Source organism: Chlorocebus sabaeus, chromosome 5 (assembly GCF_047675955.1).
Source record: "Chlorocebus sabaeus isolate Y175 chromosome 5, mChlSab1.0.hap1, whole genome shotgun sequence".
Classification (NCBI taxonomy): domain Eukaryota; kingdom Metazoa; phylum Chordata; class Mammalia; order Primates; family Cercopithecidae; genus Chlorocebus; species Chlorocebus sabaeus.
Window position 1 is genome coordinate 20,938,507 of NC_132908.1, and position 143,522 is coordinate 21,082,028.

General features: G+C 41.7%; 1 protein-coding gene across 1 annotated transcript; it reads right to left on the minus strand.

The window, feature by feature from the left end:
• Window positions 1-12,931: 12,931 nt before the first annotated feature.
• Window positions 12,932-114,550, minus strand: USP31 (ubiquitin specific peptidase 31). The gene is made up of 16 exons (XM_007987866.3): window positions 113,739-114,550; window positions 63,891-64,028; window positions 62,269-62,354; window positions 62,084-62,176; window positions 61,317-61,452; window positions 57,888-58,032; window positions 42,053-42,233; window positions 39,162-39,273; window positions 38,531-38,625; window positions 37,009-37,086; window positions 36,285-36,414; window positions 33,903-34,022; window positions 31,438-31,663; window positions 24,891-25,049; window positions 23,223-23,375; window positions 12,932-21,091 (listed from the first exon to the last, which is right to left on the minus strand). Exons 1-16 carry the CDS (start codon window positions 114,366-114,368, stop codon window positions 19,515-19,517), a joined length of 4,059 nt encoding a protein of 1,352 aa, XP_007986057.3. The 5' UTR covers window positions 114,369-114,550; the 3' UTR covers window positions 12,932-19,514.
• Between the last annotated feature and the right edge of the window lie 28,972 nt (window positions 114,551-143,522).

Genomic DNA, 143,522 nt, shown 5'->3' on the forward strand with positions numbered 1-143,522 from the left:
AGTTCCATGTTTTGTCCACAGGAACAGGGCATGGAGTCTGGCTACAAACTGTTTCCTAGAAGCACTGGGACAAAGGGGTCAAGGAATCACGCCCTTTTCCCCCTGCCCTGGCAGGCTTTGGACAACAAACCTAGAATCTGAGCCCATAGGAAGCACACCTGCAGGAGACACACGGGCCAAAGAAGTGTATGAGGTGGCAATTGTGATCAATGCTGTAAATCAGGGTGCAGGAAACAAAGAGGCATTTGATAGTGTGGTTGGAGCGGGGAGAATTGACCTGGTTTTTGAGTCAGGGAAAGTTTTCTTGGGACTTGGGATTCAGATCCAATAGGTGACAAAGGGAGGGAAAAGCCTTTCTACTCTTGTGGCGTTATTCTCTTCTCTCTCCTCTTTCTACTTTTCCCACCCTCTTCCTAGAATTCGGGAGGGTGACACAATTAGTTCCAAATGGAGTTGGGTATTGACCCAATAATATGATAAATTGAATAAAATAATCGGCTTTTTTTTTTCCTCTCACATGCCCAGACAGAAGTAGTCCAGACCTGGGAGACTGCACTCACCTCCCCAACATGTGGCTTCCATTTCTGGGTCCTGGGCAGCTGCTCCAGGCATTGCCATTTCCCCCCAACAGCATGAATAGGGAAAGAGAGGGAGAGAAAGGTGCCCAGCTTCTTTTTAAAGATGTGATCTGGAAGTTGGACATATTAAGTCCTCTCACATCTTCCTGGCCAGAATGTAGTTACATGACCATACCTATCCACAGCAAGGCTGGGAAATGTGGCCTCTAGCAGGGTAGAAAAGAAGGGATTATGGAGGAAAACCAGCAGTGTCTTCTGCAGTGGACAAGATCTTCAGCAAAACGTGTGTATATATATAATATATACATATACACACACATATATGTTATATATAATCATATATAAAACATTTATTCATATATAAATTATGTATTTTATATATAACTAGTTTAGTTATATATATTTATGTTTTTATATGTTATATTTTATATGTACATATATATAATTAAACCAAAGAAACAAATTTATCTCTCAATGCCTCTGATATGGTTTGGCTGTGTCCCCACCCAAATCTTACCTTGAATTGTAATAATCCCCATGTGTGAAAGGTGGGGTCAGATAGAGATAACTGAATCATGGGGGTGGTTTCCCCCATACTGTTCTTGTGATAGTAAATAAGTCTCATGAGATTTGATGGTTTTATAAATGGGAATTCCCCTGCACATGCTCTCTTGCCTGCCACCATGTAAGACATGCCTTTGCTCCTCCTTCACCTTCCACCATGATTGTGAGGCCTCCCCAGCCATGTGGAATTGTGAGTCCATTAAAACTCTTTTCTTTATAAATTACCCAGTCTCAGGTATGTCTTTATTAGTAGTGTGAGAACAGACTCATACAGCCTCTTAACACTTGCCTAAATGTCCGCAGAACTTCCTATTTCTTGGGCTACAGCAGGAAAGCTGACGCCCTATCCAGCCCCAAAGCACAGTGAATGCTCTCCCCAAGTTTTCTCAAACCCCTGCCATTTTGAACCACTCTTGCCATTCCTACCACAGCTTCATCCACGTCCCACGCAAAATCACATCACAGCCCTTATACCAAAGGTGCACACATCCCTCCTGTCAGGCCCACACACCTCCTGCAGATTCTCCTCACTCATTCATTACCTCTTCCCTTGTGTAACAGAAAAAAAATGTATTCCAGAATTAAATATTGCAATAATCAGAGTACCTTAAACCAGAGGTTCTCAACCCCCTCTGAACATCAGAACCACTTGGGGAACCATAAAAATATACTACTATCCAGACCTCATCTTAGTCAGATCAGAACCTCTAGGTAAGTGTTCTAGACTTCAGCAATTTTTAAAAACTCCTCAGGGATCCTAATGTGCAAGAGGGAAGATATCCAGTGCATTAACATTCAGAAATAATACTACATTTCCACAAAGGGCAGAAAAGGTTTGTTCCTTTCTACTGCCTAAGAAGAGGGTGCCTTGCCTGGCCTGGCTTGTATGGAGGTGGTTCATCTCATAAACCTAACATCACTCTTACGCTGATCCTTGCTAGGGAAGGGAGGCAGGAGGCATCTCTTCTTCAACAGGTCAACAAGACAGAAGAGGATGTCGATTTTTCCCAAAGCCATCTGGCAAGTCAACAAGCTCCTAACTCACACTCCAAAACTCTAGCCACACGACGTTTTCCACATAGCCTAAGGCTAGGTCTCCGAGTCCCACAGCCCTTCCTCATCCACTCACCTTGGATGAAGATTAGGGAAATAATAACCACGAATGCAACTAATACCAAGCACCAAACATTTTTCTACACACTTTACACATATGAGGCTGAGGCACAAAGATGTGAAACAATTTGCCCAAGGTCACACAGTTGAGAAGTGGTGATGCTGGGATTTGAACCCAGGCAGTCTGGCTCCAGAATCCACAGTCTTTATCACTATACCAGACCCTTCCTGCTGCAGGAAGAAGGTGACTATTTCCACTGCTGTGACCATGTCAGAAAGAAGCCAGTATTGGATTCAGACTAAACCAAAATTTGTTGAGCATCTACACGTGCTGGGAAACTTCCAATCAATCTACCTCTCAAGAAGGTTCTTTGTTTGTTTGTTTGTTTTTTGAGATGGGAGTTTTGCTCTTGTTGCCCAGGCTGGAGTACAATGGCATGATCTTGGGTCGCTCACTGCAACCTCCACCTCCCGGGTTCAAGCGATTCTCCTGCCTCAGCCTCCCGAGTAGCTGGGACTACAGGCATGTGCCACCACGCCTGGCTAATTTTGTATTTTTAGCAGAGATGGGGTTTCACCATGTTGGCCAGGCTGGTCTTGAACTCCTGACCTCAGGTGATCCAACTGCCTCGGCCTCCGAAAGTGCTGGGATTACAGGCATGAGCCACTGCACCCGGCTGGCATCTCAAGAAGGTTCTGAAGCAACAGATGCTCAAGTCATCCCAGCTTCTTATCCACCTATCCTCCAGGTAGTTCTACACATCAGCCTCTCTAGAACGTCTCTGCCCTTGCCTACTTTCTGAGAATCCTTGGGGCTAGCAAGGCTGCCTTCTTTCTCCTCTTCTGTGTCCAAGATGGCTCAGCAAAGACTGGTCACCCAACTCTGACCACAGTGACTTCTGCCCTCACTGGGTCGGGAGGCCAAGCAAACTCCTGAAACATGGCCTGAGCTACTGCCCAGAAACAGGTTCTCCACCTTCAGCCTAAAGGAAAGGTCTGGGTGCTCCATCAGCCCCAACATGCAGGCTCAAGAGAAGGCATTCAGGGAACATGAGAGTGGCTGTTAAGTAGAAAGGACCATGCATGTTACCCTTTTGTTATTCCCTTTCTGCACTGTCACTCTGACAAGCTCGGCCTGACACAGGGGCATTAATTTTTCATGCCATCCTGCTGCAGACACACAGATTTGTTCGGAGTGATGATAAATGAAATGCAAATGTGGCTGGAAGCCCCGTGCTGAGATGCTGAAGCTACAGGTCACATCATGCTCCCACCTCATCCCCTGTCCCTGCGACACCTTCAGCCGCTGCTTTACATCTGCTCCCGTGGCTCCGCGAAGCAAAAGGTGGCTTCCTGGCAAAGCAAATACAATATTCTCAGCTGGAAGCAGGAAAGTTGATGAAGAAAAATTCACTCCTCCAATATGGCTTCTGATCTCCTGTTTATCTTCATTTGAACCATCCTGGGTAGATGTGTTTTCATTGCCAGCCACTTTCATTCTTTTTCTGGAAGCAGGCAGGGCATATATTATAAAATAAATAAATGATTAAGAAACATCTAATTATTGTGATTAGTTTCTTACTTGAAGGTACTTCCAAGCTGCTTCTTATTAAAGTCATTCATCAAGGAGCCACCGTGCCCTTTCCAGAGGCGCCACTCCCGGGACCAGTGCAGGACTTGCTGCCTCACGTAATGTGCACACTGCTTAATAAACATGGAGAATATTGATGGCTGCAAATTCCTCCCTCAGCCTAAATTCAAGCATGATGGATTGATGTTTCCTAAACATGGCGAATATTTCTCCAGCCATTCATCAGCCCTACCACAAATACAGGTGTCAGCCTGAGCAGACGTCAGACTCTAACTGCCTCCTCCAGAGCATACGTAGAGAGGAAAGCCCACATTTCCCACACAGGGACATCAATTTTTCATGCACTGCAGTCCCTTGACTTATTAAATATTTATAACAATGTCATTATTTACCAAACAAGCTACCAGGCTGCGTCTGAGGTCCCCGGTGCAAGAGTCCTGAGTGTACAGAGACCTCCCTTCAGCTCCCCTGTTCCTCCAGGGAAACCTTTTTAGTAGAGAGGGTTGGGTCTAGCAAGCAGGTTCCTTCTAAGGATTTTTCAAGGCTTTGGCACAGGCAGCTTCTAGGCCAGAGGTGCGGCACTCTGCTGGAGGCTGAAGTGCCATGAAGCTAAGGGGGTCCTTGAGCCAGGAACTCTACCAGGGACCCACCTCTATCACTCAGGGTTGTCACACTGACCTCACCACTCCTCTGATCCACTCTCCAAGTCATTCTCCTCTCTGGATTCCACATTCAAGAGCCCTGATGCTTGCAGGGAATGGCAGATTAGAAGCCTCTAGGTAGATTAGAAGCCTCTGACAACCTCATTCACTCCACAAAGATCTACTGAGTGTTGGCAGGTGCAAGGCACTGCCTTGGGGGCTGGGAGTGACACAATGGGGCAGAGCCAGTAGACTGTGTCCCCATCACTCATTCTGTAATGTCTTCTGGGCCAAAGCCTGTCCTCCACCCCCAGCACTGGCTAGAAATGCCAGATAGTTTGCTTTCCTTGCAACTTGGTCATGAGCAGGTGATCTGAGAGAAGATTTTCAGGGAGCAGAGTTGGTTCTGGGGAATATTTTCCTTTCTGGACCTAGGTAGAGAAAGGTCCCATCTTCTTCAGCTGGATGTTGTCATGTTAACAGAATCATGGCAGCCACTGAAGGCCAAATGTGAGAACAAAAGGCCAACATGCTGAGAACAGCAGCAGGAAGGATAAGAGCCTGGGTCCTCGGTGACACTGCTGAGGCACGGAGCCAGCCCCTGCACCTGCCCTGCCTCTGGACTCCTCATTAAGTGAGGCCTTTAAAATGTCTTTCTCTCACCATTAGAATCCCACAGTCATATAAATTGCTGCAGGCAAGGTCCACTGATGGATGCTAAAATTAGCAGGTCAATGTTTGGGGAGAAACAGGATATTTGTGTGGTCTAAACATAGTATCTCTGTCAAGATATATATTAATGATGGGAAAAACAGTACCTTTACAGTGGGAAACCCACCTGAACCAAGTGATCAAGGTTAATATTATCAGTAATAAGACATATTGATGCCTTGCTGCCTCCTTTGAAGCACGGAGAAGGGCACATTGCTTTCATGATATTCTCCCCCCAAAATGCAAAACTTCAATCTAATCGTGAGAAAACATGAGACAAACCCCAAATTGAGGGACATCCTATATAAGTGGCTAGTGCTCTTCAAAAGTGTCAGGGTTGGCCAGGTACAGCAGTGGCTCATGCCTATAATCCCAGAACTTTGGGAGGCCAAGGTGAACAGATTGCTTGAGCCCAGGAGTTCAAGATCAGCCTGGGCAACATGTGGAGACCCCATCTCTACCGAAAAAAAAGAAATTAGCTGGGTATGGTGGTGCACACCTATGGACCCAGCTAATTAAGGAGGCTGAATTTGAGCCTGGGAGGTCAAGACTGCAGTAAGCTATGACTGCACTACTGTACTCCAACCTGGGCAACAGAGGTAGACCCTGTCTCTAAATAAATAAATAGTCAAGGTCATGAAAAACTGAGCTGTCACAGATTGCGGAAACTGAGGAGACAGGCTAATTAAATGCAATGTGGAATCTGTGATCAACTTCTAGAACAACAACAAAAAAAATAGTGGAAAAACTAGTGAAATCCAGATAAAATCTGTAGTTAATAGTATTGTACCAATGTTAGTTTCTGACTTTGATAATTTTACTACAGTTGTATGAGCTGTTGACATTAGGGGAAGTTGGCTGAAAGGTATATAGGAATTATCTCAACTATCTTTGCAACTCCTTCTATAAGTCTAAAATTATTTTTAAGTTGTAAAAAAACAACCCAAGGAGGCTCTCCTCAATTCTGTTACCAAAAAGTAGACATTGCATCACTTCCTGAATTTGCTGTAGTAAAAGTTACTCAGGGATTACAAAGAAAATGACTATATTGATCTAGAAGAATTCCCCATCTAGTAATTGCATTACAAAATGCAACTGTATATGTTTATTATTAAGTTTTCCTATTTAATATAGTGTAGGGTATTGAAGGAATAAGTGGAAAAAAATAAAAGCTTTGAAATAAAACAGGCCTAGGTTAATATTCAAACCTACCAGTTATTTCCTGTGTGACTTTTAGACAGATTACTTACTCTGTTTGGGACTCAGTATGCAAAAGTATAAAATTAAAATAATAAAGCCTACATTGGTTAGAGATTCCGTTACTTATAGCTGAAAGTATCCAAAATGACCCAAATATCAGAGAAAAGGCAGGTAAACAATTTTTCTCTCATAGTAACTGCATTCCAGTTGGGGAAGACAGATGATAAACCAATGAACTAATAAATACGAATTTCAGAGACTGAGAAATACTATCAAGATAAAAGAGGGTCCTGAGAGAGAGAATGACTGTAGAGTGAAAGGGTAACTGTGGTTATAGTGGTCCAAGGAGGCCTTTCTAAGGGTCCATTTGAGATGAGAAAGAATTTGCTCTGTGACCATCCAGGGGAAGAGCATTCCTGGAAGAGGAAAACCGTCAAGGCCCTGTGTTCAAGACACTAAAAGGTGGGTTCTGTGCCCAAAGTGGAAGAAAAGTGACATAAGATGGTGCTATAATCTGAATGTTGGTGTCTCACTCAAATTCACACATGAAATTGTGTTAAGAGGTGAGCCCCTTAGGAGGTGTTAGGTCATGAGGGCAGAGCCCTCATGAGTGGGATAAGTGCCCTTACAGGGAAGGTTCGAGGGAGCTTGTTTGCCCCTTCCACCATATGAAGACACAGCTGGAAGGTGCCATCTATGAGGAACAGGCCCTCCCCAGACACTGAATCTGCTGGTGGCTTGATCTTGGACTTCCCAGCCTCCAGAACCATGAGCAATACATTTTTATTGTTTACATATTACCCAGTCTAAGGTGTTTTGTTATGGGGGCAGGAACAGACTAAAGATGGAATTGAAGAAGTAGACAAATTTAAGAGGCGGATACAGAAGCCCAGTCTAGGTAGGGATCATGTGACTTGGACTTGGTGTTATCAGTGGAGAGAAAGAGAAGTGAGGCAGATTGAGAACATAATTGTGGAAGTAGGACTGGACAGGGCTTGTGAATGGATTCAATGTAAGGAGGGAGTTGAGGCGAAAAGCAGAGTCAAGGATAGATCCTTAGTTTCTGGACTGAGCAGCTGGACTGGATGTTGATGTCATTTACCAACATAGGAAGGCTGGGGTCTGGGAAGAGAGCAGAGAGTCATGTTTTGGTGTGTATTTTCACACTGTTTTAATACCAACTTACCTCCACGTTTCTGTTCCTTCTGGAAGCTGGTCCCACCCAGCTAACGTCAATTATTATTATTATTAATAATAATTTCTGGACAGGTGAACTAGAAGATAAACTCCACTTGAGAAAGGGATTTTTTTTCCTGTCTGGTGTACTGATGTACCCCATGCCCAGACCAGTGCTTGGCATAGCAGGTGATCCACAAATAATTGTTGAATGATTAAATGAATGCTCATTCTTGTTTAAGATGACCTGAAAGCAGCAGAGTCTTAGAACAACCACAGCTCAACTTTGAGTTCATTCAGTCCCTAGCTGCCGACCAGGCAACAGGGTGAATTCTCTCTGGAGGCAAATATCACTAGCCAGAGCCTACACATTTTTTCCTACACACCGCCTAGCATTAATCAAAAAGCACACCAAGAAGTAGAACAAAAGAAAAACAAAAGACAATAGAAAGAAGTTCACATGTGACTAGATACTAGTGTTATCAGATCCAAGCTTTAAAATAACTAATATGTTTAAGAAAACAGACAATCAAATGAAGAATTTAACCAGAGACCTAGAGTCTCTGAAGATCTAATGCAAATTCTAGAATTGAAAACACTGTAACCAAAATTAAGAATACAATGAGGTGGATTTAATAGCAGATTAGACTTAGCTAAGATGGACAGAACTGGCAAATAAAAACAGATGTCCAGTTAATTCAGAATTTTAGATTAACAACAAATAATTTTTCATATAAGTATGCTCATTCAAAATTTTGGACATGCACTAAAAAATTATTCACAATTTATCTAAAATTCAACTTTAATGAGATGTCCTTTATTTAATCTGGCAAGACTAGACAGAGCTGAAAAGATTCATTCAGTAGAAACTATCCAGGCTGAGGTATGGGGATCAAAAAGAACAGGAAATACAAAAAACAGTGAAAGGAATATTTGAGACATGGTGGAAGTCTAAGATACATGAAATTGGAGTCTTAGGAGAGGGCAAAAAAAATAAAAAATAAAAAGGGTCAGAAGCAATATTTAAAGCAATAACACCTGAGAAATTTCAAGTTTGATTTACGAAGTGAAGGATAAAAACAAAACAAAACACCATCCTAATAAAACTGATGGAAACCACTGAGAAGCATCTTGAAAGCAGTCAGAAAAACAACAACAACAACAAAACATATCTTCAAAGTAACAGCAATAAGACTGATAGCTGACTTATGAACATAAACAGTGAAAGGCAGAAGGCCATGGAATGAAAATGAAAGAAAGTAATTTCCAACCTAGGATTCTGTTCCCAGTGAAAACACCCTTCAAGAAGACCAAATAAAGGCATTTCCAATCAAATAAAACGGAGAGAATGCATCGCTGACACAGGCTTAACAAGAAATAAGGGAGTTCTTCAGGCTGAAGGAGAATGATCTCAGACAGAAGCAATCAAACACTGGACTGAAGGAGTGATGAGCAATGGAAAGTAAATATGTCAGTAAATCTGAGTGAATATTGACTACTCAGCATTACTAATAAAGTTAGGGTAGATAAGCATAGAATTAGAATGCAAGACAAAAATAGCAAAAGGTGGAAATGGGTAAGTGGAATTGTGTCCTACATAAAGGCCTTCAAGGGGTAAACAAATACAAATTTTTCCTAGAATCTTTTTTTGGGGGGGCTGGCGGGGGCGGGGGACAGAGTCTCACTCTGTCACCCAGGCTGGAGTGCAGTAGCATGATCTCAGCTCACTGCAACCTCCGCCTCCTGGGTTCAAGCGATTCTCTTGCCTCAGCCTCCCAAATAGCTGGGATTACAGGTACCCGCCACCACACTCGGCTAATTTTTGTATTTTTAATAGAGACAGGGTTTCACCATGTTGGTCAGGCTGGTCGTGAACTCCTGACCTCAGGTGATCCACCTGCCTCAGCCTCCCAAATTGCTGGGATTATAGCAGTGAGCCACCGTGCCTGGCCTTTTTCTTAGAATCTTATAAATCAAAAATGCATGTTGAAATTACAAGGATAACCACAAAAGAAGAGTAAAAAATCAACAAACTGAGGAGAAAAATTAGAATTAAAAAAATGCTTTGTTCTGTGGGTTAAGAAGAAAAATTTTTTAAATTTAAATAAAAAATGTTTGATATATCTCAAAGAAAAGCTAGTAAGAAGAATAAATATAAAATAAGCAGGACAAATATCCAAGAAACAGTTAATATAGGCACTCCAGTTAAGCCTTGTGATGATCACGTAGACACCGTTATCCACATTTTACAGGTGTGAAGAATTTGAGCTGTAGAGTTGAGTAATCCGCCCAAGATTGTCCAGCTAGCAAGTCATGGTACCAGGATTTGAACCCCACAGCCTGCTCCTGGACCCTGAGCACGGTGCCTTTCCAAGTGTCTCCCTGTTCTCCAGCCACCCAGCACTGCTTTTGGTCAGCCCTTTAGCACACTCTACCTAGACTCCTGCAACCAGCTCCAAACCAGCTCTCTCATGACACATCTTGTCATGGTGACCACGTGAAGGTGCAAACAGGATCTCTTCTCCCCTAAATTAAAATCTCTTCCTGGATTTTCATTTACTACAGGACAAACGGAGCAGTTCATAAGAGGTTCCTCTAGATGGGATCTCCTGCCCCCTTCATCCAACGTTTCCTGCTTTCCTGCCCTACATTCCAGGAAGACTGGACTCAGGGTTTCCAGAGAGTGCAAGCAGCTTCCCCCGCCCACAAAGTGTGAGTTATGGCCCACTGCCCCCTCCTCCGACCCCAGGAGGGTCGGCCCCTCCTCCTCATCCTATTGTTATCTTTATAAAGGGCTCCATTCAGCCAGTGCTTTCTCTGTGCCAGGCACCGTGCTGAGGGCTTTATAGGCATCATTCCCATCTAACTCTCACCACTCTATGATGCAAGTACCAGTATCCTCCATCTTCTGGATAGACTCAGGCAGATTACTAATTCGGCCAGTATGTATTTACTAAGGAACTGCTATCAGCTTGGCACCCTCTTAGATGCTGAGAAAAAGAGCAGTGTATAGAACAGGCAAACCTCCCTGCTCTATGTAAGCTCACCAATCAGCCCACATATGCCCTATGGTAGTTGTGTAAGTGATATGCAGAAAATAAAATAGGGAGGACAGAGAGTGTGTGAAGCAGGTTGCAGTGTTCTAAAAGGGTAGTAAGGGAAGGTCTCAATAAGGTGATATTTGAGTAAAGATGTGGAGGAGATGAGGGAATGAGCCGGGCGGGCATCTCAGAGAAGAGCATTCTAGGGACAATGGCTTGCGGGAAGAGCAGGGAATAAGTGGCAAACTTGCTGAAACGTTATCTATTGGCCAACCTGACCTCCTGACTGGCCAGTAAGCCCCTCCAAGTATGGTCACATCCCCGGCAGCTGGGCACACAGAAGGCATTGCTAAATGAAGGAACCTGGACTCCGATTCTGAGACAGTAAAGGGTCACCTTCCTCATTGCAACTTTTGTGGACTTGGAACCCTGAGACTGGCACCATTCATCCTCAGTCCCCACTGCACAATCCCCACACACTGTCCACTCCACACTCTCAGAGAGGAAAGACATATTACACCCTTCTGTGTCTCTGGAACTGGATCTGCGCACTGTGGGCCTCTCTGGAGTCCTCCTAAACAAAGGGAAGGCGCGGGGGTGGTGTGCTGGATGAAAGATCCCTGAGACCCTACCAGGGGCAGGGAGGCCTGATTCCAACAAGGCACTGCAGTCTCACTTGCACCATCTTCTCATATTTCACAAGAAAAATGGAGCTGTTCGACATCCAAAGAGCAAGTCAAACTGATGTCAAATCCCTGAAAGCTCTAAGAAACGGGTGCAAGGCCACTGGGTTACATGACACAGTGCAAAAATGTACCACCAAGGGAGAGGAGAGCCCTGTCCTCTGTGTATAGCAGGTGTTGGCAGGGGGTGAAAAACGTAGCTAAGACCAGACCAAATCTACCTTGTAGACCCACGAAGACCCAACCCACCCAGAAAGGTGAAATCTACCAGAAGACCCTCGTGGAGAGGCCTGAGAAGGGAGCAGGGTCGCAGAGAGGAAACCTGAAGCATCCACCTAGGAGAACCCAGGAAGGAGTGAAGAGCAATGGAAAGTAAATGTATTAGTAAATCGAAGTGAATATTAACCGTTCAACATGTTAGATGATGTATACAAAATTAGAATATACGACACGGAACGCAGCTGGGAAAGAGAAAGGGGATACTGGGATGGGGGAGGACCTCAAGCTACATCCCTAGAATCACCCACGGGGCAGTTTAACACACAGGAACATGCAGCCCCAGGCAAGCGGTGTTATCACACCTCTACTTTCTTCAGGAAGATTTACAGGGACCCAAAAAGTATTTAGAGAGACATTGACCATTCAAGTATTGGAAGATAATCTTCCAAATCCTAAGGAGACAGGCAAAATGATCCTTAAATATCTGCATAACTATTAAATCTACATATTTTATGACATGTGAACACTTTGTGGCATAATGAAGCCTCTTGAATAATCAGTGTACTACACAGTTAAACTCTCTAACAGAACCTAAGCGAAATCTTACCATTTCAAATTAGAGAGCTTTAGAAGTGCTGTACCTAGCACGGCATGTGGTTCACACTTGTCAGGAACATCAACCCCCCCAACCCCAACCCTAAACCATAATGTGCGCTTTAGGAAAACAAGATCTGCCCTGATCTGTATTCAACACTTTCTGGGAACAAATGATGGCTGGTGGCACTCCCCTTAACAGAAACCCCTGCTCACTGACACCGTACTCCCCAACTCATACTGAATAAACATTTCCACACTCAGAGGCTAATAACCTGCAGGCTGGACTTTTAAAATGCATAATAGTGATCTTTAGTGCCCCCACGTGGCCGTCGGTGATGTGACATCCTCAGTAGGGAGTTCGTCCTGAAGGGTGGGAAAGACAGCTAGAAAAATGTTATATCAAAGATACTAAATATCCACGGTATGAGACAGCCCAGGAAGAATGGTCCCTTTTATATTGCTATTTCTTCCCATCATATAAGTTTGGTAAAAGAGGGAAAATAATGCGAAATGCTGAAAATCTGTTGGATTGAACCGGAGAGTTTTTGTCCAGTTCCATGGCCCAGGACAAACTGTCTCTGATCCATCATGGAGGAAATGGGAAAAACTATCCTTGATTGTGAAAATTATACAAGCATGGATGTGATTTTTTGTTTTAAACTTTTACAAAGAAAACATATGTATACATCTTTCTGTAACTTGTGTTTTAAACACTGCAATTTTAAGGCATTTGTAAAGACTGATGCAGTACAATTATTATTTTTAGTCAACATCCAAAAGATACCAGTTGGCATGGGGGAGAAAGGAGGAATGTGGCTTGAAGAGGACATCATGTAATAAATTTATTATATTTTGTTACATTTTCCACTTTTCTCTTAATTCCAACTGTATACTATATAATCAACCGCTGTTTCAGAAATAAAATGTTTCAAACATAAAAATATAAATTCTGCTTCTTAAAAGTGCACACTTTGAATAATAAAACATACAAATAAATAACAGAAATCAGTGACACATCTCATGCACTTGTTCTAAAATAAATTTAAAATGTACGATACACTTTTCTTCCAGCCTCTAGGAAAGACATCCTGCCTTCCGTGTTACTGTACAACAAAAAACAACACAGAAATCACTATCCACGGTGCATGAATAACACCAAAGCACTTTGTGTACAGTGATAGGACATGCAGCTTTTAAGACAACTATAGAAATTCCAGTGTAAAAACTGAAGAGTTCAATCAACAAACGATTTGTGTCAATGGGGCCTGAATTCAATTTTAACCAGTGGTGAGAGGCACAGTCGGTGAGCAAACCTCTATGGAACACAAACACGTATTTCAAAGGCCTACAAAGAGAACTTCAACTTCGGAAATACTGTAACTGCTTTTGCATTTGGTATGACACCACATCGTTTATAATAGCACCTAGGAAATTTCATATTGCATTTGAATGATTGCAACAGATATCACTATTCTGGGTGGCCTTTGTAAAGAAACGTTTCCAACTTGCATGTTTACTTGTATCCTTTATTCCTTAAAATGTTGAAACCACCAGGTAAACTGTGGTGGTGTTTTGTAGGCAGCATGAGGGTCGACAGAATAAAACCATCTGAGATTACTTTGAAGGTGTTGTAGTGCATTCAGCTCACCACGGATTAAAACTAAATTTTATTTGCCTCCACAGTTAACATAGAGTGCCGAATTCTGGGATGTGTATTATTGATGGTAAAAAAAAAAATAAAAATAAATGAAGAAATAGCAACAAGGGTTTAAAAAAAAATAAGACTCCAAATAAAATGTTTCACATTCATTTTCAAACTGAAAAAAGAATTCCTGAAACTACATTCTAGATAAGAAGTATCCTAGAGAACGAGCAAAAGTAGGAAATTCGGCGGCAGCCTGGGGTTTGCTACTGTAATTCCTACAAAAAGGCAATCATTCTATCAAAAGCAGGGACAGGTTTTCCAAGGCTAGGAAAGTTGTTTCTTATTTTCTTCTTCGACAATTTCTAGCTCGGAGTGACTTCCCTATTCCTCCATGGGGAAAAGGCCCTGGGGGACACTCAGCCTGCTCCGGCAACTAAGACTACCAATTCCCAGCAGACTGGCGAGTGCTAGGCCATTCACAACATGCTCCAAGCTCCCAAACTGGGCCTTGAATCAGAAAGGCCCTATTTCAAATGGGAGTTTGGTATCAGTATCTCTCAATTCTTTTTATTCTTATTTTTTTTGCCTCTCCTATGCAACTGAGGAATCGGAATCACTCCTGAGTAATTCAAATGCAATGATTCTTGCCATAATTCTCAGGAAAGGGATGACATATCATAGTGGTTCTCAATCTGACTGCAAATTAGAAAAACCCAGAAGCTTTTAAAATACATGCTAATTCCTGGAGCCCAACCCTACATGAATTAGATCAAAAGCTAGGGACTGGGACCCAGGCACTGTATTTTTAATAGTTCCCCAGCTGATTCTAGTCAACGTGGGTCTTCACTCAGACAAGTCATTCAGAAAAGGCTTAAAACAATCTTGAGGAGAATACATGTGTGAGATTCAAAAAAGCCTCTCAAGTCTGCTGTGCACCCCTTCTCCCCAAAATTGAGAAACACTAGATTTAAACAAATCTAAGACGGATCTAGAACTGAATCCACTGCACAACACTACCAGAAATTCCATGGGCTTAGTCTAATTGTGATCAGTGGCTGGGAAGTCCCAAAGCTTTTCAAAATAGCTCTAAGTCTCTACAAAAGCATCTTTAAATTCTTAGCACTATTAGAAGCCACATTCTTTCCTTGTGACCACAATAGAATCCTTGAAGATATAAAAAATTAAAATCTATAGAAAATGGCAGGTTATTTTTAGAACAAAATACTTTAAGAAAGTCTTCAGGCTAAATACAGTATGTACACCAACGATGTGTGTTCAACATATCCAATTCCACTTCTGCTTGCAAAACACTTTACAATCTCACCAATGATTAGAAAAACAGTAAAGGGAAATATATGCAGAGCAAAACAAGAAGTCACATTCATGCTCTTCCACACTATGATGAGTAACCCATATTTTGAAAATCACAAATTTAAAAATAGAGCTCCATAATCTAAGTGTTGCCTTTTTTTTTTTTTTTAAGACTTAACATTTCGTGTCTATGTTTTATTGGTTGCTTGCATAGGTAGTAACAGCATGCTTTCTGAGCTATATGGAGGCCATGCACAATTGTTTTTATTACTTGTGGAAAAAAATGGTCACGCTCAAAATGCGCCTGCAAAATACTTTGAAAGTTGATCAAAAGGCAGTGTGAGACAGTGTTCATTTAAATAAAAGCACTGGATTTCTCCCCAAAACATGTAGTAGAGGTTAACAATAATGTACCTTTTATGAAATGAAAGTTAAAGACAGCCTGCACAGTAACAACTACTTTTTGTGTTTATGATAGGCACTGGTTTGTCAGCAAAGTTTGCCTTTCTCAACTACAAATAATACAAAGTTCCACGCACCTCCAGAATACGTGTTTTATTGAAACTGTGCTTATGATTTGCATACTATTTCAAAAATCCAACCCAGAAACACTAGTTATCTTTGTATCCAATAATTATAATAACCTACATAGGAAACAATCACTTCAGCTGTTCAGTAATTTGTCCGAATGAAATGTAACGTCTGATGCCCCTCTATGTGAAATAAAGCAAGTTTATTTCAAATAAATGAACTTTGTTCGCAGCTCTTCTCTACTCCATTTTCCCTAAAGGCTGCCACTCTTGGTCCCTTTACATACTGTTGCTATTTTTCTCATGATAGTTATTTTAGAGGAATGACAATGTTACCCTCAAATCCCACATCCATCTCATACAAACATAGATGACCCAATGTTAACGTAAAGTGACTGTGTAATGGATTTTCAACCCCTAAATAGTAGAGACAGCTCAGTCTGAAAAAGTGGATGGAAGAGTAAAATGTCTCCAAAGATGAAGGGCACTTTTGGTTTCCAGATGGAACAGACTTGCTCAAGAGAACCACAAGCCTTAGCCGATTTGACCGGAATCCACGTGATCTCTTTTTCCAGGAGAACTGTCACTCCATTTAGGACACCATCACATCCCCTGCTTGATAGGCTGTGCTCCCAGGGCTCCTCAGCTACAGCAAATCCCTGAAGCTTTCAGTTTTGCCTCTGTGCTCAAAGCAGGCCCTCCATAAATGTTTGCAGAATGAATGATGAAAACAAGATTGCAAAAGGGTGTCAGGCAGCCTCACAGATAATTACAATATTTTAGCACACCACATCCGTTTCCACTGGTCCAGCATATTATTACTTACTTTCAGTTCAGCTGCTTTCAGGATGAGAAAATACAAAATGGATGGGAAATGATCTAAGATGACTGGAGCCTAATGGTTTGAGTTTCCACATTATCTAAGGGATTACCAAGACAAGGTGTAGGGCTGTCTTAAGGAATGATATGGCCTCAGTGCAATGGATGTTTACAAGAAATCAAGAATAACACTTTTTTAAAAAAGCAAACAAACATTACAGACACAACGTTACTGCTGGTGATTATTTTGTGCCTACTAGGAAATGACTGCTCTAATTAGGCCCATCTAGTTGTCAACCAGAAACCCAGGCCTATCATCCTTAGCGGATAATTCTTAACCCCAAAGCAAATACATATTCATTGTGCTAAATATCACTGGGAAAATTAAAAAAAAAAAAAAAAAAAAGCACCAAGTCTCCAACCCTACCAATGATCTAAATTAAATCAAGTAACTATTTTCCCACAAGATACTTCTCACCTCAAGAAGCATCTCCAAACTTTTGGGTCAAATAACCTTTCCTGTGGCCTCAAGTTGTACCTAGCAGTTGGAGATAATGAAATTTTCACTGTTTATCAACCACGGAAATAAAACAGCTTCAAGATGTCTAGACATTGCCATGATACTTCCTGATTTTTTCTATTAAACCTGAAACAAGGACTAAACTCCACAGACATATAGTTTATAGACACTGAAATTTTATTCTAGATCCCATGGAAAACCAAAGGGATTTGTAGAAACTTTTTTCCTTTTTTTAAGTCACTAGACATTGTGGAAAATCCATTCCTAGGTAACTCAAGAATAAATAAAAATATTTACCACTGTGAACATTAAACTAGTTTCTATTAATGTTTAACTGACTACAGCAAAAAAGAAGTGTTATTAAAAACCTTTGTCTAATCAAACTATAATTGTTTCAGAGATTCAGATAGGAGACTTCAAATGAAATCTACCTATTAAACAAATATAAGAGATTTGAGTTAGACATTCAATTCCTGATATGGATGATCTCATATTTGGTGCATCTTTTTCAGGCGATAAAAGCGATACAGAAAAATGAGAGTGGTGGCTAAACACTGATGGGGCCGTGATGTGCTGGGCTAAAGCAATGATAGCATCGAAGGCAGCCAGTTGCCGCAGTTGTACTGAGCAGAAGAGAGTGGTGCTGCTTTGAGAACCCACCAAAATCTGAACAGTAAAACGAGGACAGCGAGTGAAGAGGCGAGTACAGGGCTGTGTGCAATGGACAACAGGCTCACGGTCAATGAATCATGTGGAGCACTGTGGTAACTTTCACAAGGCTGAATATCTAAATCTTAAATACTGCCAAGGGTCTAAAATTCCAGCTACCCTCAACATAAGTGGCCTCCAGACTTGCAAGTTACCAGCTAATGCTCAAATTAGCAGCAAAATAAAGTTAAGTAACCTACTAAAAACTTTTCCCAAGAGATATTCCTGGGGGAAAACAAGAAAAAAAAAAAAAAGGCAGTGCAGACTTCATAGCTATGCATGCATATGTCTTGTAGTTACTTCACACACAGCAATACTGAAAAGGGAGGTTATACATGGATCTGTGCACCAAGGATTCAAGAAGGACTTGAAGAGTCTGACGAAAAACGCTAATACTTAAAAGCACATGAAGTTATCATGCTGTATTTAGTGGCAAAGTGACAAATGCTATGCAGAGAATCAAGACCCTCACACTCTTGACATTTAAAAAAAAAAAAGAAAAGCTAAAAATTAAGCAGGAAAGTATCGCCAGAAGACCTCGAAAAAGCTCGCAAAACTACATATTTTGCTTTTTTGTGAGCTTTTTGTGAGGTTCTCCTTTTTCTTAGTAAGAAATGCAATTTGCACTGACACGGCCAGATGGAACACACTCCAAAGCCTGCTTGTGAGTTCTGGGCATGAGATGAAATCTTAAGAACAAAGAAGAAATAATAAATGAGTTACTGAAAAGCAGCCCTAACAGAGACTGACAGACAGGATCCGAGGTGTATATGTAATACTTGATCACACATCGCTTCAACAAACCACCATTGGCTTTTGGCAGAAGGCAACTTCTTTCCTCTCCAAGCTACAAGATGGGGGAACATGAGCCCGCAGACACAGGGCATCGTGGAGCTTCCCACCTCTAACGGAAAAAAGCAACACCTGACAAGGAACATGATGTCCAGTCTTTCACCCAGTTTAGAATCCAGAAGTTTTTTCCAGGAATCTGTCAAAGGTGTTAACTGCTCTACTACAGTGCAAAATTCCAGCGGCCTTAGCTAGTAATTTTAGAAGGAAAAAAATGAAACAAGTGACTAGCTTTCTGGCTATGTGATCTGCCACCTCTTAGGACCTATCCCAAGACAGGTTTTGGTGCACACGTCGCTGCAGATATGAAGGTGGTGAAAGGCTTCATTTCTACCTCGAAAACGTCTATCTGTGGCAGTAGGAGAAATGACACAGTCACCCACGTGGCACCTTCCTCTTTAATCCATTTACTGGTGTGCATCCATCCTAGACTAGCTGAGTATATACCTGAGAAACATTAGTGTTAAAATATTGCCCTTTACAAAGACTGGTAGATGGGGCGAAAGTGCAGAAAGCAAGTTTTTCCCTCGATTTGTTTCGTTGTTAGAGTCAGTTTTTAGAGCTCCTGGTGCCACCCACAATCCACAGCAAGGACAAGTCCTGCTCAGAAGAAACACAAGTCAGCTCCTTCCTCCTTCCACGCACTAATGGTAGCTTTACTGGTTCCCAGGTTTCAAAACCCTCATATCCAAAGAAAGTCATTAGAGTTCTCTAGAAAGAAATATGTACAATTGCTAAAGGGACCGTCCTGGGTATCATCTACAATTATTCCAGTTAGCTTGGTGTCAATGTTTTGCCTATGGCTGTTATTTGGTTCAATGGCAGAATAAGGCGACGCTTTGAACAATTCGCAATTGAATTACACACACACACACACACACACATACACTCACACACACAGAGTCGGGCATGTGACTCAAAAAAATACAAAACAAAAGCACACGCGGCTTTGGTGGGAGGGGAGGGGTTCTAAATAAATAAACATCTTTACAGATAAAACACTTTGATTGCAGAAATATCACTGAGGTTTTTGAGAAGGCCGTGCAGAGGTTTGCATGCTAGAAGATAACTTTTTTGAGGATTTCTCCGCAGACTGCCTGCTACCAGGAGACGAGGGAACTCCAGAGTCCAGTTGGGAAGACTTGGATTTGCGAGCGGACAGCAGGGAATGTTTGGCAGAAGCAGGGTCCTTGGAGACAAGCTGCTCTTTTCCCGTTGCATTTGCATTTGGCTGCTGGGAAGCTGGAGGCTGGTGGCCTTTCTCCCCCTTGTCGTCCCCGGTGTTCTTACAGACGGACTTAACAGAGCTCCCACCAGCCTTTTTAGAGAGCAAGGCTGTCTTGCCAAGATCTGTCGAGCGCCGTGTTTCCTTCTGTCTCAAGGCTGACTTGAAGAAGGACAGCCCCTTGTCCTCAGACTTGCTGTCCCTCTTCAAACCAGACTTGATGCTTGCACTGGGGGAGCGCAGGCTGGCCATGGAGGAGCTCCGCACGTGCTTCCCGGCCCCCCTGCCCTCCCCTGCTCGGGCCTGGCTCACCCGAGGGGAGTTGGGTTTGGAGGCAGAGGTGGCGCTGGCTCTGTCGGAACCCAAGCTTTGTCTGGAGCCCTCTCTACTCAAGCTCCGGTCTGAAGTCCTGCTCTTCCCAGGTGGGAAGGGGCTCCTTGTGGCAGGGCCCGAGGCCTTTTTGGCAGACGTGGAGGAAGCAGTGTAGGTGAGGGCCGAGGCTGACTTCTGCTTCTGTGGCGAAGGAGAGGACATGGAGTCCTGAGATTTCGGGGATGACTCCTTTCTGGATGGGGCAGGGGCAGGGGCAGGGGATGAACGCCGTCCACTGCCCCTGGAAGAAGAATCTGCTTTGCTGCGGGAGCGGGAGGGTTTGAGAGAGACTTTTACAGGAAGAGGAGAAGAAGGGGATGTACTTGAAAGGGATGACTCCCGGCTTGCCAAGGCCGGTCTCCCCTTCCGCAAGCTTTTCTCTGGCTCAGAAGTGCCTTTGGAACTGGGGGATTTCTTGGTTGTGCTCTCTGGTTTCTTCGTGAGTGAGCCTGGGTGGCTGGGGGGTTTCACCTCTTTGACTGGAGAGCTGTCTACAGAGTCGCTCTGATCCACATAGGCAATCTGATTATTGTTATCAAATGGATCAGAGACCGGGGGCAGGTGGTCCCCTTGTGCTGAATGTTTGCTCTGTGTATCTATGACACTGGAGTTCAATCTGCGGGTGTCCGATTCATCTTTGAACACACCTTCCATGACAGCCAGAGGGGCCCGGCCCACAGCCTTGTGCTCACGGCGACTATGACTGTCGCTTGGTTCCTGGTAACTGTTAGAAAGGTTCCGCAAGCTACCAAAGCAAGAGATGGAGACCTTGTCATCTGCTGCCTCCCCAATCTTCTCCAAGGTGGAGGCAGAGCTGTGAATTGGCGACTCCCCTGAAAATCGGGATGGAGAATTGGAGCGCATCTGCAGCTTAGCAGACAGGGACCATGAAGGTCTCATGCAATTTTCATTGACGGCCAAGGGGCTGGTGACAGAAGATCTGGATGACAAACTCTGACGCTGGACACTTCTCACAAATGGTCGAGTTGAAAAGCCTCCTGAACACAGCAAAGAGAACACTGTTAAGCTAAGCCAATGAAGATGTTCTAGCAACACTGTAAGACACTGAAGGTGAAATGAAGGTAAGCCTCATGGGATAAAAGGAGCATGACCTTCAGAGCCAGCCCATCTGGGATCAGGGAGTCCCAGTGTGGCTTTGACTTCTCTGAGCCCAGTTTCCTTATGTATAAAATAGGGACATTCTAACTCAGGATCGTTCTAACACAGCAAACTTCTATTCGCCTCCTTGCCCTACATCAGGGCTTGCCATACCTTTTCCTGTGAAGGCCTAGACAGCAGATGTTAGGCTTTACAGGCCAAACATTCAACTCCGCCACTGCCACATGAAAGCAGCTACAGGTGACACAAAAGCAAATGTGTCAGACTGTGTTCCAAAAATCTTTACAAAGAAAGGCAGCAGGCTGTATTTGGCCTATGGGGCTAGACTTTGCTGACCTCTGGTCTAACTCACAGGGCAACTGTGATAATTAAATACAATCTTAGAAGTCCTGTGCCCAACAGAGCACCTGGCACTCTATACATGCTGTGAGCTACTGACCCAACTTCATTACCTTCCTGAAGGTGACCTGGGGCTCACAGAAATGAAGTCCTTGACCAAGATTACACAACTCATTAAAGGAAGTGCTAATACCAGAACCCAGAACCCCTTGACCCCCCAACCTGCCGCCGGCACCACTCAATTCCACATGTAAGCTAGCCTGTAACTGTTGACTGCAGATGTGTATCAACGGAAAGAACTAAAAAGACTTGGATATCATATACTCCTATTTCCAGTGACTTAAAACTTCCAAAAAAATATTCATAATCAGAACCACATATTCCTATTTGGTGTGGCTCAAAACTTCCTAAGAAAATATTCTAAATTAAATTTTATAGACAATGATACTACAGTTGTGATATTTACAAAATTCTGTCTTTATAGAGCCTAAGAAATAGGCTCTATTCTGTGGGCACCACCCAGCACCATTACACAATGATGATGCTTAAAAGGATATTGATTTCACCAACTGCACTGCTTAAAAATAGATTGAGGCAAACCTTATTGAGGCTTATTGTTAAAATGACAGTGAATTCTAAGTTTAAAGGCAGTAATGAAAATAACCTTTGCCTAAACAAGCAAAGGTTCACTAGTCCGTTTTCCATGATATGTGAGGAGCCGGAAGGAGTTTAGGAATTGCAGTCCAGTATTTTTATTTTACAAATAAAGAGGAAGAGGTAACAAGCCAGAAGAGGTGGCAGAGCTAGAGCTATGGTGCAGCTCTCTTCGCCTGGCATTCTTCTTCCAGACTCCTGCAATTTTAACTCAATTTCATTTTCTCAGAATTATCCATCACCACTAGAAGCAGATTACAGTGATCGAAATGCTGGCTGCAGACTGAGACTTGTTGGCAGATTGAGTCACCGTGCTCATTATAGAAGCTGCACTCACTCCTCCTTCCAGTTCCCGGTACTGTGGCTGCCCGGTCCTTCCCACACCACCTGGGTCCCTGTCGGAATTAAGGTCTACCCTGCCATTATCCAAGCAGAAAGTGAAAGTTTAAAAAGAAAAAAAAAAAAGTTCAATTTTTATCAGACTTTTTACTATCTCTATGCAAAGGCAACAACAGTTTTTGTTTTAGATGCTTCTGTACTAAAAAGAACATTCCACAGCTTCCTCCCCGGGGAGCAGCATGGTGGAAAGGTGAGGCACTCCTGGGGCCAAGACAGCAAGGGGCCTCCGTGCCAAGCCTGGAGCCGACTCCCCACCAGGTGGCCTGGGCAAAGCAAAACGTCTCTGAGCCTCTTCCCGCTATTCTGCTTTTTAAAACACTTTGAAAAAAAAAAGAGTATACATTGGTATATAAAGCTCCAGCCTCCACAAGAGACCTTGAAAGTGGAAAATAATGAAGTGGAAGGAGAAAGTACTGGGACACAGGAAAAGCAAATGACTCTGTTAATACAAAATGCTTCTTACGATCATAACCCACAGCTACACAGCTCCACTCCCTGTAGCTCCCTTTGGGTTCTCCTACCACCTCCTTGGGACTTAGCTCCTAGGAAAAACACGAGGGACTCTGCTGTGTCTATGAGTTACCATTCTGGAAATCTGTCACCAAAACCCACACCCACCATCATCTTCACTCCTTTCTCCAGTCATCTCCACGGACTCAGAGAGCGAGGCCAAGGAGGTGCGTCTGGAGGAAGCTGCAGAGGTCACGCTGGCTGGCTTGCTGCCCGGCAGCCGGCTCACCCAGTGTTCGCACAGGGAAGAACTCGTGGAGCCTGCAGAGAAGAAAACAGGCATGGAGGTCAGGTTGGGGTCCCTTGGCCAGCCTGAGCCACACACACCCTCATGAAGGTGCTACGAGCTGAGCTGGGTGGTGCTGATGTCCTCACCCCGAGGTCAGCATCAATTCCCAGACCCTGTGTCATGTCGTGCCTGCCTGAATATCCCCAGTTAAGATGAAAAGATGGAAGGCAAACTTCCGGACACATGAAATTTGTAGTAATAAAATGCAAGGATAGGGATGAATACTTTAAAATGTAAGTCTGAGTCTTAAGAATTGGCAAGAGAATGGAAGAGACAAGCATTCATACATTCACTCTACAAATATTTATTAAGCATCCACATGCCAGGCACTGTTCTAAGCAATTGCAGTAATATTTTTTACACAAAGAAAAGAGAGTAAGCGGCAGTGTACTCTTTTTCTCTCAGCCTCATTGTTTTATAGAAATTTGTAACCATTTCATAATATTAATAATATACACACACATAGCTATATGTCAATCTGTGCTGTCTGTTCCAGGGATGCCCTTAAATATTTATTAGGGCAAGAGAAATTGCTCTTGAAATGGAGTACATGAAGCAGCATGACTGTCTCAAGTAGACCTCAAGAAGGTGTCATTTCTGAGCACATCTGAGACTGGTGAAAGAGCACTGGAGTTACCACTCTGTTAAGTGAGTGAGTGGCTGTACACTGGGTGGGCTTGGCCCCCAGCAGTGGGTCACTCTGCTTGGGAGATGCCTTGTTTTCGATGCTTTGAACTCACCCCCTGCAAGCTTCAAGAGAAGCAAGGATTCATAGCCCCTAACCTCACTGCACATTACCACATTCCAATCCTCTGTCACGCTCTCTTGAAGTCAAACTCTGCATTCAGGAACGTGTGTCCACTTGCTTGGATTATGTGTGGCTGCATTCATACTGTGTGTGGGTACTGGTCCCTGTGTTTATTAAACACAACAGGCTGGATGTCATCCAGCTAAACCCAAACTATCTAATATTATCACAGCCATCAATCCTAACAGAATAGGCCAATCTTCTCACTGGAAAAGTGGACTATTTGTAATGGTCCTTTACCCTTTACAAAATGTTTTAACACACATTTGCCTAACTGGATGCTACCATGAGGTAGGCATTATTATTACACCTGTATTACAGATGACTGCTATGTGGCCCCGATGGGACAGGCTCCAGGATAACCCCAGGACAGAGAGGGTAGTATGCCACGCTGCTTTTCAGCTCATCCATGCATTTAACCAAAAGTACACATCATGAACTTTCTTTGCACCAGGTCCAACCCACTGCCCCTGGTGAACTCCGCTGGGCCACAGTTGCTGTTACATTCCTCCCCAACTTCCTTGACTGCAATCATTTTAGTTTCCAGATTAAATGGAAATGTAAGGATTCATCTGATCAAACTAACAGAGTCATGAGACCCTCCAGAGAGGTCCTCTAGACCATTCATTACAATCTTTTGCTCTGAAAAAAACTGCCCAAAAACAAGAGTGGACCTCACCTGCCACTGAGCTGTTGGCTGACCATGACGGGATGGCTGTCCGCCTCTGGTAGAAGAGGATGTATGCTGTCTGCGTGCAGACCTCATCTTCTGATAGCTGCTGCACATCACTGTCATCGAAGCAGTACCAGAGGCCGTCCACAGAGTTCTTACAGTATGCTGCCAAAGAGAGCCCGCCATCAGCACCAGGGGAGGCTGCATCAGCCACTTCATTCGACCCACAGACACCATCTCTTTGGCTCATCTAATTAACTCAAGAACGTTTTAAGGCTACATGTAGCAACACAGAAAGAGGTTAAAAAAAATTCTAAATTCTATATCACACTTGAGCAAACTGTCTTGAGAAATTCCAAACTATTCCAAGTAGATACAGTTGTAGTTCATCTTAGAAAACACACACTTATTTAAACCAATGGGTCTGAACCGGGGACCTGTGTGTGTGGTGGGGGGAGTGGGATTTGGCAATGAATGGAGACATTTTTGATTGTCACAACTCAAAAGAGAGGTGCTACTGGCATCTAGTGGGTAGAGGCCATGAATGCTGCTAAACATTCTATAATGCAAAGGACAGCCCCCCACAACACAAAATTGTCTGGTCAAAATGTTAACGATGCTAGGGTGAAGAAACCCTGAGTTCAGTGTGTTGCAATATTTTAGGTCTATTACAAATAGAAAATAATATGAATAGAAATAACAATATAATGATATTACAGCAGATAATATTTAACACTTATTATGTGCCAAGCATCTTATTTAATCCTAAGATTTGTTCTCTTATTACTCTCAATTTCCAGAGGTTGAAAAAGATTAACCTGCTTGCCCAAGGTCGTGCAGCTGGTGAAAGGCAGGAGCCCAGCTCATTTCAGGTTTATCAAGTCCTTGGCTTGCACTTAAAGCCCTACCCTGCCCTGCTTCCCTCAGGGAGGAGCACAAACCATGCTCCATCGAAGTTCCTTGGCAGACTAAGAACACACGAGCTCATGAATGCAGGAGGACTTCTTTCCAGTCCAAATTCTAAGCCTGAGCTGGAAATAAAGAACATTCAAGTAGCAGCAAGAACAGACAAAAACTTAAAGAGTTCACAAAGCCACTCATCCTGCAAGGATATATCAAAGGGTTGGATCAAGCTTATATATCAATATAAGCTTGATCCAGAAAAGTACATTATGATCACATTTTCTAAAAATATGCATTTATTTGGGGTGAGAAGAAATGAGTGCTACAACATTTAGCTGAATGCTGGAACAGACTCAGGATGGCCCCAGGGATGTGGCAGATAAGGTCCTGAGAGGTACCAAGAGTGACTCCCTCAATGGGCCATAACCATTTCCACAAATATGGAGCCTTAAGAGATAAAAGGGACACAGGTGAGAAAGGGCTACACCAAACAAGTTCCCCAAAAGGAGAGCATGAGTAAGAATCTATGAATGGAGGGAGGGAAGTTATTTGCAGCTGAGAACCTGCCGGAACCAGAAGGGAGAGAAATTAAAATGTAAGTAGCAAATGGAGCTCTAAGAAAACAGCAATTGTTTGCTCAATGGTGTCTGGTCAGGCTTAATGCACACATGACCCAACAGGGGAGCAGCTGCTCTTCTGGAGTGGTGAGTGGGAGCAGAGCTGTGAGGGACATGACCAGGAAGAGGACACAGAACAGCCTTGTACTCCTTTTAGTCTGCTCCTCTTCAGGATGGTCTCTTCTCAGTAACAGTGTGGAAACTGAGGCAGCACAGCAAACTCATTAATTACAAAATAATTCTACTTGCTTTTTTTCCTAGAACTATTTTCTGAAGTATTTTCTAGGCCAGTGCTACTAGAATTATGGCTCAGGGACTGACACAAGCCCACATGAGAGAAGCACCAAAAAGGAGAAAAGCATTTAAAAACTTTTATAGCAATCTGATACTGCTGTGATGATTTTATTGTATTTTTACAAATGCACTAGTTCATAAAGGATTGGAAATTTTAAAGTAGAAAAAGACCAAGTTCTTCATCACAGATGGTGTGAGAGGCACTGTTCTAGAATCCTTATACAATCGTTTATATCATTATACCATCAATTACAGCAAGAACCAGTGCAAAATAAAGATTACATCAAAACAAACATTCCAGGCTGGGCATGGTGGCTCATGCCTATAATCCCAACACTTTGGGAGGCTGAGGCAGAGGACTGCTTGAGATCTGGAGTTCAAGACCAGCCTGGACAACACAGGAGGCCATGACTCTACAAAAAAATTAAAAAATTAGGCTGGCGTGGCGGCACACACCTGTAGTCCCAGCTACTTGGGAAGCTGAGGTGGGAGGATCTTGAGCCCAGGAGGTTAGGGCTGCAGTGAGCCATGATCACACCACTGCACTCCAGCCTGGGTGACAAAGTGAGACCCTGTCTCAAAAAATAAAATAAACATTTCAAATGGAAACTTAAAAATGGGGGTGGGGGTGGGAGAGCATCAGGAAGAATAGCTTAATGGATGCTGGGCTTAATACCTAGGTGATGGGATGATCTGTGAAGCAAACCACCATGGCACAAATTTACCTAAGTAACCAACCTGCACATCCTGCACACGTACACCTGAACTTAAAAGTTGATGTTAAAAAAAAAAAAGAAAAAACTGAAAAACAGAGTATCTTTAATTCAAGAACACTAAGAATATTTAAAAGGTTCTCTAAACTAAGACTCTAAACATCTCATATATTAGAAAAGTGGTGGTATGGCCTCAGCATGAGAAAGGGGAAAGAATACAGAAAACATCTGAGCACATCCTGGGTAATGGGTCCCCTGAGGTCAGCACGACCACTTTCTGGCTCACTAACGTGGTAGCCAAGTTAGTGGACAGTTACCTGCCTCAGGACACAGAGCTAGAAAGATGTGTCTGGCTTTTAACCCAAGTTCCTTCCACCAAACTGTACTGCCTCTGAGGTAGTTGGGGGTTTCCAGGCATCTTCCCAAGGTCTGTTCTATTATATAAAGAGCAACATGATGCTAAAGTCTAGGCTGTCTTATTCTTCCCAACAATTTCTTCCTAGAAACTATGTAACAAGTCAGTCCGTATTTTCTTGAGAAACAGTGTTATAAATGGAAAATGCATTCTTTACCAAAGCTAAGCTGGGTGAATGTCAATCCAAAATGCTGGCAAAGGTGTTAAAACACCCAGTGAGTTGTGAAGTTAAATGACCTCCATGTCCCTTTCCATTCTACGAGTCCACAAGTATAGAATTCCATCACTCAGTACCAAAGAACACAGACATGACTGGTAATGCCACAAAAGCAAAAATCCAACGAGACACAGTATTTGTACACATGGCCCCCATAAAATAGAAACCTAAAATATGTAAGATACCAAATATACCATTATCATCATTGAAATATGGCTTAAACCAAAGTACAAGGCAAAATATATCTAAACATTTAATTCATATTAACTTGTGTCTTCTATGAAGTGAGAGCATCTTTTAAACTTCTCTAGCTTCTTTCTCCCCTTGAAAGTGCTTCCTAGAGCAGGCAGAGGCAATCCAAGCCATTCCATTAGGAGATGCACTCAAAGTTGGGATCATTCCTCTCACCAACAATTGCTGCCTGCAACATTTAAATATTTAAAGAACTTCTGGCAGTAAAATGAGTTTGAAAAAAAGAAAAATACCTATTGAAAGAACTTGAACTAAAAGGGTTTCAAAAATAAAAGATTATTGTGTCCAGTAATCTTCCCAACCACTGCCCTCTTGGAAGGGAATAGAGCAGACTGAAAGAGTGAGTGTGAAAGGTAGCAAGGCCACGGACTCCTCTGTCTTGGCTGATGGGGAGGGAGGTTCATGGCTAAATACTAGAGAAAAGAGTCCCGGAGATTTAATAGTACCCAGGACTGCGCAGACCCCACCCCTCCTCCACCTCTCCCTATCTTTATAAATCAATGGTCAGCACTAGCACTCGGGGTCTTGTTGCAGAAACCACTGAATTAATAAAGAAAGTCCCTGAGAATTATGCATGTATAACACAATGAGTGTGAAGGATGCAGAAATCCAAATCCTAACCACTCACATGGAAAATCAAATTAATCACATCAACCCTCACATCAACAAATAAAGCCCTGAAATCTGCCTGGCTCCCAAAAGGCTCATGCAGGCCCGTAGCCCAATGATTCCATTTCTGACACTCAATCTCAAGGAAATACAGAATTAAAATTCAGAAAAAGTGAAAGAGCATAAAGATATTCATCAGTGTTACATGAAAAGTTAAAAACCAGAAACAATATAGATGTTCAGCAATGGGTAAGGGTTACATAACATTAGAGGTCTATCAACAGAACATTCTGTGGTCATTAAAAAGTATTTAAGGCCAGCGCGGTGGCTCACGTCTGTAATCCCAGCACTTTGGGAGGCCGAGGCGGGCGGATCATGAGGTCAGGAGATCGAGACCACACTGGCTAACACGGTGAAACCCCATCTCTACTAAAAATACAAAAAATTAGCCGGGCGTGGTGGCAGGCGCCTGTAGTCCCAGCTACTCGGAAGGCTGAGGCAGGAGAACTGCGTGAACCTGGGAGGCAGAGCTTGCAGTGAGCCGAAATGGCGCCACTGCACTCCAGCCTGGGCGACAGAGCAAGACTCCGTCTCAAAAAAAAAAAAAAAGTATTTATAGGCTGGGCACGGTGGCTCATGCCTGTAATCCCAGCATGTTAGGAGGCCAAGGCGGGCAGATCACCAGGTCAGGAGATCAAGACCATCCTGGCCAACATGGTGAAACCCTGTCTCTACTAAATATACAAAAATTAGCTGGGTGTGGTGGTGGGTGCCTGTAGTCCCAGCTACTCGGGAGGCTGAGGCAGGAGAATTGCTTGAACCTGGGAGGCGGAGTTTGTTGTGAGTCAAGATCGTGCCACCGCACTCCAGCCTGGTGAGAGAGCGAGACTCTGTCGCGCAAAAAAAAAAAAAAAAAAAGTATTTATAAAAAATTAAGTGTCCACATCAAGCTACTTCTGTTACAATACTAGGCGTGAAGATGAGGATGCAGAAGCGCATGTGCCACTCACCTCTCACTGTGCTGCTGTGCTTCTGAATTTGTGACCTGTCTATCCACCCCGCTGGCCCATGAGGTAAGGAAGCAGGTTCCTTTCCCCAAAAGCTGACCCTGCCCCTCCAGCACACTGTGACCAGTCTATCCTCTGGCTCCGACCTCTGCCCACTGCTCACACCTCCACCACAGAACCCATGATGTGGGACTCCTCTTCTTAAATCATATCTGTACCCACGTTTCCCCCTACTTAATTACAGTCTCGGAAGACAGAGGCTGGGGACCTATTGATTTCTGCTGTGATAGAGCCCAGGGCAAGCAGGATGTGAGGGGCTCAATAAATGTTCACTTGAACAACAATAACAAAATGCCAGTATAATCCCAACGGTGGAAAACAATGGCAAAAATGTAGAGAAAAACATGCCAAGTATATACTACATACCAAAATATTACCGACATACAGTAGAACATTATTCAGCCCTAAAAAGGCAGGAAATTCTGATAACTGCTACAACGTGGATGAACCTTACAGACATTAAGCTACATGAAATAAGCCAGTCACAAAAGAACAAATATTGAATGATTCCATTTAAAAGGAGGTACCAAGAGTAGTCAAATTCATAGACACAGAAAGTATAGTGCTTGTCACGGCTGAGGGGAGAGAAAACGGGAATTAGTGTTTATTAGGTACAGAGTTTAAGTTTGGGAAGATTAAAAAACTTGTAGAGATGGATAGTGATAATGGTTACACAACAATGTGAGTGTACTTAATGTCACTGAACTGTACACTTAAAAATGTTAAAAATGGTACATTTTGTTATGTATATTTTATCTCAATTAAAAAAATACCAGTAGTTATCTCAGTGATAAGCCCATGGATGATGGTATTCTTTCCACCTCTAGCCTCTAAATTTCATGATGAACATAGTTGCTTTTGTAAATGTCAAGGTCAATTTAACCTTAAAAAGAAAAACCCTTCTAAGTCACTTTAAAGACACTATAAAAGTGTCATGCACTTGTATCCCAGCTACTCTGGAGAATGAGGCAGGAGAACTGCTTGAGCCCCGAAGTTCAAGGCTGTAGTGTATGATAATCACATCTGTGAATAGCTACTGTACTCCAGCCTGGGCAACACAGCAACAGCTCATCTTTAATTAAAAAAAAAAAAAAAAAAAAAAGTAGTTCACAATCATTTAAAATAAGAGAGAAGCTAGAACCTCAAGGAACTCTATCTAGCAAAACCTTAAATGGGGAGTGCAGATTAGGTAAACAAAGAGCAAATCCTCAGTTCACCAGACTGCTATCTGCACATACCACTCCCTAATCAGTCAGCTACCTACTGGATGACCCCACTCAGGAAGAGGAGGAAGAATGTTCATTTATTTGCTCTTGGGCAGAGAGCCGGAGGATGGAAACTGCCCTCACAGTTGGCACACTGCCTACCGGAGGGGAAATGAGGCTCTCAAGTCAAGTCACCCTGTCACAAGCAAACCCGTCTGAAGGACTCGCCAGCACAGACACGCGGCCTCTCACACTGCAGACCTGTGTAGTGCCCCCCTTGCATGGTGCCATGGTGATTGCACACAGCATACAGGTCATAGATGTAGTCCTCAGGGTCCCTCCCGAGTCCATAGGGCCGTCTCCACGGGGACCAATGGGATGGCAAACTCCAGCTGCTCTGGCTCCTCTTAACCACATGAGGTGTCATGTCCAGGCCAGTCAAGGGGAACTTGACCATGTTCTGAAGTTTCATGCGCCTGTCTCCTTCCTGTTGCAAGAAGAAAAACAAGTTCTGGTGATATTTTAATGCAAGCAGATGGCAGATCACTTTAAGGGGGCAATGTGTATCCTATCAGATAAAGCAATGTGAGTTACCTATCTGACGTTTCCCAAGACATACAAAACAGGGAAACAGATGATAGTTTTAGCTATCTAGAGGAACACGTTTTAGTATCAGCTAAGGTGGAACCAGTGAGGATCCATATGGGGGGTAAATGAGTCTTCCTCTATGAGTCTTCCTTTCCTTATCTGTTAAAGGGCTTTAAAGCATTTGACTTACAAAAAAATGACAATATCAGGTGGCTCTTCCTGATACCTCTGTCAAAGAGGTATAAAAACTAATGATGTGATGGCTCCGTGAAGGGCAAACCACAGTGCCTAGCTCAGAAGAGCCTCTCCATAAGCAGCGCCTATTCCCCTCCACCTCCTCCAACAGGCACATCACAAGGCAACACTGACTCAGCTTAACATATTCACTCAGTGGCAATCTTTGGTAAACTGTATTTTCCATTAAACCTATAAGGAAATGCTTTGAAATCCATCCATGAGTTGAATAGATATTTACTGCGTGTTTCCTGTGTCTATGGGAACTTTAAAAAATTAACCAGGCATAGATATGCCCACCCTAAGGAGCTACATAAGGGTCTGTGAAGGGAAGAAAAATGTTCATGAGAGGAAGGGATGACAGGTCCTGGGTGGTCAGGAAGGCCAGCCTGAAGAATCTGAGGCTTTTATGGAAAAGGTGATGTCACCAGAGTTGTGGGTGAAGAACTGTGTAAGCAGTGCACAGAACATGTTAGAAATAGGAGTAATGGAGGTGAAGAAATCACTTAAAAGTCATTGCAACAGTGACCAGCTGAAAAGCAACAAAATGTCTGAATCAGCACCGTGACAGCAAGAATGGGGAGGGGACATACAAGAGTCGATGAAGAGGCATGGCCATGCCTAGATGAGAGGGACAAGAAAGAAGTCAAAGAGGACACTGCAGGTTTACGCCTGGGTTGCTGGAAGGGTGGTGACATGCCTTCAAAAGAAAACAGAAAGCCCAGGAAATTACTCTATGTCTGGGGAAGGAGACACAGCAGGTTGGGATCCAAACCCTCAGTCAGTTTTCCACCTGCAAATCCCAACAGAATACACACTGGGTGCCAAATGCCCATTCTTCACTCCCATAGGAGCTGAACCTCGAACCTCTGTGTGAAAGCCCCAGACCTGGGGACCATGTGTGTGTCGCCCGATACCTCCACCTCCTCAGACAGTCCTGAACATCTCTCCATCTCTACTGCCACAACCTATCCCATCCACTAGCAGCCCACCCTGGATGACGGCAAGGGCCTCCTTCAGGTCTCCCCATCTTCATTCTTGTAGCCTCTAATCTGTTATCTACAAAATAGCCAGAATAATATTTTCAAAATACAGATTTGGTAAGGTTGCTTCTCTGCCTATAACCCTTCAACAGAATCCTACTCCACCCACAAAGAGTTCCTTGGACAACCAGCATCCACCCACGTCTTCCATCAACTCCCACCACTGCCCACCCCTCTAGAGTGCCTGGCCTGCTGCAGGCTGTGCTTTCTCCACTGCCGGGCTTTGCACACACTGCTCCCTCTGCCCCCGTGTGGGAGATCCCTGCTTCCACCTCACCTAGTAAAAGCTTGCTCATCTTTCAGATACAAACTTAGAGCCAGGCCTCATGGAGTCCGTTAATGTTCACTTCCCATTTACCTCTTACACAGAGACTGTCTAGACAATCCTAACCTCAGGGAATAGACAGCCTTTTTGGAAAAACTGACTCACAAAGCAATACAATTCAAAGCAGATTTTCTTTGTATTTATTTATGACTCATCTCCCCAACCATACAACAGCTCCTCAGGAGCAGAACATCCATTATTACATTAGGTAGAAATAGAATTCTACCTCCCCCAGAAAGGATCTCTACTTAGTTCTTTTTAAATCCCAGAGTACACTTAACAAAATTTAAGCACAACATTTACAAGTCAAGAACAAAGTAAAATATCTGCAATGTGAACTAAAATCAAATTTTGCCTTGGGAAAGAACAAAACATTACCCTAAACACAGGGGCAACAAAAGAGTGTCTATAACATACACAGACAGGACTCACTGGATCAAACAGGTATACCAAAGAGCCCCCACAGAGCCCATCAGCAGGTGGCATAAGAAACTTGTCACAGCTTGTTTGTTCCTGAGGATAGACAATTTCCGTACCTGCCGAAATCTCTTTAGATGTATAATAAGCACATCAGGCAGAGTCCAGAGGCTTAATGTAATGCTTCCCTGCTGCAGCTGCTTACAGTGTGGGCAACGCCAGGCATCATCGGGGGCAAGCTGAAAACAGAAGCATGACTCCCGTTAGGCACCACTTAATGCAAGACTGTGCTACGGCTGGACTAACGCCTTAGCCAGGGCATGGGGCAACTCAAACTCTCTCTGGAAACTGCAGATGCTGGGCATCAATGGAATAACACAATCAAAAGTGGCCAGAGCTGGCACCCAAACTCTAAACAGATTCTAGTTTGTTGAATAGATTATCCCTCAAAGAGGAACGACTAAATCAGTAAATACTGTATGAACGTTAAATTGTTACTTTCTTTCTTTCTTCCTTTTTTTGAAACAGAGTCTCACTCTATCACCCAAGTTGGAGTACACTGGTGTGATCTTGGCTCACTGCAACCTCCATCCCTCAGGCTCAAGTGATTCTTCCACCTCAGCCTCTTGAGTAGCTGAGACCACAGGCACTCACCACCACGCCCAGCTAATTTTTGCATTTTTGGTAGAGATCAGGTTTTGGTACGTTGCCCAGGTGCTCTTGAACTCTTGGGCTCAGGCAATCCATCCACCTCAGCCTCCTAAAATGCTGGGATTACAAGCATGAGCCACTGCGCCTGGCCAGATGTCACTTTCTATGTGCCATGTACTGCTCTGGATACTGGAATTATTTAGTGATCAAGACAGATGGAGTACCTGCTGTCATGGAGCATATACTGTGTCAATTCTGTCCCTCACCTCCTGTCCTCCAGCCATACTGGCTTCATTTCTGTTTGACAGTCTTGCCAAAGGGCCTTTGCTTCCTATTCCAGGACCTTTGCTTCCTTTACTTGTTCCAGTAGACTATAAACAGCATAAAGGCAAAAACGCTGTTTATGTTGGCCCCTGCTACTTCTCTAGTACCAGTATGATACCTAACATGGTATGTACTCAACAAACACCTACTGAATGAATGAGCCCCTGTTAAAAGGTATCTTGCTAGCATTCTAGATCAGTGAGATATTTTGTGGAATACCAGTGATGCCATCTAGTCGATTTGCTCATCCATTATCTTTGTGCCATTATCAAACATCTCCAAAGTCATTAAAAAAAAAAAGCTAAACAGGGCAAGGTGCCATAGAGAACCTATAGTCAACCAATTCCAAAGCCACCTATTTCATAATTTAGTGCAAAACTGGGGGAAACAAAAACAAAAACAAAAAAAAAAAAAAGAAAAAAAACAAACATGTCTTACGAAAAACTATTATTAAAGGAACTAGCTAAAAACATTGTGGGGGAGAGAAGACTCAGTGGAAATACAAAAGCTATTTTCAAATATTCGAATAACAGACAAAAATAAAATTAGGACTTCTGAGTCATAACAAATTTAAGAGACAGAACAATTATTAGCTGTAGTAACCAGTGGACATATTTCAGGTTAACTTCAGTTACCATCAGAGCTATCCAGAGAAAACACAGTTTATCTGTCTTAAGGAGGCAAACACCTCATAACAAAAGATATTCAAACTCAGGCTAAGCAATCACCTATTTGAAATTAAGTAGAAGAAGAACCCAATCACTAGAATCCTGAAATTGCATGACTCCCTCTATTTAAGAGTGAAGAGTTACAACTAGTAGTCACAATTATGATCCTAGATATCAATGCAAGGTTAGATGAACTCCAAGTACTCTGGTCAATGTTTATAAGGTGCATAAAAATCACACAGGCCTGGGCCCCACCCATAGAGGCTTATTTATCCATCTCTCTGTCCATCCATTCATTTAAACACTTACTGGGTCCCTACCACCTGCAAAGCCTTGCTGTCTACTTTCTGGTCTATATCTACACTGTTCAATACGGGAGCCACTAACCACCATGTGTCTGCTGAGCACTTGAAACATGACTAATGCAGTGAAGGAACTGAATTATTTAATTATTTACTTCACTTAATTTTAATTAATTTACATTTAAATAGGTCCTGGCACCTATATTCTTAGTATCAAAAAGTCAAGAATCACTGTTTAAGTTACTAAGGAAAAGATCTTAAAACTTCTAAATTGAGAAAGAAAATCATCAAAACTTGATCATTAACCATGAAAAAGAACTAACTATGAAGGTTCATTTCCAGAGTACTTCAATTAATCAAGGTTTTCTAGAAACTTACGACTTTTTGTTAAAGTCCTAAAAGCAATAGCACTAAGATGCTCATTACATGTGCAGACTTACATATATGCAAAATCCTGTGGCGACTTCTGGGGCATGATTTGTTTCTCCACTGTCATCTTGCCATGCCCCACTCCCTACTGCCCTGAGCAACCAAGAAATGCTGCCCAGCCTCTTACCCGCTCCTCTTTGGTGTAGAGTTGGAAACACTGGGATAAAGTACAGGTTTGAGGCTGATGATGACGCTCCCTTTGCAGACGAACACTTTCTGCATCAGGGATATACTCATCTTCAGTATTTACAAACAAGCTGCAATTAGGGGGAGAAGCATCTATCAGAGAATGTATTGCAAAACAGAAGGAAAAATACAATTATGGCTTCGTGAAGTGACTACAAACTTACAACCAAAGGGAAAAAAAAAAATCAATGTGTAAGAAAACAAAAGTAGTGACCAAATTTTTCTATATTCCAAAATGTTCTTGAAAAGTTCTCTGTATACAAAGTTATTTCCAGAACTAACTTGATTTTTCTGGGTTTGGCCATGAACTGTACTGGTTAAATCACGTATTCCTGTCCTTTACATCTAAGAACATGCATCTAACATCGCTTCCTAGAATTAATGGGCCTGTAATAAAAAATCAAAGTAAATTGAACCTATATAGTAATGAGTATACAGTTTCTCTTTCAGCAGTGAATAAATGTTCTAAGGTTCTGGGATTGAGCAGAGAGAATGTACAGGAAAGGAATAATAAACTGCTTAAATAAAGGGTTAACAACACACCTGGATACTTAGCTAAAGAGAAGAGAGATTTAGGTTTCGGCTCATTTAACATATCAAAGGTGTGCTATAAAAATGATAATTAAAACAATGTTTCTATAAATACTAACTTTAAAAATACTCACAAATCTCTTGTCTCCTTGTCCCACTCGACTACTAATTTCACATGAGCGGTGCCACCTGGTCCACAAGATTTTAATGCCCTGTAGAACCGGGGAAGTGAAGAGGGAAGCCACATATTATTTTCTAAACAAATGATTTTACTTAATGTGATTATGTCCTACCTGAAATCATAATGTGATTAATGAAAATCTTCATCATAGTTCCCCATCAGAAAAAAGTTTTTGGCAAGACCACTATAACCACTGATTTAGTAACTACATGACAACTAAACTGAAAAACCCTTAAATTAAAAAGCCCAATATAGTATTAATAATAAAGAGGTGGAAGAAATTTAGTGTCGTTTATGAGGCTGCTGATGATCACACTCAGATAGTCATTATGACCTTCCCAACTTCTTGCCCAGTTTTTCACCCACCCAAATAGACACTGGACGGTAGTCCCCCGGGAACAAAGTCGCCCCTTGCACCTTTCCACCTCTCCACCAACATGCCACGCCTGCTCCAGACTGCACCCTTCTTCCTCCTTCCTCCAAATCTACCCCTGTCACAAGTTCACTGGCTCCTTGCCATCTCCTGGGAAATTCAGAACTCAGTTAATATTACCCATCTCATCTTGTTTATGTTGTGCAATATTTTGGATTGTTGTCTAATCTATTAACTCTCATCTCTAAACCCAAACAGTGAGCTTTCAAGCAGGACCATGTTATATGCTTTTTTAGAATCCTGAAATACAGGCACTACAATATTTGTTGAAAAAATCATTTTATTATAATAATTATTATAAAAAATGTGAGTTTCCATATGTATATTATATATTCATAGACACACAGTGTGTATAGATGTATATTATTAATACAATAGAGTATTATAAATATAACAGATTTAGCCAGCACAGAGGTAGCAGAGTAGAGTGACTAATTCTGCGGGGCAGGTTGCAGGGAGTGAGAGGAGGAAGAGTATAAAAAAGGGCTTAAAGGAAAGGGATTACAGACAGAAGAAACCACACATGCAAAGCACACGTATAAAATAGTATCGCCTGTTCAAACAATCGTCAGTGCTTTAATGCTGCTGAAAGTTTGGGATAGTGAGGAGAGGAAGAGCAAGGCCTGACAAAAGTGAAGTAAGCGGAATTCAAACTGTGAAGAACTTCTTACATTGTGGAACACAGGGTTTATCTTTTATGCCACAAGTTGCCATATAAGGGTTTTAAGGAAGAATGTAGCCTGATTAGAACGTTACTTTACAAAACTTCATTCCTGGTGAATATGAAAGTGTCATTTATCTGCAGTCCTAGGACATACGTTAATTTGCTTTCCTAACGCAAGTCCTCCAGGGCTTTTCTTATTTCAAGAAAGATCACTAAACATATACCCAAGCATGAATCAAAAGTAAAATAAGTACTTAATTTCGAAATGAGCTTAAAGAACCTTGCACACCTATGTGGAAATTATATCAGACATCACTTGAAATCACACATGAACATGTGTGAGATTCTAAAAGGTAATTAAAAAATTTTTTTTTTTACCTTTCTACTGTCGGGTGGCACAAGGGCTGCTCCTCCTGGGGCAGCAAGTATGTTATTCCAACAACACTGACCACACGCAAGCTGAATGGACACACCTGCATCAGATGTTAGATGAGAATTAAGCCAAATTTTTCTTCATGGGCATCTGTTTCACAGTGGCATTTCCAAAACAGATTAGAGTTTCAGTAAACTGTTTATTCTGCAAAATGCTTCTCTATAAGATTCTATAAGGTTGTTGAGCCACTCTAAATACACTTTAAATATGATTTACCCAAATGCGATTTACATATCAAATAAGTCATGCAAGACAAGTAACACATTGCTTTTACTAAATATCAGCTTAATGGTCTTCCACGGATACCTTAACATAGTAATAATTTTTTAAATATACAGATAGACATTCTACTAAACCCTTCCAAGCTGATCATGTATTAACGTTTTTAGATAAATATTATAAAGGAATACGCAGCAGTTCAAGGAAAACCTTGCAGTGACTAGCTCTTTCATAAAATGAGGGATAAATTCTCAGTCCTGGAAATCCAAACACAAGAAACTCAAATTTCATTGTAATGCTTGTTTCTTCACTGAGTATACACCCATGCTATGCTGGAATATCAAAATGCTTACAAACCTGAATGCAAACCGTGGGCCTCAAGAAATACTTCATCTTCTCCAAGATTTCCTTCTGCAGAAGGTCCCAAGCTATTGTCTTCTCTAAGTGCAGCACAAAAGGCAGTCCAAATCTAACATACATCAACAATGTAATCACCTTAAAAGTACGGTAATTCCTTTAACACTGTTATCTTTTGTTCTTGATCTCTTAAAATGGAATCACGATATAATTGGCTTTAGGATTGTTCTCAAAATAAAACAAACAGGAAATGTAATGGTAACTCTTCATAATGAGATGAACAGCTTAGATTTCTAAATTAAATTTAATAGCCAATATACCAAAATGGCTTCTAGGGGCGTATGGTACTAGGACAGCAGGTGGCAATGGGGCAGGATCAGTGAAGATGGGGAGCAGAGGGGGTGGGAGTGGACATGAGCCTGGCAAACAGCACACGTCAAACCCATAAGGGGTCGGGTGCCAGAGGACTAGATAGGGCTGGAAGGTCTCACAGACAGGCAGCCACATTCTTGAGTCTCTGACAACAAGGGAGGCACTGGCAAGCAAGTGACAGTGAAAGTCAGTTCCAGAGCTGTCTATGTCCCACAGAGTCCAAGCAGTACTGTGGTTCTTGGCCTCAGCTGCATAGACCGAAGACCAAAATCACCAGAGGAGCTTTAGAAAATAATGATGCCCAAGTCCAGCCCCCAGAGATTCTGATGAAATCAGTTCGGAATGTGATCTGAACACTGAGATGTTTTTAGGGGCTCCCTGGGTGGTTCTAATATGTAGCCAATGTTGAGGACCACTAGCCTACCCTCAACTCTCATCCATGCCCAGTCATTCAAACCCGAATTCCCTGAATGTGTCCTACTCTCACACATGCATGTCTTTTTGTCAGGGAACTCGCTCTGCTTGGAATACCCTCCCCATCCTTCTGAGTCTAGGCTGTCACCTGCTCACTCATGTGAAGACCCAGTGAAGGTATTCTTTTCCAGGAGGCACCCTGTTGGTTTGTTTCCTGTGTATACTGTGCTATAAACAATGCCTGCTTATTGTTCTGCCTCCACCAATAGGCTGTGAGTTATTTGATAGCAAGCACTGTGATGTATTTATCTTAGTAGCACAGACAGACAATGTCTAGAAAATAGAAGATGAATGAATGAATGAACAAATGATCTAACAGATTAACTCTGACTCAGGCCCAGAGGGAAGTAGAGGTGCTAAGATCACCAAGAAACCAGTTTCCAAGAACTATCAAACTATTCGCTTGTAGTGGTGCTTAACAGTGAACCAATCTGCCTAAAAACTACTGTGATGTGAAATGAGTTACAAGCACATGTAAATCACCCAACCATATTTTTTAAAAATAATGACTTCACTCTTTGAGAGACTAGCATCATGAAGGGAATTCCACAGGTTCTTTACTTCATTCCTTCTGTGCCTAACACACACCAACCTCCTACTAGTCTTGTGTGCATGTACTGGGTGTTCCCTCTGCATGGGATCCTTTCTCCTCATGTTCACATAGCTCACTGGGGCTCAGCTTGGCTGCAGTCTCTACAGGGACGCCTTCCCTGACCTCCCTTCCTAATGTAGTCTTGCCAGCCTCCCACCATCACACTCTATCATTCTAGTCTGTTTTAATGCCTTCAACATGGTACAGACTGCCTGAAGTTAAAGACGTCTGCTTGTTCATAGCCGGTCTGTCCTAGCTAGGATGGAAGCTCCATGAGGACACAGACCCTGCCTGTCTTGTTCCCTGCTGAATCCCCAGTGTTTAGAACCATGCCCAACACACTGTAAACACTAAAATACCTGTCAATGAATAGCATAAATATGCATATCAACACATTTTACATTTATGTTATTTACTATGCAAGGAACTTATTTCAAAGCAAAAATTTCAAAGGCTAACATAAAGGTTCCCCTAACAAATGTTAAGAAACACCAAGTCATTTCTCCTTGAAACATATCTGTCTTTTGTTAATACTCAGGTTACATTCCTACTGTGACACAGTTACTTTAAAAGATAGTATAAAACACCCATACACTCTTACAGAGGGCATTAGACAAATTTGAGAGAGATTTCTGACTCCCAAATTTCTGACTTACAAAGCTGAATGAATGTGTGGTGCCATTTCCCAAGATGGGAAATACTGGAGAGCCAGTTTTAAAAGGAAAGAAAATGAGTTCAATTTGGGACATAAGACTGAGGGACATGCACCATCCAAGTAGACATGTTAAGAATTAAAAAAATAAAAATAAAAAAGCTGTCAGGAAAGCAGCTGGAAACGGGTCTAGAGTCCCAAGAGGAGCCTGAACTGAAAATACACATATGAAATGGGCCTTTAAAAACTAGATTCCTGGCCAGATGCGGTGGCTCACGCCTATAATCCTAGCACTTTGGGAGGCCAAGGCGGGTGGATTGTCTGAGGTCAGGAGTTTGAGACCAGCCTGACCAACATGGTGAAACCTCGTTTCTACTAAAAATATAAAAAATCTGCTGGGTGTGGTGGCTGGCGCCTATAATCCCAGCTACTCAGGAGGCTGAGGCAAGAGAATCGCTTAAACCTGGGAGGTGGAGGTTGCAGTGAACCAAGACCACACAACTGCGCTCCAGCCTGGGTGACAGAGCGAAACTCTGTATCAAAACACACACACACACACACACACACACACACACACACACACACACACACACAACAACAAAAAGAAATCCAGATTCCTAACTTTACTCTCCCCCAACCAATGCCCCAAATCAGGTCAACTTGTACATGTATTCTTTCTAAATATCAGAATAAAAAATTAAGTACTAAAAGTAAGAACTTTTTGCCCATGCTTTTTAAAATGTTTGAAAATACTGAACTTTTCCAGTCTAGCTACTTACTGGGAAATAATCTGGTTCTCACCTTTTCCCTTGTTGCCCAGTGCAGGCTCGGTTACACACCAACAGGACAATCTTGTCGCTGCCTGCTCTTGAGGTGGACGAATCCATTTTCCCTTGCTTTGCTGCTGTTTGTGTAGGAGAAGACAGTCTATGATAATCCAAGCCAAATTTCAAGTGGTTTAGGTTGTTGTTTAAATGAATTCCTGAAATAGAATAAAAACAACTCATTTTATCTCTTCAAAATTATTTTTATTCACTCATTACGAAGAAATTTACCCAACAGAGAAAATTTTTTTTTAAATTGTCATTATGTAAATTAAACTGCAATCAAAAAAAGAAACATCCTACTTAGATTACTCATCTAGCCGTGAGAGAATTTCTTTAGCATCATTATTTCCTTTAAACTAGTCTTACCTACCTTAAAAACTGAAAACTAAAACTGCACTTCAGTGAATGTTAGATACAGTTTTAGAAGCGCATGTGTGCTGAGATGATTCACCAAGAAAATTTAGTGAGGTCATGCAACCAGTAATCAAACAAATTTTTAAAAAATAAAGATGAGAATATGTGGAATGCTCTTCAATATTCAATAGCAGTTTCTTCTCCCTGATTAAAGAGCCAGACTTACAAGAAATAAAAGGTAAATCACACACTACACCTACTAGACTCAGAGCCATCAGGAGAATCTTCCAACTTGGAATACAATCTACTAGACTAGATCAATCCACATTAAAGTTAACAAAAATATATGTTTGACAGGCACAGTACTGATCCTCCCAAATGCCCCAAAGCAGAGCTCCCTGTCAATCCAAGTACCCAGCAATTCAGCACCCAGCACAACCTCAATAAATGCCTGACTAAATACCTGTTCCTTCCTTTAATCCTCTGGAAGTACAGCCTACGGAAATGACGCTCCAGCTGGAGAATAAAAGAAACCCCTCCTACCACCACCATAAATAATAACATCACCAGAAAGAGAATAAAATACAAATGGCCTACACAAAAGTATTTATAGCAGAATGCTGGCAATAACCTCAATACTCAGCAATCTAAGACTCACTGAACCTATTAAGATACCTCAACATTATAACAATTTAAAATGACAAGTACACAGTTAATACCAATATAAATTCCAGATAGAGTTTAAAAAAACAACACACACAAACTAGAAATGAGAAAAAAGCTGACTCTTTGTCAAGCCATTAGAGGGAAGGAGACTTTTTAAGCTTAAACGCCATAAAGAAATCAAAAGGAACAGGAGTAGATCTCACTTCATAATCATTTTGAACTCTGGTATGAGAAAATAAAAATAACAGATATCTGAAGTTGAGATAATAAATAAACTCGTTTCCCAGGTTCTTGGCAGAGGTAAGGGTGGGAAGACCTGTTCTCCTAGAATTGATGAGGACTCCTGACAAGATGAGGGGATGCCACGTTGTCAACTGCACAGAAATCAAGCTCTGTGTTCAAATTGTGGACCCGTTTACTGCCAGCTGTGTGAGCTGGGAGTGGTTACTTCATCTCTAAGTCTCAGCTTCCTCGCTGGTAATGTGGGGAAAGCAGTAGCCTCATTACGTATTGAACAAAACATCTGTGAAGGCCTTAGGATAGAGGCTAACGCACACTCAATAAGGCAGTCTCTGGCTAGAATACAATAACCTTTGAATTCACCAAATTCACTTATAAATAGAAGCTCAGTGTTAACTCTAAGCAACTAGGGTGGGAACAGGATTTTGAGAAACTTTCAGTTGAACAAACATTACCTGGGCTCTTGCTGCATATTAAGAACTATACTGCACTGCTTGGTATAGTAAGATAAAGCAAAATGTGGTCCCAGCTCCAGAGAACTTCACAGTGTGGCGGGAAGGACAGAAAGGAAAATAGATCATTTCCATATTACATGCTGGTGTGAGAGATTAACAGAAGTTACTATAATTGAAGCCCAGAAGAGCAGGGGTTCGCCAGCCAGCCTGCAGGTAAAGGGAGTGAGGAAAAGCTCTCTGGACAGGATAATTTAGGTATTTTTTACTATAATGCAATAAAATTAGGAAACAATCCAAACAAAAACACATACAGGGAAATGCAACAACTGGAAAAGAAAGAAAAACAAGCACCTGAGTCAAAGAAGAATAAGTGAAATAATAGACTATCTAGAACATATTGTAAATATGAGTAGACCAGAGAAAACTGAATTGTAAGCTGGCATTGTAGAAAGCTGGCCAACCCAATATATAGGATCACCAAAAGAATCAGAAACTGGAGGTGCCAGAGGCCTCTGGAAGTAAAGGGTGAAGTAAAAGAGGAATTAAAATAAGGACTTTCAACAAGAGCACCAAGATCATTCAATGAGGACAGTACAATCTCTTCATCAAATGGTGCTGGGACAAGTAAATATTTACTTGCCCCAGAATGGAGTTTGGTCCCTACCTCATACAATTTATAAAAATTAACTTAAAATGTATCAACAACCTAAATGTAAGAGCTAAAACTACAAAACTCAGAAGAAAACACAAGGGTAAATATTTATGACCTTGGATGTGGTGATGGATTCTTAGATATGACAACAAAATTATGAGCAACAGAAGAAAAAACAGACTTCATCAAAATGAAAAACTTTCGAACATCAAAAAACACTATCAAGAAAGAGAAAAAACCCAGAGAATGGAATAAAATACTTGCAAGTCATATATCCCATAAGGGTCTAGTATTATACAACCTTACAAAGAATTCTTACAACTCAACAAAAAGTGCAATTTAAAATGGGAAAAAGACTTGAATAGACATTTCTCTAGAATATATAAATGGCCAACAAGCACATGACAAGATGTTCATCATCATTTACTACTAGAGAAATGCAAGCCAAAATCTTAATGAAGTAACACTTCACATCCACCAGGATGGCTAAAATCAAAAAGATGAAAAATAAATGTTGGCAAAGATGTGGAGAAATTAGAACTCTCATCTATTGCTGGTGGAAATGTAAAACAATCCAGCTCCTGTGGAAAACAGTTTGGCAATTCCCAAAAAAGATAACCATAGAATTATGATATGATCCATCAATTCCATATACCCAAAAGAACTGAAAACAGGTATTCAAACAAATACTTGTACACAAATGTTCATAGTAGGACTATTCATAATAGACAAAAGGTAGGAAAAAAACCAAAGCCCATCAATGGATTAATGGATAAAGAAAACGTGGTACATGCATATGTATGTATGGAATAATGTTCAGCCATTAAAAAGGAATGAAGTGGATCCGTTCCAAGACGGTCAAATAGGAATAGCTCTGGTCTGCAGCTCCCAGCATGACGGATGCAGAAGAGGGGTGATTTCTGCATTTCCAACTGAGGTACCTGGTTCATCTCATTGGGACAGTTGGACAGTGGGTACAGCCCACAGAGGGCGAGCTGAAGCAGGGCAGGGAGTCACCTCACCCGGGAAGCTCAAGGGGTTGGGGGATTTCCCTTTCCTAGCCAAGGGAAGCTGTGACAGACTCTACCTGGAAAAACAGGACACTTTTCCCAAGGTCTCAGCAACCAGCAGACAAGGAGATTCGGGTCCCGCGCCCATGGAGCCTTGCTCACTGCTAGCGCAGCAGTCTGACAATGAACTGTGCGGCAGCAGCCTGGCTGGGGGAGGGGCATCTACTATTGCTGAGGCTTGAGTAGGTAAACAAAGCAGCCAGGAAGCTTGAACTGGGCAGAGCTCCCCGCAGCTCAGCAAGGCCTGCTGCCTCTATAGACTCCACCTCTGTGGGTAGGGCATAGCTGAACAAAAGGCAGCAAAGAGTTTCTGCAGACTTAAAGGTCCTTGTCTGACAGCTCTGAAGACAGCAGTGGTTCTCCATCCACAGCGTTTGAGCTCTGAGAATGGACAGATTGCCTCCTCAAGTGGGTCCCTGACTCCCATGTAGCCTAACTGGAAGACACCTCCCAGGAGGAGGCAACAGACACCTCATGCAGGCGGGTGCCCGTCTGGGACGAAGGTTCCAGAGGAAGGATCAGGCTGCAGTATCTGCTGTTCTGCAGCCTCCGCTGGTGATACCAGGCAAACAGGGTCTGGAGTGGACCTCCAGCAAACTCCAACAAACCTGCAGCTGAGGGACCTGACTGTTAGGAAAACTAACAAACAGAAAGGAATAGCACGAACATCAATAAAAAGGACATCTACACCAAAACCCCATCTGTAGGTCACCAACATCAAACACCAAAGGTAGACAAAACCACAAAGAGGGGGAGAAATCAGAGCAGAAAGACTGAAAATTCTAAAAACCAGAGCGCCTCTTCTCCTCCAAAGGATCACAGCTCCTCACCAGCAATGGAACAAAGCTGGATGGAGAACGACTTTGATGAGATGACAGAAGTAGGCTTCAGAAGGTTGGTAATAACAAACTTCTCTGAGCTAAAGGAGCATGTTTGAACGCATCGCAAGGAAGCTAAAACCCTTGAGAAAAAGGTTAGACAAATGGCTAACTAGAACAAACAGTGTAAAGAAGAGCTTAAATGACCTGATGGCGCTGAAAACCATAGCATGAAAACTTTGTGATGCATGCACAAACTTCAACAGCCGATTCGATCAAGTAGAAGAAAGGGTATCGGTGATTGAAGTAAAGCAAGAAGACAAGGTTAGAGAAAAAAGAGTAAAAAGAAATGAACAAAGCCTCCAAGAAATATGGGGCTATGTGAAAAGACCAAATCTACATTTGATTGGTGTACCTGAAAGCGATGGGAAGAATGAAACCAAGCTGGAAAACACTCTTCAGGATTATCCAGGAGAACTTCCCTAACCTAGCAAGGCAGGCCAACATTCAAATTCAGGAAATACAGGAATACCACAAAGATATTCTTCGAGAAGAGCAACCCCAAGACACATAATTGTCAGATTCAGCAAGGTTGAAATGAAGGAAAAAATGGTAAAGGCAGCCAGAGAGAAAGGTCAGGTTACCCACAAAGGGAAGTCCATCAGACTAACAGCAGATCTCTCGGCAGAAACCTTACAAGCCAGAAGAGAGTGGGGGCCAATATTCAGCATTCTTAAAGAAAAGAATTTTCAGCCCAGAATTTATAGCCAGCCAAACTAAGCTTCATAAGTGAAGGAGAAATAAAATCTTTTAAAAACAAGCAAATGCTTGTCACCACCAGGCTGCCTTATAAGAGGTCCTGAAGGAAGCACTAAACATGGAAAGACACAACTGGTACCAGCCACTGCAAAAACATGCCAAATTACAAAGACCATCAATGCTAGGAAGAAACTGCATCAATTAATGGGCAGAATAACCAACTAACATCATAATGACAGGATCAAATTCACACATAACAATATTAACCTTAAATGTAAATGGGTTAAATGCCCCAATTAAAAGACACAGATTGGCAAATTGGATAAAGAGTCAAGACCCATCAGTGTGCTGTATTCAGGAGACCCATCTCACACGCAGAGACACATACAGGCTCAAAATAAAGGCATGGAGGAAGATCTACCAAGCAAATGGAAAGCAAAAAAAAGCAAGGGCTGCAATCCTAGTCTCTGATAAAACAGACTTTAAACCAACAAAGATCAAAAGAGACAAAGAAGGCCATTACATAATGGTATAGGGATCAATTCAACAAGAAGAGCTAACTATCCTAAATATATATGCACCCAATACAGGAGCACCCAGATTCATAAAGCAAGTCCTTAGAGACCTACAAAGACACTTAGACTCCCACACAATAATAATGGGAGACATTAACACCCCACTGTCAATATTAGACAGATCAACGAGACAGAAGATTAACAAGGATATCCAGGACTTGAACTCAGCTCTGCACCAAGCAGACATAATAGACATCTACAGAACTCTCCACCCACAATCAACAGAATATATATTCTTCTCAGCACCACATCGCACTTATTCTAAAACTGACCACATAATTAGAAGCACTCCTCAGCAAATGTAAAAGAACAGAGATCACAACAAACTGTCTCTCAGACCACAGTGCAATCAAATTAGAACTCAGGATTAAGAAACTCACTCAAAATTGCACAACTACATGGATACTGAAGAACCTGCTCCTGAATGACTACTGGGTAAATAACGAAATGAAGGCAGAAATAAAGATGTTCTTTGAAACCAATGAGAACAAAAACACAACATACCAGAATCTCTGGGACACATTTAAAGCAGTGTGTAGAGGGAAATTTATAGCACTAAATGCCCACAAGAGAAAGCAGGAAAAATCTAAAATCGACACCCTAACATCACAATTAAAAGAACTAGAGAAGCAAGAGCAAACAAATTCAAAAGCTAGCAGAAGGCAAGAAATAACTAAAATCAGAGCAGAACTGAAAGAGATAGAGACACAAAAAAACCTTCAAAAAAATAAAAGAATCCAGGAGCTGGTTTTTTGAAAAGATCAACAAAATTGATAGACCGCTAGCAAGACTAATGAAGAAAAGAGAGAAGAATCAAATAGACGCAATAAAAAATGATAAAGGAGATATCACCACTGATGCCACAGAAATACAAACTACCATTAGAGAATACTATAAACGCCTCTACACAAATAAACTAGAAAATCTAGAAGAAATGGATAAATTCCTGGACACATACACCTTCCCAAGACTAAACCAGGAAGAAGTTGAATCTCTGAATAGACCAATAACAGGCTCTGAAATTGAGGCAATAATTAATAGCCTACTAACCAAAAAGAGTCCAGGACCAGATGGATTCACAGCCGAATTCTAGGAGCTGGTACCATTCCTCTGAAACCATCCCAATCAACAGAAAAAGAGGGAATCCTCCCTAAGTCATTTTATGAGGCCAGCATCACCCTGATACCAAAGCCTGGCAGAGACACCACAAATAAAAGAATTTTAGACTAATATCCCTGGTGAACATCGATGTGAAAATCCTCAATAAAATACTGGCAAACCGAATCCAGCAGCACATCAAAAAGCTTATCCACCACGATCAAGTTGGCTTCATCCCTAGAATGCAAGGCTGGTTCAACATACGCAAATCAATAAACATAATCCATCACAAAAACAGAACCAACGACAAAAACCATATGATTATCTCAATAGATGCAGAAAAGGCCGTTGACAAAATTCAAGCTAAAAATTCAAGTTTTTAGCCCTGCATGCTAAAAACTCTCAATAAACTAGGCATTGAAGGGACATAACTCTAAATAATACGAGCCCACAGCAATATCATACTGAATGGGCAAAACATGGGAAGCATTCCCTTTGAAAACCAGCACAAGACAAGGATGCCCTCTCTTACCACTCCTATTAAATATAGTGTTGGAAGCTCTGGCCAGGGCAATCAGGCAAGAGAAAGAAATAAAGGGTATTCAATTATGAAAAGAGGAAATCAAATTGTCTCTGTTTGCAGATAACATGATTGTATATTTAGAAAACTCCATTGTCTCAGCCCAAAATCTCCTTAAGCTGATAAGCGACTTCAGCAAAGTCTCAGGATACAAAATCAATGTGCAAAAAATCACAAGCATTCCTATACACCAATAACAGACAAACAGCTAAATCATGAGTGAACTCCCATTCACAACTGCTTCAAATAGAATAAAATACCTAGGAATTCAACTTACAAGGGATGTGAAGGACCTCTTCAAGGAGAACTACAAACCATTGCTCAATGAAATAAAAGAGGACACAAACAAATGGAACATTCCATGCTCATGGATAGGAAAAATCAATATCATAAAAATGGCCATACTGCCCAAGGTAATTTACAGATTCAATGTCATCCCCATCAAGCTACCAATGACTTTCTTCACAGAATTGGAAAAAACGACTTTAAAGTTCAGATGGAACCAAAAAAGAGCCCGCACTGCCAAGACAATCCTAAGCAAAAAGAACAAAGCTGGAGGCATCACGCTACCTAACTTCAAACTATAATACAAGGCTACAGTAACCAAAACAGCATGGTACTGGTACCAAAACAGATATATAGACCAATGGAACAGAACAGAGGCCTCAGAAATAACACCACACATCTACAACTATCTGATCTTTGACAAACCTGACAAAAACAAGAAATGGGGAAAGGATTCCCTATTTAATAAATGGTACTGGGAAAACTGGCTAGCCATATGTAGAAAGCTGAAACTGGATATCTTCCTTATACCTTATTCAAAAATTAATTCAAGGTGGATTAAAGACTTATATCTTAGACCTAGAACCATAAAAACCCTAGAAGAAAACCTAAGCAATACCCTTAGGGACACAGGCATGAGGAAGGACTTCACGACTAAAACACCAAAAGCAAAGGCAACAAAAGCCAAAATTGACAAATGGGATCTAATTAAACTAAAGAGTTTCTGCATGGCAAAAGAAATACCATCAGAGTGAACAGCAACCTACAGAATGGGAGAAAATTTTTGCAATCTACCCATCTGACAAAGGGCTAATATCCAGAATCTACAAAGAACTCAAATAAATTTACAAGAAAAAAACAACCCCATCAAAAAGTGGGCAAAGGATATGAACAGACATTTCTCAAAAGAAGACATTTATGCAGCCAACAGACACATGAAAAAATGCTCATCATCACAGGTCATGAGAGAAATGCAAATCAAAACCACAATGAGATACCATCTCACACCAACTGGAATGGCAATCATTAAAAAGTCAGGAAACAACAGATGCTGGAGAGGCTGTGGAGAAACAGGAACACTTTTACACTGCTGGTGGGAGTGTACATTAGTTTAACCATTATGGAAGACAGTGTAGCAATTCCTCAAGGATCTAGAACTAGAATTACCATTTGACCCAGCAATCCCATTGCTGAGTATACACCCAAAGGATTATAAATCATGCTGCTCTAAAGACACATGCACATGTATGTTTACTGTGGCACTATTCACAATAGCAAAGACGTGGAACCAACCTAAATGTCCATCAATGATAGACTGGATTAAGAAAATGTGGCACATATACACCATGGAATACTATGCAGCCATAAAAAAGGATGAGTTCATAACCTTTGCAGAGACAGGGATGAAGCTGGAAACCATCATTCTCAGCAAACTATTACAAAGGCAGAAAACCAAACATCACATGTTCTCATTCATAGCTGGGAATCAAACAATAAGACTTGGACACAGGGTGGGGAACATCACACACCGGGGCCTATCGGGGGATGGGGGGATGGGGGAGGGATAGCATTAGGAGAAATACCTAATCTAAATGACAAGTTGATGGGTGCAGCAAACCAACATGGCATATGTATACCTATGTATCAAACCTGCACACTGCGCGCACATTTACCCTAGAACTTAGAGTATAATAATAAATAAAGAAAAGGAATGAAGTACTGTCTCATGCTATAACATGGATGAACACTGAAACATTATGCTAAGTTAAAGAAGCCAGACATAAAAGGTCCCATATTGTATTTTATTTATATGATTTTATTTATTGATTTTATTTATATGAAATAGCTAGAATAGGTCAATCCAGAGAAAAGAATGCAGATTAGTGGCTATGATTTTATTTATTGATTTTATTTATATGAAATAGCTAGAATAGGTCAATCCAGAGAAAAGAATGCAGATTAGTGGCTGTCAGGGCCTGGCGGGAGGGGAGAATGAGAAGCAATTGCTTAATGGTCATGGGGTTTTCTTTTGATGTGATGGAACTGTTTTGGAACTACATAGAGGTAGTATTTGCCTGACACTGTTAATGTACTAATACCATGGAAGTGACCACTTAAAAGTGGTTATTATGTTAAGTAAATTTCACTGAAATTTTTTAAAAACGAGAAAATGACTACCAACATGATACGCCAAAATACCCCTCCCACTCCAGCAAAGACAGGGATGTCTGGACAGGGAGGCAATCCAGGAGAAGGTGAGGGCACTGTATTAAAACAAAGGGGTAAGCGAACATCTCAGCTCTTTCCCGTCACTCAGCACCTAGGGTGCTGGCAACCAGGCCCCACCTTCCAACAAGGAGTGTAGAAAGGTCTCCTTCAGGAATTTAACCTGCCCCAGAAGAATATATGAGGCCAGGAGTTCAAGACCAGCCTAGGCAACATAGCTAGATACTGTCTCCACAAAAAAATTAGCCAGGCAGATGGCACACACCTGTAGTCCCAGCTACTCGAGAAACTGAGGCAGGAGAATCACCTGAGCCCAGGAGATGGAGACTGAAGTAAGTTATGATTGTGCCATTGCACTCCAGCCTGGGTGACACCTAGAGCCTAGAGACCGTCTCTAAAAATCAAAAACAAAATACATAATGGGAGTGGGAAGGGGGTCACTACTCACAACAGCAATAAAACACCTAGGAATAACTTTGAAATAGGTGCAGAAAATCACAACTTTCCCAGGAATAAAAAAGGCGAGTAAATGCAGATATCACATTTCTGAGTAAGCAAGTGCAATCCTGTAAAAATGCCACCCTCTCCCAGTTAATTCTATACATTTACCCCAACCTTAAAATTATGATTATAGGAACTTGACAAAACTATTATCAAATGTATCTTAAAAGTATAAGTAAACAAGGGGAGCCATAAAACATCAAAAACTGAATAATGAAGAAGAGGACTGCACTGACAGTAATGTTTTTCTGCCCTCCCCTAAACCAGTGGTTAACAGTCCTGGTAGCACATTAAAATCACCAGGAAGGCCGGGCACAGTGGCTCACACCTGTAATCTCAGCACTTTGGGAGGCCAAGGTGGGAGGATCACCCGAGGTCAGGAGTTTAAGACAAGCCTGGCAAACATGGTGAAACCCCATCTCTACTAAAAACACAAAAAATTAGCCAGACGTGGTGGCAGGTGCCTGTAATCCCAGCTACTCGGGAGGATGAGGCAGAAGAATCGCTTGAACCCGAGAGGTGAAGGTTGCAGTGAGCTGAGATCGCACCACTACACTCCAGCCTGCACAAGGCGAGACTCCATTTAAAAAAAAAAGAAGTTTGAGAAAAGACAGGATATTTACATATTGTCAAAGTATCTCACCAGAAGATGCTTATTAATTACAAGGGGAAAACAGTAGCTTAGTACTAGGGGAAACCTGGCAGACATCGCCTTCAACCCGGCAGACATCGCCTTAGTTACCAAAGTTACTGACAGCAATAGGACACATAGGTGTCACGTACCTCCTGCTATGATGCCATGAGAAGGACAAAACAACACTTCATGGTATTCCTGCCAGAAATACATAACCGGAATCTACCGATGACGAAATGTCAGTCAAACCCAAAATAAGGATGTTCTACAAAACAAAGGGCCCATACTCTTCAAAAATGCCAAAGTCATGAAAGACTAAAGAACTGTTCCTGACACATGAAATCAAAGAGAAATGACAACCAAGCAAACCATGATATTCGATCCTGCATAAGAATTTTTTTTTTAATTTTGCTATGAAGTACAATAGTGAGACAAATGGCAAAATTTCAATAAAGTCTGTAGGTAAAATGACAGTATTTCAAATCTGGAATTCGGGAGAGAAGTCCAAGATAATATAATCAATATGCCTGGTATATTTCTGATGCTCACTCCATCTGGAAGTGGATCATGCAGTAACAACTTGACAACTAGTAAAAAATTATCAGGCTAAAAAAATTGTAGTATTGTACCAGTCTTAATTTCCTGATTTTCATAACTGTACTTAGATTATGTAAGATAATATCCTTGTTTTTAGGAAATACATAAGGTATTTAGGCACAAAGAGTTAATATATCTGCAATTCACTCTCAAATGGTTCAGAAAAAGATTATAAACACACACATATTACAGAGAAAGAACAAATGTGATAAAACAGTAAAACGTTAACACATTGGAGCATCTGGGTGAACGATATATGGAAATTCTTGGTACTATTTTTGCAACTTTTCTCTAAGTCTGAAATTATTTCAAAATGAAAAGTTAACAATAGGCATGCAGTTTTTTCAAGAAGCACTGTTTTTCTTCTTTGTTTTTTAATAGGAAGAACTGTGCTTGAATTCTGTCATTCACTGATCTCTTTGGCCCAAACCATCATTCACTTATCCAATCAACATTCATTAAGTCCCTACCATATGACAGGTATTAAGTAGGCTAATGAAAGGCAGATGAAAGATAACCCATAGCCTTCTCAGTCTAGTAGGGGACACACACATACAAATAAATATTAGGAACTATGTGATGTCATAATATTCGTATGCACAGAAGGTCTGTGTCAGCTGATGAAGCCAAGTCTGTTAGTAGAGGTCACAGAAGATTCCGGGGCTCAAGATAAGACTGAAAGGAGTTCCTCAGGCCAAAAGGGATGAGGAGTACATTTCAGAAAGAGTAACCGGTATGTACCCCAAAAGCCCCACAGGTGTGAAAACACATACATTATTGCTTTAAATCCACCTAACACCTATGGAACAGGTACGACTCCTCCCCAGACTGTACCTGTGCCCTTAATCATGAGGGTTTGATAGCAGACACATGATGGACTGGCAGAGGGACCGAAATAAGGGCAGACAGGAGACTCTGCTCTAAGAAAGAATGATGGTCTAAAATAAGAACAACAGGGCAAGTGAAGCAGAAGAAAAGAGTATAAAATATTTAGGAGGCAAAATGAACAATAAGGGTTCAGGTGTGAACAGGGTGAGGTTGAAAGAGAAGTTTGATTCTCAAGCATCTGTCTTGGGAGACTAGATGGATCATGGTGTCATTCACTACAATAAGGGATGTGAGAAAGGAGCCAGTCTGAAAAGAAAAAACAGAACACTATGTTTTAAAATTTGAGGAGTCTGTGGACAATCGAGGTGAAAGTAGTAAGCATCTGGATGTGGAGTGAGATTTCGCATCACATCTGGATATGAAAGTAATAAGTAAAGATAGATGGTATATAAGAATGGCAGTTCAAACCGTGAGTGCTCAAGAGACAGGCCAAAGAGAGGGTCAAGACCAAGACAAAGGATGACAGCAGGACCCTTGCGAACTCCAAACTTTAAAGGTGGCCAGAAGAAAGGCCCCAGCAAAAACACCAAGGAGGGAGGGCCAGGTGGGTCCTTGAACACAGGTGGTGTTGTGTTCAAGGTCAAGCCCAGGCTCAGCGCAGCAGCTGCACTCCTCCCTGATCCACACGCCTCTGTTCTGTTCAAGTGCCCAAACTCATCACCCACTCTGTCGACCTTGCCTCCTCCTTTGCTGGGATTAAGTCTTCCTGATCCAAATCACTTTGCCTTCCCTCTGCTCCACCTTGAATGTCTCCATCTTCACCCACAGTCCCCCTTCTTCCTGTCTCAGAAAAAAATGCCCCTTCACCTTTTAAAGGTTGAGCACAATCTACGACCTGCATTTTACACTAAGGTCAAAAGAGGAAAACACACCCTGACTCCCTGTCTGGCCTTCTGCTTATTCCTTAGCCCATCTCCCTCTGGCCTCTGCCCCTCCCTCCTACTGAAACTGCAAGCCTTTTCTTCCACACTTCTTTGCCTTGGATAGCCCACCCATCCTTTACATTCAAATCTGTCCCCTCCCCTGTGGCACCACCCTGATCCAGCCCAAGCAGTCTAGGGGCTCCCTCTAACATTTTCCAATACTTCCATTTATACTTTACTTGGAACATGGATAATACTCCTACATAAACTGACCAAGGCTAAACTATTACTAAGAGGTCACTAAATGGTGAAATTTTTGAAGGCCAGAGTTGGTCTTAGTCTTCTTTGTGGTCATCAGTACCTCCCACATTATCTTCACTAAATAACTTCAATAAATCTGTTTGGATAGTACCAAAAACCTAAAATACACTTATTTTATATTTACCACTCATGCTAATTACAGCAGAAGTTATCTACAGGTGCACAAAAATATTTGTAATTGACTGATTCATTTATTGCTGGAGCAAAGACGGTCACCTCAACGTTGGCTTACCAGTAACGAACACTGGAAGCAATAACCAGAAATATGAAAGTAGTTTTCATTTATTGAAGACTTAGTATAGTCAGTCCCTGTGGAATGTCTGACGTGCCTGATCTCATACAGTCTTGACATCAACACTATAGTGATTATTCCTCTGCACTTCATGTAAAGAAACTAAAATTTTAAAAAACTGGGTAAGCTAGGAAGCAGCAGTCTCCCCAGGTCTGACACAAAGCCCAGGTGCTAGTCTCCCTTACGCTAACACAACTACTAAGGTGACCACGGTTCTGGTTTGGACCCTTACAGAAAAATCCAATGAGGCTTCTACCATTTCAATTACTCTATTCATGGAAGTTTACCCATCTGCTCGAAAAGTCTGTTAACTGGAACAACTTGACAGCCACCATGAAAGAATAATGTTGGGCCCTTACCTTACACAACACAAAAAATTAACTCAAAATAGTTCAAAAAACTATAATATAAGACTAAAACTAAAAAACTCTTAAAAGAAATTATGGGGTAAATCTTTATGACTTTGGATTTGATAAAGTGTTAGATATGACAACAAAAGCACAAGCAACAACAACAAAAAAAGATAAACTGGACTTCAACAAAACTAACAACTTGCGTGTTTCAAAGGACATCAGGTAGTTAAAAGATCACTCACAGAATGGGAGAAAATATTTGCAAATCATATATCTGATAAGGGTCTAGTATTCAGCACATGTGAAAATTCCTAAAACTCAACAACAAAAAGCAAACAATGCAATTTTAAAATGGGCAAAATATTTGAATAGACATTTTCCCAAATATGATATACAAACGGCCAACAAGCACAAGAAAAGATGCTCAACATCATGTCAGTCACAAACACAAATCAAAACCGTAATGAGATACCACTTCATACCCACTACGATGGTTAAAACTAAAGAGTCAGATAATAATCAAGTATTGGCGAGGATGTAGAGAAACTGGACCCTCAAACACTGCTGATAAAAATGTAACACGGTGCAGCACTTTGGAAAACAGTCTGTAAGTTCCCCCAAATGATTAAACATAGAGTTACCACACGACACAGCAGTTCTATTCCCAGGTATGAAGAGAAATGAAAACGTAAGTCCACACAAAAACTTGTGTGGAATGGTTCACAGGAGCATTATTCATACTAGCCAGAAGGTAGAAACAACCCAAATGTTCATGAACAATGAATAAACAAAATGTGATCTATTCAAACAATAAAATATTATTTGGCCATAAAAAGGAATTAAGTGTGATACATGCTACAACAAGAATGAATCTTGAAAACATCACACTAAGGAAAGCCAGTCACAAAATACCATATTATTTTATGATTCCATTTATATAGAAGTCTAGACTCGGGAAATCTGTAGAAACAGAAAGCAGAATAGTGGGCCGGATGTGGTGGCTCATGCCTGTAATCCCAGCACTTTGGGAGGCTGAGGGAGCCGGATCACTTGAGGTCAGGAGTTCAAAACCAGCCTGGCCAACATGGTGAAACCCCATCTCTACTAAAAATATAAAAATTAGCCAGGCTTTGTGGCATGTGCCTGTGATCCCAGCTACTCAGGAGGCTAAGGCTGCAGTGAGCTGAGATCGCACCACTGCACTCCAGCCTGAGCGACAAAGCAAGACTCTGTCTGAAAAATGAAAAACAAAAAACATACAACTATGGCATAGTATATCTTCCTGAATGCCATAAGATGCCAAAAAGGCTACTTAAAGGAGGTCACAGTCAGTCCTGAATCTCAATATAAGGTTTTCCCAACTAAACTATGGACATATCTTTGCCTAAAACAGTAAGAGTTGCCTTCTTCTAGGAAAATATTACTATAAGAGTTTTACCATTATACCATCAAAAAAATATGTATGTGCATTTTACCACAATTTTTTAAAAATGTGTATCATTATATAATAGACATCTAAAAAGGTAGACTATAGTTAAACCTGCAAACCCAGGTGGCATTATGAAAACAGGAGCTCACTTACCTCTTTGACTGAGAATTCCTTCAGGCCTAAATATTTCGGGAGTCTCAAAGGCAAAAATGCAGTCGCTTTCATGGACTGTTTCCAGGTCGTCTGTATCACAAAAGGAACGATGGAACCCATCATAGTACATTTCTGTTAACACAATCTAAAAATAGGAAAAATGTAAACAGTTGGGTAACTGGAAATTCAATACTAATTGATCTCCCAATTCTAGGAACTTCTCCAGACCATCAGGACTGGCAGTGGTCTGAGAGAGCTCTGAAACATCTCGCAGAGCCCACTTTATTTGCCTTTAATGAGAGAATCTTGGAGGCACAATATCCTCTGTAACTATATTAACAATATACAGTCACCCCTCCATATCTGTGGGTGCTACATATGTGGATCCAACTAATTGCAGATCAAAAATATTCAGAAGAAAAAAAAGGATGATTGAATGTATACTGAACAGTCTTTTACTTGTCATTATTCCCTAAACAATATAGCATAACAACTATTTACATAACATTTACACTGCATTAAATATTATGTTATCTGGAGATGATTTAAAGTATATTGGAGGTACAACTATTATGTATCCATAAAATAAAAAGTAAAAATAAAGTATACAGGATGATATGCTTAGGTTCTATGCAAATACTGTGCCATGTTATAAAAGGGATTAAAGCACCGTGGATTTTGGTATCCTAGTGCAAGGGTTCCTACAACCAATCCCATGGACATTGAGGGACACCTGTCCTCTGATGTCAGAACTCTATGACTCTAACTCCAGGGTTCTTCTAAGTTTTGGTATAGAAGAGAACCAGGAGATCATAACGTCTAACCCCCACTTTCACTGAAAGGAGAGAAGCCAAGAGACTTGCCTCAAGTTCTACAATGATTCAGCCTCATGTCGAGGACGGAGTCCACATCTGACTCTGAGGCTTTCTCCTATATCATTTTGTTTTCTATTTTTCAAGCCTAAACCATGGATATTTGTATTGAAAAAAAAATCAACTCAAATGTCAAAAATACTAACTAGTTAAATGTAGTATAGCCTTACTGGAATTATAAAGCTACTAAAAAGAATGAACTATATATATTTGCACTAACATGCAAAGATCTAAGTAAATACAAAGCAAGGTAAAAACAATAAGTGTAAATGATTCTACTTATATAAAATCATTAATGTATATATGCATGGAAAAAATCTAAATGAATACTATATAACATAGTATTAAAGTTAGTAACCCTTAGCATTAAGATACCTAGTATAAGATACTTTCTCTTTCTGTTATATTTCTGAAATGGTTGAATATTTTACAATAAAACAGAAAAACAGGACAGGCATAGTAGCTCAAGCCTGTAATCCCAGCACTTTGGGAGGCCAAGACAGAAGGACTGCTTGAGGCCAGGAGTTCAAGACCAGCCTGGGCAACATGCCAAAACCTCGTCTCTATGAAAAATACAAAACTCAGCTGGGCGTGGTGGCATGCGCCTGTAGTCCCCACTATTTGGGAGGCTGAGGTGGGAGGATCGCTTGAGTCTACAAGGTTGAGGCTGCAGTGAGTCATGATTGCACCAATGCACTCCAGCCTGGGCAACAGAGTGAGACCCTGTCTCAATCAATCAATACATATATACGTACATATATACATACATACAAACAAACAAACGAACAAAAGAAACAAAAGATGGAGAGGAGAACACTGGAGACATTTAAAGACTTTATTACACGCTCAGCCACGCTGTCTACTGAAAAAGCACTGGACTGGGCGTGCAGGTTCCAGTCCAGCCTATCACCAACCAGCCCTGCAAACCTGAACAAGTCACACGTCTTCTCTGAGCCTCTTTCAAATAAGAGAGTTGGACTGGACCCCTGAGGTCCCCTCTACCAGCACTAACATTCTGCAGATCTACCAGGTAAAAGAGGTTGGTGGCATATTCCACAAATAGTCCAGCAAAAATGTTCCTGACACATTTTCCTTTTAATGAATTTAATGATCATGTTGTTTTTCTGCCGGTGAACATGCAAATAAAATTCACTCTCTTCAGCAAACTGAGGTCAACAGCAAACTTGTAATTATTTCACCAATTTAAACCACAAGCAAAAGGAGCCAGACAGTGCTGGAAGCTGTAAAGATGCAACCAGATTTGCCCTGGACACCACCAAAGCCTCGCTCCCTCTCTTTCTGCCTTTCCCTCATCCTGAGAAGAAGAAAGAGCCAATGGGCTTTTCAGAGTAGGAAATAATATGAACATTTTATCAACATGCCAGTACTTGGCCTACAAAAATATGAGATATTTGCCATATTAGGGTAACACTGCTGGTTGTATTTGTTTTACTGTGGCAACTTCCCAAATAAGGCCACATAAGGCCAAAGTACAAAACACCTTTATTATTCCAGGGATTACATAGTAGCTTCCAGAAGCTACTATCTAGGGAAAGCAATTTAGCTACTGAGTCATCTTTCCTTAATAAATCTTAAATAAGGAATGTTTTTCCAAATAAAATAATAATAGCAAATTGAGTAAAAGCTATATGCAGAAACATGTCAAGTCCAAACAGGTCAAAAGTATTTTTGGTCAATTTCAACATAACTGCTTATCAAACATGCATCCCAAAAGGGAAGCAGCATGGGCACAACTTTCCTTTCTCTTCTCTAAACAAGGTAAGAGACTCTGGTCCAGCCATAATGAAAAAACAAAACGTATTGAGCATCTATTACGTATAGAACACTGTACTAGCAAGATATCCACTCTTATCACCACAAGGGGTTTTCTAGTGTCACTGCTCAAGTTTTCAAAGCCTCTTTGACTATCAAACGCTGCGAGGACGCTCCACTGCCCACATACACATCCATGGGAATGATTTAAGAAGGGTTAAGTAATTATACCTTATGAACAAAGCTACAAGAAGGTCCTGGTGTAAAGTCACAGCTTCTCCTTTTCTTTTTTGAGAGGAGTCTCGCCCTGTTGCCCAGGCTGGAGTGCAGTGGTGCGATCTCAGCTCACAGCAAGCTCCACCTCCGGGTTCACACTATTCTCCTGCCTCAGCCTCCTGAATAGCTGGGACTATAGGCACTCGCCACCACACCCAGCTAATTTTTTGTATTTTTAGTAGAGACAGGGTTTCGCCGTGTTAGCCAGGATGGTCTTGATCTCCTGACCTCGTGATCCACCTGCCTCGGCCTCTCAAAGTGGTGGGATTACAGGCGTGAGCTACCGTGCCCAGCCTCCTTTTAAAATTATATATACAATTACATGAAACATGAAAAGTTTCTCTATATATTTTACTCTTTGGGGTCTTGATTTTTTTTTCCCTCAACTCTAAATGCAACTGGTTTTAAATCTCTAATCATACTCGGCAAAGAACTATAAAAAATTCTGAGAGAACAGAAAGCAATACTTTTGTGGCTCATGTGTAACGGGCCTTAGCAGACTTATTACCTGATCAGTGGGGATCTTTGTTTCCATAGACACTGCTTCCCGAAGTCTGGCAACAGTCCCAGACAGAGGCACGGCCACACCAATCCTCATGCAGTGAGAACATTTCCCTTGATACACTACAGTGACATAGAGAGGCCTGTACAGATCAAAGTCAGATCTTCTCATTAGTCACTTATTTCAACTAAAACATAGAAATGCAAAATAAACCTGAGCTGAAATCAACAAAAATCTAAAGCTAACCCACAGTGTTACTCTGAAGCCAAATGGAAAAATTTCACTTGGCTCTAAGCAGAACTATCAAACAATCATCAAGATCTTTGGAAAAGGCCATCGTCACAAAATGAACATTTTATGAAGCAAACAAAAATATATCTACACTTGATTCTGTGCTTTGTATTTTCTTTAGAACAGCGTAACTCCTGGAAATGTTGAGAAATTGTTCAAAATAAAGCAACTAAGAAACAAGAAATGTAAAGTAAGGTCTCTAGAGAATCCTGAAGCCACTCAACAGCCCTCCCCCTCCCCCGATACTATGTGAGGATGACAAACCGGGTCAGACTAAACAGCCCCTGCTTGCCTCATGTGCCTGCTTACCCTGCAAACTCAGGAGGGCATTTATTCTTGTAAGGTTGTAGCAATGACTGTATTCAATCCCATTATTAATCCCATTACCTGTCTAAATAAGTAAGAAGATCTAATAGGAGCCTACAGAGGAAAAGGAATACAATAAGAAAATACAGTCTTCATTTTACTAAATCCATTCTTACCTTGTGTGGGGTAGAGGAATTGGCAAAGAAATGCAAAGGAAAGGATCAAAAGTATTGCTCTGTTTCTGACAATGAGGACACGTCAAAGAAGATCTTTAAAACAAAAGGTAAGACACTCAACATTAAAATCACCCAGAACTATGTCAGGTAAACAAAATAAGTGGGAACATCTGATTTGCTCATACCGGTATTGGGCTTGAAAGAGTTCTTGTACAAAAGTGCTACAGACAGGAAAAGGTCCCTCAGGCATCATATCAGTCTCTGATGGTGGCTAAAAAAAAAAAGAAAGTACAATTTCACAGACTAGGAAGACCAATTCTTGGCTGAAGATGAAGTCAGAGAATCACAAATGTCCTTGACTTCCTTTACAAGCTATGCATCAAGTGCAGATACTTCAGTGACGGGCACCTGCTAAAGGAGCCAGAACACAGCAGGCAGGATGTGGGTCACATGGACTCATCCCCTCACACAGACTCTGCCAGCGATTGTCTCTGCATGGCACTCAGCCAGGCAGCTCCCCTTCCCCAGGATGCTCCAGTTTCCCTCCAATTCTCCAAACTCCTCTAAGAAGTAATCCTCAACCACTTTAAAAGTACTAATGGTAGCCGGGCGCAGTGGGTCATGCCTGTAACCCCAGCATTTTGAGAGGCTGAGGCAGGTGAATCACTTGAGCTCGGGAGTTCGAGATCAGCCTGATCAACATGGAGAAACCCTGTCTCTACTAAAAATACAAAATTAGCTGGCTGTGGTGGCACATGCCTGTAATCCCAGTTACTCAGGAGGCTGAGGCAGGAGAATCACTTGAACCCAGGAGGCAGAGGTTGTGGTGAGCCGAGATTGCGCCATTGCACTCCAGCCTGGGCAACAAGAGTGAAAGTCCATCTCAAAAAAAAAAAAGTACTAATGCTTCCCATGCCTAAATTCCCTAGTACCTATTAGCTGTGCTGTGTATGTTAGTGCCTAATCACACTCTACTTTATGTTGTATTTAACTTTTCATGTCCCTCCACCTAACAATTAGTTACTAAGCACCATATGCAGAGAGAACTGTACAGAACGTTAGGATACAAAGATAATAAGATCCAGTGCCTGACCTTGAGGATGTCTCAATTTGGTGGGAGAATCAGCCACACGCATATAGTCATATGACAGAAGAGAGTGTTCAGGCACAAAAGGATCTTGAATTAGAATAATTTAACAACTTACCAAACCTAGAAATTTAAAATTTGAAGTACAGAGCAGAATCATCAAAAACTTTAAAAACTGCCCAAGGGAAGCAACTCTTTAGTCTTAATTTTTTCCGTTATATAAGTCATTTTATCCATATTTGTAAGACTACGTGTATACAATTAAAAATTAATCATTATGTTTCTCAATGAGAATATTCTGGGGCTTCTATAGTCAAATCCAATCCTAACAGCAGAGAAAATCCATGTTTCCTTTGTGATTGTGTATTCATTCGAGTGAACTACAGAGTATGTGTCTTACTAGAATAGAAAGCAAACACATTCTGCTTTAAAAACAGTTTAGTGAAATGGAATCACTTTTTTAAATCTGAAGTTCATCATACATGCAAATGTTTCCCCTCTCATTAGACTATAAATTCCTTGGGGACAACAGTTCTTGTATCTCACACTGCCAGCACAGTAGCAAACAAAATGAAATGTCCTTTAAGTAGTCATTGAATCTTCTACTCACTCAGAGCTTAGTCAATTTCATTGTATTAATGCAATGCAACAAGTCCTCAGTAGAAGAATCTACACGCTCTCATGACTAGCTGACTGCCCTAGGGAAGCATGCGTCCTTACCTTCAGAGGCGGCTGGCCACTCTGCTTCACTGAATGGTTGAGGTCTTCGTGAACTCGGTCCAAAAGCCACAGTAGAAACTCCTGAGCATCATGCTGGGAATTTCCCCGGTACTGCAGTGCATTCTTTGACACAATAGTCTATGCAGGTAAATAAATCAGCATGAACAGTTGTGAGTTCCTGGCTTTAAAGAAAAACTATTTAGTCATAATCCCAAAAGGGATGCAAGATCTCAAGCATGTTAGAGAGTACTTCCCAGAAGGAGTGCAAAGTAAAAACAGATGCCAGTGTAAAAACCTCACCCCTAGAAACATGTACCAGAACCCTTAAAATACACTTAATCCAGCAATTCTACTTTTAGGAGTGTATCTAAGGAAATTATCAGAACAGTCTGTCAAGACTTCTAAGAAAATATTAATCAGGGTTTATGAAAGCAAATAATTGGTAATAACTTGGACATCTTAAAAAAGAGAATTGGTTAAGAAGAGGAGGAGATGAAACAGTAAAGACAGTTAAATTAGGATACAACTACATGACATCCTTAAGAAATACTATATTAAGTGAAAAAAGTTATAAATAACTAGTGTGAAATGTGAGTGTATTCTTGTAAAAATTGTTTGGGGGGTGTAGACATGTACATACAAAGAAAAAGTTCTAAAATAACACATACCTACATATTAAGTATTATGTCTGGGTGATAGAATTACAGGTGCTTTTTTTCCTTCTCACTTTTCATATTTTCTACAATGAGCATGTTACATAACAAAGCAGGTAAAAGTTTTGTTTCAAACTTTACGAGATTGATTTACATTGCTTTTGCTAAAATGCTGGACTTTTATTATGTAAGATACATTACAGCTTCAAGATTCATCACTCATCAACAAAGATTTAATAAGTGTCTAAGATACAAACAGCCTAGTGAAGGGGACAGGGGGAAAGTCCATGCTTACAGTGTAGCATGATGGGATAGTGGTAATGGATGCCAAGTTTCTCATAGAGAGGGAAGTTACAGATAAGCAAGGAGGGAAGGCAATGAATCAGCTGAAGTCAGTATAAACTCCTATTTAGCTTAATATAAAGTGAACAGATAAATAAATACAGATATTTATATAAACTTGGGTTCATATCCATATATGTACACTGAAAGGCAAAGAAGTACTGACACCCCAGTAACAATGTGCACATCCATTGTCCATATCTTGGTTTCTAATACCATTTTCCAGTATAAAACTAGGGCTCCTTGGAGAAATGCCGATTCTAGGGTTGGGACAGGAGACACATTAAAAAGACACAGGAACTAACCTAAAAGAACTCCCAACAGCCAAAGCTGGAACAATCTGATCAAAAGAATAAATAATATTAGGTTATAACCCAATGTATAAAAAAGTATAAATTGATATAATGACTGAATGAATTAATGAGGGAGAAGAGGTAAATCTTCCTTACAGAGGAATTCCAAATAAGTTATATCAATAATCCCCCCTCCAGGAGGTAGAGCTTACCAGCCCTACACCTTGAGTGTGGGTTGTGATAATGACTTACTTCCAAAGACAGGAGATTGGAAAGAGGAGTAGAAAGTAACTTACAGTTACTAACACAGTAACTAACACTGCTTTAGAGAGCTGGGCAAGGTTGACATCATCAGTAGTAAGTCATGTTGCTAGCATGTGCACTTGATATGTGACAAAAAGAACATTTTACCTCTGGTCTTCCTCCCAAAAACCCATGGCCTCAGTCTAATCATAAGGAAAACATCAGACAAAACCCAAACTGAGGAACATTCTGCAAAAAAAAAAAAAAAAAATGTGACTGGTGCTTCCCAAAACTATCAAGGTCATCAAGGATAAGGAAAGTCTGAGAAATAATCACAGACCAGAAGAGACTAAGACGATGTGACGACTAAATGTAATGTGTTATTCCATGGGAGCCTAGAACAGAAAAAAGGCACAAGAGAAAAACTGGGGAAATCTGAATAAAGTGTCAAATTTAGTCAATAGTAACGTACCAATGTTAGCTTCTTAGTTATAACAAATGCACTACGGTGACATAGGATATTAACGAAAGGGAAACTGAGTATGGGCTTCGTGGAAACTCTATGCTACCTTTGCCACTTTTCTGTAAATCTAAAACTATCCTAAAATTAAAAGTTTATCTAAAGGCGAATATATATATTTACAAACTTTCTATAAATATAAATATGGCAGTTGTATATAGGCATATCATGGGAAAAGAATAGAGGCTAATTAAGAAGTAGGAGGATAGTGGTGTTAACTAATAGATAAGAAACCCTTTCAGGAGATGTCATTTGAGCTGGACCTTGAAGATAAAGAGGCAGGGATTCAAGGCTGAGGAAGCAACATGCACAAACACACAAAGGTACAGCATGACACCTTCAAGGAAGACCAAAAAGGTCAATAGGCCTGAAATTCCAGGTCTATTAGACAGAATGGAAGGAGATGAAACAGTAGACAGATTAGGCAGAGTAGGAGGAGATGAAACAGTAAAGTCAGAGGCCAGTTCAGGAAAGACATTAAAGACCACTCAAACATGGCACAGGGAGCTGTAAGTGAACTGGTAAATTAAGATCATGGGCTCTGGGGCATACAGCCTGAGATCAGATCCCCATTCCCCCACTTCCTATTTGTGAGGCCTGGGACTACTCTCCTCCAAAGCAAAATGGATAATAATGACTCAGTATGATGATTAGATTTTGAGAATGCATGCCAAACATTTCACATGTAAATGAGATATAATCAGCACTCAAATTTTAGCCATATTATATATGGGAGTAAAGAAAAAGCAGGGGGCCGGGTGCAGTGGCTCATGCCTGTCATCCCAGCACCTTGGGAAGCCAAGGTGGGTGGATCACGAGGTCAGGAGATCGAGACCATACTGGCTAACACAGTGAAACCCCGTCTCTACTAAAAATACAAAAAATTAGCCAGGCGTGGTGGTGGGCGCCTGTAGTCCCAGCAACTTGGGAGGCTGAGGCAGGAGAATGGTGTGAACCTGGGAGGCGGAGCTTGCAGTGAGCTCAGATCACACCAGTGCACTCCAGCCTGGATGACAGAGCGAGACTCTATCTCAAATAAATAAATAAATAAATAAATAAATAAATAAATAAGAAAGCAGGGGAGATAACTGCACAATGGGAGAGTAGTTAGGAAACAAACTAAAGAGGCAAGAAATAATGACAGTTTAAGCTAAAGCAGTGAGGACAGAAAGGGAAGGCAGATTTAGGAGAGATTTAGGAATTCAAGTGGTAGAATCAATAGGATTTGTGACCTAATGAATGTGGAGAGGGAGGAAGGAGGCATTAATGTCACTCACTCAGGGGTCTTACCTAGATGATGAGCAACTGGTAGCATCAAGACAGAAAATAAAAAAGGAAGAAGTCTGGGAAAGAGTTCCCAGAATTGGTCCCCGCTTTCGAATCCATTGTAGCTAAAGTTCTATGGAACCTCTGAATGGAAGTTATCTGGTAAACAACTGGAAACTACAGATCTGTGGGTTCACTGCAGGAATCTGTGCTAAGGACAAAGATTTGGAATTCAACAGATGGGTGGTGGTAGAAACCTCAACTAAGGCTGAGAGTGCCCAGACATCATCTATGGGAGATCGAGTCAGAGGACAGAATGCAGAGGTAACCTATATTTAGGTGGGGGGCTCAAAGAAGACCAAGAAAAAAACCATCAAAGATGTAGTGAGAAAATTAGGAGAATGGTGTCCAATAGTCAAATGAAGAGAGCTTCATGAAGAAAAGGTTGATCGACAGTGTGAAATGTTGAAGAATGATAAAAAGTGTCTGCTATATTGCAATTAAGACAATGATAACAGAGGTGAAAAGAAGGAAGAGATTTGCAATTTGCATCACAATCTGATGATCAGTTTGATGTGAATCAACAAGAAAATGTTCATTTACAGATCTTGAGATTCAGATTTGGGAGGAAAATAACAAAGGGATATTACAGAGAATATGGAGGTGTCACTGACACAACTTACTGAATAAAATGAGCACAGGAGAAGGATCCTGATAACAACAAAGTTTCAAATACCTGGAAGGGACCACTGAATGCCATCTCAGAAACAGGTACACAAGGAGGAACAGGCATGACAGGAAGTCTTCACCACACTACAAAACCTCCCCACTAAATCATCAAATCCAAGGGCTTTTTTCTCAGTCTTCACATCTGTCTCCCTTTAGCATTTTGTATATATATAAACGTCCTGTGCGTGGTGGCTCACGCCTGTAATCCCAACACTTTAGGAGGCTGAGACAGGTGGATCACCTGAGGTTGAGTTCAAAACCAGCCTGACCAACAGTAGTTAGCCCATCTCTACTAACACAAAATTAGTCAGGCGTGGTGGCACATGCCTGTAATCCCAGCTACTTGGGAGGCTGAAGCAGGAGAAATGCTTGAAGCTGGGAGGCAGAGGCTGCAGTGAGCTGAGGATGCGCCATTGCACTCCAGCTTGGGCGAGAAGAGCAAAACTCCGTCTCAATAAAAAGAATAATAATAATTAAAAAAAAAAAAAAAACCCTTATTCCATCTTGAAATGGTTTGGCTTGTGGCCTTATGTTCCCCTCATTTAGGAGAATCAAAACCAAAGGCATTAGTATGTATAACGGAAGATGTGAGCTACAGAAGAGAAGATTTCCTAATTTAAAAAAAAAAAAAAAATGAATAGCCAGGCGCAGTAGCTCACACCTGTAATCCCAGCACTTTGGGAGGTTGAGGCGGGTGGATCACCTGAGGTCGGGAGTTCAAGACCAGTCTGACCAACATGGAGAAATCCCGTCTCTACTAAAAATACAGAAAATTAGCCGGGCGCGGTGGTGGGCACCTGTAGTCCCAGCTACTCAGGAGGCTGAGGCAGGAGAATTACTTGAACCCGGGAGGAGGAGGTTGCAGTGAGCCGAGATCATGCCATTGCACTCCAGGCTAGGCAACAAGAGCGAAACTCCGCCTCAAAAAAAAAACACAAAAAAGAATTGATTAAAAACATCATTAGCACTAATGAAACCTTGGTTGACTCGGGATGGAAGACAAACATTTAGATGTCACTATACTGACGGATTGAAAGAGGAAAGCAGATGACACAAGGTCTCCCACTTCTGACTTAGGTAGATAATGAAACCAAGAACAGAGGAAGAGATTAGGGGACCACAGATTTGAACAAGCTGCATTTGAGGTATAAACATGATCCCAAGTGAGGTTAAATCTGGTGCTCAGGAAAGAGATCTAAGCTGGAAATCTGAATCAGAGCAGCACACGCCTATCATATAAGACAGAACCCAGAGAATACCTGGTGAGAAAAGGAAGCAGCTGGGACAGAATCTTGAACACTGGAAAAGGTCACAGAAAAGCTGCCCGTGAAGAAGCAAAGAGGTGGCAGCCAGGAGAGAGAGAGTGGCATCACAAGTGAGGACAGACAAACCTCCACAGAGGCAGAAGCCACAATGAAAACTACCGCAGAAAAGGCAAGTCAGACAGGCTCTGAGGCAGATCCTCTGGAATAGCAAATTAAGAGGTTGCATGCTCATGTAATCTCAATGAAGCAGAATATTTATCAGAGAGGGTTAAAAGAAACAAGGCAAGGGTTTGAAAGACTGCCAGAGACCATTCTTCATCACCAACGAGCTCAGTTATAAAAGGATGGAGGAAAGATGCTGTGACCATCTGGAAGGGACCTTCAGGAGCAGAGGGACCCACATGCTAAGGGAAGGAGCTAACAGAAAGGAGATACCTGAATAAAGATGATTCTTCGGGCTGGGTGCAGTGGCTCACACCTGTAATCCCAGCACTTTGGGAGGCTGACGGGGGGAAGATGACCTGAGGTCGGGAGTTCAAGATCAGACTGGCCAACATGGCAAACCCCCATCTCTACTAAAAATACAGAAATTAGCCAGGCGTGGTGGTGGGCATCTGTAATCCCAGCTACTCAGGAAACTGAGGCAGGAGAGTTGCTTGAACCTGGGAGGTGGAGACTGCAGTGAGTCAAGATCGCATTACTGCACTCCAGCCTGGGCAACAGAGCAAGACTCTTACTCAAAAAAAAAAAAAAAAAAAAAAAGGTGATTCTTTGGTAAGGGGAAAAGGAGAGATTGATTTAAGAGAGGCTGTAAAGGTACTGGCCTTAAACAGAAGATAGGTAGGAGAGATGGAAGAGAAGGGGGTAAAGATAGTCCTGGATGCAGATAAGCTAAAGACAGGAAGGCAGGGAACCTGTTTGAGTTTGTTTTGTAAAAAAAGTAGACGACAACTGCTACGAGGAGCTCTTAGGTGTAACAGGGGTAATGACAATCTCATGGCATATGGTTGGGCCACACAAACTGTCAGAAGTACAGCAAGCTTCTCTTCTGAATCCTCTCTCTTATGGACTCCCAATGGGGAAATAAAAGGGAAAAAAAAAAAAGTTTTCAACATAGACATTCCAAACAAATTAACTGAAATCAAACTCTTCATTATGTTTCAAAGCAGATAATTTATACACAGCATCCATTCAGATTTCAGGGTGGAGATGACATTCAATTATCAAGACTGCATTAAATTTATGCTTCTGTCCACTATCACTTCAACTCATCCACACTTATCCACCAGTTGCTGTGTTCTAATGCAGACTGCCAAGGCTGCTCAACAACATGTTTGTTGGGCATGACCAAACAGGTAACAGGACGTCCACAACCCTCGTAACTACGGCAAAAACCATTCTGGGTCAACTCCACCCTAAATCACTACATCACACCCTAAAGGAAATTTAAGGAAAAGAAAATCTCAATACACAAACACAAAAGGTCCTCTTTCTGCCCTTTTACCCCTCACAATGGTAACTTATTCCCACTGCAGATACCCAGGGGACTACTTATCTTACCTCTTCCCCAGACAAAACAAAATATAGAAGAATCTAATGGCCAATCCTTCAGTATGTGTCACAGAAAAAAGAAAAATAACAGGAGTCAAGAATCCTAAGTTCAAGCTCTGGCTCTGCCACAAACCACTGGTTATCAGAGGCAACTCACTGAACCTGTGATTCGAATCCTCGTTTATCAAATGAGGAGACCCCTGCATCCCAAATCTGCACCCAAGCTCTTCCCCAGGAGTCCTGGAAAGTGATCTGGTTTACATTTTTGGTCACATCTGATGCTGCTTTGATTTGTCTTTACAATTTTTTTTTTCATAATTAAACCTTAGTTTATTTGATGTCCTAAATTAATCTTTCTGTATGTTTGCAGTTTTGAAAAAGTTGATTATCAATGTCCTCTGTAAACAGAAGCATTGCTACAATCTGAGAAATCATTTAAGTATGTCACTTCCATAGAAAATAGAATGTGGGCCGGGTGTGTTGGCTTATGCCTGTAATCTCAGCTCTTCGGAAGGCCAAGGCAGGAGGATGGCTTGAGCCCAGTTCAAGACCAACCTGGGCAACATATCGAGATCCCATCTCTACTTAAAATAAATAAAAATAAAATAGAAAAGAAAAGAAAAAATAGAACATGGTCCTTCTTAAAATTAGTCTTACATATTTGTGTCTATTTTACAGAATTTGGGTACAGTGCTTCTGTTTGGAAAAAATATTAAACTGAGTCTCTTGATCTCCTGGCTTAAATCCTATACATCCTACTGTAAACAAGTTTGACCACTGCTCCAATTTTCCCCTCAATTGGGATGATCCTTAGCATATAGTTACTAAAAAATAAAGTAAAAGGCAAAACACTTACCAGGTTTTCAAGTTTCACAAAATTTCTCCTTACCCTTCAAAGAGAGAATGTTTTTATTTTTTTCCCTTAAAGAAAAAAAAAAAATGAGTTGGAAACATGAGTCAGAAAAGCAAAGAGCCATAAAATTAGACATGAGGGTCTTTCCTTCTGTAGAGCCCTAGTAAAGAGGCCGAAGCATCCCAGGCTCCAGGGAAAAGGTACTGACTGGTCCAAGACATCCTTCACCTAACACCAGGAAGAAGAAGAAAAAGCAATGGTCGGTCACTGGTGATTTCCACCCATGGGAAATGGATGTGGCAATACTGGTCTGACATGAATGATCGGGAGCTGGGCTCCTCTTTGGGGAAGAAGGGTAGCTTGCAAGACTCATCAAACCCAATCATTGCCCACTTTCTTTGATTATATGCCAGAAGAAACACAAAATTTGTTTCCAGTGATCAGGGACAAAAAAAAAAAAAAAAAAAAAAACCCCACACACAGAAGAACTCTGGAGGACAATAGTATTTACATTTTTAGAAAAAGAAATAGACAAAATGCAAACAGCTGGGTTTATAGATGGTATTTAAAAGTGAAATCTGGTTTCTGGGCTGCTGCTAGAAATAAAATAATAAGCAGTTGTCTTAAGAAAAGTTTCATCTTTTGAATTTTACTTTCAGGACACCTACTAAGTTGATGAAGAATAATTAGCTAAAACATGAGGGATAAAATTTGTACAAATAAATGAACACTGTAAAAACAGATATGAGCCATGAAAAAATGGTAATATAGTGTCCATGCAATAGTATGACATACTAGGACACAGAATAAATAGGGCCTTCTGTGCCCTTCATCCATTCTTCCTCCTTATCTTCTCCTCTGAGGGAAGGTCTTTTAACAGAAGGCACAAATAAGACTGAGAGACCCCTACTATTTGCTGGCTGGGGCAAAAGGCCCTTGAAAGGGACCCTAAGGCCTCTAGGTTTTCATATGTACTTCCCCTAGGGCTGGAATGCCCTCCACCACACTCCTCAAACCACTCTCCCTCCTCAGAAGGATAAGCAGGGGACCCTGGTGGGAGAGGAGAGAGAGATAAATGAGGCACAGGGAAAGGGGGCTTCCATGCAGGATGGAAAGACAACCTGATGAGGACAGGAGCAAATGCCACACACATTCTTTGGACTCTGTTCACATTTGGTCACAGAGCAAAGCATGTTATTCCTGGTACAGGTTGAGTATCCCTCATCCAAAATGCTCAGAACCAGAGGTATTTTCAAGTTCACATTTTTTTTTTTCAGATTTCTGATTATTTGCATTATATTTACCAGCTGAGCATCCCAAATTCGAAAAGCCAAAATCCAAAATGCTCCCATGAGCATTTCTTCTGAACATCATGTGAGTGCTCACAAAGTTTCAAATTTTGGAGCATTTCAGATTTCAGATTGTTAGATTTAGGATGCTCAACCTGTATAGAGCTCCTGATCCTTCCAGGCACAAGGGCCAAGCATAGGATAACTCAAGTATCGGTGTCCCTCATATCCAAGTTCTCAGGATCCAAACTCAGGAACCAAACAGATTTGGACAGCAAAGAATATCTGCACTGCTATAAGATTAATGTCAGATTTTAGGCCGGGTGCGGTGGCTCACGCCTGTAATCCCAGCACTTTGGGGGGCTGAGGCGGGCGGATCACAAGGTCAGGAGATCGAGACCACGGTGAAACCCCGTCTCTACTAAAAATACAAAAAATTAGCTGGGCGCGGTGGCGGGCGCCTGTAGTCCCAGCTACTCAGGAGGCTGAGGCAGGAGAATGGCGTGAACCCGGGAGGCGGAGCTTGCAGTGAGCCGAGATCGCGCCACTGCACTCCAGCCTGGGCGACAGAGCGAGACTCCATCTCAAAAAAAAAAAAAAAAAAAAAAAAAAAAGATTAGTATCAGATTTTAAGCAAATTCATATGTACCAGAAAGACCCAGTGGCAAGGACTCACTGCTGAATAACGACTAGTAAAGTATACATTCCTCACCTAAAAGAAAAGGCTATAATAAAGGGGTTGAGAAATGGTTACTGCATTTCAAGAAATTATAACTGACTCATGAAACCACAAAACTAAGGGTTGAAGTATGGTCAAGAGCCAGGATAAAAGGGAGAAAAAGTGAAGTGGATTCAGCCAGATGAACAAGAAGCAACAGCTGTCCCAACAGATTATACAAGTAACAAGAGAAGACCTCCAAGTAAGTATTTACACAATGGCTAAAACTTTCTGCTAGAAATGCAGTAGAAAAAGGCTGGATTATGAATACTAGGGTTCAAGTTCTCTTCCTACTACTTCTGATTTCTTTTTCTTTTCTTTTTTATTTTTTTGTTATTGTTGTTGTTGAGATGGAGTCTCTCTCTGTTGTTGTTGTTGTTGTTGAGATGGAGTCTCTCTCTGTCTGCCCAGGCTCGGGTACGGTAGTGCAATCTCAGCTCACTGTAACCTCCGCCTCCTGGATTCAAGCGATTCTCCTGCCTCAGCCTCCAAGTAGCTGGGACTACAGGTGCACGCCACCACATCCTGCTAATTTTTGTATTTTTAGTAGAGATGGGGTTTCACCATGTTGCCCAGGCTGGTCTTGAACTCCTGACTTCAAGTGATCCTCCCATTTCAGCCTCCCAAAGTGCTGGGATTATAGGTGTCAGTCACTGTGCCTGAACTTTCTACCATTTTTTACTTAACATGTGTTTTCTCTGAGCCTCAGTCATCTTTTCTGCAAAATGGGAATGGTGAGAGTAATGCTCTTCTAAAAGGATTACTATAAGGCTTTAATGAGATCATAAAAGCATTTTATAAAGTCTAAAACTCTGTACCGATGCTATTATGCAGTTCTGAAAAACAAACAAAAAAAGAATAGAATCACCCTATAATACTACATGATCCTTAAAAATGCCAAAGAGAAGGAGAAAATATCTAAAGCACTGGTTCTCAATCCTGGCTGCACATTAGAATTACCTGGGGAAAGTTAAAAATAAAAACCACATCCTGGCAGCTAATTTTTTCTCAAGTGTGACGTATTTTTAATGACTATTTCTAATGTGAAGCCAAGTCTGAGAATGAACACAGCCACACTGGAAAGCTCTGGAGTTCCACTTCCAAAAGCACCAAAACTTACAGGAGGCTCCTTTGTCATAAGTGCATTATATGACCTCCTACATTATGTTTTATTCGTATCTCCAGGACATACCATCTCACATGCATCCCTAGACAGTGAACAGGAATAATGTCTTACTCAATATTACTTCCCCAATACCTGGCAAATACAATGCTTGGTGCAAAGGGTAACAATAACAGTTAACATTTATTGAGCGCTTATACTGTATCAGGCATTACGCTTATTGCTTATAGACGTTGTTTTCTATAAAATTCACCCTTAACGGCTAGGTGCAGTGGCTCATGCCTGTAATCCCAGCTACTCTAGAGGCTGAGGCAGGAGGATCGCTTGAACCCAGGAGGCGGAGGTTGCAGTCAACTGAGATCGCACCACTGCACTCCAGTCTGGGCGACACTGTGAGGCTCTGTCTCAAAAAAATAAAAAAATAAAATAAATAAATTCACTCTTAGGAAATTCCCTATGCTGTATTCTTATTTATAGATGAAAAAACTTAGCCTCAGAGAAACAAAGTAACTGTTCTAAGTTACCACTCTTCTTTTTTTCTATTTTGAGACAGTCTCGCTTGGTCCCCCAGGCTGGATCGCAGTGGCGGGATCTCGGCTCACTGCAACCTCTGCCTCCCGAGTTCAAGCGATTCTCCTGCATCAGCCACCCAAGTAGCTGGGATTACAGGTGCATATCACCATGCCCAGCTAATTTTTGTATTTTTTGTAGAGAAGGGGTTTCACCATGTTGGCCAGGCTGGTCTCAAACTCCTGACCTCAAGTGATCCACCTGCCTTGGCCTCCCAAAGTGCTGTGATTACAGGCATGAGCCACCGTGTCCGGCCAGTTACCACTATTCTTCAACCTCATCTGATTAAAATAAAACATTTTTGCCTATAATCCTTTTTCAACAAAGTCCCTTAAAATGCTTTTTCCCCATATAGAACTCAGCATCACACAGGGCTCAGGTTCTTCATTCTAAATGTCAATGTTCAATTAGACATAAAGCATGACTGAACTACAGCTGCACCAACCCTGAGGTTTCAGGGAATTTATTTGCTTTTAAATAAATCCTTGTTAAGCAGTTTTTGCTTTGTTGCAATTTGTATTTCCTCCTATGACTGAAATATGGCCCAGAAACAAAAATGCGGTTTATCTAATTGGGATGTTATTATTTGAGGAGTAAGGAGGAATGCAGATGATGTAGAAAGATCAAGTTGCAGCATGTGAAGAACTATGTCCTGCCCAAGTGTCCCAGGATGCTAGAGAAAGCAAACACACCAGAGACAAAGATCTGGCTTTGGGGAACTCCATCTGTCTCTCATCAGTAACGTAAAGGGGGTGTTCTTCACCTTACAACGCTCAAGCTGCTCTTCTGGTGGAGATTAATTCCACCAACAGTCCATCCTTCCCCGCACAACTTAAGTGGCCAAACATTGCTGACTCCAAGTTTAGAGTCAGCTCAGGTCACCAAAATGTATTTAACTACCCAATTAACTAACTCAAGTAACTCAAGATACTTTTGAAAGCATCTTCTTTCTGGACTCTTTTTGTCATTTTCCAACACAATCTACAATTCTTTTCAACCATAGTAAAACAAACCCTTTGTTTAAGGAGGAAGGGGGGAAATTTTGACTTACAATCAACACAAAAAAGCAAACGTGCAATCCCAATGCAACTTGGTCATCATACAGAAAGAATGGTAATCTGAAAGAGTTAAAAGTTAAAACTGGGCCGGGCACGGTGGTTCACACCTGTAATCTCAGCACTTTGGGAGGCCAAGGTGGGTGGATCACGATGTCAGGAGATCGAGACCACAGGGAAACCCCATCTCTATAAAAAATTAGCCAGGCACAGTGGCGGGCGCCTGTAGTCCCAGCTACTCAGGAGGCTGAAGCAGGAGAATGGCGTGAACCGGGAGGTGGAGTTTGCAGTGAGCTGAGATCGTGCCAGTGCACTCCAGCCTGGGCAACAGAGCGAGACTCCGTCTCAAAAAAAAAAAAAAAAGTTAAAACTGAAAAGTCATCTAAATATCTAATAATTATTATATGTTCCTATCATGAAACATTATAAATGGTTGAGGGTTTAAAAAGCACCAAGTTGTACACTTTAAATACACACAATTTTTATATGTCAATGATATCTCAGGCTGTTTAAAAACAAGAGAGACCTATGGAGCTTTAAACAAAAGTTTTCCACTTATAGTAACTCTAAACCCAAAGCCCAGACCAACCTCTGGATCTTAACTACTGGGGAAAGAGACAGCAGCCAGCATCAAAGAAAAATGAGAGAAAGAGGGAAAAAGAATGTATCCCTATGGCTATATCCAGGGGCCTTTTCAGGCCATCCTGGCTTGCCAGGTGGTGGGAGATGAATGCTTAACCCTAGGAAGAGAAAAAAGGAATGGCAGTGGCAGCTTTTTGAGCAAGTAAAAGAAAGTACAGGAGGAACATACAGACTTACGAACTCAGCACAATGGCCCTGCACACAGCACAAGAGCCAATCAACGTTCTTTGCTGAGTGGCGCTCCTCTCCGAAGTGGAAGTAAAGCGACCTATACATCCCAGGAGGCAGAATAAGGTGGGAAAGGCAAGGAGTAGAGGAAAAATGAGATAAGGCCTTGAACTACCCCTAAGCCAAACATGAATATATTTATTCTATAAACACAGACAGATTATATATACACACACGAGGCAAAATCCTCTTGATTTTGAATATATTGACATTTGATTATAACAGACCTAAAATGTTTTTGACTGAACAGCCGATTTTATAAGGGGATCCAAAATATTCTGGAAATAACCTTGCGTTGACTCATTGTTCTGCTATTGCATCTTTATAACTGCAACATCACTTAGTAGTAACTAAGGGAGATTATTCATAAGCAGATCCAGCAAGTTTCACTATAAATTATGCATTCACATCACCATAAACTCAGAGTACTCCCAGTAAATTTTAACTGCCTGAGATACTTGCAAGTCACAGACCTGCTGTGGTACTCTACACAGCCAACCCTATGGATACTTGACAGGCAAACCAGGCTGACTCTTAGGCCTCCAATCAATCACAGCCTCCACCCATTCTTTCAATCCTGGCCACAAGAATTAGATCTCTTAAAAACCAACAAAGACACCTCCAGCTCATCCTGGCTCCAGTCTTCTCCTAGCAAAGTAAAATTTAGAACCTTCCCAGCCTAGGCCTGGCCTGGCCCAGCCCAATCTTGACCAATTCTAGTCAGTCCAGGCCTTGGTCATCTGCCTGTCTTATGTGGATGCTAAATGGATGTGTGTGTGTGAATATACGGACAGTAAAAAAAAGACAACGGTGTCCGCAGACAGTAAAAAAAAGACAATGGTGTGAAATCAAAATAGGGCAATTCCCTAGTATCAAAATGTTACTATCATATAGTAACTTCAAAGAATAGATCAAGCTGTTCTCCCTCACTACTAACCAAAGAAATGCAAATTAAAACAATGAAATGCTATTTTCTACTTAGCAACTTAAAGATTTCTTTTCTAATTGCAACAGTGGGGTACCACACATTCTTAATAATGCTAGTGGTAAAATCCTTCTGTAAATAAGGTAATAATATGATTTAAGAGCCTTTGAAATAGATAACTACTGAAAGGAATTTCCTCATTTTATATAGCCTCAAGAAATAATCAAAAGTGAAAGGTTTATGTAGCAGATCCAAAAACTGAAAAGTTTTTATGACGAAAATTACTGATAAGACCATACGAAATAAAGATCACATGATGAAAATCTGGATATATGGTTTGATATCAATTATGTTATACACACACAGGGGAGGGGAAAGCAAGTAAGTCAATTTTATTATTTCAACTTGCATATATTTTCCACATTTTCTACAATAATTTAGGCACTACTCTTACAGAAATAGATGTTATCTCATATCAAATTTTAGCAAAAGAACCCAGACACAAAAGAATATATACTTACTGCAAACCAAAACCACAATGAGATACCACTTCACGCCTACTCAAATGGCTATAACGAAAAAGACAGACGTTAACAAGTGTTGATGAGGATATGGAAAAACTGGAACCCTCACACAGTGCTCGTGGGAATAAAATGGTGTAGCAACATTGGAAAAGAGCCTGACAGCTCCTCAAACAATTAAACACAGTTACCATATAACCCAGCAATTACATCTCTAAAATATACCCAAGAGGAACAAAAACATATGTCCACATAAAAATCTGTATGTGAATGTTCACAGCAGCATTATTTATAATAGCCAAAGTAGAAACAACTCAAATGTCCATCAGCAGATGAATGGATAAACAAACTGTGAAATATTCATATAACATTTTGCAGCTATAAAAAGGAATGTAATATGATATATACTACAACATGATTAATCTTGAAAATATGCTAAGTGAAAGAAGCCAGATGCAAAAGGCCACATATATGATTCCTTTTATCTGAAATGTCCAGACTAGATAGAGACACAATGTAGCTTAGTGTTCATGCAGGGCTGGAACGTTACAGGAAAATAGGGAGTGACTGCTAATGAGTATGGGGTTTCTTTGGGGGATAATTAAAAATACTCTAAAATGGATTGTGATGATGTTTGCACAACTCCAAGAATATAACCTAACTGTACACTAAATGGGTGAATTAAATGGTAGGTGAACTGTATTTCAATACAGCTGTTTTCAAAAAAACATATACTTATTTCACTCATAATAAAGTCCAGCAACAGACAAAACTAATCAATGGTGTTAGAAGACAGTCTAACTGTCTGTTTAATCAATGGTGTTAGAAGACGGTCTAATCGATGGTGTCTGGAGTGTTAGAGATGTCCTATTTCTTGATCTGGGTGACAAATTATCACTTTAAGATAACACATCAAGTTGTACACTAACAACATATGTATTTTTCTGTATGTACGCTATACTTCATTTAAAAAGTTGACATCAGGCTGGGCACGGCAGCTCAAGCCTGTAATCCTAGCACTCTGGGAGGCCGAGGTGGGTGGATCACCTGAGGTCAGGAGTTTGAGACCAGCCTGGCCAACATGGTGAAACCCTGTCTCTACTAAAAATACAAAAATCAGCCAGGTGTGGTGGCACATGCCTGTAATTCCAGCTACTTATGAGGCTGAAGCAGGAGAATCACTTGAACCGTAGCAGGACAAGCCGCAAACAAAACTCCTCAGACATTGAGTTAAAGAAGGAAGGGGTTTACTCGGCCGGGGGCATCAGCAAGACTCCTGTCTCAAGAGCCGAGTTCCCCAAGTGAGCAATTCCTGTCCCTTTTAAGGGTTCACAACCCTAAGGCGGTGAGCGTGAGAGGGTCGTGATCTATTGAGCAAGCAGGGGGTACGTGACTGGGGGCTGCATGCACCGGTAATTAGATCGCAACAAAACAGGATAGGGATTTTCACAGTGCTTTTCTAATACAATGTCTGTAATCTATAGATAACATAACTGATTAGGTCAGGGGTTGATCTTTAACTACGAGGCCCAGGGTGTGGCGACGGGCTGTCTGCTTGTGGATTTCATTTCTGCCTTTTAGTTTATACTTTTTCTCTCTTTGGAGGCAGAAATTGGGCATAAGACAATATGAGGGAGGGTCTCCTCCCTTATTCCCCACCTTTGAGATTCTCACTCAAAAGTGGGAGTTCTCACTTTCATTTTTACTACCCATGTCTTCTTGCAAGACAGACTGATAGTGATTCATACAGTACACTTGTGCTGAAGCATTCTGGTGAACTAAGGTAGTGATGAAGTTTTTTATCATTTGAAGAAATACAGGTAGCAAACAAGGGAGCAGTAAGTAGGTTCCTATTACTATTATAACTCTTATTAATAGTTTTAAATCCTCCTAGCACTGGGAACCATTTTCTAAACATGGCCCCAGGATCAAATCCATGTCACACTTGCATGGGCACATGTGCCAGTTTTATCATATCTCTAACTGTCTTCAACTACTTGCCCTTGATACTCTATGTGTAGGCAGCAATTAGTAAAGCTAAATTTCCTACAGCCCTCTCCTTCAGCTGATAGCAAGTAGTCAAGAGCTAATCTATTTTGATAGATAGCATTTCTCATCTGAGTTTCTTGCCAGGCCAGAATAGTCAAGGTTCTGCCAGTTTTATTAGTGATTATTTTTAAGACAGCTTGTAACTGTATGATTCGGTTGATCATGTAAATGGCGGTCTGGTATGCCCACAAGTCGTCTTGTGCCTAAGTAGCAGGCCTATAATATTGTATGATTCTCTCAGGGGGCCATTTATCATTTTTTAAATTTCCTATAGCTATGCTTCTCTTTTCGTGGGAAGCATAGACAGGCAAGCCCAGGAGTTCGCCTGTTTTTATGGGCAGTCGGAAGAAAGACCGTTCAATAGTGCCAATAACACAACTACTTGTCTGCTGGTCAGGCAGCTTAGCGTAGGCTCTATGTCCAGATATCCAATATAGCCCAGTGGGGGGCCATCCAGACCCGGTGGGACTCTGGGTGGGCCTGAAATGTCTGCAACTTTGGAAATTTACTGAATGGATTTTTCTCTGTGTGGTTTGAACTCCACCATGTAGTCTTCCTACAGGAAGGGTGAAGTCCTTCTCCACTCTTGCTATACAGTATTGTCTAATGATTGAGGCTTTTAGGACCTAGAAGTGATCAGGGTGATTCTTTTGGGCCGGGAATTCATCAGGAACTGGGTCTGTAGGTACTAATTGTCGGGCTTCCTATGGCCATTGATCTCCTATTACAGTTCCTCCACATACATAACATGAAGTGACACTGAGAGACTGGGCTACATGCTCAGCTAATTGTAAAAACAAATATCTTGTTTTACCTGGAATTTCTGGTACTGGCACATTTAGTTTATCACAGAAGGTTTGAAATACTGGCTCAGGAGAGCGTTTATAAACTTTTTCTCAAACCACGATATTTACTTGAAGATCCAGTCCAGCTCCATCAATTTTTAGGGTTACACGTTCCCCTTTTTTCCAGCGAGGTTCAAGGGGATTGGTTATTACTAGCTCAAAGAGGTTACATTGTACCTTAGTACAGGAAGGGCCATTTTTTCCTTTCTGAAGGTGGACTGGATCTTTTTCATTTTTTTTTTTTTTTAATCCAAGTGGCCTAAATGACACAAGACCAGTATTTACATTTATTTCCACACAGTCCTAATTTACGACAGATGTACTTATTTTCTGCCATATAGCCTCTTTTCTAATTAAGAGAACTACACCTTATTCCTAACTTAATACTATTAATTTGATTACTATTAATTTGATGCACAGGCATCAAATTTTAAGGTGACTTGTTTGGGCACCCCTTTTTTTCTGTTTTGGCTAACACTTTACTCGTATCATTTATGAACCCCTACCAGTCTTCAGTTCTTAATCTTATTTTAAAAACTGTGGTCATGGGAGGCTCAGATGGGTCATAACACACATCAGGTTGGTCATTTCCTGGGCTACATACCTTGTATAGAATAACATTATACAAACAAGTTCTTTTTAGAGTTCCAGTACACTTAAAATAAATATAAAATAATAGGACCATAGCAACCTTTTGTCCTACCTCACTGACTTGATGTATACACTGGGAACAGCCCTCAGTTGAGGAAGGTCAGTTGAAGTCCTTACTGTAACAAGTCCAAATTTTAAGGAAAATGAGTCCCACGATGAATTTCCTTATGCTTCTGCCATGCGTGGACCAGTCAGTCAGCTTCTGAGTGTGACTGGAGCAGGGCTTGTCGTCTTCTTTAGAGTCACTTTGCAGGGGTTGGTGAAGCTGCTCCCATCCATGTACTGCTGTCTACTGATGTTTAAGGATGGTCTCAGAGGTTGGGCCTGCTAGAATAAACTGAGTCCAACAGCTCTACACAGTATGTTCAACTGGGCTCTCTGATACCAGGAGCAAGGTGGTGGGTTTTAGGGTGTTGCAAACTTCAACAGTTATGTGGGGATTTTCACATAGCAAGCTTTGGTACTTGGTTAATCTAGCATTTGTTAACCAATGCTGTCTTTGGTATTTATTAAAGTTACCATAGCACGGGTGGCCTTTATATTCAGGTTTTGCCTAAGGGTTTGTTTATCTGCTTCTTGTGCTACCAGTGCCGTTGCTGCTAGGGCCCTTAGATCTGGGGGCCAGCCTTTGGAAACCCTGTCTAGTTGTTTTGAGAGATAGGCCACTGGCCTTGGCCAGGTCCCCACAGTCTGGATTAAAACTCCAACTGCCAATTTTTCTCTTTCTGACACATAGAGTGGAAGGAGTTTTGTCAGGTCAGGTAGCCTCAGCGCTGGGAGCTGACATGAGTTTTTCTTTTAACTCATGAAAAGCTCATTGCTGTTGGTTGTAACAGATGTAGTTTATCTAATCTATATTTTTATTAACTGTCACCCACCAAAATATTGACTTAAAGCCTGCAGCTATTTGATTTCAAGCTTTAAATTGATCTGGTATTCCTTGTGGGACTCCAATTATGTCTCAATAGACGTGAGAGTCAAAGGACCCATAAGGGGCTTCTCTCGCTTTACGATGTCTTATTTTTTTTCCTTCTTATTGATGAAATGCCAAGGTGAAAGGCATAGCCAACTGCACTAAAGTACAAGTGCCACTCCAGTTATTCAGCAGAGTGCCCAGTAAAGGTCCACCACAATACCTCCACACATCCGCTCAGAGATGAACAAGGGCTGACTGATTGATAAGCTCTTGAAAATTCTTAAGCTCATCGCATCCCTTCAGGTCTCCAAGGAATGCTAAGTTTCCACCCTGTCGTGAGAGACACGAAGTGAACTTAGTGTTGGGAGACGGAAGCTGGATGGCCCTCGGGGGCTGACCCGCAGGGTGCCGGACTTTCGGATATAGCAGAGAGAGCTTGGCATGACTTATTACTCCAGGCTGTAGAATCCTGTGAAAGAGCTACCATGCAGCCTATGCCTGGTCGACGGGAGGACCACCTTAGTGGAAGGGGGACAATCAGGGCCTCTGGCCTGCCATGTGCACAAGCATAACAATTGCTTTTGTTTAACGTGCAGATGGAATATTTGATCCATTTTAACCAGGCATTTGCATCTTGGTACCCTGTCTTAATTGCTAAAGTTTAAGTCTTCAACTTCTATGGTCCTCTAGTAAAATGAATGTATGGTTTCAGGAAATTACAAAAACCGGTTGGGGCAGTCCATCCTGTGGTCCACAGAACGTTAGACCAACCATGGCATGAAAGCTCTACGTTGGGGGGCAAGACTCCTCATTGGCACTGGGGTCTTTATCGAAATCTCCCCGGATTAAATGGTCCTAGTTTACTAATGCCCAGTCTGAGGAGAGTCATGAGGAACAGAAGTACTTTTCTGAAGTAGAAAGCTGTCTTTGACTTGGCAAGTCCTCACAGGGTATAAAAAGGCAAGCATTAAATGCAATAGTTTGAGGCGAAATTGACTTGGTTATGTTAATAACTAGTGGTCAGCAATAAAGCGTGGAACGAAGAAAGGGTAATAGAATAGATGAAAAGAGTTAGATTTTTCTTAGCTTTAGTTTGGTAGGATTTTCCTCTGGGACTATGGCCCACAGCTCTGGAGAGGGTGGCGCTTTCTTGACTCGGGTGTGACGAGTCCATCCTTTTTTGCTGTACGAACAGCAGTCTTGGTGGTTAGCAGCACAAGGGAGGGTCCTTCCCAGGCTGGCTCAAGTTTTTCTTCTTTCCACCTTCTGATGAGAACGTCATCTCAGGCTGGTGCTAGTTTACCGCAAATTCTAGGTGTAGTACATGTGCTAAAAGACTTTTAGTTTTGAGGGAAAGGAAAGTGGAAGATGAATTAAGTATATAATTTCTAAGAAACTGACCTTTTGTTTTAAATGTGGGGACCTTGGCAGTGGACTTCATAGTCCTTAGTGCCTTTTTACTGAGAAATTTCCTGTAGCATCTACTTTTATTAGTTTTTAGACCAAAGAAAGCTAAACACCATTTTATATTTAATAATACTTTTTGTACGATTTTTATACCAGATAAGCTAAATTTCATCTTTATGTTAGTGCGCGTTATTAATGTTAAACCTAATTTTAATAAAATCTTGTAGACATATTTATCTAATTTTTAATGTTTGACTATAAGGTAAGATTTTATGGACTCCTTTTAACCTTTTATAATTTTTGCTACAGAGCAGGTTGGTGCTTTAAGAAAAACCCGTTATGCTTTTACTTTAACGTCCAGTTCATAGAAAAACTGAATGATACTTCTTTAACTTTAGCTAATATGTTTACACACAGAATTTTCTTTAACAATTAACGTTTTAAAACTTGCTTAAACCTTCAAAACAATAATTTTTTTTAACTTTTTAATGCAGGTAAAATGTACATTCTTATACCTCCTTATAATCCTTTTACTAAAGGTATATTTTACTTTTCTTAAACACCTTGCACATAAACCTGGTTTTTTTCCTCCAATAATTTTACATTCAGGAGGCCTCGTTACTTTTAAATTATACAACATTTTTTGCATAAATGCTTTTTTTAACACACTTTTTTTATAACCTTTTTTTTCTTTCACTACTTTTACAGGGAATTTTTTGACATGCCTTAACTTTCTGACTTATTACAAACATTTCTTTAAACAACCAGTTAATTCATTTCAGGACAAGAATTTACCATATAACACTCTTTTTATATAAATTTCACCCTCCCTTTTTTTTCCCTTTTTTTTTTCCGAAGACGATAACCATTCTTTTCCAAAGCAAACTCTTTTTTATGTCTGTGGACTAGACTAAGGCCACAAGAATAGAAGTTATTACAATACGTGTTACACTGTTAACTTTTAGCCAACTTTACTTTTGTTGAAAATCTTGTAAGTTTGGGATTTTAACTAACCTTTGCTATTAATAAGACCTTGTTTTGTCCAAATTAGAATTGGTATAGATGGCTTTTTTTTTTCAATTACCCGGGAGGAACCATCAATCGTCCTGTCCTGAAGGGAGTTCCTCCTAGGCCTGGTCAGACCTTCGTATGGTAATTAAGATTTAGATCCCGTTAGGAAATCTGCTGGGTTAAGGGAATTTTCAGTGGTTAATGTTAAATCAACTTTTTCTTTCTCTCTTTGACTTTGTCTCCCTCTCTTTGACTTTCCTTTTGTCTCTGTCTCTGTCTCTTTCTCTGCCTCTCTCTTTCTCTCTCTCTCTCTCCTTGACTCCTTCTTCGTCTGTCTCTTCCTCTCTCTTTTTGCCTCTTTTCCTCTCTGTCTCTTTTCTTTCTCTCTCTCTGCTGGTCTTTCCTTGCCTCTGCCAGCCGCTTATGGTGCTGTTCTCTCAACCACTGTGTGTTGGAGGCAGGGTGTCTAAAACCAGCTGTAACCAAGTGTCTATGTATGGGAGCTGGTGCGGGTGCCCTGGCTTACAGGTTACCTTGTGCCATACCTTTGAAACAGGGGGCCTGTCCAGGCTTCCTTCTAATGGCCAACCTACCTCTGATGCTGGCCAGTCTATCTTACACAGAGTTTTAAGTTTTCCTGGTGTCACAGTACTTCATGGTCTCCCTTAAATCTTTTTCCTGAAAATTTTCAACATAGTGGGGTGGGCTTACTTTGTGTCTCACCCATGTTTCCTCCAGACAAAACACCACGCTCACACCACATGCATACCACAAAACAAAGAACTAGTAAAAAGGGCATACACACACTTTTGTAGTTTACACCAAACCAAAATCAAAACCAAAATCAGAGTATCCAGAAATCCAAGCCAGGTCAAAATCAAAACCAAAGTATCAAACAATCCAAGTCAAGTCAAAAACAAAAACCAAAGTGCCAGTACAGGCACACCGTGGGTGATCAGGCCACGCTTCCACTCAAATGCAGTAGGCAAGTTCCCAAGACCGGTCCTGTCAAGCAATTTAAATCAAGTCAAAACCAAACCCAAAACCAAAGTGCTGATAAAGGCACGCCGTGGGTGATGAGGCCACGCTTCCACTCAAATGGAGTGGGCAAGTTCTCAAGACTAGTCTTACCAAGTTTCAGATGTCCAGACTCCAAGTACCAGTTCCTTCCCAGTGTTCATCCACTGCATTGATCCTCCACAGCGGCCTGCCACACACTGCTCTGGCGAGGCATCCCACCGGGACAAATGCCTACTGAGGAGCGCTCTCAGGATCCCCGTCACTCAGGCTGGTCAGAGTCCCCAGCAGGGATGTTCCACTGGCAGGCTTAAGCCGCCTAAGGAGCTGCCTCAACAATCCGCCAATCACCTCACTTTCCGGTTAGGGAACCAAGAAATGTAACAGGATGTGCCGCAGACAAAACTCCTCAGACGCTGACTTAAAGAAGGAAGGGGTTTATTCGGCCGGGAGCATCGGCAAGACTCCTGTCTCAAGAGCCGAGTTCCCTGAGCGAGCAATTCCTGTCCCTTTTAAGGGCTCACAACTCTAAGATAAGCATGAGAGGGTTGTGATCCATTGAGGAAGCAGGGGGTACGTGACTGGGGGCTATATGCACTGGTAATTAGATGGGAACGAAACAGGATAAGGATTTTCACAGTGCTTTTCTATACAATGTCTATAATCAATAGATAACATAACCAATTAGGTCAGGGGTCAATCTTTAACTACCAGGCCCAGGGTGTGACGTCGGGCTGTCTGCTTGTGGATTTCATTTCTGCCTTTTAGTTTTTACCTTTTCTTTCTTTGGAGGCAGAAACTGGGCATAAGACAATATGAGGGGTGGTCTCCTCCCTAAGAACCTGGGAGGCAGAGGTTGCAGTGAGCCGAGATCATGCCACTGCACTCCAGCCTGGACAACAGAACAAGACTCCATCTCAAAAAAAAAAAAATGTTGATATTAAAAAGGAAAAACACTAAAGTTTCTTAATTTAGTCAGACTCTCAGGCCCTAACTCAGTTTAGTTAGTCTTATTTAGAGTCGATTCTATTTATCTAGTTACTTAACTAAAAAGCAGATTAGAAACTGCAAAAGAGTAGGGCATGGTATCTCATGCCTATAATCCTAACACTTTGGGAGGCCAAGGCAGAAAGATTGCTTGTGGCCAAGAGTTTGAGACCAGCCCAGGTAACAAAGAGAGACCTGGTTTCCACCAAAATTTTAAAAATTAGCCAGGCATGGTGGTGCACACCTGTGGTCCCAGCTACTGGGGAGCTGAGGTGAAAAGATCACTTGAGCCTGGGAGATCAAGGCTACAGTGAGCCATGATCACACCACTGCACTCCAGGCTGGGAGACAGAGTGAGATTCTGTCTCAAAAAAAAGAAGAAAAGTACAGGAGGAAGTAGGAGGTACAGGATCCCAGAAATAGGATAAAGCAAGAGAAAACTAGCATGAAGGAAGACAGCAGGGAGCAATGAAAGGAAATATCATAACAGAAATAAGAATGCGAACAATATAGCAATCCAGAATCACTCAATAGGGCCTATGTAGTCCCACTAACCCCAAAAGAAACCTCCATATTACCTAAAAGGAGATCAATCAATGATGTTCACAACAACCCTAAATTGCCAAGGAACAACTGAGTATGTCTGGGATTCTCACCCTGGCAATGAGTCCAGGATAACATGATGAAGCCATCTAATCAAAAGAAAAGGTTAAAACTGTAAGGATCAATTTTAACATTGATCAAATAAGTTCAAATAAGTAATTGTAAGGATCTGATGTTCAAATAAGTAATTACCTCAGAAGTCACTTACGTAAAAGATTCATTCCCCAAAATGCCAGGCACATGGGTTATCATTGTGTAATTCAACGATGATACAATGGCACAGAATGTATCATACTGAGAAGTGAGTGCCCTCTCGGGGACACACAGACTCCTCAGTGAGTTATCTGGCACTACGACACTGGAGATATAAATAAATACCACCTCTTCAAAAACAGTCTGAAATTCAAGGGGTCATAACCTAGAGCATCATGGCCGGGCACAGTGGCTCACGCCTTTAATCCCAGCACGAGGCAGAGGCAGGTGGATCACCTGAGGTCAGGAGTTCAAGACCAGCCCAGCCAACATGGTGAAACTCTGTCTCTGCTAAAAATACAAGTTACTTGGGAGGCTGAGGCAGAAGAATTGCTTGAACCCAGGAGGTGGAGGTTGCAATGAGCCAAGATCATGCCACTGCACTCCAGCCTGGGTGACAGAGTAAGACTCTGTCTCACACACACACACCAAAAAAAAAAAACCTACAGCATCTACGCATCAAAGGTAAGCTATAAAACAATCAGACTTGCAAAGTTAGACCCACAGAAAGTGTGGAGGTGGAGGATACTTCTCTTCAGCACTTAACTACGGTGATATTTTGCAAGCTCCTCTCTACACCTCTGTCCTACCAGCATCCCTTTCCTATGTCCTAGAACTGCTGTCACAGGCTGGGTTGGCTGGTGTGCTGGTTGGTTGTTCTTGCTAAAATGTTTTCACCACTCAAGTGTAAAGGAGCCAATGGTTGTTAAACACCATGATCTGTGAGGCTGGTATTACTATGTGGCAATGAAAAGGAAAATATGGAAACTGAGGCTCAGTGACCTGTCCAAGATCTCAGCTGCACCAGGAGTCTCACTACATTCAAAAGTCATAGGCTCACAGATTTTCGACAGGAAAGGAGTAGCCTCTGACCCTGGCTGCCCTCCTCCTCCCCCAGCTCTACCCTCTGAAGCTTGAGAGAATCCAGGAAGGGGTGGGGACAGCTACAACAGCTTAACCAGCTGCCTGACATCACAATAGAGCCTGAAGGGTAACTAACCCCTTCCTCCAGCTGGATATAAAATAAAAAGCAGCCAAATACTCCTTTCTTTTCCATCTGTAGGGAAATGAAGCTACTCTCCTTTCTTCCTGTCACTATTAAAATTGTGAAATCATTAACTAGTAGGTATTTTCCATGAGCTGTTGCTTTTAAAGGAGTCTGTCCTTTTCCTTAGCTACCCTAGTTTATTATAACTTCCATGACACAAAGACTCTAAAATGAGGAAGATTTACCAAGTTGTCACTGTACCGTTAAAAAGGAACTCTTATTTTAGAAGATTAAAGAACTTTCCAACTTAATGTATCTGTGCAATTACTGGGAGCAACTCTGGTCAAGGAATAAGTTCTTACTATTATTCTCTTCCAGCTACAGAGAGCCATAACCTTCAAACAAAGAAAGCATTGAATTTCCTTCTCTAGAGTTTGGAAACAGCCTTTCTCTGCTCCCATCATTGCTCAAAGTAAAGTAAATAGAGAAGTTCATTCCCTGCTCACTCATTTGCTCATGAATACGCACACGAGGGACACGACTAGTTACTATGGGGGTTAAAGGGAATCATAACAACCACACACAGTGCCTCATGCCTATAATCTCAGCACTTTGGGAGGCTGAGACAAGGTATATGGCCAGGAATTCAAGACCAGCCTAGGCCATATACCAAGAATCTGTCTCTACAAGAAAAAAAAAAAGTTTCAATTAGCTGAGAGTGGTGGCAGGCACCTGTCATCCCAGCTACTCCAGAGGCTGAGGTGGGAGGACTGCTTGAGCCCAAGTTTGAGGCTGCAGTAAGCTATGACTGCACCCCTAAACTGTAACCTGGGTGCAGAGTGACACTGTCTCCTTAAAAAAAAAAAAAAAAAAAAGGCTGGGCGTGGTGGCTCACGCCTATAATCCTAGCACTTTGGGAAGCTGAGGTGGGTGGATCACGGGGTCAGGAGATGGAGACCATCCTGGCTAACACAGTGAAACCTCGTCTCTACTTAAAAAAAAAAAAAAATTAGCTGGGCATGGTGGTGGGCACCTGTAGTCCCAGCTACTTGGGTGGCTGAGGCAGGAGAATGGTGTGAACTCGGGAAGTGGTGCTTGCAGTGAACCAAGATCACGCCACTGCATTCCAGCCTGGGCAGTAGAGCAAGACTTCATCTTAAATAAATAAATAAATAAATAAATAAATAAATAAATAAGGGACTCAGAGAAGTAAAGGTCTACACAGAAATACCTCTGTCTCCAACTATAAAACAGAAATTGTAACACATGCATCTTACATTATAAGCAGCAAATAAAATAATCCACGGTGCAGGGCATGTGATAAGCACTCGTACATCAGCGATATGAAAAAACCAAGAGGATAAAATTATCCATAGTGTGCTACAACTTATCTAACTAAGAGAGAACATGAATACACACCCATATATGAATACACACATATATTAATATATACCTACACATACTGCCTTGTATTTAAATACTGAAAGAATAAATCATAAAATTTAGGCAGAAAGGCAACAGAGTGGAAGGATCAGAGACAGAGCTAGATTTCCAAATAGATGTTGTTTTGCAGATTTGACTTGAGGCCATATATTGCATTTTTTAACATAATTATGATGCAACAAAACCAAATTTCAAGAACCAATCTATCAAAATGAAAAGCAAAAAAAGAAACAAATGGGCCAGTGTGGTGGCTCACTCCTGTAATCCCAGCACCTTGGGAGGCCAAGGCAGGAGGACTGCTTGAGCCCAGGAGTTCCAGACCAGCCTGGGCAACATAGTGAAACAGTATCTCTACAAAAGATAAAAAATTAGCTGGGCATGGTGGTGAGCACCTGTGGTCCCAGCTACTCCAGGGACTGAGGATCATTTGAGCATTGGAGGTAGGCTGCAGTGAGCTATGATCGCATCACTGAACTCCAGCCTGAGCAACAGAGCAAAATTCTGTCTCAAAGAAAAAAAAAAAAGAAAACCTTATTTTTTAAAAAAAGATTTAAAAAGAAACAACTGAATTTTTTTTTTTAGATGGAGTCTCACTCTGTCGCCCAGGCTGGAGTGTAGTGGCGTGATCTCAGCTCACTGCAACCTCTGCCGCCTGGGTTCATGTGATTCTCCTGCCTCAGCCTCCCAAGTAGCTGGGATTACAGGCACTTATCACTGCGCCCAGCTAGTTTTTGTAGCTTTTTTTTTTTTTTTTTTTTTCCAGTAGAGACGGGGTTTCACCATGTTGGCCAGGTTGGTCTCAAACTCCTGACCTCGGGATCCAGCTGCCTTGGCCTCCCAAAGTGCTGGGATTACAGGCGTGAGCCAATGCACCTGGTCGAAACGACTGATATTAACTACATATCCTGTTGACGACAAAACCACACAGAGAACTATTCCAAGTAACTTTAAAACACAGTAATTTGTACTATACAGTCCTAGTAGAATATATGCTATGGACAAAAAAACTACCAAATAAGTCTTAAGCCATTTTCAAATACTAACCCTGCTGGTGGTAGTATTGGGATTATTATTCTGAGACTTAGGAGCATACTGTGGGATAAGGCAAACAAGAATTTACGCTGGTGTTACAAATAGGATTTTCAGCATGGGAGGAAGGAGCCACAGATATAAGACCAACAAGGGTCAATAAAACCCCGAAACCCTGTATTGGAACAATTAGTGTGAATTCGTGATTTAGCTTTAAAAGAAATCACCCCTTTCTTAGAAACCATGTGCATTCCTTATGCCTCAACTGTGGTCTCTCAATATCACTGTACCAAAGAAACCTGATTCCAGTATCTGGAAACGACTGATTCCCGATCTGGCACAAGAAATGATGAGCCTGGAACATCTTAACATCCTTGCATTCTCATTTGACATCCCAGGCTACTAGTACAGTGTCAAAAGGACTTGACGGTCGACTTGTCCCACTGGCCAAAAATGGGACAACTTTGAGCATCAATAAGGTTAAAAAGTATAACTGACTGAACACATCAAATATGCTTAAACCCATGAGTTCATAAGGTTACAAAAATTCACTAAACACAATTGGAAATCAAGTATTTTGAAAACTGGAAAATAAAGGAGGGGGAAGAAATCAAGCTTTTATCTAGCCTTTCTTCTGCAAAATTTACTTCAGGGAAACCAAATAACTGGACAAGAGTCTCTGCAGAAGTGTTCCAGCTAACAAGTAAAAAAGGAATGTCAGAATTATAATTTCACCATTTTAAACCCTTAACAAATTAATGTACCAGGGAACAATCATCAGTGACTCTTGGCACCACAAGAGATAGAACCAAACAGCGCAGGCTTTCTGATGGAAGTTTATAACACTACGCACAGAAAGTTTTGCCAAAAAGAGGAGGAAAAAAACCTCAAACGTGAGTCTCTAAATCTCTGGCTCTAACCACCATTTTACAGGAAATACATGGACAGAGGAACATCTTATTTGACGCTACTGGAATATAATACAAAACATCAAGACTATGAAGTTTTTGTTGCCAGTCCATGATGACATTATAGAAGTTGAGAATAAGCATTTAGAAGTATTTACAAATTAAACCATAACTTTATGTCTACTGATTTTAACTATTTTTTAATGGGGCTGGTCTTACATACGCCTTTTTTATGTCACTTTTCTATTAATTTGTTTGTATTGTATTTTACAAACAGTCCACAATAGATTGGAAATTTTAAAAATTAGTCCTAAATCACAAATAATATGAAAAGTTTTGCTCTACCAGACAAACATGCATTCAACAAATAAACTGCCAGAGGAAAAATAAATAAGAGACAGAACATGAGAGACAACAGATGTATCAATCCATTGAAATTTTGGAAACTTATCTGGATTCTTATACAAAGTGTAGGAAATACATATGCACAGTTGTACACATATATGTGTATGTACACATGTGTGTGAGAGACAGAGAAACAATATCAGAGAAATATGAACACTGGTGGATATCTGATGATATTAAGGAATATTAGTTTTCCTTAGGCAGATAATGGCATTATGATTTTTCTAAAGCATCCTTATCTTTTAGAGATATATACTTAAATATTTATGGATGAAATGCATTTGGAATTTGCTTCAAAAGTTTGGGGGAAGTACAGGCAAAGGTTATACAGATGAAATAAGATTGTCCACAAATTGGTAGTTGTTGAAGCTGGGTGACAGGGAAATGCAGGTTCATTGTACTGATCTCCCCTCTTAGTTATATAGTTGAAATGTTCACAAAGAAAGGTTTTCTGAACATTTGGCTATTACTACTATTAAACATAACTAAGAGGGAAGTGTATAAGTACTTTAACACGGTTCCATGTAAAATGTGATCTGCTTTCAAATGAGGGAGCCATAACGTTCAACTATAGGGGTGAGAGGAACTTTAATGTAGTAAGAGTAACTTCTAAAACGAGTAAAATGGGGGTATGCTCTGGACCCAGGAAGGAGAAAACAGAAAAAACATGACAGGTGGGAGAGTATAGGGCACAAACAATAGCCAGCAAGGTAGTCAGGGGACTGTGAAATAATAATGCTAACAGATTTCTCTATACCAGGTACTGTATTAGGCACTTTACAGACATTTCTCACCTATTCCTGGTTATCAATCCTATGAAGAATGCATCACTTGCCTCAGGTCTCAGAATCTGAACCAAAGTCTCTGATGCTACATCTCCTTCCCTGTGTTCCTCTGCCTTTCCAGGATAGGGGGAAGATAAGGTTTCATCATGGGGAAGCTTAAATACCAAGCTAAGAAATTTACATGGTACTTTGTGCATAAAAAAGCAATGGTAATTTTTGAAAAGAAAAATACTGTAATTTCAAGTAAACTTTAATAAGATTCATCTGGCAGCAATCAAAACTATCAATTAGGCCAGGCATGGTGGCTCAATCCCATAATCCCAGCATTTGGGGAGGCCAAGATGGGAGTATCACTTGAGGCCGGGAGTTTGAGTCCAGCCTGGTCAACAAAGTGACACCCCATCTCTAATATTTTTTAATGTAATAAATAAAATTTTAACAAAGAAAAACTACCAACCAGAAAGGACAGAATTTAGCAATAGCAGGGGGGCTAGAAGGCTACTGCAATTGTGTGACTGAGACATAATGAGGGCCAGAATTACAGGAGTTGAAATTATGTGCAAAGACAAATGCTTTCTCTCACAGTAATCCCCTCTCTCTGCTGACAGACTCCCCAGGGAGTCTTCCACCACCAACTCTAGACACACTACAGTTTGTCAGCCCAGAAATTACATGATAGCCTAGGTTTCCAGAATGACACATAAACATAAAATCCTAGGTGTGGTCTGACAGGAACAGCACTATCACCCACCACCCCAGATCAAGATACTTCTCCGAAGGCAGCATAAAAACCTTAAACATTTTTGGCAGACACATGAGCGTAAGTCACATGCTAGTAACACACCCAGGTCCTTTCACATAGGTGCTATGGGGTAGTTACTTCATTTTTGGATCCAAATGCAAGATGCAGGATTCTATTCCATGTTAGCTGTTAATTTTAATTAAAGATCTTAATGGACCTGCATTTTCTAACTTGGAGTACATGCTATATCCGTCAAGACATTTACAAATTCAGCTGGGCGCTGTGGCTCATGCTTGTAATCCCAGCACTTTAGAAGGCCAAGGTGGGAGGATCACTCAAGGCCGGGAATTCGAGACCAATCTGGGCAACATACCCCATCTCACAAAAAAATACAAAAATTATCCAGGCATGGTAGTGTGCACCTGCAGTCCTAGCTACTCAGGAGGGTGAGGCAAGAGGATCTCAAGCCCTGCAATTCAAGGCTGCAGTGAGCTATGATCATGCCACTGCACTCCAGCCTGGGCAACAGAGCAAGACTCTCTAAAAATAATAACAATTTAAAGTTGTATTTTATTTTAGTTTTGTAGACACAGGATCTTGTTATGGTGCCCTGGCTGGTCTTGAATTCCTGGGCTCAAGCAATCCTCTACCCTCAGCCTCCCAAAGTGCTGGGATTACTGTCATAAGACACTATGCCCAGCCAAATTTTTTTAGAAGACATTTACAAATTCAATTAATATACCTAGGTTAAGTCCTCATCCAACTCACTGGCAAAAATGTTGTTGGAGACAGGATCAAACACAGAAACCTGTTGTGTCACTAGAGTACTAAAGGACTGAAATGTGCAAGCAATAAAATGAGTGTAGCAATGAATGGGAGGGCATTTGATGCTGAAGAACTCTAATGAACCATAAAAGGCACATAGAACGTGCCATCATTAGCTTGCTTTTCTCTCTGGGCTTGTGTACATGAATTTACTTTGTAAATGATATGGCCCTACACAAATAAGCGGCATTTTCATTACTGTAATTATTATTGTTTCTTAAATCTCCTGACAATCAGATGGCTGTCTGCCTTGCTCTTCAGGATTAGAAGAATACCAAGAATTAAAGCCAAAACATGTACTGAGCTGGTGATGGGTTTACAAAGAAGGGTTCTTTCCAGTAGAAGCAGATACCAACAAAGGCATTTCCTGACCAGTCCTATGAAATCTTCTAAAGCGTGAACTGTTTGTTTGTGGACACATGGTTTGCTACCATCCGAACCCAACAGCTGGAGGGAAGAAGCAACAGATGTTCAGTGACTGGCCAATTGCTCTAGGAACTGCCACAGTCCACGGTTTAAAACAATGATTTCTAAATAGAGAAAGATCACAATCAAATCAAAGACAAGACATCCCCATGTGCTCCACTGCAAAAATGTTTGTTACACATAAAAGGTCATCTGAGGAACAGCCAATGAACAATTAATTAGCAGAGCAAACAAGAATATTTTTGAAGGAAGAAGCAACAGAGGACAGAACTTTAAATTACTGAATTTTGAATGATTTCTTTTCCCCTACTAAATATAAAAGGTTTTTTTTTTTTTTGCGGAAACTATGAGGTCATTGTTTTTCAGAGTCTTTACTATAGGAAACAGCTGTGGGGACTACACAAACAGAGAACACTGCCCTATTTAGTAGCCCCTCATTGTGACCAGTGTATAGATGGGGACAGGAAAAATCCATCAAGCCACACACAAATAAAACAAAAGTAGCAGAGTCAAACTAAAAACTTTAAGTCACACAAAGGAAGACGTAAAACAACTAACCTAGGAAAAGCATCTATATGATTACAACTGTATCTTGATTTAAGAGACAGTTCCATGTTTAGACTAGATCAGTTCCTTTCTACATGGGTCACCAAAAACTTACATGATTCATATTGCACAGTACCTGAAAATGGTAATATTCAATAAATATAGCTTTTAAAAAAGTTTTCTTGGGATTCTTATGTTCAAATACTATATGACCCAATCAAAATGAAACTTATCCACCCACATCCAGAATGGCTTTCCATTTTATTTTTCCAGTCGTCAAGAGTGCCATCCCCAAACACCCTGTTTCAAAACCTCTATGTTATTTTCATCTCCTCCTCCTTATCCACTCTTCACACACTCATAAAGCTGCCAAACACTGTCAACACTGCTTCTAACATACATTTTACATAAGCTCAAAAGTCAGAAGAAAGGAGCAAGAGACAAAGAGAAGAAAGTAAGTGATCTTACAGAGCCAAACCATATCATTCCACCCCGGCCCCTCCCAAATCCCATGTCCTTTTCACATTTCAAAATCAAAAAAAAAAAAAAAAAAAAAAAAGAAAGTAAGTAAGGTGAATCCAGCCCAGTCCACCAGGAGGCATGTGACTGCCCTCCTACAGTATCACCCAAGACTCTGCTTAAGCTTGTTCAGTGATAGGAAAAATACTATTATGTGAGGCAGCTCATCCTATTTTCAGACAACCTGCTCATAAATCCTATATACAAGGCCCGTCATTCCCTTTTCTAATTTCTCCTCTCCCCTCTCAAAGCTTCAAGCCCAAGAGTAATCACAGTCCTCAAGTGAGGTCTGACCCAAGCCCACAACAGAACTGGCCCACCACCAGCACATCTACATTTATAACATCAGAGGCTGGGGCTGGCTGCTCTGCAAGCTGTCTTTGGTTGTGGCATGTTCCTCTCAGATTAACCAACACGTTGCGCACCTCCTACAAACCAGGCACAGAGATTCGATGTTGAGTAAGACATAAGCACTGCACAGGAGGGAGTGGAGGGGAGATGGCAATGGATTTAGGAAACAGAATCCTTTTGCCTCTGAGAGTGATTTTTCTATGTTTTTAAACAGTTCATACAACATGGGGATTATCTGATCCTTGGAAGAATGTATGAATAAATCCACCCAATCCTGCTACCCTTTAAGGGAATAGGCAGTTCTTTAAGAGCCTTCCATTTCTTCCTCAGTTATCAGTCAATTCAGGCTCTCCTACTGTAACATTTTTAGTTGATATTTTGTGAAGAGTTACTGATTGTATCAGTGACAGGCAGGCATTCAGTAAACATGGTTACCTGCCCCAAATTAATACACATATTTAACATTAAAATTCACACAGATTGGCCAGGCGCAGTGGCTCATGCCTATAATCTCAGCACTTTAGGAGGAACAGATGGGCAAATCACTCAAGCCCAGAAGTTCAAGGCCAGCCTGGGCAACATGGCAAAACCTATCTCTACAAAAAAATACAAGTTAGCCAGGCATGGTGGTATGCACCTGTAGTCCAAGCTACTCGGGAGGCTGAGGTGGGAGGACCACTTGAGCCCGGGAGGTCAAGGCTGCACTGAGCCAATATCATGCCACTGCACTCCGGCCTGGCCAACACAGTGAAACCCTGTCTCACAAAAAAAAAAAAAAAAAAAAAATCGAACAGATGACTGTTTTTGAAACTTGACAAAATGATTCTAAAATTTGAAGGAACTTTAAATAGCATGAGAAAGAAGACTAAGCAACAATAACACTATACAGCACCAGCAAAAGAATTGATGAAACAGAATACAAAATTCAGAAATAAACTAAAATTCTAAATATACAGAGAAACCTTTCGTAAATAAGCAGGATGATCGTAAGGTCGGAGTAACCAATGGTAACAACATCAGTTAGCTCTCAGTGAGCCCTGGCGGTATGCCAGATCCCCTGCCAAGTTTTTCTCTCATTTGTTTTCAAAACAGCCTTATGAAATAGATATACTCTTATCTCAACTTTACAGATGAGGAAATTAAGCCCAAAGAGTTAAGTGCCAAATGTCCTGAGGCTAGCAAGTGGTGCAGCCAGGATTTGAACGCAGGCAGTCTGGATCCCCAGTCAAGCTCTTAACCACTCACTATACTACACAAGAACACAAGATGGAAAATACCAAACCTTAAAATAAATCCTCACTGTATGCATGCACCAAAGTAAACTCCATATTCTGAAGAGATAAATATTTTAGAACACAGTAGAAAAAAAGCTAAAAAAAAAAAAAAAAAAAAAAAAAAAAAGAAAGAAAAATTATCCTATATGCAAGAACACCATTTTCAGCTATATAATAACAAAAGCAATAAGGGAAAAGGTCAGGTTAAAAAATATAAATTAAATTTAAAACTTTCTGTAATATACAAAAGTACCAAACTAAAAGAGCAAGAAAATGAAGAAAATATTTTTATCAAATATACCAAATGTTTAAAGTTGTTACCTTATATAAACACACACACACACACACACACACACATATTCTATAGAAAGCTCTTATAAAGTTTAAAAATCAAAAACAGTCTTCAGAATCTAAATAGACACCATAACCAAATGGGATTTATTTCTGGAATGAAAGGAGGTTCAACATGAAAACTGATCACAACATTAACAAAATAATGAGAAAAAAGCAAACCATGATCATCTCAGTTGACGCAGAAGAAAGCATTTGACAAAATTCAACACTCTTTCATGATAAAAAATACTCAACAAATTGGGAATAGAAGGAAACTTCCTCAACATGATAGAAGCACCATATTAAAAAGCCCCCAGCTAACATCATACTCAATGGTCAAAGACTAAAAGCTTTTCCTCTAAGTTCAAGAAACAAGACAAGGATGCCTACTTTTATGACTTCTATTCAACATAGTATGAGAAGTTCCAGACAGAGCAATTAGGCAAGAAAAAGAAACAAAAGCCATTGAAAATGAAAAGGAAGAAGAAAAATGATCTCTTTTCACAAATGACATGATCTTGTATGTAGAAACACCTAAAGATTCCATACCAAAATCTGTTAGCACTAATAAATAAATTCAGCAAAGTTGCAGGATACAAAATCAACATGCAAAAATCAATTGCATTTTTATATACTAGTAATGAACAATACAAAAATAAAATAATTCCATTTACAATAGTATCGATAAGAAAAAAATACTTAGGAATAAATTTAACCAAGGAAGGAAAAAAACAGTACACTGAAAACCACAAAACATAGTTGAAAGGAATTAAAGACATAAATACATGGAAAGACATCCCATCTTCAAGGCTTTGAAGACTTAATATTGTTAAGATGGCAATATTACCCAAATCGATCTACATATTCAAGGCAATCTCTGTCAAAATCCTAACAGTGTCTTTTTGAAGAAATAGAAAAGTACGTCCCAAAATTAATATGGAATAATCTCAAGACACTGAAGCAAAACAATCTCGAAAAAGACAAAATTGAAGGACTCACACTTCTGATTTCAAAACTTACTACTGTACACAGCTACAGTAATGAGAACAGTGAGGTAAAGATACATAAAGATAAAGCCTAATAAAAACAGACATATAAATCAATGGAATAGAACACAGAGTCAAGAAATAAACCCTCACATATATGATCAATTGATTTTCAACAAGGGTACCAAGATCATTCAACAGGGAAAGGATAATTTTGTTAACCATGGTATGGTCCTGGGAAAACTGGACAGCCACATGCAAAAGAATAAAGTTGGACCCTTACCTAAAAAATTAATTCAAAATGGATGAAAAACCTAAACATAAGAACTAAAACTATAAAACTTTCAGAAGAAAACAGAGGCTTTATGACACTGGATTTGGCAATGATTTCTTGAATATGACCAAAAGCACAGGCAACAAAAGAAAAAGTAGAAAAAGTGGATGTCATCAAAATTAAAACCTTGGCTGGGCACAGCGGCTCACACCTGTAATCCCAGCACTCTGGGAGGCCAAGGTGGGCAGATCACTTGAGGTCAGGAGTTCGAGACCAGTCTGGCCAACACGGTGAAACCCTGTCTCTACTAAAAATACAAAACACTAGTCAGGCGTGGTGGCGGATGCCTGTAATCCCAGTTACCCAGGAGGCTGAAGCAGGAAAATTGCCTGAGCTTGGGAGCCGGAAGCTGCAGTGAGCCGAGATCGTGCCACTGCACTCCAGCCTGGGCAACAACAAAGCAAAACTCCATCTCAAAAAAAAAAACAAAAAACAAAAAAACACTTTTGTGCCTGAAAAGGCACTACCAAGGGATTGAATGACAGAATGGAAGGTAATAGCTGCTATTCATATATCTGATAAGAAATTAACATCTAGAATATATAAAGAACTCTCACAATTCATCACCACCACTAACAAAAAACTAATTCAAAAATTAGCAAAGACCTGAATAGACATTTCTCCAAAGATGTACAAATGACCAATATGCACTTGAAAAGGTGCTCATCATTAGTCATTAGGAGAATGTAAAACAAAACCACAATGAGGCCTGGTGTGGTGGCTCATGCCTATAATCCCAGCACTTTTGGAGGCCAAGGCGGGTGGATCAGTTGAGCCCAGGAGTTCAAGACCAGCCTAGGAAACATGGTAAAACCCCATCTCTACAAAAACACAAAAATTAGCCAGGCATAGTGGCACGCACCTGTAGTCTGAGCTACTCAGAGGAACTCAGGCAGGAGGATCCCTTGATCCCAGGAGGTTGAGGCTGCAGTGAGCCATGACGGAACCACTGCACTCCAACCTGAGTGACAGAGCAAGACCCTGTCTCAAAAAGAAAAAAAACACACACACACACACACAATAAGATACCACTTTACACCCACTAGGATGACTATAATCAAAAGCAAATGGAAACTAACAAATGTTGGTGAAGATGCAGAAGAATCAGAACCCTCATCCATTATCGGTGAGAATGTAAAATGGTGCAGTTAGTGGAAGACAGTTTGACAGTCCCTCAAAAAGTTAAACATAGAATTACATGATCTGAAAAAACTGAAAACAAGAACTCAAACAGATACTAGTACATCAATATTCACAGGATCATTATTCACAATAACCTAAAGGGGGAAACGATCCAAGTGTCTACTGACAGATAAAAGAATAAAAACCTGTTACATACAAATGATGGAACAGTATTCAGCCATAAAAAGAAACGAAATTCTGATACATGCTATAACATGCATGAGCCTTGAAAACATTATGTTAAGTGAAACAAGCCAGACAAAAAATTTTTGCATATTATATTATAGAATTCCCTTTTTATATGGTACCTAGAATAGGCAAATTCATAGAGACAGAAGAAAAATAGAGGTTACTGAGGACTAGAGAAGAGTTACTGTTTAATGCATACAAAGTTTCTGTTTGGGATGATGAAAAAGTTTTTGAAATGGAAAGATGGTTGTACCACACTGTCTGTACCTAACGCCACTGGACTGTGGTTTTTTTCATTTTTTGTTTTTGTTTTTGTTTTGAGACAGAGTTTCACTCTTGTTGCCCAGGCTGGAGTGTAATGGCTCAATCTCAGCTCACCACAACCTCCGCCTCCTAGGTTCAAGAGATTCTCCTGCTTTAACCTCCCTAGTAGCTGGGATTACAGGCATGTGCCACCACGCCTAGCTAATTTTGTATTTTTAGTAGAGACGGGGTTTCTCCATGTTGGTCAGGAGGCTGGTCTCAAACTCCCAACCTCAGGTGATCCGCCCTCCTCGGCCTCCCAAAGTGCTGGGATTACAGGCATGAACCACTGCACCCAGTCCAATTATATACATAAAATGGTACATTTTATGTTGTGTATATTTTACTACAATAAAAAAAGTTTTTAAATGCTAAGAGATAAATGAGCAAAGAAAGGACATAACAAATTTAAATTACAAAACCAAACTCATTCTACAAATGGCTTCTGGGTACCCAACATGTACCATTTACTGTGCTGGGTGAAGTTTATTATCAACTAGCAGCACTGTAATTTTTGTAATTTCTTTTCTTTGCAATGTAATATAACACATGAGAAATCAAAAAGATGTCCATACATTTTTCATGTTCTAAGGATATGTCTGGAAATGTATCCTAAAGAAATAACCCAACAAAACAAAAAGCTATTAACACAATTCATGTTCATTATAGTTAAAAAAAAAAAAAAAAAAAAGAGTCGGGAAGAAAATGTACAAAGGAAGAGGACAGGATAAGTAAATTATCACTTAGCAATGTGATAATACCACATAAATCATGAAACACTAAACAGTATTACAAATGTTCTTTAGAAACATAAAAAATGTTTTACAAGTTGCATTTAAAACTCATAATCCGAAGTGGTCTGACCAGAATAACAACTATATAAAATATCGTAAATGGACAAGAAGTACAAAAATGTAAATCAATGGCACCTTAGGGCAGTGCGTTCCACAGAGTAAGAGCATGTATGTCACACTGCCCTAAGTTCAAGTTGAAGCTCTGCCCCTGCAAACGTGTAAAGAACCAAACTAGGTCAAATCAGAATGACAGATTCAGTGCTAGTTTACATCGTTGGTTGGGAAGACATTTTTAAAAAACCTCGGAATTGGAGTTTTATAACAAATAGAAATATCTAGCCAAAACTCTATCCTAAACTACCAAATATTTCCCCTCATGAATTACCATGGGACCACAAATATAACATGTCTAAAATAGAATTTATCATCTTTGAAAAGTTCTAAATTGCTTCAGTTTCCCAAATGTTACCAGTTTCAAAGAGGCTAAAGTATATATACATACTGTTTGTCCTAAATCAGTTTCTGTCCTTTCCCCTCTTTCATCATCACTCAACCCATCCTCAATGTACCTACCTCGTGAGTGAACATTCTTTTAAAAATAAAAGAAAAAAGACAATCATACCACAAGCTTGTCTAAAATTATTTGGTTCCTGCCTTTGCAGAATGCCATTCTGCAACATGGCACCCAAGGACTTCCAGAGCCAGCCCTGCTCAAACCATCACTCAGCGGGCCTCCTCCCATTCTACCTTGTCAACCACTACCCTTCTGCTACAACCACCCTAGACCTTGACATTTTCTGAAGAAGCCATGTTGTTTGAGGTTCCAAACCTTTGCACTTACAGACTTTGCTACCCTGCAAAGGACTTTCCCACCCTTCCCCTATCTACCTAGAAAATTCCTACCAAATCCTTCAAGACACGGAGCAGGTATTGTTTCTTCAGTCACCCCGCAGGCCCCATTCCTCCCTCAGGTGACCTCACCCCTAGGTTTGCACAGCACTTATGTAAGTAACTCTGTACCAGTACTCGTCCTATCCTATTGCAATTATTTTTATACCCATTTGTCTTCCCTTCTAAACCCTGAATTCCTTGAGGACATGGGCCACTTCACTCATTGCCGTATCTCCAGTGCCTTCTAATGCAGGACCAGCACAGTATATGTGCTCAATAAATCTATGGACTTAATAAATCTATACCCTGTCTGCAAAATACCAACCTGATTTGTTTCTTAATGGGCATAAATTGATATTTCAGGCTAGGCGCGGTGGCTCACGCCTGTTAATCCCAGCACTTTGGGAGGCTGAAGTGGGTGGACCACCTGAGGTCAGGAGTTCGAGACCAGCCTGGCCAACATGGTGAAACCCTATCTCTACTAAAATACAAAAATGAGCTGGCCACAGTGATGCGCACCTGTATCTCAAAGTCTCTCAAAGTCATCCATAATGTGCCCCCTCTCCTCTCCCCAGTCATCTAAATTTATCTCCCCTTCATTCCAGTTACTCGGGGGCTGAGGCAGAAGAATTGCTTGAACCCGGGAGGCAGAGGTTGCAGTGAGCTGAGATCACGCAGATCATGCCACTGCACTGCAGCCTGGGCAACAGAGCAAGACTCCGTCTCGAAATAAAAAATAAAGTAAAATAAACTGATATTTCTGCAGCTCTACACTGTATTCAGCGCTAAGAGCAGGTCGTCAAACTGTAAAGCAAACCAGGTGTCATGACTCTGCCTTCCTGGTTTTGCTGCTACCTCTCTGACTGCCCCTTAAGAGGTCCTCTTTCTCCTCCTGTCCTCTCAGTTTTAGTTTCCCTCAAAGGCTTTGTCATGGGCCTCAGACCTTCTAAATATGCTCCTGGCTTCAATTATCACCTCTATGCAGCTGAATCCAAGTCTACACAGCTAGTTCTAAATTGCACCTGATTTCCAACTGTCTAAAGACTTCATCTCTTAAGTGGGAAGGTCATATCCTATGACTCCCAACCCCACATATTCAAATTAAATGCACAATCTTTCTGCTCCTCATGCTCCACAAACCACTTCCCTTTCTAAGTGCTCAATTTTTATCAGCTATTAAATTTATATCAAATATCCCTATTATTTCTTTACCACCTTGGCCTGAAATCTCAGTATTCCCTTTACCACTCCGCGTCTTGCAGTTTCCTTAATAATGTCCAATGTCCTCCAAAATGTCTCTTGGATTCACCTTTCCTCCCCCTTTTCCTCACTTCATTCCTGTGATTGTTTTCTCCCTGTATTTATTTTCTCCTCCATTTGATTCATTTTCGCTCACCATCAGACCCATTTTTCTAAAATCGTTTTCATCAAATCAATCTCTCTGCACAACTCGAGAAGCCTCAGTTGAATCACTACTGATTGCAGCCTCAAGGCTAAACTGTTGTGACAGACTCTCAAAGTCATCCATAATGTGCCCCCTCTCCTCTCCCCAGTCATCTAAATTTATCTCCCCTTCATTCCAAATCAGTGGTTCTCAATTTTGCTGCCCAGGGACATTTGGCAGTATCTGGAGACATTTTTAATTGCCATGCCTTGGAGTAGGGGGGAGGGAGTACAGTCACATCTAGTGGGTGAAGGCCAGGGATTCTGCTAAACATCCTACAGTGCCAGGACAGCCCCCAACAACAAAGAATTATCCAGCCCAAAATAGCAACAGTGCCAAGGCCGAGAATCTGCTCCAAATCAAGGCTCTCTGTCCCCAGACCATGCTATATCTGTATCTCTGCTCAGAATATTTCCTTAGCAACCTAGAATGTCGTCTCTCTTCCCCTTAACTATCAATGTTTTATTTATCTTCAAATCCCATTCTAAGTCTATAGCCCATGGCTTTAAATACGTCATCTACTGGGGACGACTCCAAAATGTTTATCTTATCTTCTGAGTTCCTTACTGTCTACTAGACATCTCATGAGTGTACTAGTTAACATATCTGAACCTGAATTCCTGACTCCCCCAAAACTGCTTCTCCTCAAATAGGTATACAGCCCCAGTTGCTCAGGAAAACAGGTGGGAGTTATTCTGGATGCTCTCCTCGATGTCCTCTGCTCCAGTGTCTGGCCACAAATCAATCCATTAGCAAGTTCTGTCAAAAGTCTACCTCCAGACACATCTTAAATCCATCCACTTCTCCACCTCCCTCCATCATCCCTTTTACCTAGTTCACCACAAAAGCCTCCTGACTGGTCTCTGCCTCCATTCTACTCACTATTCAGTGCCCGAAATGGCCACTTCACATTTTCCCAAAATCATACCAGGACTCTATTTAAAGCCTACAACAGCCCCCATGTGTCTTGGAATAAAATCTAAAACCCCTTACCTTGGTCTATAAGGCACTATAGCTACACAAGGCAGACTCGGCCTCTGCCTACCTGGCTCCTGCCTCTCTTTCCACCTCCTCCACCCCACTTTCCTCCTGGCTCTCTAGCTGCAAGTAAGATCCGTCAGACTTTTAAGTGTACCCTCAGCTCTTTCCAACTATAGCGCATTCTGCATTTTATTCCTCCTGCCTGGTCACACCCACTACTCTCTCTCATACACCTATTTCTCTTTAGCACTTATACAATATATTTTTTTTAATTTTTATTTTTTGGACACAGGGTCTCACTCTGTAGCCCAGGCCAGAGGGCAGTGGCGCAATCTCAGCTCACTACAGCCTTGACCTCCCAGGCTCAGGTGATCTTCCCACCTCAGCCTCCAAAGTAGCTGGAACCACAGGTGTGTGCCACCACACCCAGCTAATTTTTGTACTTTTTGGAGAGACAGGGTTTCGCCTGTTGCCCAGGCTGGTCTCGAACTCCTGGGCTCAAGCTATCTGCCTGCCTCAGCCTCCCAAAGTGCTGGGATTACAGGCGCATGCCACCATGTCTGGCCTACTGTAATTCTTAATTTCATATTTACCAGTGTTTATTGAATAATATCTGCCTCCTCTGTAGCAATAAAAGTTCCATGAAGGAAGGGACCACACGGTCTTTTACAGTTTTTTTACCATTATCATATCACCTTGTTTTCCACTATATAACAAATGACCTGTACAATATGTGGCATGGAGTTAGAAACTCAAATTTGTAGATGCTTAATTGCTGACAACAAATAAAAGGATGAATAAATAAATCTTTCTACTTACACTTTCGTACACAATGATCTCACCTCTCTCTGAGCTCCCAGTGAACTTTCCTCACCAGTACAACTTAAAACAGCTTCTCTATAAGCAGCTAAGTTCCCTGAGGGCATGAACCTAGTCCTATAACCTTTGTACTTAATCCTCTATTCCCAGCCCAACACCTAAACAATAACTGCGCAGCAAATGTGATTCAGGTCCACAAATATGGAGTTCATAATTATCACATGTATTTTTATTCCTCAATTAGTCCTCTTGGAAAATTTACTGTAATTCTTAACACTTTACTTTTACCAAACTTGGTAAGATGTGGCAAACATCAGCTTAAAGCTTACTGGAGAGAGATCCACACGTGTTGATATATGTGTTGAAACAATCTGAAAGGAATGTGTTTTAAGAAAGACTTCCAAAAACACCTAAGCCTGAGGAGCAATCGCACAAATGTGAAGCCAGCTGCAGATGACCTTATTTTCACTCCAATTCAGCACCACAGTCTCAGAGGAAAAAATGTTACACGTTTCAGCATGTCCCCTCTGCCCGTGTATGTGTTATGTTGAGACCTGTCGTTTCATTGCTTGTACTGATAAGGTCACCCCAGGCCCAGGACCATTTGTGCACCAGCAGCGCAGGGGTACACAGAGTTGACAGTCAGTGGAAGTCAGAACTCTGGTTCTGCTCCCTCAACATCTAGCCAGCAGGTGAACTCAGTTCCCTCATCCTGAAAGGCTACGGACTACTCACACCACATGAGTCTCCTTCCAAGTCTAAAATTTCATGATTCTATCAACTTTCTCCCTCAGAGATTTGGAGCTTTGCTAAAACTCAAGTGATGGCATTTGATGGACCAGAGAAGTGACCAGGAAGGGATGTAGTTTCTATTTTATACTCTGTCACAAAACTAAATGTGACCTACACAATTTCATTTTTTCCCCCAAGGGACACCCTGAAGTCAGTGTGCTTTGTGGAAAACACTGAAATAACAGTATACTAAAAGAGCTTGACACAAACCAGAAAAAAACTGTGTACCATGGGTGTGCAGCATAGCACCAGAATCCCCAGCATGGGTGCATGGAAAAGCAGGCTGGGAAACTCAGCAAGTGTGAGCCTCCAATTGCCAGGTTGTTCCCCACTAGTCTCTTATGCATGTTTATTCCTTTAGTGACTTGAGAATTCTCACTAATAAATAAGCACTACAAGGCACCAAAGTTCAAGGAAAAAAAAATATGTGAGAGAGAATTCTATTCATCAATTACTATTTGTTTCACTGCAAATTTGGAAGGAGTCCCCACAATTCTTTTATCAATAGATCACTCTGTTCTAGCTGTTCTTCGCCAGCACAATTTAAAAACTGCTGCCATAAAATTTATCTTTCTTGCTTGAAAGATGACCATCCATCTTTTTACTTGTTGCAAAACGGCTCTGAGCACTAAAACTCAGAAAGCATTTGTGAGAATCTGGGGCACCCATGCTCCTATGAAAGCAATAAGCTGATTTCCCTTTAACACAGCATATTATGTATTCAGAGTGATTTATTTACTCTCACTATTTTACTAAGAAAGTGATGCAAGGGTCCTGCCAGTGAAGTCTAAGTTTTACCCTAGTGTTGCTGCAAACACATATATACACTCAGAGACAGGGGAGAAAGAGAAGGAGAAAGAGAGAGGGAGAGGTTGCGGGGAAGAGAGTGAGATAGAGCAAGAGACAGTGAGAGAGAGAGAGAGAGAACACAGAGACAGAGAGAGAGAGAGAGAGATAACAAGGTAACCATTTTAAAGGTTAGGGAAGTAAGGGGAAACTTGTGCTGAGTCTCCAAACATTCCTCCAAAGTTTCTCAGCCTCAGCAATATTGACACTTGGGGGTGAAAATCCTTTATTAAGGGGGGCTGTCCTGCACATTGTGTGACATTTAGCAGCATCCCTGGAATCTACCCACCACATGCCAGTAGCATCCTGATCCCAGCTGTGACAACCAAGTAGGGTTCCAGATATTGACAAATGTCCCAGGGGGTGGGAGCAGGGTGGGGTGAGGACAGGCAAAAGTGCCCGTGTTGAAAACCAGTGGTCTAAGAGTAGGAAACAAACAAACAAAAAAGTGTAAAAAGAGAAAGGATAAAGGTAATGACTAGAGACGTTTTTTAAAGCGTATCAATGTTGAGCTAGTCAATTCATTTCATCCTGGGAAACGAAAACCCAACTTTAACAACCATCTAGCCCATCCAAAACCAAAAACCATCTACTTGGCAAGCTCCTAAAACTCAAATCAATGTGGTTAGAAAGGAAGAAAGAATTCTAATTGAAAAACTTACAAGAAAAACATTAGTAACTTAAAGTTTTAAGATAATAAAAGCACAGACGTAGTAAGTGCTTTTCTAACCTCAAGGCAAACCATCTCAAGATGGCAAATTGGTTTTATCTCCTCTGCCAACTTCAACCAACTGATGGTGGCTGCCTAGAGCCCTTCTAGAACTGAGCAGGATTCTACGGCTGAATATGAACAATCTGAGAGTGAAGGATATCTGAATGAAATAACAATGTCCACCCCAAGCAGGCGAAGCAAGAGTGAGCCCTCAGGTCCGTCTTCTGGTGTTTAACTTTGTTTTGTTTTGTTTTGGCGGGGGCGGGGGGGACAGAGCCTTGCTCTGTCACCCAGACTGGAGCGCAGTGGTGTGGTCTCTGCTCACTGCAACCTCCACCTCCTGGGTTCAAGAGATTCTTATGCCTCAAACTCCCGAGTAGCTGGGATTACAGGTGTGCGCCACCATGCTCGGCTACTTTTTGTATTTTTTTAGTAGGGACGGGATTTCACCATGTTGTCCAGGCTGGTCTGGAACTCTTGGTCTCAAGTGATCCACCCACCCTGGCCTCCCAAAGGGATTACACCTCCCACCTGGGATTACAGACATGAGCCACTGTGTCCTGCCTTAGCATTCAACTTTCTTTATACTCAAAATAATATCCATCAAATTTAGCTAAAATAAAACATTTTTTAAAAAAAGTAATCAATTTGCCAGAGTTACCTAACTTGGGGGAATAAAAAGGGGAAAAGAATCTAATTATACCACTTCCTTGCTTAAAAATCAGCTCTGGATTCTCAACTTGCAGAGGATGAAATCCAAACCAGCATAGCTCACGAAGCCCTTCACAGTGCGTTTCTAACACACTTCTCCCAGGCTTCCTGCACCCCCATTGCTCTCAACGGTGCAGCCAGCCACTAAATGTCTATTCCCCAAAACCACACGCCCTTTCATGCCACTCTGCTACTTCCTCGCCCTGCAAATTTATATTCATCTTTCAGAACACTGCTCAGGAGCCACCTTTTCGGTAATGCTTTCCTTGTTCCTTGGTGCCTGCTACACACAGGATGGTCCTTGAGCCAAAAGCACCAGCATCACCAGGGAGTTTGTTAGAAATGCAGAATCTTGGGCACCACTCCAGCACTACTGAATCTCCATTTGCTTTGTAGCAAGATCCCCAGGTGAATTATGTGCACACTGACGCGTGAGAAGCGCTGTCTCAGGGAACTTCCCAGATCCCACTAGACTCAGTACTTCATAGCTGCCTGGGAGGTAAACCCCTCCTTTACTCATCTCCTCTATGAAGACAAGAAAACCCAAATACCCACCCTCCAGCCTCCATGACAGCCAACTGACATGGTTATAGCCACTGAGATGTCAGCAGAAGCCTGCTGAGGGGGCTTCTGGAAGAATTTTTATTTCCCTAATGACTTCCTGCCCTCCTGGGTAGAATGCTAGGTGCTGTGGCTGCCATCATTGGACAACCATGAGGTGACAAACATAAGAACAAAAAGTCAATGATAGCTAAAAAGACAACAGGGTGGAAATACAGAAATGGTCTGGATTCTTGTCGGGCCCAACAAGCCACTGAACCATAGAACCATCCAACTCCGGAATCACTGTGTGTGCCAACTGCAATGTTTTTATTGCTTAAGGCACTATCATTAAGGCTTTTCCTTTCTTGGGCTGAAGGCATTCCTAACTGATTAAGTAAGCCTTCGATAAATGGGAGGTGAATGAATGAATGTAGAGTGAAACCTACTAAAGGTTCAGGAGATTACATTTTTTAAAAAGTCAGGCCTCTAAGAATCTTTCATGTCTGCCAAAACATGCCTATAAATCAGTCTCTGCACTTCTAGAATTATTGACCCATTTCAGTTCACAGCTTAATGGATAAAAAAGTGAACACAAACTCATAAAAAGCAATGCAAATGTTCACATACAAAGATGCTGTAGAAATTGATTTTCACATTTTGGAAAAGAGGAGAAAACCGAACTTAAATACTAGGCTCTGACCTCGAAAAGTTTACAAATGCTGTGGCTACTTACAGGCAATTGTAAGCAAAGACAGGCAGGATGGGGGGGTGGAGGGTGGACCTACAGTAGCCAGTTCTCCTGATCATTCTCCCTTTCTAATTTTGAGATCTCAGCTGGGCACGGTGGCTCACACCTGTAATCTCAGCACTTGGGGAGGCCGAGGAAAGTGGATCAAAAATTAACCGGGCATGAGGTGGGCGCCTGTAGTCCCAGCAACTCGGGAGGCTGAGACAGGAGAATTGCTTGATTGAACACAGGAGGCAGAGGCTGCAGTGGACTGAGATTAGGCCACTGCCCTCCAGCCTGGGCGATAGAGCGAGACTCCATCTCAATAATAATAATAATAATAATAATTATTATTATTATTATTATTATTTTGAGATCTCTGACATAGATCTCATTTTTTTCCAGTCCCTATCTCAGTCAAGTACTTCCATTCAAGTCAAGATCAAACAGCAATGATTTTTTTCCAAGAAAAACAGCACTGAGCAGCATAAAATATAAGGAAAAGGTATTAAACGGGGAGAGATGCACACTGGCCATGTAGTTCGTCAGCAAGAAAGCAGGATCTTAACCAAGTGCGGATCCTCGGCTAGTTCACCGTTTTATATTTTAACAAAATCATCTCCTTTTACTTAAATAAATGTATGTTATAAAGAAGTTTTATAGCACCAATGGGAAACCAGTACCTTTTGCCAAGAATTGAAGACAAATGGAAACCCAATAAAAGCATAACCTTATTAAATTCTAGCTACTGTTGCCTGCCAACGCTTCTAGACTTGAAGTTTGTTCTCTCTGTTTAAAAAAAAATGGGTGGGGGGTGAACAAGAGGTGTTAAAAACAGGCTAACATCAAGCTGAGATTTTGTCCTGGGCAAGATCAGGATAGGAAAAAAAAAAAGGAATTAACTTTTTCCCTGTGTGATTTCATGCTGTTTTTTGTTTTGTTTTGTTTTGTTTTTAGAGACAGAGTTTCTTGTTGCCCAGGCTGGAGAGCAATGGCACCATCTCGGCTCACCGCAACCTCCGCCTCCAGGGTTCAAGCGATTCTCCTGCGTCGGCCTCCTGAGTAGCCAGGATAACAGGCATGCACCACCACACCCGTCTAATTTTGTATTTTTAGTAGAGATGGAGTTTCTGCATGTTGGTCAGGCTGGTCTCGAACCCCTGACCTCAGGTGATCCATCCGCCTTGGCTTCCCAAAGTGCTAGGATTACAGGCATGAGCCACTGCGCCCGGCCCGATTTCACGCTGTTTAATACCATATTCACGTCCCACCTAAAAGTATCCCTTATACAATCTCACATCATGTTCCCCCTCTGCTTAGAGTAACAGCCCAATTTCTTAGTGCATCCTAAATGGTCCCATACCATCCAGCCCCAGCCCACCACTCGGCTCTCAAATCTCACCCTCTCATTACACTTGCAGCCCCACCAGCAGACAGCAAAGGAGGGCTTGGTCAAGGGCCATACGTAACCCTCATGGATGTAGAGCACACCCTTGTAATCTCAGCACTTTGGGAGGCCCAAGCTGGGAGGGTGGCTTGAGGACAAGAGTTCAAGACCAGAGTGGGCAACACAGCAAAACCCTGGTCTCTACAAAAGTGTTTTAAAAATAAAAAACAGCCAGGTATGGTGGTGTGTGTCTGTAGTCCCGGCTATTAAATACTCAGGAGGCTGAGGCAGGAGGATCGCTTGAGACCAGGAGTTTGAGGCTATGTGAGCACTGCACTCCAGCCTGGGCTGTAACAGAGCAAGACCCTGGCTCTACAAATAAAATAAAAATAAAAAGTAGCCTGTCAGCACATCAATCACATCAGCAAGTTTTTCTTTCTTCAAACCACTATCTGATATTATCTCATTAACTTCTTCAAATGTTTAATAACAAAAATAATAACAACAAATACACATGATATTGAAGTATTTTACTTATCAGGTCGAACCCTATAAAAGTGCCAATCTGTAAATAAAAAACGGTGAAATATGGGTAAATCCACAGCGTTCGACCTAATATATCAACTTGTTTGCAGCTCACAACCACCTTATGAAGTAGGTCCCAGATGAAGAAACGGTAAGCACAGACAGGCTGCTTAACTTGCCCGAGGTCACACTGCTAGTAAGTGGTAGAACCAGGATTTGAACCCATGCTCAACACTCCCATCCCACAAAAATGCAAGTTCCATGAAGGCAAACAGTCTTGTTCATTGCAACGTCACTCCCATTGCCTATTATCACAGAGTACAGGCACGTATGTAGCAAGCTCTCAATAAATACATGGTGAGTGAGCGAGGGATGGAGGGAGGGAGGGAGGGAGGGAGGGAGTGAATGAATGAATGAATGAATGAATGAATCTCCTTACAATCACTGGTAGATTGCCCAGACCACTCAGAGCAACCAATGCAGAAGCCTGCCGGGCCAAGAGGAACCGAGGGAAGGAAGACCTGAGCGGGTAGGTGCCCCAGGGACTCGGGGTGCAGTTGGGGCGTGGCGGCACGCAGGCTCACCTTAAAGTCGCGACTATGCTGCGGGGTGTACTCCAGGGTCCAGAGGGCCCGCACCAGGTGCGCCAGCTGCTCGGTGACCTCGCCCTGGCCCTGCGCGTCGCGGCCCGCAGGCTGCTCGGGGTCAAGCGAGGGCTCGGGTCGCCCCGCCCGGTACTGGCCCAGCGCCAGGTACTCGGCGAAGAGCTCGGTGTTGCTGAGGCACTGCAGCGTGGCGTTCATGAAGCACGTGTTGCCGTGGTTGCGGAGTCCCGCCACGCCGGGCACTGGCTCGGCGGCGCAAGCCGGCGGCGCGGGAGAGGCGGGTGGCGGCGGGCACGGCGGCGGCGTGGGCGCGGCGGCCGGCCCGGGCGGGAAGCAGCTGCGGAGGCCGCCGCGGTCCGGGGCGGCGCCCTCAGAGCTAAGGTGCGAGAGCGTGGACAGCGTCTTGAGAACGCGGCTCATGAAGCTGCCCACCGAGCGTGCCGAGGAGGGCGAGGAGGGCGAGGAGGGCGCGGCCGGCCCAGACGCCCCGGGGCCCCCGGCGCCGCCGCCAGCGCGGCCGCTCCGGAATAGCCGCTTGCTGAAGGAGCGCTTCTCCTTCCCGCCCGCCGCCGCCGGCGGCCCGGACCCGGGCGCCGTTACCTTGGACATGGCGGCGGCCGCAGACACTCATCACCGCGCCCGCCCGCCCGGCCCGCGGCCCCGCCACGGCCGCCGCCGCATCCCGCAGCGCCGCGCCTCACCGGGCCCGGGGGCTTGACGCCCCACACACCTCAGAGCGCCGCCGAGCCAGCGAGCGAGCGGCGGCCGGCGGGGCGAGCGGGCGCGCGCGCGGTCCGCCCAGCTGGGCCGCTCACGTGACGCGCCTCCCCGCGCCGCCCGCCCCGCGCTGAAGCCGCCTCGGCCGCCATATTCACTGTGGGAAGGTAGTTGCCTCCCCAGCTGGACGGGATGCCTGCCGGCTGCGGGCGCGGTCCTGCTGCGTGAAGCCCGAGGGAGGCCATGTCTAGTGTGGGCGCGGTCCAGGCTTGGAGGAAAAGGCTGGGCTCGCGCTAGAAGGTGGATCCCATGGGTGGGTCTCCGTCTTTGCTGATCAGATGGCAGAGGCGGGAACGTGCAGGAATCAGGATGCTGTCAGTTACCAGACCGTGCAAGAGCTGGTGGACATGGCCCCGACAGGTACCGGGCAAGTCAGCCCCGCCTGGCTCCCAAGGGACGTTGCAGATACCTACCGTCTGTGTGCCACCGGAGCGCAGTCACAGAGCCTGGCACGTCCCAGCGGGCTTTTCTTCCCGGCTGCACCTTGGAGTCCCAGCGAAACGATGTTATCATAACTACTTTCCTTTTCATTCCAGCCTTTAAAACCCCGCCAGGCTCTCCCATCATTCATCCATCCATTCATTCATTCACTCACTCATTCATTCAACAATTACTGGGGATATTATAAAGAATTAAATTTATTAAATTAGAATTAAATGTCATATCCCCAGCGGATCAAACTAACACGGTTTCTGCCTGCCCTCTTGCAGCTTACATTCCTAGTGGATATTTACAATAGCTGTTGTGTTCCACACATTATGCCAAGCATGCAATATTTTCTTTAATCTTTAATTCACCGTCTTTGAGCGTGGTGCAGTTATTATCTGATTCAAATCCAAGTTTGATTCACAACCGTATACTTGACCTCTAAACCAAAGGTCAGGAATCCACAAATATCACAGGTCACGAACCCACAAATGAGTGAAGAATCCTGGTGTTTGAATCATCATATTGACTTTCAAGTGACTTGGCTCTCAGTGTTGGAGGAAATATAGGGAATGATGGGGACTATAGCAAACTTCAAATTAACATCTTTCTAAAGAGGTGGCTGCCACTCAGCTACATCTGGTTGTTCCCATGTGAGAACAGGAGCTCAGCGTTACCAGATCATCTGATGTTTTAAGAGAAGGCAGAAATCCTATTTTTAAACGTTGGTTCCATTAAAAAAAAAAAAAATTGTGCAGGAAGCAAAAAATAGTACATCTTTGGGATGTCTTTAGTCCAAAATCAACTAGTATATGACCTCCTCTCTGTAGGCTCCCCTCTGTTAAAAGGGCTAGTCTGAGTCCTGAGGCAAAAGAGAGAAATCAGGGAAGCGAGAGCCCTTCCTCCTTTTTAAAACATGAAGGCCACCTTACACCACGTTTCAAAGTAAATGTTTTTTACCTCTGACCTCCCTCCCCATTGTAAGTAGGGCTCTACGATGACATCTCCAGGGTGCTCTGCACTGTCCCTAATCGCCTCCACTCTCCTCTTAGTCAAAATTCTTATCTGGACACCAGGAAGAAAGCCATCTGATTATTCATACTAAAATGTGAAGGCAATGGCTCTCAACTTTTTTGATCCAGACTCAAGTTTGATCCAGACTCAAGGGCCTTTGCCAGAGCTGTTCCCTCTCGTTTGAACCTTTCCTTAGCTAACTTAGAATCTTTCTACTTAGCTAACTTCCCTTCATCCTTAAAGTCTTACCTTAGATATCACCCCCTTCAGGAGATGTTCCTTCCACAGGCTCTCTTGGCATCTCTCATTCATGACACTGACTTGACGATACTGCAATTCAGTTTACAATCATCACTTTCACTAATATGTGGGCTTCAACCCAGCAGAGACCCATCTTACTCATTATTGGGTACCCAGTAAGGTAGCCATCATATAACAGATTATTTGGCAACTTTATACCTAAACAATGTCGTGTGTGTGTGTGTGTGTGCCTGTGTGTGTGTGTATGTGTGATGGAGTCTCACTCTATCACCCAGGCTGGAGTGCAGTGACAGGATCTCGGCTCACTGCAACCTCCATCTCCTGGGTTCAAGCAATTCTCCTGCCTCAGCCTCCTGAGTAGCTGGGATTACAGGCGTGAGGCACCGCACCTGGCTTCTAAACAATATCTGAACTCTCTGGTGAGATACCTAAGAACTGCCTTTCTAATCTGGGCCCCTCCCACTATTCTAAGCTTACAGGTCTCCACCAAGCCTCAAAGCTTGATGCAGTCTTGAAAAAATTTATCGTTGGAATGTTCAGATGATCATTCTTAAAGACTCACCTTGAACATTCTGTAGTGAATCTTTCATTGCCCCTCTCTGTACCACCCCTTACCCCCAAGCTCGGGAAACATAAATTAGAAACAACAGTGCAGTGAATATCATCATGACCTATACCTTGTCCATCCTGCAGCTCTCTCCTTAGGCTGAAACCTTGGATCAAAGGGTATGCGTATTCCATATTTGACACCTATTGTCAAGCTGACGCCCAGAAAGGTTTTATCCTGCCAGCAATTAATGGGAAACACACATTTCCCAATCCCAAGATACTGTTGAGTTTTCCAATCTTTTTCACATTGACAAGTTTGATGAACAAAAGATGGCATATCAATGCATTTTTTGTTTGTATGAGTGAGCTTGAACATCATGTACCAGTCTCTCTGCTATCCAACATCTAAACCAACTTCCTTTCTGCAGGGGATACCAAATTAGGCAGGACAACTCAAGTTCTCATTATGAAAACTGGGTAAGGTGGTGGGGAGCAGGTATTCCCCTTCCTACGCCGGGAAGCTAGAGCCCAGGAAAATGACCTAAAAAAGACCACCGCTGGGTGCAGTGGCTCATGTCTGTAATCTCAGCACAGGCAGACAGAGACAGAAAGAGTTTGAGACCGGGCTGGGCAACATCGCGAGATCCCGTCTCTAAAAATAATAAATAAATAAGCCTGCTGTGGTGGTGCACTTCTGTAGTCCCAGCTACTCAGGAGGCTGAGGTGCACTTCTGTATGCATTTCTGGGTGCACTTCTGTAGTCCCAGCTACTCAGGAGGCTGAGGTGCACTTCTGTATGCATTTCTGGGTGCACTTCTGTAGTCCCAGCTACTCAGGAGGCTGAGGCGGGAGGATTCCTTGAGCCTAGGAGGTGGAGGCTGCAATGAGCTATGATCATGCCACTGCCCTCCAGCCTGGGTAACAGAGCAAGACCAACTATATGTTCCTACCTAGACTTTGGCTTTAGAAGTATTGATACAAGGTTCGTTGGAGATAATGCAGTGAATTAATGAATCTAGCAGCTATATATTTAGCAGTGTGACAGTACGGTGGTGTACAGTGTGGGGGTGGTAGCAGCAAGTGTCCAGCTGCTACTCTAGTGGCAAGTTCTTACTGGTGTCTGCCTCCCTGGGTTTCTGCCCAAGCCTGTTTCTCTGGCTCTGTTCTTTCTGTGAGCTAACCTGATAGGTCTCCTGTAAATTCCTTTATTGGTGAAATAACCAGTGTCAGTTTCTGCTGTTTGCAATCAAGAAAACAACTAGGAATACCTTTTAATTAGTGATTTTATTTTTACTGGTGTGATTTACCTGCACACACCATTTGCCCATTATCCTTTTCGGTGTATTCCTTTATAGATATTATCTCATAAAAGTTTTTTGTTTGTTTTGTTTGACAGCGTCTCACTCCATTGCCCAGACTAGAGTGCAGTGTTGCGCTCTCAGTTTACTGTAACCTCTGCCTCTCGGGTTCAGGCCATTCTCATGCCTCAGCCTCCCAAGTAGCTGGGATTACAGGCATGTACCACCACGCCAGGCTAATTTTGTATTATTATTATTATCATCATTATTATTATTTTGAGACAAAGTCTTGTTCTGTTGCCAGGCTGGAATGCGGTGGTAGGATCTCAGCTCACTGCAACCTCTGCCTCCCGGGTTCAAGCCATTCTCCTGCCTCAGCCTCCCGAGTAGCTGCAACTACAGGCATGTGCCACCACGCCCAGCTAATTTTTGTATTTTTACTAGAGACAGAGTTTCACCATGTTGGCCAGGATGGTCTCGATCTCTTGACCTCGTGATCCGCCCACCTCGGCCTCCCAAAGTGCTGGGATTACAGTTGTGAGCCACTACGCCTGGCCAAATTTTTGTATTTTTAATAGAGACAGGGTTTCACCATTTTGACCAGGCTGGTCTCCTGACCTCAAATGATCCGCCCGCTTTGGCCTCCGAAAGTGCTGGGATTACAGGCATGAGCCACCATACCAGGTCCATAACATTATTTTCTATACAAATTATTTATCAGTCTATACCATTCCCTGCTTTCAACCATGTTTACAGTGTTTTCATATCATATAGAGAACCTGAATTATTATTATTTTGATTTTATTATTATTTTTGAGACAGGGTCTCACTCCCTCATCCAGACTGGAGTGCAATGGTGCGATCATGGCTCACTGCAGCCTTGACTTCCCGGGCTCAAGCAATCCTCCCACCTCAGCCTCCTCAGTAGCTGGGCTTAAAGGTGCATGCCACTATGCCCAGCTAACTTTTTGTATTTTTAGCAGAGACGGGGTTTCACCACGTTCCCTAGGCTGGTTGCAAACTCCTAGGCTCAAGCCATCCACCCGCCTCAGCCTCCCAAAGTGCTAGGATTACAGGTGTAAGCCACTAAGCCCAACCTAAATTATTTTATATAGTGAAATAGATGAGTCCTTTTCATAAAGATTTACAATCTTTTTGACATACTTAGCCTTCTCCCACTTTGAGATCATAAGAATATTCATCTGTGTTCAGTGCAGTTCTTGTTTTTTTTTTCTTATCAATATGCTCTCCATCTGGAATTTATTTTTGCATGAGAAATGAGATAGGGATCTTGCCTCTTCCCCACCCTACATGGCTAGCCAATTGTCTCAGCACTACTTTTAAATATAATTTTCCTACTACTTTAAAATGTTGCTTTTATCACCTATTAAATGCCCCATACATTTAAGATTTTTAAAAATTCTGTTGTATTCCATTGATAAGTCTCTGTATTCCAGGATAACATAGGTTTAGAATATGCTGAAATGTTTGATAGAGCATTATCTTCTAGTATTTTATTATCTATCTGTTTGCTTATTCTCTCAAATGAATTTAATCTTTTAGGGGTGTTAATTTGTATAGATTAAGTTAGGGAAAACTGGCATCACCACAATATTTATCTTCTATATCTGAGAAAAAAGTATGTCTTCAAAAAATTATACAAGGGCTTTTAGTGCCCCTCCGGGTACTACAGTTTCCTCCCGTAGGTCTTGCATAATACTAATAAGTTTATTCCTATTGGTTGCTATTATGAATGGGATATTTTATGTCATTACATTTTCTGTTGTTTGTTTGTCTACAGGAAAAAAGTTATTTTTATAACCAGTCACCTTGATGTACTTTAGTTCTTTCTCATAATTTTCAGTAGATTCTGTTGAGTTTTTCAGGAATTTATATCAACATATGAGATAAAAATCTTGCCACTTTGTTTATAATACTTGTACCTCATCTTTTTTTTCTCTTGTTTAATTGCCCTTCCAGAATTTTGTCTGTAATAATAAGGAGAGTAGGAAAGCCTGCATTGTTTCTGCCATTAATCACATTTCATCCAGTGCTTTACCATTAAGCATGCTTGCTTTTGGCTTGAGATATATATTATTTATTGCATCAAAGTGGTATCCATTTATTCCTACTTCAGGAAGGGTTATTATCAGGAATTGGTCTTGAATTTTATCAGATGCCTTCTGGACATCAAGAGAGATGAGCCTTTGCATTTTTCTCCTTTGACTTTTATACCCATCATAATTTCTTAGTTGCAAACAACACAAATGACTTCTGCTAACTTAAGTAGAAAAGGAGATCATTAGAAGGATATCAACAGCTCACATAACTGTTAGAAAAGCTTCAGAATCAGACTTAGGAAACCAAGGAAGACAGTACATAGCCAGAACTCTGCTCCAGAAAATGCTGCTTAAGATGTCACCATTGGCGCCATCGGTGAAGCTGGCACCATCTTCAGACAGTGGTAGTCGCACCACTTGCCTCTTTGTTCTGCTGTAGCCACTATGCAACCTTGAAGAACTTCCAAATGTCTCTGAACTTTTGCTTTCCTACCTGATATAGTTTAGATATTTTTCCCCTCCAAATCTTATGTCGAAATGTGATCCCTGGCCGGGTGCAGTGGCAGACACCTGTAATCCCAACACTTTGGAGGCCAGAGGTGGGAAGATTGCTTGAGCCCAGGAATTCAAGACCGGCCTAGGCAACATAGAGGGACCCCATCTGTACAAAAAAATAAAAATAAAATAGCCAGGCATGGTGGCGCACACCTGTAGTCCCAGCTACTTGGGAGGCTGAGGTGGGAGAATCACCTGAGCTCAGGTAGTCAAGGCTGCAGTGAACCGTGATCATGCTGCTGTACTCCAGCCTGGGTGACAGAGCAAGACCCTGTCTCAAAAAGAAGAGAATAGAAGAGATGAGAAGGGAAGGGAAGATGGGAAGGGAAAGGAAGGAAAAGGAAAGGGAGGGGAGGGGGGAGGGGAGTGGCAGGGGAAGGGGGAGGGGAGGGCAGAGGGAAGGGGAGGAGAGGGAAAAGAAGAGAAGAGAAAAGGAAAGAAAGAAAAGAAAAGAAAAGAAAAAAGAAAGGAAAGGAAGGGAAAAGAAAAGAGAGATGAGGAGAGGAGAGGAGAGGAGAGGAGAGGAGGGAAGGGAAGGGAAGGGAAGGGAAGGGAAGGGAAGGGAAGGGAAGGGAAGGGAAGGGATGAGATGAGATGAGATCCAGGAAAGGAAAGGAGAGGAGTGAGGAGGGGAAGGGAGGGGAGGGGAAGGGAAGGAGGGGAGGGGAGGGGAGGGGAGGGTCCCTGATGTTGAAGGTGGGTCCTAGTGGGAGGTGTTTGGGTCATGGGAGCAGATCCCTCATGAATGGCTTGGTGCAGTCCTCGAAGTAATAAGTGAGTTCTCACTCTGTTGGTTCACAGGAGATCCAATCGTAAAAAGAGGCTGGCACCTCCTCCCTTCCTTCTTGCTCCCTCTCTCGCCATGTGACATGGCTGAGTCCCTTTCACCTTCAGCCAAAGCGTGGTGCTTCTTGTACAGCCTGCAGAACCATGAGCCAAAAGAAACTCTTTTCTTTGTAAATTACCCAGTTTTGGGTATTCCTTTATAACAATGCAAAATGGACCAATATAAATACCTTCAGCATTCTAAGTTCAAAATGAAGCATCCATTTGATTGGGCTAGGTCCTAGGTCTGTCACCAGCAGCTGGAAAGTAGGGAAGGAACCACCATCTTCCTCCAGCTTCCATAGTGGGAGACAAAGCTGCCTCTCATCTATCTTGAGGTTCCCCCAAAACGGGAGATTACTCAATGCAGGACAGTCAAAATGGACAAACGTCCACTACATCTCATTAATGTGGTATGTCATATTGATAACATTAAATTGTTGCTTTATCTATTTACTAAATTTATGTTTTGAAACAGGGTCTTTGTTCTGTTGCCCAAGCTGGAGTGCAGTGGTACAATCATAGCTCATAGTAACCTCAAACTCCTCCTGGGCTCAAGTGATCCTGCCATCTCAGCCTCTCAAATAGCTGGGACTATGGGTGTGTACCAGCCCGGGCAACATGGCCAAACCCTGCCTCTATTAAAACTACAAAAAAAAAAAAAAAAAAATTAGCTGGGTATAGTGGCTCATGCCTGTAATCCTAGGTACTCAGGAGGCTGAGGCATGAAAATTGCCTGAACCTGGGAGGTGAAGCTTACAGTGAGCCAAGATCGTGTCACTATACTCCAGCCTGAGCAGCAGAGTGAGATTCTGTCCCAAAATAAATAAATAAATAAAAATAAATGAATAAATTTTGGAGGAACACAATTCAGTATGTAACACTGACATGTTAGAGACTCTGTGAAGATATGTGTAAGTGTTAAAGAAAGAGGAAAGAAACATGAAAAGTGGCTCAACAAAGACACGTTTATTTTGGAGAATAAATCTAAGAGGGGCTTCTGGTTGATTTCTGTCAGGAGCGCTCTCTCTTACAGACTAGAGTATTTTTCGGTTTTATGGTGAGAGAGCTTATTACAGGTTTGCGGGACAGGAGTTTATGGTGGGGTTGGAATGTCTCTGGTCAGAGGGGAGGTTATCTTGGGGCTGGCATGTCTCCGGTCGAGGAGGGGTTTGGAATGTTTCTGGTCAGAGATGTCATTTGTGGTTTATGTTCATGCTGACCTTAGCCATTAGGTTGATGCCCTTTAGAATTAGGCAGTTTTTGATCAAGGGGAACTATAGAATGGCAGTGCTTATCCAAGATGGCGATGTTCCTCCTCTGTCAATGTGAATGCTGTTGGCTTCCTCTCTGCAAGTATTTGAGAGCTACAGTTCTCAATACTGCTAATATCTTCACCTGACTTCCAGCTTTTTGAAACCTCTTGACATCTCTCTGCTGGATTGTCTGTTATTAACCTGACAGCATTCCCTCCCTCTTCTACAGTGTTCTCTGCATCACAGAATTACATTTTCAAGAATCTCTTTCTTAGAGATTGCCAATGAGAGGTACTTGCAAAGATTTGGAAGACAAAAGAAAAAGCTGTTCTTTGGCTGCAGCTGTGGGCAGACTGGATGAATAGAACTGCAGACCTGAGGTCTTATTGGCTTCCAGGTACACCGTTGCAAATGACCCATCTCAGGGCTGTGGGTCGCTAAGACAGTAACTTTGTCCTCACAGAGCTCTTGAGCAGAGATGAGATGAGGGAGACATGAGTGAGAGAGGGTTGTGCAAGTGCAGGATTGGATGTTGTTTTTACTAAAAATTCGGACATTTTGTTGATCATGGGGTTTTTTTTCACAGTTCGTTTTTTAAAAATATTGCATTGAAATGTTAATTAGCTGGATTGGTTCTTTCTGCAATCCGTACATAGATCAAAACATCACATGGTACTCCGTAAACACATAATTATTCCTTGTCAATGAAAAAAAAATTTTGTTTGATGGGCATGGTGGCTTGAGCCTACAGTCCCAGCTACTTGGGAGGCTAAAGTGGGAGGATTGCTTAAGGCCAGGAGTTGGAGACCAGCCTGGGCAACATAGCAAGACCCCTTACCTCTATAAATAAATAAATAATGCTTAAAAATATACTCCATGGCTGGATGCAGTGGTTCACGCCTGTAATCCTAGCACTTGGGGAGGCCAAGATGGGTGGATCACTTGAGGTCAGGAGTTTGAGACCAGCCTGGCCAACATGGTGAAACCCTGACTCTACTAAAAATGCAAAAATTAGCTAGGTGTGGTGGTGGGTGCCTGTAATTCCAGCTGCTTGGGAGGCTTAGGCAGGAGAATCACTTGAATTTGAGAGGCGGAGGTTGCAGTGAGCCAAGATCATGCCACTGCACTCCAACCTGGGGGACAGAGTGAGACTCTGTCTCCAAAAAATATACACATATATATATTTTACATATATATATGTATGTGTATATATATTGCACTAAAATATTCTTTGATGCCCCCTTAAAACTTGTACCTGAGAAGACTGCCTCACTAGTCCTACTGCAGTCCCAGCCCAGCCCTTAAAAGATGCACACAGTTTCCATGGGAGGTGGTGAGATTCACTCACTTCAGTGCTATCGTCTAAGACTGGTGGCAGTGGCTTGCCTGCCCTTCATTTCCCCATCCTTCCAATGGTGGGGTAAGCCTGAAATTCCCCATATTCAAACCTTTCCTACTTGAAATATACAAGTTGGTTTCTGCTTTTCCAACGGAACCTTGACTTACACAATCCCTCATTGACTGGGTTCTCCTCTTCTGAGCTCTCTGTTGTGGATCTACATCTTTTTTACTCTTTTACTCTGATTTTAGTAAACTTCTGGTGTGGAGCAGAAAAAAACTGATATGTTTAACTGACATCAGCTTTCTAAAAATCCCTCCTCTACCCTCAAATTTCATTTCTAAAGTTTTGAATTCAATTACACATTATCTATTGCATTATAAACATGATCACTGGCAGTATCTTCTAAATTTTTGTTTTTGTCCAGGTAATCTTCAGCACTCTATACCAAGTCCCCATGAGGTCCTTTTATTTATTTATTTATTTATTTATTTATTTATTTATTTTTATTTTTATTTTTTTTAAGACAGAGTCTCACCCTGTCGACCAGGCTGGAGTGCAATGGAACGATCTCGGCTCACTGCAACTTCTACCTCCCAGGTTCAAGCTATTCTTCTGTCTCAGCCTCCCAAGTAACTGGGATTACAGGCGTGTGCCACCATGCCTGGCTAATTTTTTGTATTGTTAGTAGAGACGGGGTTTTGCCATGTTGACCAAACTGGTCACGAACTCCTGAGCTCAGGCTTAGGTGATCCGCCTGTCTTGGCCTCCCCAAGTGCTGGGATTACAGGCATGAGCCACCGTGCCCAGACTAAAGATTTGATAGAAGAAGTTTAAATTGAAAAGAAGAGTTGGAAAATAAACTTGTAGAAATCTCCTAAAAAGTAGAATAAAAAAGCAAACAGATGCAAAGAAAAGAGAAAATCATAATAAAATTAGATAATTAATTCATTGAACGTTAATAATCACCTGACAGGAGTTATACAAGAAGAGCAGTAATCTCCATCAGAAAATAATAGAAGAAAATGTCCAGAACTGAAGAACATGAGTGTCCAGATTAAAAGCATCCAGCGCAATGTGTTTTTGAAAGACCCATGCCGAAGCATGTCATTGTTAGGTTGGTGCTATAGTAATGGCAAAACCGCAATTCATTTTGCACCAACATAATAGGAAATTTTAGATCACCAAAAACAGATATATCTTTGAAATGTCTATAATGAAAAAGCACAGGCCACAGAGTTACATTAAAAAGTAACATTGGGAGGCTGAGGTAGGTGGATCACTTGAGGCCAGGAGTTTGAGACCAGCCTAGCCAACATGGTGAAACCCTGTCTTTATAAAAATAAACAAAAAATCAGCCGGGCATGGTGGCGTACCTGTAGTCCCAGCTGCTTAGGAAACTGAAGCATGAGAATCGCTTGAACCCGGAAAGCAGAGGTTACTGTGAGCCGAAATGGCACCACTGCACTCTAACCCAGAGTAAGACTTTCTCAAAATAAATAGGTAAATAAATAAATAAATAAATGTGACAATCAGAAAAAAGACAATCAGAATGTCCTCAAACTTTTAAAAGCAACACAAGAAGCAAAACACAATGAAGTAATGCTTTCAAAATAAGAAGGAAATATTATTTCCAATATAGAATTCTATTCCCAAACGATCAATCAAGTGTGAGGGTGGAATAAAGGCATTGTCTCCAAAAAAATTTACTTCTTATGACTTCTTTGTCAGGAAGCTATTGGAAAATATGGTCAACCAAAATGAAAGATTAAGCCATAAAGATTGGCAGGAGAGCCAGGATACAGAAAACATAACACAGAGAGAGGCCACAGAAAATTCCAGAATGCTTGGAGAACAACCAGTTCAGACTGAGTAAACTTATAGGAGGCCCTAGGAGAGATATGTCCAGGGAGGGAATTAAAAGAGAAATTTGATGTGCCTGACCACATGAAAAAAATATTTTTAGCAGAATTTTGCAATTCTGTTGGAGAGCTTAGAAAAAATTAGAGACAGCAGCCAGGCACAGTGGCTCACGCCTGTAATCCCAGCACTCTGGGAGGCTGAGATGGGCAGATCGCCTGAGGTCAGGAGTTCGAGACCAGCCTGACCAGCATGGAGAAACCCTGTCTCCACTAAAAATACAAAATTAGTCGGGCTTGGTGGCACATGCCTGTAATCCCGGCTACTTGAGGTGGAGGCAGAATTGCTTGAACCTGGGAGGTGAAGGTTGCAGTGAGCCGAGATCATTCCATTGCACTCCAGCCTGTACAACAAGAGCAACATTTCATCTCAAAAAAAAAAAAAAGAAAAAGAAAAGAAAAAAAGAATTAGAGATAGTGACAGAGAAAACTGAGGAAACAAAAACAAGAAGCCATAATTCCAAAGAAAATACAGAAGTTGACCAAAAGAGAAAATGTAATCATAGTACTTGGCACGGATCAGTAGGGAATAATATTTGCATAGTCATAATAACGTAGAACATTAAATAAAAACTGTGCCTTAACCATATTGAGAGAATGGTAGGAGTACATGGTGCCATGAAACTGCTAAATCCTTTTCTATGTTGTGACTGACATTGCTGGTTTCCCACCTAATATCTTTTCTCCTCTTTTGATTTACCAATAGAACATTGATTCTGTTTGGAGCAGCAATGCACCTAATTTTAAAATCTCATTTTCAGCCAGGTACAGTGGCTCACACCTGTAATTCCAGTACTCTGGGAACACAGGGCAGGAAGATGACTCAAGGCCAGGAATTCAGGACCAGCCTAGGCAACATAGTGAGACCCTGTCTCTATTTAAAAAAAAAAAAAAAAAAGGCTGGGTGTGGTGGCACATGCCTGTAGTTCCAACTACTTAGGAAGCTGAGGCAAGAGGATCACTTGAACCCCAGAGTTAGAGGCTGCAGTGAGCCAGTCACTCAAACCCAGTGATTGCACCACTGCACTCCAGCCTGAATGACAGAGTGAGACCCTGTCTAAAAATAAAATAAAATTAAATTAAAAATTTAAAAATCCCAGTTTGCCTTCTAATGACTGAAATAGAACAGAAATCTGTAGTGACTTCTGAGAAAGTTTTTCTTTGTTGATCTCAGTGCTATCTTTTCCACCTTGTCACTTGCTGCTTCTTCCTCTTGGGAAAGGGTATTCCAGGCTTGGGGATGCAGTAGTCATTTTGTGACCCTGACGATGAAAACCACATGCTAAGGATGGAGAAGCCACGGAAAACAAGAGGCTGATTCTTGACGACATCCTTGAACAGCTGCACTAATTCCAATGTATTAGTAACACACAAGTAGAAAATAAAATTAAAGACTGGGTGTGATAAGTCACACCTGAAATTCCAATAATTTGGGAGTCCAGAGAAGGAGGACCGCTTGAGGCCAGGAGGTCGAGACCAGCCTGGGCAACATAGCGAGACTCCTATCTCAACAACAACAACAACAAAAATTAAAAATCAGTGAGGCGTGGTGGCTGGTGCCTGTAATCCCAGCTACTTGAGAGACTGAGATGGGAGGACCACCTGAGCCCAGGAATTCAAGACTGCAATGAGCCATGATTGTGCCACCACACTCCAGCATGGGTGACAGGGCAAGATCCCATCTCTAAAAGAAAAAGAAAAAGAAAACGAAATGGAAAACACAATCATTTGTAACAATAGCAAAACTCATCAAATACCTAGAAATAAATCTGACATGAAACATGTAAGACTCCTGCACTGAAAACTACAAAACATTGCTGATAGAAATTAAGAAGCCCTAAATAAATGGAAAGATATACCACGTTCATGGTTAGATGACTCAATATTGTAAAAATGTCAGTTCTCACAAAATTGATCTGTAGATTCAGCACATTCTCTATCAAAATAGCAGCAAGCTCATTTTTTATGTATGGAATTTGACAAGCTAATTCTAAATTTTATGAGGACATGCAAGATACCTAGAATAGACAAAATAATCTTGAAGAATGAGAACTTACACTACCAGAGATCAAAACTTTATATTAAAAAACTTATCTTCATTACTTTGTTGATCTCTACTCTTTATTATTTCCTTCATTCCAACTGATTTGGGTTTAATTTACTGTTCTTGTTCTAGCTTGAGATGGAAGCTTAGATCATTGGTTTTCAATTTTTTTAAATGTACCTTTTCATTTTGAAATAATTGTAAGAAGTTATAAAATTAGTACATAGAGTTTCTTTTCTTGGTGTGTTTTTGTTTTGTTTTGTTTATTTGTTTGTTTGTTTGAGACAGGGTCTCACTCTGTCACCCAGGCTGGAGTTCAGTGGCCCCAATCTTGGCTCACTGCAGCCTCAACCTCTCTAGATCAAGCAATCCTCTTGCCTCAGACCACTGAGTTTATGGAACTACAGGTGCACACCACCATGCCTGGCTAGCTTTTGTATTGTTTTGTAGAGATGGATCTCCCTATGTTGCCCAGGCTGGTCTTGAACTCCTAGGCTCAAACTATTCACCCACCTTGGCCCCCCAAAGTGCTGGAATTACAGGTATGAGCCACTGTTCCTGGCCCTCATAGAGTTTCTTGAGCCCTTCACTCAGCTTCTACTTATGGTGACATCTTACATAACTAAAGCAAAATGTCAAAACTAGGAAACTGACATTAGTACACAATTGTTGAGTAGACTACAGATTTTATTTCACCAATTTTAACATGCATTCATTTATGTGTGGGGTGGGGAGGGGTGTCTGTGCAATCCAAACTCATGTATAGATTAATGTAACCATACCACAATCAAGATACAAAACTGGTCTATCATCATAAAGGAACTCCCTCCTGCTGCCCCTCTATATTTCCATCCATATGCTTTTATCCCAGTCCCTGTCCCTTAGCCACCACCAGTCTGTTCTCCATCTCTACAGTTTTGTCAGTTTGAGAATGTTATGTAAAGGGAGACGTGGTACATAACCTCTTAACATTGACGTTTTTTCACTAAGCACAATGAAAAAGTTCGTCCAAGCCATTGTATGTATCAGTATTTCATTCTTTTGTATTGCTGAGTAGTATTCCATTGTATAAATGAACCAGAGTTTGTTTAATCATTCACCCACTGAAGGACATTCCTTTTATTCCCAGTTTGTGTCTATTAAAATAAAGCTGTTATGAACATTGATGTATAGGTATTTAACATGCACTCATTTATGTATGTGTTAAATAGACAGGTATTTGTCTGAACATAAGTTTCTATTTTTCTGGGGAAAATGCCCAAGAATGCAATTGCTAGGTTTTGTGGTAAGTGTATGTTTAGTTTTACAAGAAACTCCCAAACTATTTTCCAGAGTGGCCATGCCATATGACGTTCCCACCAATCTCTCAATATATGAGAGATGTAGTTTCCCTGCATCTTTGCCAGGAAATATCTTTTAGAATATATCTATTAAGGCCGAGTGCGATGGCTCACGCTTGTAATCCCCCGACTTTGGGAGGCCAAGGTGGGAGGATCACCTGAGGTCAGTAGTTCAAGACCAGCCTGGCCAACATGGTGAAACCCCATCTCTACTAAAAATACAAAATTAGCCAGGTGTGGTGGCACATGCCTGTAATCCCAGCTACTTGGGAGGCTGAGGCAGGAGAATCGCTTGAACCTGGGAGATAGAGGTTCCAGAGAGCCAAGATTATGCCACTGCACTCCAGCCTGGGCAACAAGAGTGAAACTCCATATAAAACACAAACAAACAAATAAACAAACAAAAAAATAAATATATGCATTAGAGTTATAAATTTCCACCTGAGCCTACTTAGTTGTTTAAGTCACGATTAATCTGGCTCCTAATACTCAGAGCTGACTGTAATCTTAATTGATTGCAGCCTGTCCAACCCCAGAGGGTCACCAATAACATCATGATCTAGTGCTTTAGAAAATAAAATTTGAAGGCTTCTATTAAATATCTTGAATTAAATTGCAGGGGTAAACCTGATTAGCATGGTCTGGAGAAAACCTGGAATCTCTTCAAAGATGCTCTTTTCACTTTAAACTTTAAACATTTTTTTTGCATAATTACATAATATTTTCATGAAAACTTGCCATCTAAATGGAATAAGGAGAAATATCTATAGACCAAAAAGTATTGGAAATATTGTGAGACCATTAAAAAGAATAAGATACCTCTTTATGGATTTATAGGGAAAGATTACCATAATTTATAGTTACATGAAAAGAAATTACAGAAAAATATAAGCCCACTTAGGTCATATATGTAGTTTTCTATATTTATATAACAATTTTTAAGCCTAAAAGAATACACAAAATTGTTAACAATTAGGTGAGATTTTTGTATCTGAGGTGAGTGATTATTGAGCAAAATTTTAATATTTAAATTTTGCTTACTATGTTATTAAGCAAAATGTAAGTACATTTCACAGTTTTGAAAAAGAGACAGTCCTTAAACCATTAATACCTTTTCAAATAGCAAAATTCCCTCCTGCTAGTTTAAGTTGATTGTTTACCAAAAGATGCTTAAAAACATTGAAAAAGGTCAATCAATCATTGGGTAAGCTATTGATCAGACCATGGAGCAACAGATTATCTTCATCTGTAAATGAATAAAAAACCTAGAAATGTACATATTATGTCATTGATACTGCCACATGGCATATTTTATACAGTGTAGATATTTATATTACACATATTACCATATATGTTATTCTACTTCTTACTTTCTAAACTTTTTATTATGAAGTTTTTTAAGTATACGAAAAAGCTAGCAGGGTGTGCTGGCTCATGTCTGAAATCTCAGCACTTTGGGAGGCCAAGGCAGGCAACTGCTTGATCCCAGGAGTTCTAGAGCAGCCTGGACAACATGGAGAAAACTTCCCTCTACAAAATAAACAAAAATTAACTGGACGTGATGGCATGCACCTGTAGTCCCAGCTACTCAGGAGGCTGAGGCAGGAGGATCACTTGAGCCTGGGAGGCAGAGGTTGTAGTGAGCTGTGATCATGCCACTGCACTCCAGACTGGGCAACAGAGCACAACTCTGTCTCCAAAAAAAAAAACAAAAGGAAAAAAAAGGAAGAAAAGAAAGAAAGAGAAAGAAAGAAAGAGAGAGAGAAAGAAAGAGGGAGAGAAAGAGGGAGAAGGAGAAAGAGAGAGAGAGAAAGAAAGACAGAGAGAAAGAAAGAAAGAGAGAAAGAAAGAAAGAAAGAAAGAAAGGAAAGAAAGAAAGAAAGAAAGAAAGAAAGAAAGAAAGAAAGAAAGAAAGAAAGAAAAAGAAAAGAAAGAAAGAAAGAAGGAAAGAAAGAAAGAAAGGGAAAGAAAGAAAACTGAAAGAAAACTGAAAGAATCATATGTTGAACATCCATTCTTCTTTTTTAATCCAATACAAACAGACAAAATCTCTGCTCTCGTAGAGCTTAAATTTAGTGAATGTTAGCTTACAGCTTACTTTTTTTTTCCTCCAGAGCCTAAACTGACTAGCCCATGTTTTCAACCTGAGTACAGGCTCTCTTCCTGCTAGAAAAGTTCCAAGTGCAATCGGATTCTATTAAGGTTTGGTCTAGCAATTATCCACCTTTATCAATGTTTTTCAGTGTTTTTGTTTTTGTGTTGTTTTGTTTGTTTTTTGTTTTTAAGATAGGGTCGCACTCTGTTGCCCAGGCTGGAGTGCAGGGGTGCAACCTTTATCAATGTTTTTCAGTGTTTTTGTTTTTGTGTTGTTTTGTTTGTTTTCTGTTTTTGAAATGGGATCGCACTCTGTTGCCCAGGCTGGAGTGCAGGGGTGCAACCTTTATCAATGTTTTTCAATGTTTTTGTTTTTGTGTTGTTTTGTTTGTTTTTTGTTTTTGAAATGGGGTCACACTCTGTTGCCCAGGCTGGAGTGCAGGGGTGCAACCATTATCAATGTTTTTCAGTGTTTTTGTTTTTGTTTTTGTTTTGTTTTGTTTGTTTGCTGTTTTTAAGATAGGGTCGCACTCTGTTGCCCAGGCTGGAGTGCAGGGGTGCAATCACAGCTCATTGCAATCTCCACCTCTCAGCCTCCCAAAGTGCTAGGACAACAGTGCCTGGCCTGTCAGTGTTCTTAAATGCAAGGAATCTGCATACCCAGGACCCAGTAAAAATGAAATAAAATGAAGGAGCTGAGCCCCTTGTTCAAAAATGTCTAAAAATTTCAAGACAGTAAAGCATCAAACCAAGCCCAAGGTCCTTCTAAGCATAGGGCCTTGGACAACTGCACAAGTCACATACCCATGAAGCTGGTGCTGTGCCTATCGTTCATAACCAAATTCTAGCCCACGTAGAATATACAAACTGTAATATAACTGTCTCTGACTGGCCCATTCAACCCTCCAGCCTGCATTTCCATTGTCTGAGACAACCTCTTTCTCAAGCATAGTCTTCTGGAGACGGAGGAGACAACTGTAACCCAAATCAAAACTGGTTCTATTATTTTACTCACGTGTTCACTCACAAAGTGTATGTTGAGCTCCCATTGTGTGCCAGGCACTGTTCTTCACATTGAGGATAGAGCAGTGAACAAAAGACAGAAATGCCTGCTCTGGAGGAGCCTGCATTCTAATGCAAAAAGACAGACAACAAACAAGTAATAGACACAGTGTATCAGACAGAAATTGATGCTATGCGGAAAGACAAACATCACATGTTCTCGCTTATTTGTGGAATCCAAAAATTAGAACAATTGAACGCATGGACATAGAGAGTAGAAGGATGGTTACCAGAGACTGGGAAGTGTGGTGGGGTGGGATGGTTAATGGGTACAAAAAAAACAGAAAGAATGAATAAGACCTATTATTTGATTGCACAACAGGGTGGCTAAAGTCAAGAATAATTTTTTTTGTTGGGACAGGGTCTCACTCTTGCCCAGGCCGGAGTACAATGGCACAGTCTCGACTCACTGCAACCTCTGCCTCCCAGGCTCAAGTGGTCCTCCTGCTTCAGCCTCCTAAGTAGGTGGGATGACAGGTGTGTGTCACCACACCTGGCTAATTTTTGTATTTTTAGTAGAGATGGGATGTTGCCATGTTGCCCAGGCTGGTCTTAGGCTCCTGAGCTCAAGCAATCCACCTGCCTCTGCCTCCCAAAGTGCTGGGATTAGGGGCATGAGCCACTGCACCCGGCCTAAAGTCAATAATAATTTAACTATACATTTAAAAATAAAGAGTGTCATTGGATTGTTTGTAACTCAAATGATAAATGCTTGAAGGGATGGATACTCCATTCTCCATGATGTGTTTATCTCACATTTCATGCCTGTATCTAAACATCTCATGTACCCCATAAATATATGCACCTACTATGTACCAACAAAATTTAAAATTACATAAAAATAAAAAAGAAGTGTTAGAAAATAAAGAAACCTATCCCATAGATGTAAATTATTAGAAATATATATATATACTTAAAAGCAAAAAAAAAAAAATTAAAGAAAGAAAATTGGCATTATGGAGAAAATAAAGCTGAAAAGGGGAACAAAAGACAATGTACATGGGGTTGAAATTTTAAATAGCGTAGTCGTGAATAAATAGCAATGGTCCCTTGCTGGGAGGGTGACTGTTGAGCAAAGATCTGAAGGAGGTGAAATAGGGATCCAGGCAAAAATCAGGAGGGACAGCATTACAGTCAGAGCAGAGCCAACGCCAAAGGCTTTGAGAAAGGAACTTACCTGGATGAGTGTGTAAAACACCAAGGAGACCAGAGTGACTAGAGGGGAATAAACATGGGGTGAATAGTGGGATGCAAGGTTTGAGTGGCAACGGGTTTAGTGGTACCAAGATAGGAACAGCACTGGGTGGTCACAGGAGGATGGAAAAACCCAAACAACAGCTCAAACAAGAACTAGGCAAAGAAACCACAGGATAACCGAAAACCCAAAAGAAGGGAGAGAAAATGGCCAAAATCCCGGTCAGGATGACGTGTCCATGACTCTTCCAGGCAAACACATAGGTAGTAATTGGGGTCCCTGAAATTCCCTCCTTTTGCAGAATACCTACTGATTATTCCAGCCCCTAATTGAAGGGATATGCATAGAATTAGAAACCCAAACTCCATCATGTGAGATTCGTTCTCCCAAGCACGCCTGCCCTTCTCTCTTAAGTGTGTGTTCCCACTTTGCAATAAAAGCTTCTTGCTTCGTTCTGACTCATCCCTGAATTTTTTCTCCTGATAGCGTAAAGAATCTGGCCAGTGGCTGGGACTGAGGCCTCACTGGCATCAGGAGACCTTCCTGAGCCTTCTGGCAACGTTGCTAAATCATGCAAGTCTTAGGATAGACCATATGACAGGCCACAAAACAAGCCCAACCAAGTACATTTAAAAGATTGAAGTCATGCAATGCTAGAGGTCTGTAATGGGATGCTCATCTCCCATGAAATGCCATTCACAATTTTGGAGTGAATACGGTAAGAAGGATGAAGGAATGAAAGGGACATTCTCCAGCCAGCCTATTCAGTCTGCATGGATGAGAGATATCATGGTCACATTACCTTTAGAACCGGACATGTAAAATGTTTTTCTTTTTGTTTTTGTTTTTGTTTTGTTTTGTTTTTGAGATAGAGTGTAGCTCTGTCACCCAGGCTGGAGTTCAGTGGCACCATCTCGGCTCACAGCAACCTCTGCATCCTGGGTTCAAGTGATTCTCCTGCCTCAGCCTCGCAAGTAGCTGAGACTACAGGCACTCACCACCACGCCAGGTTAATTTTTGTAGTTTTAATAGAGGTGGGGTTTCACCATATTGGTCAAACTGGTCTCGAACTCCTGACCTCAGGTGATCTGCCTGTCTCCGCTTCTCAAAGTGCTGGGATTACTGGCATGAGCCACCGCGCCCAGCCAATTCTTGCTGTTATGGATAGCTATGTTCTATAAAGTTGCCACAAACACTGACTTAGTGAATACTGAACCATTCCTTGTTCTTCTTCTTCTTCTTTTTTTTCTTTTTTTTTGGCCAGGTTTCAAAAACTCGCTTTATTTCAATCTGAAATGAAGACGCAACGGTATAAAACCAAGAAAAGTTATTGATCAACTGTTGTGGGGAAAAGAAAGAGAGATCAGCCTCTTACTGTGTCTATATAGAAAGAAGTAGACATAAGAGACTCCATTTTGTTCTGTATTTGAGATGCTGTTAATCTGTGACCCTACCCCCAACCTTGTCCTTGCTAGAGACATGTGCTGTGGTGACTCAAGGTTTAATGGATTTTGGGCTGTGCAGGATGTGTCTTTGTTAAACAAGTGCCTGAAGGCAGCTTGCTGGTTAAAAATCCTGCCAGTCCCTGGGCAATGGAACATCTAGGTGTGAGACCCGATTGTATGCTCTGTTTACTGAGATAGGAGAAAACCATCTTAGGGCATAAGGTGGGACTTGCTGACAGGACTTGCTGGAGCAATGCTGCTAAGAGGTTTATGGAGATGTTTGCATAGTGTATCAAGGCACAGCATTTTCCTTTGAACTTACTCATGTCACAGAGATCTTTATCCATATGTCTTACTGCTAATTTTCTCCCTAAAATGATCCTATTGTTCTGCCACTCCCTTATCTTTAAGATGGTAAAGATAATTATCAATAAATACTAAGGGAACTCAGAGACCGGTGCCGGCGTGGGTCCTCTGTAAGCTGAGTGCCTGTCCCCTGGGCCCACATTTTCTTTCTCTATACTTTGTCTCTGTGTCTCATTTCTTTTCCCAAGTCTCTCATTCCACCTAACGAGAAACACCCACAGGTGTGGAGGGGCAGGCCACCCCTTCAAACTGTGAGGATGCTTTGCTTGCTAGCTCGCGCCCACCGCTTTTGAAACAACATGTCTGGACAGACCACACCCATAAGCTGCTCTCCGAAGAGACCCAGGCAGATGCCCCAGCCCCCCAAGCTCACAAGGCAGCCATCTACTCCCCCAATCAGAGCTCCAACAGCAAGCTTGGAGAAGCAGCACGGGCAGCGGGGAGGGGAAGCAGTGGGGCATGTGGGGGTCCCCGCCACCCACAGAGCTAGTCTCTGTAGAAGGTGCTGTGTGGCAAGGACCAGGAAGGGAACTGCGCTACAGAAAGCTGACACCACTTCTGCATCTTTAACTTTCCCCAGGATTCAAGATTCAGCCCTGCTTCCCCAGCCCCGCCCCAGTCCCACTGTGCATTAGGCAGCTCAGGTTAAAATGGGGAGAAGGTCAACCATTGCTTCTAGACAAAATACAGAGTTAGCTTTCCGAGAGCCTCTGGTCACAACATTTTTATCAACTGATCAATATGTAACTTTGCTTTATGTGTGTTTCCGTTTAAGGTCACCTTATTTAATATGTAGTTGATGCAATAACGTTGACATCATGGCCAACAGCACTGTAATTCATGCCTTAATAAAGTCTGCCTAACACATGCCTTTCTCAGTAAGGCACATACAGCCTTCCTGTGATTAGGAATACTAGATAGCACTTCGCACTACACTTGGGAGCCATTGTACTCTGAGCACAATTGAGTGGAATTGTAAATCAGTGACAGAAAGAAATTTGGGAAATTCACAAATATGTGACAATTAAGACACTCCCAAATAAATATTGGATCAAAAAAGAAACCACCGTCTGGGCGTGGTGGCTCATGCCTGTAATCCCAGCACTTTGGGAGGCTGAAGAGGGTGGATCATGAGGTTAGGAGTTCAAGACCAGCCTGGCCAACATAGTGAAATCCTGTCTCTACTAAAAACACAAAAAATAGTAGAACGTGGTGGCGGGAGCCTGTAATCCCAGCTACTTGGGAGGCTGAGGCAGAATTGCTTGAACCCGGGAGGTGGAAGTTGCAGTGAACAGAGATTGCATCATTGCATTCCAGCCTGGGTGACAGCGCAAGACTCTGTCTCAAAAAAAATATAAAAACAAAAAATAAAAAAACCCAACAGGGAAATTAGAAAATATTTTGAGATGAGTAAAAATGACACAACATATACAAATTATGGGATGTAGCTTAAGCAGTTATTAGGGGGAAATTTACACCTGTGGACACCTACATTAAAAAAGAAGAAAGATCTCAAATCAATAACCTAACTCTACACCCTCAGACTCAAGAAAAGGGAGAATGAATGAAATCATGTAGGGCCTTATGGGCCATTGTAAGGACATCAGCTTCCATAACCTCTGAGTATCTTTTGTATTCTGAGACCTGGAGAAAAATCCAAAAGATGAAGAACCAACCCATGGGTTTAAAGAAAACGAAAAAAAAAAAACAAAAAACGCCGGGCGCGGTGGCTCACGCCTGTAATCCCAGCACTTTGGGAGGCCAAGGCGGACGGATCACAAGGTCAGGAGATCAAGACCACAGTGAAACCCCGTCTCTACTAAAAATACAAAAAACTAGCCGGGCGAGGTGGCGGACGCCTGTAGTCCCAGCTACTCAGGAGGCTGAGGCAGGAGAATGGCGTGAACCCGGGAGGGGAGCTTGCAGTGAGCCGAGATTGCGCCACTGCACTCCAGCCTGGGCGACAGAGCGAGACTCCGTCTCAAAAAAAAAAAAAAAAAAACACAAAACAAACAAACAAAAAAACAGTCAATTCTCATTATTCATGGATTTCATATTTGCAAATTTGCCTACTTACTAGAATTTATTTGTAACCCTAAAATCAATACTTGCAATGCCTTTAGGGACATGTGCCAAGCAGCAGAAAATTTTAGTCACCCACTGTGCTTGTTCTCAGCTGAGGTCAAATAAGGCAACACTCTACCCTCTTGTTTCAGCTCTTATACTGTAAACACATGTCCTTTTTTGCAGTCTATTTAGTGCCACAATTTTCACATTTTTGTTTTGTTGGTGAGTTTGCTCCCTAGTGCTGAAGTGCTATCTAGTATTCCTAAGCACAGGAAGGCTGTATGTGCCTTACTGAAAAAATTTATGTGTTAGATAAGCTTTATTCAGACATGAGTTATATAGTGCTGTTGGCCATTATTTCAGTGTTATTGAATCAACTATATATTAAATAAGGTGACTTTAAACAGGAACACACATAAAACAAAGTTACGTGTCGATCAGTTGATGAAAATGTTGTGACCAGAGGCTCTCAGGAACCGAACTCTATATTTCGTCTAGAAGCAATGGTTCAATATTCACTAGTTCAGTGTTTGTGGCAGCTTTATAAAACATAGCTACCCCAAATAGCAAGAATTGATTGTACATGTCCAGTTCTAAAGGTAATCTGACCATGATATCTCTCATCCACACAGACTGAATAGGCTGGTTGGAGAATGTCCCTTTTACTCCTTCATCTATTCATTCTAAAATTGTGAATCGCATGTCATGGGAGATGAGCCTTCCACCGGAGACCTCCTGCATAAAAGGAGAAACTATGGCTGCTGTCCGCAGTGCTGATATCTAAAGCCAGTTTCTCTCAAGAGAAGCAGCATCAAAAAAAATCATTGAAACCCACACAACTGAATCTGAGAACCCTGGTTCCCACTCCCCAAAGGTCAAAGACAGTAGGTTGCTCCAAAAGACTAAGTCAGTAAGAATGCATGAAGAGACAGCATTGATCCCATCTTGGTGGAGCAAGATAACATCCACAAGAACTGAGGGACATCATTCTAGATTTGTAGGAATCCTGGAAACAGTCAAACTTGGGAGCAAGATTACTTATCTCCTCTGGGTCCCACATTTAGCCAACCCTGTGCCACAGATGCCTAAGCCTTAGTAGCAGCTTCTAAGCCACTTTATATATCTTTATATCTCCTCTGACTCTATGGAAGATTTAAGATCTCCTGCTATCTCTTGTGACTAGCCTCCTGAGACCCTGGACCCCAGCACTGATCCTCTAAGGACCAGAAACTCGACAGAGGTATTGCAAAAACGTTCCAAGGCTGGGTGCGGTGGCTTACGCAGTTCTTTGGGAGCAGCACTTTGGGAGGCCGAAGCGGGTGGATCACAAGGCCAGGAGTTCGAGACCAGCCTGACCAACATGGTAAAACCCCGTCTCTGCTAAAAACAAACAAACAAACAAACAAAAATTAGCTGCGCGTGGTGGCACATGCTTGTAATCCCAGCTACTCAGGAGGCTGAGGCAGGAGAATCACTTGAACCTGGGAGGTGGAGGTTGCAGTGAGCCGAGATCACACCACCGTACTCCACCTTGAGACAGAGTGAGACTCTGTCTAAAACAAAAACAAAAACAAAAAAAACCCCAAACATTCCAAAGGAGTATAAATAGAATTTCAGAGAAAGCAATGCATTGGAGAAGCCAAGAGAAGAGAGTGTTTCACTGAGACAATGATCGTTTGTAAGTGCCAAAGAAGGCAACAGTAGAGAAACTATGCAATATGAGATGTTTTTGCAATCCAGAATTTATTCTGATTTTGCTTGGAAAGAACCACTTCTTCCCCATTCTCAGCCCTTGTGTTTTGTGTGAAGCTGAATCTACCCAGAGATGGAGCATATAATCCAAGCCTGAGCCAATCAATGCATCCCATTCTTCTAATCATGGTGTTCAACTAGAAGTTGAAACAGCCAGGCATGGTGGCTTGCACCTTTAATCCCAGCTACTCAGGAGGCTTAAGCCTAGAAATTCAAGGCTGCAGTGAACTATGATTACACCATTGCCCTCCAGCCTGGGCAACAGAATGAGACCCTGTCTCTAATAAGTAAAAAAAAGGAGTTGAAACATGCCTCAAACAAGGCAATAAAGCCCAATCAAGATTGTCCTACAATATGTGCTTAAGCTATCAGTCCATCTGGACTCAGCATTATGTATATGTAGGGGCTAGAGCTAGAGTAGCCATCTTGCAACAACACTGGACAGAGAATGGTGTGAACACTAATGAATTAGAACCAAGTCTCAAGGGCAGAAAAACCAGGACCTGGTGACATCTTTTGAATTCAAGTGTAAGCTGAGCCTGAAGCCAGACTCCCTTATACATGAGCCAATTTGTTTCATTCTTTAGCCTAAGTTAGTTCATGGTTGTTTGATTCTGATATTTGCAATATACACAGTTTTACCTGAATTAGAAATAAGTACTAGATGCAGAATGTTTCAAGTGATGCATGATAAAATGTGGAACTGACAAGGGTGAAATAGGTGGGGTATAGGGCAATAAAAGCCCCTCTGACACAGTTGGAAAGCTGTGCGTTCAGTGAGCCCCCATCACCATAGGTAATCTGTGCATTCTCTTGACCCATAAAAGAGTCTAATTAATAAAAGAATGTTTCTTCACTCTGAAAGGCCAAGGCAGGCGGATCACTTGCACTCAGGAGTTCGAGACCAGTCTGGGCAACATGACGAAATCCCATCTCTACAAAAAAAAAAAAAAAAAAAAGTGTCTTACACTAGAAAAATGATGCTAACTTTTGCCAGAAACATATGTGTACCCTTTGGGGAAAAAGGGTCCTAGAAAATTAACGTAACCAACTTTACATTTCTCTATTTCAACAACTGATGCTATTGGCTTAAGCTAAGACTGTACACAGAAATAGCATCCAGGTCATTGAATTAGGGTCCAATTAATAAATAAGAATGGTCTTCTAGCGTGCCACTACCCTTCATCAGCCCAGCAAGAAAGACTTTCCTTGTCTTCAACAAGGAAGACTTTGTTGATTGCTTCTTAGAATCCTCCCATCCTACTACATAATATAAATGTGATCCTGGAAATGTGAGTCCCATTCACCCCACACCTGACTCATATTAGCCTTAGGTCCTATGAAGACAATTTGGTAAACTTTGGGTCTTATTGAGATAGCTGGCCGGGTGTAGTTATGTACACCTGTAATCCTAGCACTTTGGGAGACTGAGGTAGGTGGATCATTTGAGGTCAGGAGTTCGAGACCAGCCTGGCCAACATGGTGAAACCCCATCTCTACTAAAAATACAAAAAAAATAGCCAGGCGTGTTGGAGCACACCTATAATCCCAGCTACTCAGGAGGCTGGAGCGCGATAATTACTTGAACCCGGGAGGCAGAGGTTGCAGTGAGCTGAAATCACGCCACTGCACTCCAGCCTGGGTGACAGAGTGAGACGTCTTCTAAAAAAAAAAAGAGAGAGAGAGAGAGCTAGGATCAAGGGCAGTCTATTTCCCTGTCAGAGTTCTAATTACCTATTATCCCTTTAAGTAGCTCGGGGTCCTCCCTGTTGTTATTTGGCATAGAAAAATGTTCCTCAGATTTGTAGATATTCATCTGGGACCAGATATGAAATACACTCACTTTAAGAAACAGAAGAAGGCATCGCCACATCCAAGAGGGAAGATAGGATTTTTATTCTCTATATTAGTTGGGACTTTTTTGGTTTTGAGTGAGATAAACTGAACTCAAAATGTCCTAAACACAATAGCAAGCTTATTGGCTCATATGACTAAGAATTCCAGGAGGTAGACCCAACTTTAGGTAGTGCTGGGTCCAGAGACTTGCTGGAATCCTCTCCATCTCTGGACTCTGCTTTTCTTTGTGTTGGTTTCACTCTAAAGTCCCATGTGATACTCTCCAAAGCCCTTGGATCACACGGTCTTTTCTGCTAGAAGTCCCCGTAAAAAGAGACATCCTCCTTTGCAATATTCCAGACAAAGTCCTGGGTGGGTGTGACTCTCACTGGATTGAATTTTGGTCTGCACCCACTCCTGAGCAAAAGACTGTAACCTGAAGGCCAGGCACGGTGGCTTACACCTGTAATTCCAGCACTTTGGGAGGCCAAAGTGGGCGGATTGCCTGAAGTTAGGAGTTTGAGACCAGCCTGGCCAACATGGTGAAACCCCGTCTCTACTAAAAAAAAAAAAAAAAAAAAAAAAAAAAAAAATTACAATTATCCAGGCATGGTGATGTGCACATGTAGTCCCAGCTTCTTGGGAGACTGAGGCAGGAGAATCGCTTGAACCCAGGAGGTGGAGGTTGCAGTAAGCTGAGATAGCACCACTGCATTCCAGCCTGGACGAGCATGGTGGTGGCCCCAGAGGTGGGGAGATGTAGATTCTAGGTAGTTTTATAAATCTGAACACTGATGCTTCAACAGGGAGAGGACGTTGCCTATGGTCTTAAGATGACAGGAGTGGTTTAGAGGCAATACCACTCTGTACTGAAGAATCAGATGGTGATGGTCATAGGAATGTACACATTTACCAAAACTCCTTGACTTGTACATTTTGGGCCAGGTGTGGTGGCTCACACCTTTCGATCCCGCTTTGAAAGGCCAAGGCAGGCGAATTACTTGAGGCCAGGAGTTCAAGACCAGCCTGGGCAACATGGTGAAACCCCATCTCCACAAAAATAAGAAATTAGCCAGGTGTGGTGGCACAAACCTCTAGTCCTGGCTACTATTTTGTAATCTGAGGCAGGAGGATTTCCTGAGCGCAGGAGTTGGAGGCCACAGTGAGCTATGATCACACTACTGCATTCCAGCCTGGGTGACAGAGCAAGACCTTGCCTCAAAAACAAATAAATAAAAAGAATTGTTCATTTCACTGTATATAAATTTTAACTTGATTTTTAAAAAAGCCAATCTAGCCTAATTCCACGCCTATAATTCCAGCACTTTGGGAGGCTGAGATGGGTGGATCCCTTGAACTCAGGAGTTCAAGACCAGCCTTGGAAACATGGTGAAACCCCTTTTCTACCAAAAAAACCCAAAAATTAGCTGGGTATGGTGGCATGCACCTGTGGTCCCAGCTACTTGGGAGGCTGAGGTGGGAGGATCCTTGGAGCCACAGGAAGTTGAGGCTGCAGTGAGCTGTGATCATGCCACTACATTCCAGCCTGGCTGACAGAGCAAGACCCTGTCTCTAAATAAATAAATAAATAAATTTAAAAGACAAAAAGAAGAAAAAGCTGGCTTTATTTTACAGTGAGAATGTAACTGTGTATTGTCATTCAAAACAAATATAGAATTTGAACAGTGTGTGTTTCAAAATCCCATTGTATAGGTGTGTGTGTGTGTGTGTGTATATAAAATATGTGTATGTGGATACACACACATACACACGCCAAATAATCACCAAACTGTTAGCCATGCTTATTTGGGAAGGGATGGGGGCACAGATTATTGTTTTAATTCTTTACAATGAGCATATATTGTTAGAAGAAGGAGCTGAGATTTTTTAGAGGATTTTCTTTAAATTTCTCTCCAATAATGCTGGACCTGTTTCCACCCACCTGGGCAGGCAGCCCTTGGACCAGCAACCAAGGCATCTCCTAGGAATTTGGAAATTCAGACTCTTAAGACCCACTCCACCCTGATCGAGTCAGAATCTGCATTTTAACAACATCCATAGGTGATTGTAAGTGCATTCAAGTCTGAGAAGCTCTAGGTGAGAACAGATCCTTTCCTCTCTCTGGGTCTCAGTTTCTCCCCTGCACAAAGAGAAACTGGTCCTTCCCAACTGCAGTTTTCTAATCTCGTTTCTTGTAGTCATCTGAGTCCCTATAAAAAGGCAGCTGAAGCCAGGCAAGGTGGCTTACCTCTGTAATTCCAGTTATTTGGGAGGCTGAAGTGG

Excerpts from the sequence above, each read along its gene's own strand:
- USP31 (XM_007987866.3), bottom strand. The coding sequence starts at position 114,368 with ATGTCCAAGGTAACGGCGCCCGGGTCCGGGCCGCCGGCGGCGGCGGGC. Across the intron at positions 42,234-57,887 it reads AGGAATTCTCAGTCAAAGAG|GAATTCATTTAAACAACAAC; the intron begins GTAAGTGAGCTC and ends ATTCTATTTCAG. Across the intron at positions 34,023-36,284 it reads TCTACACCAAAGAGGAGCGG|CTTGCCCCCGATGATGCCTG; the intron begins GTAAGAGGCTGG and ends TTCTGTTTTCAG.